General features: G+C 37.1%; 6 protein-coding genes and 1 pseudogene across 26 annotated transcripts in view; 2 read left to right on the top strand and 5 right to left on the bottom strand.

The window, feature by feature from the left end:
- The window catches only part of LOC110942446 (putative pentatricopeptide repeat-containing protein At5g52630), a 5,120-nt gene extending 1,078 nt beyond the window's left edge, over nt 1-4,042 (bottom strand). Inside the window, exons 1-3 of one of the 5 annotated variants that reach the window (XR_004893729.1) lie at nt 1,741-4,042; nt 1,472-1,527; nt 1,128-1,369 (exon numbers count right to left, since the gene is read on the bottom strand). Coding sequence is in view for 1 of the 5 variants with exons in the window: in XM_022184226.2 (XP_022039918.1) it covers nt 1,761-3,932 (2,172 nt within the window). In the remaining 4 variants the exon portion in view is untranslated. Of the gene's footprint in view, nt 1-1,098; nt 1,531-1,740 lie in introns of those variants that run through there. The other 4 variants (XR_004893730.1, XR_004893728.1, XR_004893727.1 and 1 more) reach the window with 4 other exon arrangements.
- A 2,544-nt stretch (nt 4,043-6,586) lies between these two features.
- Nucleotides 6,587-10,870, bottom strand: LOC110942447 (serine hydroxymethyltransferase 2, mitochondrial). The gene is made up of 15 exons (XM_022184227.2): nt 10,646-10,870; nt 10,493-10,534; nt 10,323-10,409; nt 9,916-10,037; nt 9,760-9,836; nt 9,149-9,273; nt 8,975-9,067; nt 8,791-8,883; nt 8,397-8,594; nt 8,207-8,311; nt 8,071-8,136; nt 7,621-7,698; nt 7,393-7,504; nt 7,173-7,283; nt 6,587-6,878 (listed from the first exon to the last, which is right to left on the bottom strand). Exons 1-15 carry the CDS (start codon nt 10,703-10,705, stop codon nt 6,739-6,741), a joined length of 1,509 nt encoding a protein of 502 aa, XP_022039919.1. The 5' UTR covers nt 10,706-10,870; the 3' UTR covers nt 6,587-6,738.
- A 46,336-nt stretch (nt 10,871-57,206) lies between these two features.
- LOC110926736 (oligopeptide transporter 4) lies at nt 57,207-61,371 on the top strand. Its single transcript, XM_022170440.2, has 5 exons — nt 57,207-57,813; nt 58,090-58,187; nt 59,434-60,024; nt 60,118-60,370; nt 60,439-61,371. The coding sequence occupies exons 1-5, from the start codon at nt 57,328-57,330 to the stop codon at nt 61,243-61,245; spliced, it is 2,235 nt and encodes a 744-aa protein (XP_022026132.1). The 5' UTR covers nt 57,207-57,327; the 3' UTR covers nt 61,246-61,371.
- Nucleotides 61,372-63,600: 2,229 nt separating this feature from the next.
- Nucleotides 63,601-67,462, bottom strand: LOC110926737 (agamous-like MADS-box protein AGL16). The gene is made up of 7 exons (XM_035990471.1): nt 67,382-67,462; nt 65,847-65,908; nt 64,506-64,605; nt 64,133-64,174; nt 63,961-64,044; nt 63,733-63,890; nt 63,601-63,641 (listed from the first exon to the last, which is right to left on the bottom strand). Exons 1-7 carry the CDS (start codon nt 67,460-67,462, stop codon nt 63,626-63,628), a joined length of 543 nt encoding a protein of 180 aa, XP_035846364.1. The 3' UTR covers nt 63,601-63,625.
- An 11,717-nt stretch (nt 67,463-79,179) lies between these two features.
- LOC110942430 lies at nt 79,180-82,464 on the top strand (annotated as a pseudogene).
- A 1,907-nt stretch (nt 82,465-84,371) lies between these two features.
- LOC110942431 (MADS-box transcription factor 23) lies at nt 84,372-99,433 on the bottom strand. Of its 3 annotated transcripts, none has more exons than XM_035990470.1 (9): nt 99,217-99,433; nt 98,845-99,056; nt 88,271-88,352; nt 86,631-86,692; nt 85,619-85,718; nt 85,241-85,282; nt 85,069-85,152; nt 84,837-84,994; nt 84,372-84,739 (listed from the first exon to the last, which is right to left on the bottom strand). In XM_035990470.1, the coding sequence occupies exons 2-9, from the start codon at nt 99,024-99,026 to the stop codon at nt 84,724-84,726; spliced, it is 726 nt and encodes a 241-aa protein (XP_035846363.1). In that variant the 5' UTR covers nt 99,027-99,056; nt 99,217-99,433; the 3' UTR covers nt 84,372-84,723. The 3 variants fall into 3 exon arrangements, with proteins under 3 accessions (XP_035846363.1, XP_022039893.1, XP_022039894.1); XM_022184201.2 differs by having other exon boundaries at nt 98,845-99,031; nt 99,221-99,431; XM_022184202.2 differs by having other exon boundaries at nt 98,845-99,031; nt 99,225-99,430.
- A 40,165-nt stretch (nt 99,434-139,598) lies between these two features.
- On the bottom strand, nt 139,599-143,266 carry LOC110942427. 15 transcript variants are annotated; one of them, XM_035990459.1, is made up of 8 exons: nt 142,859-143,251; nt 142,580-142,689; nt 142,385-142,427; nt 142,186-142,280; nt 141,891-142,100; nt 140,939-141,001; nt 140,452-140,502; nt 139,601-139,933 (listed from the first exon to the last, which is right to left on the bottom strand). In XM_035990459.1, the coding sequence occupies exons 5-8, from the start codon at nt 142,074-142,076 to the stop codon at nt 139,709-139,711; spliced, it is 525 nt and encodes a 174-aa protein (XP_035846352.1). In that variant the 5' UTR covers nt 142,077-142,100; nt 142,186-142,280; nt 142,385-142,427; nt 142,580-142,689; nt 142,859-143,251; the 3' UTR covers nt 139,601-139,708. The 15 variants fall into 15 exon arrangements, 14 of the variants coding, with proteins under 14 accessions (XP_035846361.1, XP_035846362.1, XP_035846358.1 ...); XM_035990457.1 differs by having other exon boundaries at nt 142,385-142,418; XM_035990463.1 differs by having other exon boundaries at nt 142,580-142,657.
- Nucleotides 143,267-144,179: the final 913 nt, after the last annotated feature.

Here is a 144,179-nt window from a genome sequence, read left to right as displayed (position 1 = left end):
AGCTCAATACCAACCGTACCGAAAATACCTTTACCGAAATCTCTAAACGTGGGTACCAGTACCGAATATACCTAGTATGGTACGGTGCGGTACCGACCGGTACTGGTACGGCACCGGTATTTGAAGGTAAACCAACCGTACTGAAAATACCTTTACCGAAATCTCTAAACGTGGGTACCGGTACCGAATATACCTAGTATGGTACGGTGCGGTACCGACCGGTACTGGTACGGCACCGGTATTTGAAGGTAAAAACCGGTGAATACCTGTGCAGAACCGGTACCGAAAATACACCGGTTTAGTAGATTTGAGACCGATACCTATACCCGATACCATTTGCTCATCTCTTAATGATGTTACCATTCTAATCTATTCTAATTCTAATTTTAATTTAAAATTTATATATAATAAAATCTAAACTACTGTTCATTCAGTTTAGATTTTATTATATATAAATTCGTCTCCCTGATTTAAGAGCATTCACATCCTATCCGTCATTTTCTACCCTATAATTACACTAAAAACAATTATATTTTATCTCTCCTTTCAATTAAATAATATTTTTTATACATTTAATATTATCTTTTCTCTCACAACCACTTTCAAAATATATTAGAAAATGATCCTCAAATGATAAAAGCATTTCTCAGAGAGAATTTGGTAGATAGGATGCGAATGCTCTAATTCCAAAATATTTTTCTACATCAACAATTTTCAATTCAAAATCTAAAAAGTATTAACTAGAACCTAGAATTTTCAAAGTCTTGTAGAGCGCTCACTCTACTCAACGATGTGGGATCACAGAACTTGCAGCGGATTAAAAACGATGTGGGATCATAGAACTTGCAGCGGATTAAAGATGAACAAGAACGATTTGAAGAGCATAAATTGAGAATATGAAATGGATCAAGAGAGATAATAAACACGACACGATTTTTATTATTATTATTATAACGCACACTCAACACAATTATTTAACTACATTGAATCCTATATATATATGATGAAAAGGCATTTCCAACCATTGCACCTTTTCAAAGTGATGGTTGGAATAACTAATAATTAACTTAATAATACTACATAGGATAGTAACTACAATAATAATAGCTTAGGATAAAAGAACTTACAAAGTATTAAAGATAAGCAACGCGAAGGACAATTCCAAGCAAGTAAAAGGAGTAGCATAAAAGAATGCTCCTGTACCGACAGGGTTGTCATGCCACGGACAAATGTTTCAGAATGTGCTCGTCAGGGATCAGAGTGTGGTTCAGATGGTATTAGCAATCATCATGTGTCTCTGATCCAGTTGGGTCACCGATAGTGGAAATCCAGAAACAGATGCATGAATCTCAGAGGATGCAGACTGCAGCTAGTCATGAGCACGCAATTAATATTGTTAGTATGGAGACCGCTACATCACAACAGGAGGTTATCTAATTACATCCTCGAATGCAAAGGATGGTTAATCCACCTGAATTGTACAGCATACCAAGAAGCAATTGGGTACGATTACAAGCTCACAGACCCCTGCTAGACAACCACAAGGCACTCATTTGGTGGAGGATAAGATGGTTGGGAATCATTCATTATAAGGAACTAAATAACCAGATGCCATTTGCATCTTTAATGTTTCTGATTGGAAGATGACAAATAATTACTAATTACAAGAAAGAGAAAATTCAGATTGTAAGGAAACAAAGAAATATAAATCATTTTTTTTTTAATTAATGGAATTCTAACCATTGTATATTTGAACAGGATCACAAAAGACTACCAAAATCCCCACATGAACACTTGCCATCACTAAATTTATGTAGTCGTTTACTGTCTCTAACCATGATTTCCCTCTTCGTTAACGCCGAAACAATTTTAATAAAATCATGACACTCTCTGCACATGCTCATACTCTTTACAACACGAATCACTGCCGGTTTTTCTGTGTTTAACAAACCAAACACCACAGCAAACTTTTCACTGTGATGAACCCTTCCCTCAATTTCTTCGTTTTCGGGTATCTCTTTCCACTCATATCCAAGATCTCTTGATTTTTCAAGCAAATCCCCTAATAAAACATCGACTTCTTCAAACTGAGGGCAGTCGGGTTTGAAAGAATAAACCTTAGATTTAATGCTAATCCAGCTCCAATCTTTCAACTTCATAACCTTTTCATCTTTCATAGCTTTCCTCACCCTTGAAGCATCCTTCCATCTTCCCGCTGAAACGTACATGTTCAACAGCATAGTGTACGTCTCAGGATCTTTAGGGTTTAGACACAGTAACTGTTCAGCAGCGTAAAAACCCAACTCTAGATTCCCGTGACTTCTGCAGCCTGCAACCAGTAAAGACCAAATAAACTCATTTGGTTCAACTTCCATCTTCTTCACAAAATCAAACGCTTCTTCTAACCTGCCTAATCTCACATACATATCAATCATGCAACCGTAATGATCCATAACAGGAATGATTTTGTACTCATTTTTCATCATTTCAAAGTAACTTAAACCCTCATCCACCATTCCAGCATGGCTACAGGCTGAAAGAACACCAACAAACGTTACCTTGTTTGGCCTATCTCCTGCTAATCGCATGTCATTAAAAAGATCCAAAGCATGTTGAGAAAGACCATGCTGAGCAAAAGCCGTAATCATTGAAGTCCAAGAAATCAAAGTTCTTGAAGGCATTTCAACAAATGCTTTGCTTGCCTTCTTGATACTACCGCATTTATTATACATATTTACTAAAGCTGTCCCAACAACAACATCTGATAAAAAGCCAGTTTTGATGGCCTGAGCATGAACTTGTTCGCCTTGTTCTAGAGCCACAAGATTGCTACAAACTGTTAAGATGCTAGACAATGTGAAAAGATCAGGTTTCAAACCCGACCTTTGTAATCTCAAGAGCATGCCAAGTGCTTCAACTCCATTTCGGAATGCCACTAGGTTATTTTCTGCAACATCCATCATCTGGGCATGGCCTGCAATCATTGCATTCCATGTTACTAAGCTTACTTTCTCCAAACCATCAAACAACTTCCTTGCTTCACTAAACAATCCGATTTTTAAGTACAAATACATGATGGAATTCGTAACAGGCAGATTAGACGCATACCCAATTTTTATACTTAGCGAATGGACCTGCAAACCAAAGTCTATAGCCTGCAACGTGCAACATAAACTCAGGACACTGGTCAAAATGAACTCATTTGGCTCAATCCCCTCCTCAAGCATGGCACTAAACAACCCCAATCCAGCTGCAGAATCCCCATTGTCGCCACAGGCAGAGACAATAGTAGTCCATGAGATGACATTCCTTTCCCCTATCCTCCAAAATGCTTTCATAGCAGATTCCAAGTAGCCACCAGATTTGGAGTACAAGTTACAAAGTGAATTCCCAATGCTTGTGTCATCCTCGAGTCCGTATTTCAAGACATACCCATGAACCTGCTTGCCCATGTTAACATGGCAGAGAGCAGAACAAGCGGTTAAAACAACTCCAATGGTGTAATTGGTGGGATAGGAGCCATGTTCCAACATTTGTATAAACACTTGAATGGCTTCTTCAGGCTGTGAGTTATGAACATAGCCTGACATTAAAGATGTCCAAGTGACAACATTTCTTTTAGACAAATGATCGAACACCTTGCGTGCAGCTTCCATGGCACCGCATTTGCCATAAACGTTCACCAGAGACGTCATGACAAACAAATCTTGTTGCGTCCCAGATTTGAGAATATGAGCATGAATAAGTGGGGCTTGTTGAAAGGAATTGGTTTGGACGCATTTTTGTAGAAGTGAGAGGTGAGTTGAAGAAGGGTCGAAGTCGGAAGTGTTATGAATAGGGTTTACCTTTTCAAGGGAAGGGAAATTAGCGGTGCGTCTCTTGAAGTCTGATTCGAGTTTGGTGAGTACGGCTGAAGGTAGAGGAGATGCCATCGCGAGTTTCACGTTATCGTCATCTGTGTGTGTGTCTGGATGGATGGATAAAAATGGATTTCAGAAAACAGGGAGGGGAGGGGAGCTCTTCTTATATTTTTATCTTTTCTTTTCTTTGGGGTCCATCTTCAACAATGTAAGGCCCGAAGTTTTCCTTTTAAATATCTTTGCTTGGAGCCATAGTTGTAAAAGTTGTTAACCACTCTCTAGTCGGATTTAAGAGTATTCAGGAAGTACCGGCCTAGTCGGAGATTACTCGAGGGTGTAATCAGCCTAGGCGAATAGTACTCACGCCTCGGCAGCTTACTTTGTAACGAGTACTTGGGGAGTACTTGAAGCCTACTCGGGGAGTACTCGAGCCTCGGCAGCTAATATGAATCGGGTGGCAAATTGGAAGATGGGGTACGGTATTTTCGATGCTAAGTGGAAAGCATCTTTGCTCTCATTAAATCGGTTCTCGAAAGCTTGCCAAATAATTACTTTTCTCTATACAAAGCACCGGTACATGTGATCAAAGACCTTGAATCTAAGATTAGAATTTTTTGTGGGGTGTGAACGAGTTGGTCAAAAAACTATATTGGGTGGCGTGGGACAGTGTATCGCTTACTAGGATTTGAGTGGTCTCGGGCTTAGTAAATTAAAAAACATTAAATGGGGTTGGAGGTTTTTAACGGACAAGGATAAGTTATGGGTTAGAGTTATAGAGGTGATTACATCAGGATGGGACTTTATTCCGGTCAAGAAGTCAGTCGGAGGTGTGTTGGTGTGTGTAGCTAACTAGTAGATGCTCCGCCCGCGTTGCGGGGCAATGGCCGAATAATTCCCAATCAATTAAAAAAAAGACTACTATAATTTTGCTATGGAAAAAAACAATGATAAAACCGTAGTTTTTTGCTCAGGGCAAAACTGTAATTTTTCAGGACTAATGAGGCAGTGTTAGGCAGCTAGAGTTATGCGCCGCCCGCGTTGCGGGGCGCTAAACCAAGTATTTCTTAGGTTAATAACATGTACGCCTTTATGTCGGTTAGTTATACATGCTACCTATAACACGATATCAAAAAAGACACATCAAGGTAACCAATTAAAGAAAAACAGTACCATAGTTATGATAAAAAAATTTAACTAAAACGATGAGAAGTGTGTAACTTAGAGTTGGGGGCAAAACAATAATTTGTCAGGACCAATTAGCGAGTGCTAGGTAGCTGTTTGGCATTAATAAAAACAAAATTAAGTCAACAAAGAAAAATAAAACACTACCATGGTTTTGCCAAAGGAAAAAAAAACATGGCAAAATTGCAATTTTTAGCGGAGGTAAAATCGTAATTTTAAAATAGAGGTAAAATAATATTTTGAACTGAGGGCAAAACCATTTTTTTTTATTTTGAAATGGGGGCAAAATCGTAATATGCTGCTGGCAAAATCGTAATTTTTAGCTGTGGTGAAAATCGTAATTTTAAACTGGGAACCAAATCATAATTTGGCAGGACTCTAGCTAAGGGCAAAACCATATTTTTATTTTGAACTGGGGGCAAAATTGTATTTTTTAACTGAGGGTAAAATCGTAAATTTAAGCAAGAGGCAAAAGCAAAATTTTATTTTGAATTGAGGGCGAAATCATAATTTTACACCTGGGATAAAATTGTAATTTGGCATCACCTATAAATAACTATTATATGAAAAAAGAAAAAAAAAACAAAAAACAAAAGTCAAAATGGCCGCCAAAAGTGGCCAACCACTTAACAATACTGTTCCCAGATGACGACGTAAGCAACTTCTAAATGTATAGTATATGTTGAAAATATGGTTAACAACATTGACGTAGGGACGTTATCCTCTTAGAAACTTCTTTAAACAAACGGGTACCCAGTCTTGTTAATGAGCCAGGTACCCAGTCTTGTTCTCTTTGGAAAGTTAGTGAAAGGTTAACAATGCTGACGACCGGGCGTTTTCTTAATTGGGATTGGAAGCGGCCACTGTATTCTGGTCGACGATTTGATTCAGCTGAGCAATATGAAATTGAAGACTTCAAATGATAAATGGGAGTGGATAGGGGCAACAGACAAGTCCTTCAGTGTTGGAGCGCTTAAGAAGCTTGTTCACAAAAACAGATCATTACATTCCGGAATGGTGTAAGTGGATTCCTAATAAATGTAATATTTTCATTTGGCGGCCAAGATCAACAAGATCACTACTACGGAAGCTTTAAAGGCATTACGGTAAATGATCCGAGGTGTATTCTTTGTTCCGATGAGGATGAGACAGTTGAGCACTTATTTTGTACCTGCATGATTGCTTCCAGGATTTGGGCAAAACATAAGCTCTTGGTGTAAAGTGCCTAACATTTTCGCGTTTTCATTTAACAGTGTTAGTTTGTATGGCTGGATAAAAAAAAATAGAGCTAAGGGTGTAGGCTGTTGTTGGGAGGATTGGTCTGCAGATCCCCTTAACAGTGTAGTTAGTTTTGTTGGCTTCTTGTAGGGCTGTATGTATGGCCTTTGTTTCTGTCTATGTTTTCCTTTGTAACCAGCCTTTCGCTGGCCTTTTTATTTTTATATAATTCTGCTGCCGTTCAAAAAAAAAAAAGTTAAAACATAAATAGACATTGTAGTTTAAACTAAACATAACAATATAATAATAGTAATAGCAATCAAAACTAACAAAATTCTGGCAACATTTAATTTTATTTATTTATTTATTACTGTACCTTTGATCATCAAAAACAGACTACAACAGCAATAGCACAAATCATATTGCTTATCAAAACAAACAAACATCTTCAACAAACCCATGAGGGAGGGAGGTATCATTAATTTTTGTACTTCATTGTTTCCTTCTCAAACCCAATTGTTGGGAATTGTTTAGCATACTCCTCTACTTCCCCCCGAATCTTTACAATCTCGGATTCAAATTTCTCTATGGTTGCAACAAAGTCCTTTAGCTTCGTTCCTGGTATCACACACACCTTCATCAGCATAACATGTCAAATCTACAACTATCATTGATGCTACAAACCTAACTTTTTTGTCTCTAGCATTTAAAAAGAATTTTCCAAAAGGTTTAACATGTTTGACCTCTAAAGTCAAAGTGTCAAAGTCCTACTCTTTTCATAGTTTATTTTTGAGGTCAAACCTTGTTTCCAAGCTAACACTCTTCATTTCTAATTTAAAGAGCTCTTCAAATTTTTAAGCTCCAAAACTAGTCCACTGACCTAAAAACGCAAGAATAGTAGTAACCTCTAACCTGTAGAAGCAGCCTTAATTTTCAAGGCCAACTTGACTGTAGCATCAAACAACTCTGCAACTTTCACAAAATCATCCTCAAGAAATCCCCTAGATGTTAGTGCCGGAGTTCCTGAACCACAAGAACAGAGACATTCCGTTCAAAATAATAATCTTTAGAGATTTAAAAACATCATATGAAACTCTTAATGAGTGCAAGGTTTATAAAATATGAAATTTACCCATGCGAATGCCGCCAGGTACCATGGCAGACATGTCACCAGGAACAGTATTTTTGTTTGCAGCAATATGCACCGATTCCAATACCTTCTCAACTCTCGACCCATCGATACCCTGTATTCAATAGGAAACGTCTAAACTGCCCTCCAAGGATGAAAAATTATGGGCAATGAAGTCTTAGAAAGATCCCAGATAGGGATATGTTCTGCAAATTTTACTAAGCAGGGTACCTTGTTTCTTAAATTTACCAAGACCAAATGGTTATCAGTTCCACCGGATACAAGATCATACCCCCTCTCTATCAAACTCTGCAGAAATACGTAAGAATTAGTATATGTTTATATTTTATACATTTTTTTTTCTATATTAAACATTTTCTTGAAAACTGTTTTGGGTCCTATCCTATCTAGATTATTCTTTAACATGGAGTAAAACGGACTGATGGACTCACAATCACACCTACATTTCTTATTCATATGTGATTAGGCTTCATTTACTTTCATATACACCATTCTCCATTTCACAGGCCCCATATTTTTCCTACCTTAAGGGGACACAATAACATATGTGTTCTACTCGTATCATATACCTAGTTTAATATTTTCGTTTCGAGCTGGTCTGTATGGGGTGACATAAAAAAATGCACAAATGAGAAACAAGTATTAGCGTATTCAGTTAACCTGGGAAAATTTCTTGCAATTGGTAAGAACTTGTTCTTGATATGCTTTGTACTCTGGAGTCGTAGCCTACAAATCAAAGAAAACTAAAATCAGTTTACACAGAGAGCCAAATATGGTACTACTAAAAGTGATAAACCTGTTTTAATGCAACAGCTAAACCAGTAATGGTATGATTATGTGGACCCCCTTGAAGTCCTGGGAACACAGCTTGATTGATTTTATCTTCAAAATCATACATTACCTACACCACACATATGTAAATGCTAAGCAATATGATATAGAAATTTACATATATATATTTCTGTCAATTAACTATAAGGATTCACTTCTTGGCCTTTCTTGTTGATCTCTTTTAGCCCCTTCCTGAAAAAGATCATTGCTCCACGTGGCCCACGTAGTGATTTATGTGTTGTGGTTGTCACGACATCTGCATATTCAAATGGTGACGGTACAACACCAGCAGCAACCAACCCACTGATGTGTGCCATGTCAGCTAATAGAATAGCTTTTTGTTTGTCACAAACCTGTGAAAAAGGAGGAAAAAAGAAAAAGGAAACTGAGATACTATGGTTAATAAACACAAACACATATGAGACACCATTGCAATATAACATAACATATTATAGATGAGAAGAACTATGTTGGCCATGATTAACTTCCTAACGGAATGTGCTATCTTGAGGCTAGAATAGATATTTTACATTAAAACAAAAGATTCACCTTGCGCATGCGGGCATAATCATATACTCGAGCATAGGCACTTGCACCGGCCACAATTAACTTTGGCCTAAAAAGCACGGCACTCTTCTCCATCTGTAACATACATTCAACTTTGCTCATAAGAAAAGAGAAAAAATAAACCTTCATGAGAATATGAAATATCATGCTAAAACTTATAACTTACTTGGTCATAGTCAATATAGCCCGTGCTTTCGTCCAATCTGTATGGCATTGTCTCAAAAAATATCGAGACAGCCGAAATCTTCTTTGTGTCGGTCTAAATGAAGAAAAACATATCACAATGGAGTACTTTTTGGTAATTTCTTACATAATATAAACAAAAAAATTGCGACGATACCTGATAACCATGTGAAAGATGTCCACCGTGAGGAAGATCGAGTGACATGATTCTCTCATGAGGTTTCAAAAGTGCAGTATAAACTTGGAAGTTAGCAGGGGACCCAGATAATGACTGCACATTGACTGCAAGAAAGACGGAAAAGTTCCAGTTTGAAGAAAATCAAAGGAAATAGATGATTTAGAAATGAGGGAGTGTTTGGTGTGCTGCAAAGGTGATTATGCAATCCCAATAGACAGCAAAAATGATTCGGGCCTGAATAAGAGTTGCTGCATAAAACTGAGTTTTGAGGGTAAAACTAAATTTACTTAGTGACCCATAACTTGAATCAAATGATTATTCCTTTTTGATTATTCTTGAATTATGCAGTAATCACTTTGAAAAGCACATAAAAGACCCCCTGTATTATCTTGAAAGAGATTATTGGCATAAGAAATGCCAGTTAGGCAATTCGAGTTGATTCAAGATGATTAGAAATTCAATCTCTAAACGATTAATGGCAATGTTAGAGGATCACAAAAAACATATAGTTTGCAAAGGTTTGAAGAAAATGGAAAAGGAACATCTTGCATTGGAAAGAAAAGGGAAAAGGTTGGTTGGGATTTGAAGACCTCCCCATTTTGAAGGATCCAAATTAAAAGCTTCCAAGGCACGCTTTTGACACAATCTCTCAGCCATGTCAATGTACCTTTGAAAAATAAGACATACATACATAAATAAAAATGGGAAAAAGTAATGAGTGAGTGGAGTTGGTTTTTCATACTTACTCATTCCCTCCATAGTATCTAGCACCAGGATAACCTTCACTGTATTTATTGGTCATCACTGATCCAACCGCTTGCATGACGGACAAGGAGGTGAAATTTTCTGAAGGGATGAGCTCGAATCCCTACAGAAAGAAAGAAGATAGATACACTATTGAGGTACCTCAATGGTTGTTGTTGTTACAAACGAATATTATTATTATTACTCTAAACTTGGGTTTGGTTATAAAGCAATGGCAGGTGAAGAAGTAATAGTGAGTGAATCTTTGAACAGAAGAAATGAGTTTGCAATAAGTTTGTAAATATTAAACAACCCCACCCAGAAGAAGATTGTTGAATGCGAATATTGAATAATCTGATATTATAGATAGACGTATTGAAGAGAGAGAGAGAGAGAGAGAGAGAGATACCTTCCATTGCCTGGCTTTTTCGAGTTCAATGATGTCAGCAATTTCAGGATCAATTTCTTCAAGGGGAGCATTCAATTGCTTCGTCCACTGTATGTATATATATATAAATGAAAAACGTTAAAGCCTAGCAGCAGAATTATGAAGAAGAGAAGAAATGGAAAGTAACTAACATCGGCACGTGAAACTTGATCTGCTGGACTGGGCAAGGAAGACTGGAATCCATGGGTTGGGTTGGTTAGATTCATAGGTAAATAAGACTGACTAGACAAGGAATGAATGAATGAAGAAAACAAACAAACAAACAAACAAACAAACAAACAAACCATGTAACGGAGGAGAGATCCATGACAAGAGAGCCTTCGAAGTGCAATCGCCATGGCCATCTTCTTCCTTCCTTCCTTCAGCTGCTGATATTGGATTGGATCGGATCGGATCGGATCTGTAGCAAGTAATTAAGTAAAGTGAATTGGTTGCTTTTAGTTTTCCGTGAGTGTGAGTGTCAGTGTCTGTCACTGAGTGGGTTGGTGGCCGACGAGGTGTCCACTTCTCACCTATTATTAAACCCAACCATTTATTTTATCTAGGTTTAGAACCCCGTGACACCACCCCCACCCACTATCACCGTGTCCATTAGTAATTAGTAAAAAAAACAAATAGCCTTCTCTTTCCAGACTAAAAAGGTTTGGTCCATCTCTTCTTTTACAAATATTTGTAGATGTGATCTGTAGACTGCAGACATTTTATATCTTAAAAAACAAACAGCACCTAAATTTCTTAATTCTTACTAAACTCAACGTTTTTTTTAACAAATGTCGTTTAATGTAGATAGAAATAAACATTCACACAAGACTCTTCCTAACCTAGCAATCCCTTCATCTTCTTGTTGTTAAGTGGTCATGCACACTAGCTGTAACATTTGGCCTTTCATACCACTAATATTATCTGTTTTAGTCACAAGAAGCTTACAAACTTGTTTTTGTTTCCCTAGTGGAAACTTCTTGGGAGGTCACTCATCCTTATACTACTTTTGCCCGAACACGCTTGACTATGAAGTTTTCATCCTCCACTTCTATATGCCCAAAACGCGTTGATGATATTTGAGGCGAGATTTAACTTATACTACTCACATCACAAAGAAACTCAACCTAACCTAACCTTTTACACCCATTAACAATCCAAACTAAACAATTTTTATACTAAGTTTCTTATAAAACAAATAACAAATCAGTGACATGATGACACATGTCAAAAACCATTAAAGTATTAAAAAATGGTACCTAGGTTGCTAAAGTAAGCTACCTTGTCCCAATTTAGGTTGGCTTAAGTTTTACAAGTGGAATTTTCCTTGCACTTCGCAGCGGGTGTTTGATCGTTATTGCTTTGGTTTCTTATAACATCAGTTTGGTTTTTTTGTCGTATCAAGTATGATACCGACACTCAGCAACCGAAAAATATGCTCAAAAGGATTCGACACATGTTTTACTTCGACCGAAAACCATAAAAACATATATCGGTATTAGTACCAATGTTGTTTGATCTTTATCGATCGATTCATTACGCTAAAGTTACGATACTGACACAAACTATAGCTTATAACCCATTTTAAAAAATCTTTTATCGATGCGTGGGTAAAAAATCTTTTAAATTCATACAACTCTATATATGAGGATAAACGAATAACGTTATCAGTATCGTGATACTCTGAACCGATCGGTGTCATATGAACAACATTAGTGCCGGTACCAGTGTTTCTTTTTATCATTTTCGGTCATGTAAACCATATGTTGAGTTCTATACCATATGCATGTATCATACTGGTACTGTAACGAATCGAATCGATCTAATGCACGCGGTAACGTACTATCACAACGAACGGACAAATAACTTGAAATGTTAAAAAAAAACACAGATACGGATTTACAATTTTTATTTAAATTTAACACTAAAAATCAAATTAAATAATCAATAAAATATTACTGATAAAAAAATAAATATACTTAAAACTTATCGGTTGCTAATTAATACTAAAAGTAACAAATAATTAATGTACAACTAATAAATAAAAAATAAAAAACCTAAAAAGCATCTACTGTTCATCCCCTCTTTATATTCATATAGATAATTCTTAGTTTCTATTTTTTTTTAATTTTTTTATTTTTGTGTTATTAGGTAACAACCAAATCTTGGGTCACAAGTGTAGGTAGTCTTATGCCCCAGTATCTCTCATGTACACAAAATAGAATAACACGATATAAGATTTATATAAGATGTCACATTAGCCTCTTCAATATGTTAGTGTTCTTGCAAAAAGCATTGATGTTCTACCTCAATGGAACTCTACACACCTAAGGCCATGTGTAGTCATAAGGCTCTATAAGACCCTTTGGTGGGGATTATACGATAAGTGGTGGAAAAGTGCAAAAGGGGGTTTTATGAGGTTATATCAAAAGAGGGTGTAGTCATAAGCCCCATACCCTATCATTACTCAATTATTAATTTTCTATTTTTATAATTAATCTCTAAATTTATAAAATTAAAAACCATTATAAAAACTAAAAAAAAAACCATTTCATTAACTTAAAAATCATTACAAAAAGTTAAAAAAAAACATTACAATAAAATTTAAAAACACTCTAAAACTCAAATATTATATTTTTTTTCGATTCGCTCCTTTTGTTTTAGCGCCATTTACAATGCTTTTTCGGTTAGATGGTTGTGCAGTTCCGAGAAGAATTCAATGTCTTTTTTCCCATTGTCTATCCCGCATAATCTCGACCACTTTCCGGTTCTCTTGCATACGTTGAGCCCCTAGGTCGCGTATGTCTTGAAGGCGTTGGTTCATCTCCGAAAACGCATTAGTCAAGTCGGATCCCACCGACGATGACTTCGACCTCCTCGATCTACCGGGTGGTTGTGGTAGCTCCTCCGCCCCTTCTTCCCCGGTGAATAACAAATTAATATCGTTTATGTCACACCCCGACCACGTGGAACAACCAAACGTGGCGGAAACGTCGGGGAGTGTTGTAACAGAATTAATTGTTTCACAACCATGGCATACAAAGTTACGTTTTATTTATCAACAATAGAGTAACATTGTCTTAAACATGAAAACCAAGAGTACATAACATAATTAAACTAAGTCTATCTTCATTTTATGTCTCTAAGGCACAGGTCCGCCCTAGTGTCATGATCATCGTCCTACGCAAAAGCTCCTGAAAACACATGTGAAAATAGGTACGTCAGCATAAAAAAATGCCTGTGAGATACATAGGTTTGTGAAAATAGGATTCATGACTTAAGATTAAGAAATGTTTAATAAAATTCAGTCATGAACCTTGTAAATTGTTTGGTTTTGTAAATCATTTAAAAGAGATAAGATCAAATGATATGTATAGATAAAAGAATAATGTATGGTTAAATGAATAACCAAGTAAATGAGTCGTATAAAATAAACTGTATTGCAAACCAAAGCCTTGTGAAAAACGTGCTACTTGTGTAAAATGTATAAGTCAAAAATGAATAATTTAAGTAATGCTATGATATGTAATATAATACAAACACTTATATATAAAAAGTACCAGCGGCGTATTTACCATGTTTGTATTATACTACTCACATCTCGTTACTTAAGTCACTCGAACCAACCAACAATGTATAATGTCTATGTTTAAACCAATTGTCAAAAGTCCTTGTATAAACCTTGGCAAATGTTAAAAAGTCCAAATGTAGTCAAGTAATGTGTAACAAATGTTATGTATTGTAAATAAAGTATTGTCACATAACCAAATGTAGAAGATGTACAAAACAAAGTATTTTGAATATATCAAAAAGTTATGTTTTGCAAAGTAAAAACATGTTACGTTGATACATACATTTATGTGGTAAGTTAACGCATACATTCAAGCCTTGAGACAGTCGGATAACCCTAAGTCAAGGTTATCAAAAGAAATGTTTTCGGATACAGTCATTCCTTACATCCAAACAAACCCGGGATGTCAGGAATGGGATTTGTCAAGTCCTATGGTACCACTACTTACTACCGAGCGGCGTAGCTAATGTTAATGAACGTATATAAGTCCCGTTTGTGCAAACCAAATGTTATAGCAATTGTAAACATGTTATATGAAAACAATGTACTAAGTATGCTAAGTTAACATACAAAGCAGAAAGGTCATGTAAATCAATGTGCTAGCATGCTATCAGTCAACATACATAGCAGAAATGTAAAGTAAAACAATGTACTAAGTATGCTAAGTAAACATACATAGCGAAACAATGTAATGTAAATCATGTACTAATAGTGTACTAATGAGCATAGCAAGTATATGATGTGAAAAACAGGAAAGCACGAAAGTAACAAGTAGGCACATGTGTTTCACCCCAAAACAGTTTGGAAGACAGTAAAAGAGGGGACTATGTACTCACTTGAGATTGCTTAGAAGTCCTTGCGTAACAACCAAACAATGCTAGAGATCACGGATATCAAACGACACCTAATATAGGTAACTATGTTAATATACCGGACCTAAATCGGAGGATTGGATAGTGTAACGCCCTGCGTTTTCATAATTTCCCTATTTAGAAACCATTGCTTGGATTTCTATTTTTGGAAACTTTGTATTCTTGTAATCGTTCCTTTCATTGTAATCATTATCAAACCGAGACTTGGGTCATTAATGAAGCTTGTATTTTGTTACATTTATGTTATACACACTCTATGTATGCTCGTATGTTCGATTTGGTGAATCAATCGATGTTTAATCGTTATTCTTGGAAACTATGTGCGAAACTTGTAATTAATTTAAACTTATGCATTGAACGTATTTTGAACGAGAACGATACCTGGTTATGACATTTATACGCTTAAACATACTTTGGTTTTGATTATCATGCTTAACTACACCTTATACTATGTTTTTGTATCAAAACAAGTCCCTAAACTCTCAAGATTGCACCTAAGAGAATCAAATACAAACTTCAGGGACTAAAGTGTAACAAAACGAAAGTTGAGAGACCCCTACCCGCCGCGTGACGCGAGGGTCCTAGACGTCACGCGACGCCCTTGTTTCGGCAGAAGGTGTGTTTCTTGAGCTGTTGTGCACGAAATCCAACTCTCCAACCTCACCCAATCACCTTTAATCCACCTCTAATCACCTCCAATCATCTTCTAACTCCTCCATTATAAATACCCACCTTCTCCAACCCATTTGACACTTTCACAACTCTCTAATCTTCACAAATTCACTCTCAATCTGCAGTAAATCTGAGTTTTGGACAGATTCTTGTAACTTCACTAAAGTGAGTGTAACTTGCTCATTTCTTAACCAAATCACTTGGTTCTTCTTCCTATTGCTTTGTTATGTCCTTGGGTTTGAATCCTTGGTTTTTCCTTGGAAGAATCATGCTTGGATTTGCCCTAAAATGGACTAAAACTTTCTGTTTTGTTTACTATTAATCAACAACATGTTATTTCTCATCCAACTTGTGTCTAACACATCTCACACCAATGTCCTTGTCACACCCCGATCTCCACGTGTCACCGGTGGGCCCGGTGTGGGGTATCGTGACGTAGTTGATAACATCATAGTCAAACAACACAATTTATAAATGCACAGCGGAAGCAAAAGATAATATATTACAATCCGAATATAAAGTAATATCAAGTATTACAACGGAAAGTAGAGGATCCACAAGCGGATCTTAAAACTTAAATGTTGTTCAACAGACTTTAGGCGCCTAGAACTTGCAAGATTCCTTATTAACGCCCTGAGCAGCTTCCAGCCTAATACGTACTTGTACCTGTCACTTAGACTTTGGAAAATACGTCAGTTTTCACTGGTAAATACACTCAACTGACTCATTTGAAAAGAGTTTATGAAAATTGGTTTAGGCGCACAAGGCACAAAACTATTTTTGACACTTGATTAAGATGCACAAGGCAAGATTAATCTTTTATACTTGGGACAAACTATATCTCATGTTATCAGTTTTACATAACTTGCTCTACATGCGGGGCCCGGTCCTATGCCGGTTCAAGATTAACCGACACACCACTATTCCCTTATTGGGAATCCCTTATTGGGTATAATCAATTTATAAGCATAAAGCATCTGTCAGGTGTATGCCTACACCCCGTGCTTAGGTCGTGGCCATTGCATTTAATGAGTCAAGGATATCCAGGACACGGTCGCATTAACCCCCAATGTTTCAGTCAAGCAATACGAATTAAAAACAGGTTATTTGGATTTCCCGACACATTGGTCTTCGAATCCCATACCTGACCATGCGGTATTTATATTACCGTATCCCAAGCCCGTAATAGGGAAAATAAGTTAAGAGTATTTACCTGAGCTAGCTCCTGTCTTAAATAGCAAGAGTTATAACTCAGCCGTATTCCTAAGTAAGCGTAGGTACAATTTACCGGAAAGCTCTAGTCTGGAACGATGGTATAAATAACCAATTAGACTGCTAACGGGTCTTTAATTAAGCCTAAGCTTAGACCGGTTAGTCTTAAAGAAATATACGGTTAAGACGCATGATTAAGCGAAAGGCCGGATAGAATGTGATTTAGACCCGACAAGTTTGAATACTTGTATAATGTGGGTATACTAAATACATTCTGGATTTTGAGATAAAAATGATAACGTTTGACCCGTTTCGGTTAATTTACGCAAACTAGTTACGTAAACCGAACCGAACGCAAAAAGGGCGTTACGGGTAACCAAAAGAGTCATATGCAAGTTCCCTGAGATAATATGCTTTAAATATGATATAATATCAGCAAGTTATGTCCTATTATGCCCCGAATGTATTTAAACTCAATTTACGCCTCATAAGGGCATTTTGGTCATTTAAAAGATTATGAAAGAGTCAATTTGGTAATCTGAGTTACAGGTCTGATTTATACAGTAAATATACTTAATTTGCCATATTATAACAGTAGGGTATGACCCGTAGACAAAACTTATCATTTAAAATCAAACTATGCACCGTAGGGGTATTTTAGTAATTTCACAAGGGCTAAAAAACGACAAAACTGGAAATCTGAGTTCAAAATCTTATACTTACTGTTATTATATGAAAATATGCTAAATACATCAGTAGGTATGAGTCTTATATGTTTAATATGAGTATAACGCTTACAATGCGCTAAAAACGCTAAAAATGCGATTTAGAGCCGTTTCCGGGTTTTTAAAAGAAAGCTGAGATTTTTATATTTCCAGAATGCCCAAAATAATTTATTTAACAAATAAAATCAGTAGAAAAAGGTTTGGGGTCAAAAGAATGTATAAAACTCATTTTATGGCTTAAACGGTCAAAACCGGCATTAACCGAATCGACTTAGCGACGTATGATCCGATCAGCCAAAAATTAAATAAAAATCTTCAAAAATCCCAGAATATTATATAACATCAGTGGGTAAAAAGTTTTATATCGAAAAGTGGCCTGAAATAGGTTATACGCTAAATGCGCCGTTTATTTAACATAAAGATATAGTTTTACGCTATCGGCCATAACTCAAAATCTGGACCACCAACTGATCTCAAATTTTCGGTGCAAGTTTATAAATTAATAATAAAGGTTTCTACTCTTTTACTTTTCCAAAAATCACGTTTTATATCAAAAAGGGCAAAATAGTCAACTTTTAAGCATAATCGGAAACACGCATATGAATCGGTTAAGCATAGACTCAAGATGTAAAAGTTCCAGAAAGTTATACATAAATAAAAATGGTCAAAAATACACTCTAATACAGATCTCAAACATGCATGCACGGATCCGAATCGATAGTCTACGAAAAAGTCGTTTTATAAGACTTTCGGTTCCGATCCGAGTTTATACTAAAGATTGTCGAGTTGATTATGATAAAACACATTCTTATATTCATTATAAGTTATTTTTGATGATCAAACTGATTGCATGTCATCTACATTACCATTTATGCTATATTTCGCAAAAACGATTTCTGTTGACTTTTTAAGAACATCTTTGACTCGACAAATAGCATGCTTAGAGTGGGAATCAGAGAATACCCTTTTGAGGGTTTGTTCCCCACATAAATACCAACTTATAAGTGGTTTCAATTTGAGAAATGACAGAGCCAATTTCGTTTAATCGAAAAGTCAAACTTTATGAACAACGGTTTGACTCTTAACTAATAATCTATGCTAGAACGGATTTGAGGATGATATGAATGCTTACAAAGGTCCTAATGAAGCCTAGAAAACACTTGGAGGCTGCCTTGACGATCAGATTGCTCCTGGAAATGCTTTGAGAGTTCTTGCAAGTTGTGGGTGTTCATGTTACTATCACAAGTGCCTCAAAAAGTGATGAATTGATCAGATTTATAAGGGAAATCAGATGTTGTGAGAGGTCTCTAGGTGTCTATACTTGCATGTCCATCCATTGGTGCACTTAGGAGGTGATATTAGCTGTTATGCACTCAAATTTCGGACCAAAACAGCAGCTGATCGCAAAAAGCTGCACCTGGGTTTATTGGCAGCTCCAAACTTTGTTAATTATTGGCAGTTTTGGTCCCTGTCCTTGCACGCGAGGTTTTGGCTATGAATCTTGACTCGTAAACCCTCAAATCTGGTTTTTAAGAACCTTGGGACATTTACCAACATGGTAATGTCCTCGGATAACTTTGCGCTCACCCGAAAAGTCATGAAATTCGACGTTGACGCTTTTAACCCCTCAAGTACGGTTTTGGCCATAACTTTCTCATACGATAACGAAACTTCACGAAATTTTTACCACATATTCTAGTGAGTATATTTTAGCATTAAAAAGCTTCGGGTCTGCCAAAAGTTCACTCAGAGGTATAAATTCAACATGTTGACACTTTTAGCCCCTCAAGTACGGTTTTGGCCATAACTTTCTCATACGGTAACGAAACTACGTGAAATTTTTACCACATATTCTAGTGAGTATATTTTAGCATTACAAAGCTTCGGGTCTGCCAAAAGTTCACTCAGAGGTATAAATTCAACATGTTGACACTTTTAGCCCCTATAGTTTGTAATTCCTCACTTTTGTGCAATTTCCGCTTCGTATGATCCATGATCCATCCGTTTAAGGTTATAAACATTATGTAGGGTTATTATGGAGTCTATTTAGCCATTGTTGACACTTTGGACCCTTATGTTCCATAGTTTCCACCGTTTGTCAACTTTAGTCCCTCTAAAGTTTGTTTTTTTGCATATGCAAAGTCTATGACACGTGTCAATACATCATTGGACGTAAATTTTCGAGGTGTTACAGTCCTAATGCTTACAACCTCTCTTATGGTTGGTTAAGCTTAAAAACATGGTTGAGACACTTAAATCAGAGGTTAAAACCTCACAAACTTTCTGTTTTAATTAGGGTTTTACCCACAAGTAGTGTTCAAGTGTGAAACTTGATGTATGTGTGATGGTTGGTTTAGCCTAGGCTATCCTTCATGAGAATCCACTCATTACTCGATGTTTTTCTATAGATTAGTTGTTGTTATTACCTTAATACTTGTATGTTCATGACCCTCCTTGTTGTTTATAACAACAAGTGTAGTGGTGAACAATAGAGGTGCCTAAATGGAAGCTTGTTCTTCCTACCTCATGTATGAACTCTATGTCACAAAGAGGTACCTAAATGGAGACATTAATCTCCTACCTCATGCTTGAATCTTAAGACTTGTAATCTATACTATCTAAGTTACCCTATGTGTATATACCTAAGTAACTAAACTTGATGATAACTTAATAGTTACTTGTTAAGAATATGTTACATCATCTATGACCATGCCCTTGTTACGACTTTAATGGATCCTTGAATCCATGAAATCATACCAACTCTTTTGAGTTTAATAGTGTCAAGAACAAGAGTTATCTGTACAAGATGATTATTTTCACTTATGTTATTTTTATACATATTAAACTCCGAATCTATAATCTTCCGATTTCCCCCAAACTCACACACCTTTGCTTTCACGTGTAGAAGGACAAGGTGCTCCAAACTAATCCATCCACCAACTTGCTCTCGGAACTTCAAGTCACGACTTGTAAACCGTGAGTATACTCGCATTTTTTCCCCTTTTTACTTTTACCACTTTTGGGGTGTAACATGTTTACCTATTGAAACTTACACATGAACTTTTGTCTAAACACATGAACATTCCTATAACATGCTTGTATATGTGATGGCTTGATACTTTAAATTTGGGTGATTCTTATGTGTTGAACTTATCATTAACTTCGTACGAGCCAAACCTTGACATATGTAGCGCTATAGGATTAACGACCCGCCTCTACTGAAACTTTGGTTATGTCATGAGCAAGTTGCGTTTTCTTGGTTTGATATGTTAGACACATGCCATATTTAATGTTTATCTTGAATCGCATGCTTGCTATGAGGGATTGTTCACACTTTTATCTTATGCTATGTATGTACCAAACTTGTATACTCGCCTTTGCTTTTGCATTGAATTGTATTTTAAACATGTTACAGGTTGATGATGATGAAATGAAAGAGGTAGCACGATGCCTAGATACACACTTTAGACGTTAGGTTTAATATGTTGTATCGAATTTTGGTTATGTTAGTTTGTTATTTTGATTAAACTTGTTGTTATTTGGGATCTTGTATTGATGACTACTTGAAGTTTGGGAAATGAAATTTGGATTATTAAATTATTGTCACAAATAGTGTTATGATGTCTCGAGCAATCTTCACACTTCGTCTCATCCCGATGTTTCCGCCATTGGTTGGGGTGTGACAGATAGGATGAGGGTTCGTAAACCATACGTGTATGGAGACTCATGTAATATGGTTTCACAAAGCCTACATACTAAAATGAAACCTAACCTAAGTGCTTACGACCCATTACGACCCGTTTAGGTAGCTTATGCTACTTTAACGCGTCGTTCGCGTAAAACGCGTTCGGAACGCCTAACTAGCCCTATGATAAGTAAAATATGCCTTAACATGTCTAATATTGTTGCCAAATCAGTTTTGATATCAAAAAGTTATGTTACATATGCTTAATATGAATTTTGGCGTAAAAAGGGCATTTTGGTAATTTTACCTAAGGCATATATACTACCTATCATACAACTACTCAAATGATGTGACCATAAGGTATAACCTCGGAAGGTTATTCCCTATACAACTATGGTCACCTAATGCGTTTAGTAGGATCCTAAAGATCGACCAAATGGGTCGGGTTCGAAAGTATAAGCGATTGTTTAGATCGCTTACCTTACGACCCTATACAAGCACTAAACTAAAAGTGATGAGCTAAGCTTGTTAAAACATGCTTAACTAAGTTTAGAAAACAGGTTTGGTATCAAAACAAACGGTTTTGATACCTATGAGTAGTTTGGTTACAAAATACGCAAGGATGCGCATTTTGGCCGAAACTACGACTCGTCACTGAGTCTAGATAACGTGGTAATCAGTAGGTATAGTCACTAGGGACTATAACCATCGTGATCACGCTCACGTTATGAAGTTCAAACGAACTTCGCATTGACCATAAACTGGTCAATGCAGAAAGTCAAACAAAGTTTGACCTTCGGACTCGAAAAGCGATAAAAGAACGAAAGAACACTTACGAAGGGTCCCCGAAAGCTAATCTTGATCCAGGAGCTCAGGTATGAAGCAATGGCCTCAACTTAGAGCTTTTAGATCAGATTTGTGGGTTTTAAACAAGAATGGGGGGGGGTATTTATAGGATATGCAAGACCCTTAGGATCGTTTATCGATTTAGTTGCTCGAATCTCATCCGTACAAGTGTCGCAATGTTGTGGTATCATAATGCGACCCCAACCCCAGAGATTTGCAAGAGGCATTGCCCTTTGGAGGGTGGAAAGGCTGTTTATAGCAGTAAAAACGACCTTTGCTGATCTGAAGGGCTGTCGCGGGCCGCGTAAAGGATCACCCTGGGCTTACGCGGGCCGCCTGGGTGTCCTGATCAGAAAACAACTTTCAAAAATGACAGTTTAGGTCCCTGTTGTGGTTTAAGGCCATTTCCGACATGTTTAAGGCCCGTTAAGCCATATTTCAGGCCCTAAAATGATGCTCAAACATTGTGGACATGAAACATGCTCAAAAATATGCCGGATGTCGGTTCGTTTGGTCGTACGATCGCGATGTTCGGTTAATTACGACGGAATGCGCATAAGCGCGAAAAACGATCCAAAATGCGTGACGAATGGATTTTTCTCATGCCAAACACTAAGGCATAATATTATGATGCTTACATAAATTTTGGATGTCCGGATGTATTCAGAATGTAAGTTATGCGCGAAAGTGCAAACTTATGCACTTTTTGACACTTTTAGTCCCTGAATGAGCCAAAAGTTTATTTTAGCACACCGAAACCCTCAAAGCCTATTTCTAAGCTATGTAAAGGATATTTATGGTATGTTTAACTTATGGTCATGTTCCGGAATGTCTGTTACAGTTTAATTGGCATACTTTCGCAGTTTGTCAAATTTAGTCCCTGTAAGCGAATTAACTTGTTTTTGCCATACCAAAGCCTTCAAAACTTATTTCTAAGTTATGTAAAGGTTATTTAAGGTATATTAAGTGTATGTTGATGTTCCATAGTATTTGTGGCATTAAACTGAGTACGTTTACGCACCAGTTTGCGTATAATTTTCCAGAAAGCGATGTAGAGTTTAAAATTGAACAAAAGTCAAAACATGAAAAATGTAAAACATAACCAAACAAACATTGGGATCAAATAACATTTTTTTATTGATAACTGAACTGTTCACAATGATTTCAAGCAGAAACGTTACAGTCTCCCCTGCTTGTGGAAATTTCGTCCCGAAATTTATTTAGAGGAAACTCGCGGAAAAAGATGCGGATACTTGCCTTCATTTGATCTTCGCATTCCCAAGTAAACTCGGGTCCACGTTTAGATTCCCAGCGAACCTTGACCAAAGGAATGCGCTTGCGTTTAAGCCACTTGACTTCACGTTCCATGATTTCCACCGGTTTCTCAACAAATTTCAGTGTTTTATCAACACGAATTTCGTCAAGCGGTATGTGGAGGTTCTCATCAGCTAAACACCTCTTGAGATTGGACACGTGAAAGGTTGGATGAACATTTCCAAGTTCAGGAGGTAACTCAAGTCTGTAGGCTACCTTACTGATTCTTTCGACGATCTTGAATGGTCCAACGTATCTAGGTGCAAGTTTTCCTTTCTTTCCAAATCTGATCACACCATTCCAAGGTGAGACCTTAAGCAATACACGATCACCGACTTGAAAATCCAAGGGCTTGCGTTTTAGGTCCGCGTAACTCTTTTGACGGCTTCTAGCTGTCTGAAGGTTATCACGAACTTTCTTGACCTTATCTGTTGTCTCTAAGATGAGGGCAGGTCCAGTAAGCTGAGCCTCGCCAATCTCATTCCAGCAGACTGGTGAACGACATTTTCGACCATAGAGAGCCTTGAAAGGAGCCATGTTGATGCTGGAGTGATAACTGTTGTTGTAGGAGAATTCAATCAACGGAAGATGTGAATCCCAACTACCACCAAAATCGATCACACAAGTTCTAAGCATATCCTCCAGAGTCTGGATTGTTCTTTCCGACTGACCATCCGTTTGCGGATGATAAGCTGTGCTTAGATTAAGTTGGGTCCCCATAGCAGATTGCATGGTTCTCCAAAAATGAGAAGTGAAACGAGCATCTCTGTCAGAAATGATGTTCAAAGGAACACCATGTCGAGCTACAATTTCATCCACATAGATTTTAGCAAGTTTGTCAGCCGAAAAATCCTCACGGATTGGCAAGAAATGCGCTGACTTGGTGAGACGATCAATAACTACCCAGATGGCATCATGACCTTTCTTTGTGCGCGGGAGTTTGGTAATGAGATCCATAGTAATGTTTTCCCATTTCCAAACTGGGATCTCTGGTTGCTCCAATAAACCAGAAGGACGCTGATGTTCAGCCTTAACCTTAAGACAAGTAAGGCATTTTGATACATATAAGGCAATGTCTTTCTTCATACCAGGCCACCAATACTGAATACGAAGATCCTTATACATCTTATCTGAGCTAGGATGAATAGAATAACGAGACTTATGGGCTTCATCCATAAGCAAGGTAAGAAGATTATCTTGGCTTGGGACCCACAACCGGTCCATGAAGTAATACGATCCATTGTCCTTCAGTTCAAGAGCAGGTGTTATGTGATAAGGGAATTCCTTATCCATTAAACCTTGTGAAACACAAGATTGTTGAGCCTGAGAAATACGTGCTTGGATATCGGATTGAGCTTGAATATCAGGTTGAACACGAACACAATGAAGCTTAGTACGTTCCTTGCGACTCAAAGCATCGGCTACGACATTCGCCTTACCAGGATGGTAGCGAATTTCGCAGTCATAGTCGTTTAGAAGCTCAACCCAACGTCGTTGCCTCATGTTGAGTTCTTTCTGATTGAAGATATGCTGAAGACTTTTGTGGTCAGTAAAAACCACACATTTTGTACCATACAAATAGTGTCTATAAATTTTAAGAGCGAAGACAACTGCACCCAACTCAAGATCATGAGTGGTGTAGTTCTTCTCATGTATCTTTAACTGCCTCGATGCGTATGCTATGACTTTTTTTCTTTGCATCAAGACGCAGCCAAGACCTAATTTCGATGCATCGCAATAAACGACGAAATCACCATTGCCCTCTGGCAAAGTTAGAACAGGCGCGTCGCAAAGTTTTTGTTTCAAAGTCAAAAATGCTTCCTCTTGCTTGAATCCCCAATCAAATGGCTTGTTCTTCTGAGTTAGAGCAGTTAGAGGAACTGCAATCTTTGAGAAATTTTCAATGAAGCGGCGATAATAACCCGCAAGACCAAGAAAAGAACGAACTTCAGTAGGAGTAGTAGGCGTATCCCAATCCTTAATCGCACTGATCTTGGAGGGATCTACATGAATACCTTGTTCGTTGGCAATATGTCCTAAAAATTGAACTTCTTTAAGCCAGAATTCACACTTGGAGAATCTGGCGAAAAGTTACGCTTTCTTTAGGAGTTCCAAAGTAAGACGAAGATGTTGCTCATGATCAGCTCGCGTCTTAGAATATATCAAAATGTCATCAATGAAAACGATGATGAACTTATCCAAATAAGGCTTGCAGACCCTATTCATCAAGTCCATGAAAACAGCAGGAGCATTAGTCAAACCGAATAGCATGACTGTGAACTCATAATGCCCATAACGAGTGCGGAACGCTGTCTTGGGAATATCTTCTTCATGCACACGAAGTTGATGATATCCAGATCGCAGATCAATCTTTGAAAAATAAGAAGTGCCCTACAATTGATCAAAGAGATCATCGATGCGAGGTAGGGGATATCGATTCTTGATGGTGAGCTTGTTAAGCTCACGATAATCGATACAATCCTAAAAGATCCATCCTTCTTCTTGACAAAAAGAACGGGAGCACCCCAAGGTGAAAAGCTAGGACAGATAAAACCTTTGTCAGAGAGCTCCTGAAGCTGCTTAGACAACTCTTGCATCTCAGACGGTGCAAGACGATATGGAGCTCTGGCAATGGGATGTGCACCAGGTACGAGATCAATACAGAACTCGACTTGGCGTGCTGGGGGTAGACCAGGTAACTCTTCAGGAAATACTTCAGAATAATCCCGTACAACAGGAATATCTTGAATAGACTTACCTTTGCCCTTATCTGCTACAACATGTGCCAAAAATGCCACATAGTTCTTTCGCAGATACTTCCGAGCTTTAAAACAAGACATGAGTTTGAGACCACCGGCAGGTTTCTCACCACGAACCTGTAGGATCTCACCTGTTGAAAGCGGCACACGAACGATCTTCTCAAAACAAACTACCTCTGCGCGATGCTTGGCTAACCAATCCATACCCACAATAACGTCGAAGCTTCCAAGTTGCATAGGCGTGAGGTCAATAGGAAAAAGATGGTTGTTAAGGTTCAACCGGCAGTTGCGGAGAACAGAATCAAGAACAATGGGTTCACCACTAGCCACTTCTACTGTCAATGGTTTACCTAGTTTCGTTCTAGACACGCGAAGAAATGGCTCAAAAAATTTAGACACAAAACTCTTATCGGCACCCGAATCGAAAAGAACAGATGCTGGCTGATTATTAATAAAGAACGTACCGTTCACCACATTATCATCTGCTTGTGCCTCTTGTGCGTTCATGTTGAAAACTCGACCTCGAGCCTGAGCCCGATTCTGATTCTGGTTGGCTAGTCTTGGGCACCGATTTCTGTAGTGGGTCAGATCCCCACAATTGTAGCACGAACCAGGAGGAAAATGAGGTCGTGCAGCTTGACCTTGTTGCTGAGCAAGAGGCTGAGCAATTTGTTGGGCTTGGTTCTGAACTGCCTGATTCTGGTTAGCAGGAATACGGCAGGTGGCAGCAAGATGACCATTTCTTCCACAGTTGGTGCATTGACGACACTGAAGATGTGGTGGGTGATGGCCGTTACACCTGTTGCACAAAGGTGCATTGCCAAGATAAGGCTTCTTGGCTAGTGGTTGCGCAGGCTGATTTGGTGCAGCTTGAGCCTGTGTAGTAACGGCATAGTTTTGGGAAGCCTTTCACTTCCTTGACCCCCTTGAGGAACCAGAATCCTTTCCCTTCTTGTTTTGACCTTTCCTGTTATCTTCTTTGTCAGACGCCTGCTTCTTACCCTCGTCACCCTTTTTGTGCAGCTTTCCCTTTCGAATCTGCGACTCAGTCAGTGTAGCTGCTAACTCGATCGCCTGACGGAGTGTGGTAGGGTTACTACCAGTAATGATGTCTTGTACCGAGTCAGGTAGGCCGTCGGTGTACCTTTCGATAGACTTGTCGAGTGGGGCAACCATTGTTGGGCAAAGCAGACTCAACTCCTCAAACCTATCAGTATATGCCCGGTGCTCGCCACTGTATTGTTTTAAGTCATCAAACTCTTTCTCCAAAGCTCTCTGTTCATGACGAGGACAGAACTCCCTCATCATAAGGGCCCTAAGTTCAGCCCATGTCTGTGCTAGAGCAACTTCTGCACCACGGTCTCTCATTACCCCGTTCCACCACGTAAGAGCCCTCTTCTGAAACACACTTGAAGAAAACTCGACCTTGCGATTGTCAGGACACTGCACGTGACGGAAAGTATTCTCAATGCTCTCGAACCATTGAAGAAGCCCAGTTGCTCCCTCAGAACCACTAAACTTGAGTGGTTTAGCCGAGTTAAAATTCTTGAAATTGCATGGAGCATTGTTGTTGTTGTATGAGTCAAACATGAGTTTTCTTCCAAAACATGAAGAATTGAAAAGATAAAAATGAGCAGAATTATAGGTGCACTTTGGACCTAAAAAATGGTGAGGTTTCACCTTAGTTTACCCAAGTAATTTTGTGAAAACCTTCCTAGAGGTTATCCAAGTGTTAAGAAGGAAGAAACAAAGAAGTCATAGAAGAAGAAGTGAGTTAAAACTCACTTTTAATTGCTGGAACTTTCAGATGTGTTGCTGAAAACTCAGCTGAGTGTGAAAGTGTTTTTGGTGAGGTTTGAGGGTTGTAAAAGTGAGAAAGCGGCTGGAAAATAAGTGGTATTTATAGGGAAGGGATTAGGGTTTCAATGGGTTGGGTGTAACACCTCGAATTTTTGTGTCCAATGATGTGTTAACACGTGTCATTTGTTTACACGTGGCATCTATAATAAATAAAGGACTAATTTTGACAAACCTTGAAAGTATATAAATTCGAGGGTTATAAATGTCAACAAGGGTAAATATACTGTATAGTATCCCTAAATAATGCTTAAACCTTCAAACGAATAAATTATAGATCGTACAAAAATAAAACGCGGAAGAAAGTGAGAGATTACAAACTACAGGGGTTAACTGTGTCAACATGTTTAATAATACCTCTGAGTGACCCTTTAACGTTCCCAAGACTTTGTAACAGTATTATACCCTCACTAAATTAATATATATGAATTTCACGAAGTTTCGATATGAAACGAGAAAGTTACGATCGAGTTCGTAGAAGAAGGGTTAAAAGCGTCAACAGTGAAAGTTAAGGCTTTCCAATATAATTAATAAATAAACCGGGGACTTAATAATGCGGGTAATTAACATGAGGCCCCTATCGGTAAATAACCGAGGGCCAAACCGCAAAGCTACCCCTTCAAATCCGAAAGGTCAGGCAAATCATTACGAAAGATTTCGTTATTAATGGCCCGATTCTGTAATCATTAAAAAAGATTTGAAAAATTCAGAAAATATAACCTCACGCGACCCGCGTAAGGTTTAAACATTAGTTGAGGCGGGCCGCGAGCCTCTTAAATAACGCGTCTGTTATATGAACTTTAGGCGACCCGCGTAAAAGAAGCATGGAATGTCCATGCGGGCCGCGTAAAGTGCCCAGATGCAGAATTGTAGTAACTACTTGGCTTTTGGACCATTTGAACGATCAAACCTTAATCAAAGAGGCATGGGCACCCTACAATTGACCCATATCACTCAGGGGACATCTACCCATCATCATGATCAGTAGTAGCATGTTGTGTAATGATTTTAGGCCTTGTTCTTGGCTATAAATAGCACCATTGTGCTCATAACATTCACAACACCAAAACTCACTTCTCTGATCATTCTAAGTGCTCCCAAGCATTCTCTTCTGCTCTATAATCAAGAACACACTTCTGTAAGTCGTTCACAATCAATTTGGTCTTGCATTTCCATAGTTATAGCTCATAGACGCAACCGTCGTAACTAACGGTTGTCATTGCAATATCTTGCAAATGGTTCAGTCTTATGACGAATCAAAAATGGTTATGAGTTGGTATTTATGTGGGTATTAAACCTCTAAAATGGTTCCCCCTGATCACCACTCTAACTATGTCAATTATCGAGTCAAACGTGCGGTTAAAAAGTCAACAGAAAGCTATTTTAGCGATTTATGCATAATCTGTAATGTATATGTTATGGAACCTGTTTTGACAATCATAAAACATGATAATAAGTATATAAACTTGTTTGCGCTCGTTTGAATCGATCATTTACTATATAGAACCGGTTCGGAGCCGAAAGTCGCATAAGTTTGACTTTTGCTTTGACTTCAGTTCTGACCCGTTTTAGTGAGGTATAAATATACCTTAGGACTCTCTTAGGACCAGGTCACATGTTGGTATAAGCCTCTGTGGTCGGTTCATGAGTTACCCGAGTCTTTTACGTATTTCCGTCATTCGCTTAAAAGTTGACCGTAACGGCCTTTTAAAATTAAAACGAGTATTTCGGACACGTGAACGGACCAAAACCTTGCTTGTTAAATTATAAGCATGTCCCTAAAGTTTCACGTCAATCCGAGGTCTAGAATGAGAGTTATGCTAAAAGGCGCACTTTTAAGAAAGTTTTGTATTTAACGGCGCAATTAGCATAACGCCCATCTAACCCAAGTTTTCGTCACCAAAACTTTTACCCACTGTGGTAAAATAATATTTTGGAAATTTTAAAGATTTTTAATAATTTTTACCTTGCTCATAACCTGCGGTTATGGCTACGGTTCGGTAAATACCGAATATGCCCTTTTTGGCCAAAACGGGAGTTCTACAAGGTCTTTTGACCCGATTCCAGTTGCTACTGGTTTTAAATAATAAATAAAGTATTTTAAGCTTTATAAGCTGTTCGGGAAACTCAGATTTCTTGTAGAACTCGAAAATCCCTTTTAAAGTCTTTAAAATGACCGAAAAGCCCATACGGGGCATAATATAAACTTAAACTCGTTACGGGCATTACGGAAGGTATCCTACTGATGCCAAAATACTTTTAAGGCATATTGACTTAGGAAATAAGCGTACGACTCTTATGGTTAACCGTTTCGCCTATTTGCGCACACGGTACGGCTCATGGAACTAGTTTTCGTGCAATAGCCGATACGGGTCAAATTATACTATTTGAACCCCAAAATCCAGAGTATGACCCAATGACCCATATAAAAACAAGTCTCTGAACTTGTTGGGTCCAAATCATACTCCATTCTCGGTTTTCGCCTTTTCGTGCGAATTAACCATATCTATATATCGGAATCAACCGGTTTAAGCTACGGCTAATACAAGGACCGTTAGGATTCTAAGAGGTTAATTAAAACCTTCGTTCCAGATTAGGAGCCCCAGTAAAAGCTATCGGTGACTTGATCTAAATTAAGGATTAATACTTGCAAAGGTAAATACTTTTGACTTATTTCCCCTATATGGGCTTGGGTTACGGTATATTAATACCGCTTGATTGAGCATTATATAATTCCATCGCTTAGGTGGTTAATTGATTAAATATGATTGGCTCATTTAAACAGTTTTGTTGCTTATAAGCCTTTGGGGGGTTTAATGACCGTTGTCCCGGATATCCTTGGCATCATTTTACGAAATGGCCACGACCATCGACATCCCGGTGTAGGCGTACACCCGGTATAAAGTGTCGACATTAAAACTAAAAGACGTAGCCGTTGGTTTCTGTACTACGGTTTTACGCAAACGTGGTGTGTCTATAAATCTTTAACCCGGCACGACCCGGGCTACTGAACGCATAAAAGAACATGTAAAACGTTCACAAGATCATTATGAATTTTTCCCAAGTTATAAAAGAGTTTGTGCCTTGTGCATTCAAATCAATTTTAATAAACATTTTCAAAAGTGTCAGTTGAATGTATTTACCAGTGTAAACTGACGTATTTTCCCCAAAAAGATTAAGTGCAGGTACCTAAACGTAATTGGCTGGTATTAGCTCCCTAGCGTCGGGATAAGCCTCGCAAGCTTGATTGCAGTATCTAATGGAACAATACCTTACTTTTATTTTCGATCCACTGTGGATATTCAACTCTGTAATACATTGATATTATGATCAGAGGTTGAAATTTATATATTTATCTTATGCTTCCGCTGTGCATTATATAATTGTGTGGTTTGACTATATTGTTGCCAACATCGTCACGGTAATCCCCCACCGGGCCCACCGGTGAGACACGTGGAAAACGGGGTGTGACAGGTTGGTATCAGAGCCAACATTGAGTGAATTAAACACAATAGGCATTGTGTTTAATCTCAATGACACAATTGCACATACTTGAGTCTAGACAAGAACTTAGGACAAATTCGGATTGATACTCCTTTTTGTCTTTATTTTCGATTTGATTTTTAATAAGTTTTGGAGCAGGAAAATGCCACCTGTTATATTCCGAGGAAGAGGAAGGGGACGTAGAGGCCGAGGAGAAATCGTGACACATCACGATCAAGAAGCTGGACCATCTGGTACAAGACATCCTTCGATGACAAGGAGCGAAGAGCCACAACGACGAAGAAATCTTTACGAACCAGCGAGGCATTCCACTTCGCACAGCTCGACGCCATCCTACCGGCACTCCTTTGGGCCAGACTCAGAAAATAATCCCAACAACCCACAACCTTCCTTCATACCTCTACAACGTTCGGTATCGCACCGAAACTACGACGACCCTAGTCCGTACTACATAGGTCAGTTTAATCCGGCTGACTACATACAGGAACCTTCAGGTTTTGTTCCACTAGGACCACAAGACCACTTTTCTGAAGATCCCATGGAGGAAGATGAGGATCCAACTGAACCAGCTCGTGGTACGCCCACGCATCCGATAGAAGTATCTGATGGATCTTCATATCATGGTCCGCAGTATCAAGGCCCAGACAGCTTTATGGCCTTGTTTGACCGACATGAGTGGTACTACACACCATCTCATCAGACATCGCAACCGAGACATCCACAGGATCCCTCTGAGGATTCACGCTTTGAGGCAGTTACGCCACCACCTCCGCCACCGGCACAACCAGTAATACCTGATCCGCCGAGGCGTAGGAGGACCAATGCTCGTATGTCTACACGAGGAGGAGGGGGTAACCACTTCAGCACTCCTCGACATTCTAGTAGTAGCCACTATCCGCCACTACATGAGGAAGGACCTTCAAGTCCTATACAGGAGGCGAACTCCGCACCTACTGCACGAAATTCGCCACCATTTGGGTATGACCAACCCATACCAGCTTACACAGGTCCAACGGCTTACAACCCGTTTGAACCGTCACAAGCACAATACAACTACGGCTATGAGCGCGACCCATATGTGGTGTCGGCTAGATATAATGCGCGCTACCCTGACGGAGCACATGGAAACATGGGACCACCGGACTACTCAGCTCATGGGTATCCAATACCTCCCAGACCTCCAGTTCCGCATCAAGCGCCGCAACCACGTTTTTCTCCTCCTGAACAGGAAGAAATACTCCATCGACTAGATCGTGTGGAGAGAGAGTTCGAGGAAGAAAAGAAAAGCCACCGAGGATTTCTCAAGGGCTTGGCGAATCTACTAAAGGGCAAAAAGAAGAAACGTGACCACTAGCCCTTAATAGTAGTACGAATGAAATTTCTATTTTGAAACAAGTCCCTGTGTGGACAACTTATCGTATTTCAGTCCCTACGTGGACTTATATTTAGTCCTTGCATGGACACCTATCTTGTATTAGTCCCTGCGTGGACTTGTCACTTATTTTAAAACCTCTCTGGAGGTATGTATTATTTGAAAGACCCGTTTAGGGCAATATGTAATTGTATTTGAGATTTTGGAATGTATGTTATGAGCTTTGTTTTAATATATATAAAAATAAATCAAAACCATTCCTTTTATATTGATCTGCCTAATAAAGAATCTTAAGGGGGTGAAACCTAGCTTGGGGTCTTTTAAGATCAGTCAAGATGGTACGACCTAGCTGAAAAGATTCTGATTCCCTGTTAACCTCTGTACGCATGTTAACATTCATGGCAGATGTGATTCGTTATAATCACACACGTCATTCTTATACAATAATCCTTTGAGGATTTCAAAACCCAACTAAATGATATATAGATCGTGGGTTAAATCACCAATGAAGGTGATCAATATTATAAAGACATCCATTTAGTGATGCAATGCCTACGGGCCAGTACTATAAAGACATCTATTTAGTGATGCAATGCCTACGGGCCAGTATTATAAAGACATCCATTTAGTGATACAATGCCTACGGGCCAGTATTATAAAGACATCCATTAGTGATGCAGTGCCTACGGGCCAATATTATAAAAACATCCATTAGTGATGCAGTGCCTACGGGCCAGTATTATTAAAACATCCATTAGTGATGCAGTGCCTACGGGCCAGAATTATTAAAACATCCATTAGTGATGTAGTGCCTACGGGCCAATATTATCAAAACATCCATTAGTGATGTAGTGCCTACGGGCCAACCATATTTAGACATCCATTAGAGGTGTAGTGCCTATGGGCCATAATAATTGTCTTATAAGACAAAAGGCAGTAGTAGTCTATGACTCTCTGTCAGAAAGAGATAAAAGAACTACGGTTCAACTCTCTATGCCTTTGATTCTCTGGAATCTCGGCTAATATTATAAAACATCATCGTGATTAGGCTTTATGCCGCCAATACTATTTATATAGTTAAAATAGGATATATTCAAATCCTAATATTTAATGTAATGAGTTAATAAGTTAACCGAATATGGTCTCTGTACCATGGTTAACAAATTGTCATAAAAGACAATCACATAATAATCTCTTAAATTAAAATTTTGTTATCTTCTGTAACAGATTCAAGTTACAATGGCGGATCCCAATGGAGAGAACAGCCACACGAATGAAGATGACTATGACAATGCGTCAGTACATTTGACAGGCGCACAGCTAAAGGCTCTAATCAACAATGCTGTCCAGGCAGCTATTGATCGTCAAAATACTGAGTCTCAAGGCAGATCTGTGTCAAAACCACCCTCTAAACCAAAGACACACTCCAAACCACCCTCTGAACCCAAGAAAGATGACGACAAGCATTCGTCTACTGAGCACAGCGTTCACCGCGATAGAGAATATACTGATGCGTCCAGTGCTAAGGGTTGCACCTACAAATACTTTGTATCATGTAAGCCCCGTGAATTTACAGGGGAGAAAGGTGCAGTTGATTGTATCACCTGGCTGGACGAGATGGACACGATTGTGGACATCAGCGGGTGCGCTGAGAGGGACGTGGTTAAGTTTGTGTCCCAGTCTTTCAAGGGCGAGGCCCTGGCGTGGTGGAGAGCTCTGGTGCAGGCTTCAGGTAAGTCTGCCTTGTACAAAATGTCATGGGGGGGGGGGTTTATTACCCTCATAAAAGAAAACTACTGCCCTCAGCACGAGGTTGAGAAGATTGAGGCTGATTTTGTCTCACTAGTGATGACAAACCTGGATTGTCAGGCATATCTGACAAGTTTTAACACTATGTCACGCCTGGTGCCATATCTTGTGACACCAGAACCTCGAAGGATTGCCCGATTCATTGGGGGCTTAGAGCCGGCGATCAAGGCCAGCGTAAAGGCCTCTAGGCCGACGACCTTCAGGTCAGTTACTGACCTCTCCTTGTCTCTTACACTTGATGCTGTCCATCTGAGGGCACAAAGGAGCAAGGAGGCTGAAAAGCGAAAACGTGAGGATGATACCTCACGAAAGTCTGGGAAAAAGCACCGTGGAAACGGTGAGAGCAAAAGAGGGTCGGAGGCAAAGAAGGAGGGGCAAGCTGATGGAAGACCCCACTGCAAGGTCTGCAAGAAACCTCACTCCGGGAAGTGTAGGTTTGCGTCTGGTTCACAGTCGCAACAAAAGACTCCATCCTGTGGGCTGTGCAAGTCCAAGGATCATAAGACAGTGGAGTGCAAAAAGATAAAGGACGCAACCTGCTTTAATTGTAATGAAAAGGGGCACATAAAGAGTAATTGCCCGAAGTATGCCAAGAAGGCGGAAGAGACGAAGAAGTCGAATGCGAGAGTTTTTCGCTTGGATGCAAAGGAAGCGGTTAAGGACGACACTGTGCTTACAGGTACTTTTCTCGTAAATAATATATTTGCAAGAGTACTGTTCGATTCTGGCGCTGATAAGTCCTTTGTAGACCAGAAATTTTGCCAACTACTAAATATGCCAATCAAAACCCTTGACGTGAAATACGAGGTAGAGTTAGCAGACGGCACGATAGAAACCGTCTCTACTGTTCTAGAAGGATGTGAAATGTCCATTAGGAACCATTCTTTTCCTTTATCTCTACTTCCTTTCAAACTTGCGGGTTTTGACATCGTGCTAGGCATGGACTGGTTATCCCATAACCAGGCCCAAATCATTTGTGGCAAGAGGCAAATAGTTTTAAAGACTCCGAGTGGTGAATCTCTTACCATTCGAGGGGATACGCATTACGGATTGCCCGAAGACGTATCTATGCTGAAAGCTTCAAGGTGTTTGAACAGAGGCTGTGTAATTTACATGGCTCAGGTGATAATTGAAGAACCAAAGCCGAAGATCAAGGATCTTCCCGTCATTTCTGAATACCCCGAGGTTTTTCCTGAAGAACTACCTGGTTTGCCACCAGATAGACAAGTGGAGTTCAGAATTGACATCATACCTGGAGCAGCTCCGATAGCAAGAGCACCTTACAGACTAGCGCCAACGGAAATGAAAGAACTGAGGACCCAGTTGGATGAACTACTGGCGAAAGGTTTTATCAGACCTAGTTCATCTCCCTGGGGAGCTCCTGTCCTATTTGTAAAGAAGAAGGACGGATCGATGCGGTTGTGCATCGACTATAGAGAGCTGAATAAAGTTACCATAAAGAACAGATATCCTTTGCCAAGGATCGATGATCTGTTCGATCAGCTGCAAGGAGCGAGCTACTTCTCAAAGATCGACTTAAGGTCGGGTTATCATCAACTAAGGGTCAGAGATGAAGATGTACACAAGACTGCATTTAGGACTCGCTATGGTCATTACGAGTTCCTAGTGATGCCTTTTGGGCTCACAAATGCACCGGCTGCGTTCATGGATCTCATGCATCGCGTTTGCAAGCCGTACTTGGACAAATTCGTCATAGTCTTCATTGACGATATCCTTATCTATTCCAAGAACCAAGCTGACCACGAGAAGCACCTCCGTTGCATTCTCGAATTACTACAACGTGAGAAACTCTACGCCAAATTCTCGAAATGTGAATTCTGGCTACGAGAGGTCCAGTTTTTAGGACACGTTGTGAGTGAGCGTGGTATCCAAGTGGATCCCGCTAAGGTAGAGGCAGTCATGAACTGGCAAGAGCCAAAGACGCCTACCGAAATTCGTAGTTTCCTGGGGTTAGCAGGATACTACCGGAGGTTTATTGAAAATTTTTCAAGGATTGCTGCGCCCTTGACTTCCTTGACCAAGAAGAAAGAAAAGTACATCTGGGGCCCAAAGCAGCAAGAGTCCTTCGAAATACTGAAGCAAAAGCTAAGCAACGCACCTGTGTTGACATTACCGGAAGGTACAGATGAATTCGTAGTTTACTGCGATGCATCACATACAGGCATGGGGTGTGTGCTTATGCAGAAGGGCAAGGTGATTGCCTATGCTTCAAGGCAATTAAAGGTGCATGAAAAGAATTACACCACCCATGATTTGGAGTTGGGTGTCGTTGTGTTTGCACTGAAGTTGTGGAGGCATTACCTTTATGGTATTAAATTTGTGATTTATTCTGATCACAAAAGCCTCCAGCATCTGTTCAACCAGAAAGAGTTGAACATGAGACAACGCCGTTGGATGGAAACCCTGAATGATTATGACTGTGAAATCAGGTACCATCCCGGCAAGGCGAATGTAGTCGCCGATGCCTTGAGCAGGAAAGAAAGGGTAAAACCCATTCGAATCAATGCCAAGAGCATTGAAGTTAAAAATAATTTAATAGAAAGGATTTTGGCTGCACAGCGAGAGGCTGTGTTGGAAGCTAATTATCCTAATGAAAAGCTGGGAGTAACTGCGGAGCAGTTGACTCTTAGCAAGGATGGAATTCTTAGGCTGAATGGACGTATATGGGTTCCGATTTATGGGGGACTACGAGATGTTGTTCTCCAGGAAGCCCATAGTTCCAAATACTCAGTCCATCCTGGTGCTGATAAAATGTACCAAGACTTAAAGGCAAATTATTGGTGGATAGGCTTGAAAAAGTCTGTTGCCGCCCATGTAGCAAAGTGCTTGACTTGTGCTCAAGTCAAAGCCGAGCACCAAAAGCCGTCTGGTTTGCTACAACAGCCTGAACTTCCCGAGTGGAAGTGGGAATGCGTAACTATGGACTTCATAACCAAGTTACCCAAGACCAGGAAAGGAAACGATACAATATGGGTCATAGTTGATAGGCTGACTAAATCGGCTCATTTTCTACCCATCAAGGAGACGTATAGCTCCGATATGTTAGCCCAACTTTATGTTGATAAGATTGTAGCCTTACACGGCATACCTGTGTCTATTATCTCCGACAGGGATACTAGATACACATCTCACTTCTGGAAGAGTTTCCAGCAATCTTTGGGCACGCGTTTGAATTTTAGTACGGCTTACCATCCACAGACGGACGGTCAAAGTGAGCGTACTATCCAAACGCTAGAAGACATGCTTCGTGCATGTGCGATCGATCTAGGTGGTAACTGGGATAAAAACCTACCCCTGATCGAATTCTCCTACAATAATAGCTACCACACCAGCATAAAGGCTGCGCCTTTTGAGGCATTATATGGTAGGAAATGTAGATCGCCTGTTTGTTGGGCGGAAGTAGGAGAGGTCCAGTTATCGGGACCAGAGATTGTTTTCCAGACAACGGACAAGATTGTCCAGATCCGGGAACGTCTCAAGGCTGCCCGCGATAGGCAGAAGAGCTACGCTGATCCAAAGCGTAAGGATTTTCACTTTGAAGTGGGTGAAAAAGTATTACTTAAGGTGTCACCCTGGAAGGGGGTGATGCGCTTCGGCAAGAAGGGCAAGCTGAGTCCAAGATACATAGGGCCTTTTGAGGTCATCGAACGAGTCGGATCAGTTGCCTATAAACTAAACTTGCCTGAAGAGCTCAATGGAATTCACAATGTGTTCCACATCTGCAATCTCAAAAAATGCTTCGCCGACGAGTCGTTGGTGATTCCACACACAGATGTGCATATAGATGAGAGCTTAAAGTTCATAGAAAAACCTTTGTCGATTGAAGATCGACAGGTGAAGAAGCTTCGCAGAAAGCACGTACCGATTGTAAAAGTCAAATGGGATGCTCGTAGAGGTCCTGAATATACATGGGAAGTCGAAGCTACAATGAAAGAAAAATACCCCTATTTATTTGAGTAAATCTCGGGTCGAGATTTATTTTAAGGGGGTGAGGATGTAACACCTCGAATTTTTGTGTCCAATGATGTGTTAACACGTGTCATTTGTTTACACGTGGCATCTATAATAAATAAAGGACTAATTTTGACAAACCTTGAAAGTATATAAATTCGAGGGTTATAAATGTCAACAAGGGTAAATATACTGTATAGTATCCCTAAATAATGCTTAAACCTTCAAACGAATAAATTATAGATCGTACAAAAATAAAACGCGGAAGAAAGTGAGAGATTACAAACTACAGGGGTTAACTGTGTCAACATGTTTAATAATACCTCTGAGTGACCCTTTAACGTTCCCAAGACTTTGTAACAGTATTATACCCTCACTAAATTAATATATATGAATTTCGCGAAGTTTCGATATGAAACGAGAAAGTTACGATCGAGTTCGTAGAAGAAGGGTTAAAAGCGTCAACAGTGAAAGTTAAGGCTTTCCAATATAATTAATAAATAAACCGGGGACTTAATAATGCGGGTAATTAACATGAGGCCCCTATCGGTAAATAACCGAGGGCCAAACCGCAAAGCTACCCCTTCAAATCCGAAAGGTCAGGCAAATCATTACGAAAGATTTCGTTATTAATGGCCCGATTCTGTAATCATTAAAAAAGATTTGAAAAATTCAGAAAATATAACCTCACGCGACCCGCGTAAGGTTTAAACATTATGTAACACCCCGTGTTTTCCCTAAAGTCAAAGTCAAAGTCAAGAGTTGACTGTTATTGGAATTAAAGATTAATAAAGATTAATTTCATTTTAGTTTCATTTTGATTTTCATATTATTTGGAGTAAGTGTTGTATAATCAAACTAATCGACCAATAATCGAACTGTGAATCAACGACCGACTGTGAATGATAGGAAGTAACAATGCAATAAAGCTAGTCAATCAATAATCAAGCTAATCAAATCAATCATCGAACTCAAGTGTGGGGATTTTAGTACTTTTTATACGTGTGTGTGTGCCTTATGTGTTACTTGTGCATGTTTACTTTTATGTTAAAGTGTGTGGTGAATCAATCAAAATCAATCAAGACTCAACGGTGAATCAAACTCAATGGAAATCAAACCCGAAATGGTTGTAAGGATGCTCGTATGTTAGATATAGTAGTTGAGACTAAAAGTAATTTGATTAGGAATTCTATCATTCTCAAATCATCGTTCATCGAAGTCGAAATATCAAAAATCGTCGCGAAACACTCAAAAACAGGCTAGCCGATCGAACAGGGCAACCTGATCGAACAGGCTAGCCGATCGAACAGGCTGTTCGATCGGGCAGCTGCTCGATCAGGGATGCTGTTCGATCAGCTGACCCTTTCCTCTTTTGGAAGCCTATAAATAGGGCTGTCCTTGTCAAACTTTCCACTTTTGGAAAAGCTCTGACCGACCAGCCTCTTCTTCTCACTAAATCTCAGATTTCTCTCAAACCGGTAAGTATTACGCTCTAATCCTTGTACGTTTTTGTTCATTAATCGATTCTACATCTTTCTATCTTTCAAAACTTGGATTTCATCCATGAAATCACCAAGATCTAGGTGTTCTTGGGTGATGTCATCATGTGTTCTTCAAGAACACTAAGTTTTGGCATCATTCCACCATGAATAACTTAGATCTAACCGATTTCCACATAAATAACCTAAAATCTTCCAAAGATCTTAACATTTCACGGTGGAAAAGGATTGGAAGATGGGTTTTCATCTATCTTTCAACTCTTTTACACTCAAAAAGGTGAAAACGAGACTTGAACCGATTTACAAATCAACCTAAACAAACACATGGTTCAAGATTCGGGTTCTACCGAGAGATATACCGATTTCGGGTAGAACGTTAAACTTAAGTTCCAAACCGCCTCTGGCCGAGCTTGGGTGATTCCTGCTCGAGTCAGTAGACTAAGTAGGGACTTCAGCTTTGTGGTTCAACTCGTAGTCAAAATATCTCTAAAACATCAACAATTAACAGGGATAACCAAGTGTTAAGTGATAGGTTAACCGAATCGAGAAGCTGGCCGAACGGCTAGGCTGTTCGATCGAACAGCCCAACCGAGCGACTATGCCAGCCGATCGGCTAGGCTAACCGATCGAATAGCACTTAGACCCACCAACTCACAAAAGTGTAGTATTGACGAGGTACTGTTCGATCGACTACGCCACTCGATTGTAATCATTACTACTCGAATCATGAGATACTACACTTCAACACTTAACCTATTCGAAACATTGGAATGTCACCCGATCGAGCATGCCAACCGATCGAGTGACATATTTGAAAACAATGAAGTGCTAGCCGATCGGTTGGGCTAACCGATCGAACAGCTGTTCGATCGGCCAACTTGAAAGGTAGTACAAACCATCATACACAAACACATCCTTCACATCAAAGGAAGAAACAATCCACTTGAAGGAACCAACCGATCGAGCCAGCCGGCCGATCGAATGGATGTTCGAACGGACTTTCAAACCAATCGAACAGCCCACTCGATCGAACTGCTGTCCGATCGAATGGCCTACTCGATCCAAGTACATTGTTTACTTTTTCCGCGTTACTCATCGTTGTGTTATCGAACTATTCAGGCTAACCTATTCTCAGTGTTCCTCTCAATCCACAACCAACCACTGTGAGTATACTCGATCCCTTTTTGCTTTCAGCACTTTTGGGTGTTACATACGTAATCTATCAAATTCACAAACAACACAAACTATTTGAACGCTAACCTACTTGCATGTATTACTTGTCTAAATGATTGCTGTTTATTATGTTTACACGTGGAGTGCTATCTACCTGCTTTAGCAACATAGTACTATAGTTTGGACTCAGCACCCGTTCACACGGGGGTTGCTAAGGACAATTACTTGCATGGATTACGGTGGTAATCATGTATTGCGAACTGTCTCGGACAGTCAACTTGAAGTCATTGGTATCGATGGTCCCATGTTGATAATTTACATGCATCGTTTGCCCTTGTGTACGTGCTTGGTTATGCGTAAACTTTCGAACTTTATATGCTATATCAAACTTGTGTACTCACCTTTACATTATATGTATTGACTTTTATTTTAACGTATGTGACAGGTGTTTAAGCTACTAGCGTGCTAGGGAAGCGAGGCAATAATAAGCTTCTAGGAGCCAGTGACCTTAGGACAGTGTCCATATACCTGCTCCAGGGCCATAATTATCTGTAGATCTTGTACTGGCACCTGTAGTCAGTAAGATCTATAGTTAGCCGTCTAGAAGTCTTAAAACAATATTTTAATTCGGTCTGTAATAATTAAGAATTTGAGTTGTCGGAACAGTTCCCATATTGTTTAGTTGATTTCTATGATAACTTGTTATTATTTGGGACACGGTATGGGACGTGTTATATAACTGAATTGTATGATAGTTGTTGTGGAAACTTCTGAACAATCTGTTTCGCTCAGTGCCGCGCCCCGATGATTCCGCCATCGGTTGGGGTGTGACAGATTGGTATCAGAGCCATAACTATAGGGAATTAGGTTAGACACGATCTAGTCCGGATCGCTGTCTTAGAGACCTAGACTATAGTTAGGAACCAAGAGACCAAGTTTATGTGCTTATTTTATGTTGTTTCCTTCTATTCTATCATTACATCCGAACTCCGAGCCAAATTTTGTAATTTGGACGGGATTAGGAGTGAAACCCGCGAATTCCTGCCTAAATTACAAATTTCTGCCAATTATTTTGTGCAATTTTCTATCAACAAACGGGGGAGAATTATACCAAATCAGGGCTGAAACCCGTAATTTGATGAAAATTTTCCTCTAAATTTTCTTAAAACAAGGAAGAAATTGCTGAGCTAGGGGTGAAACCCTAACCTTGGCAGTTATTCCGACTTTATTTCATCTCGCCAAGGCAATTGACGGACTCCAACGACCTGAACTCACGAGTATGGCCTAGAATGCGCATGCATAATGCCCAAGAATCGAGGCAGAAACATGTCCCCTAGAGTCGAAAGTGACGACAAGTCAACTGTGAATAGTTAAATTGCCATGGTTAGTCAAAGTCTAGTAGCCGCAGACAATCCATTTTCCGATTTTGAGTGTTGCTTCGTTGATTTTATGTGATTTACCTGTTTACGTGTTTTTAAGATTCGTTGGTTACTCCATTTGTTATCAATCTGCGTGACCTTTGTTGCTATCCTATCTCGATTCAAATCCCTGTTGATGTGATCTAAACGAAACCAGTGTGCTATGCTACGCTATACGACTAAGTTAGGCGATACAGTGTGATGCTACCCGATATGCAAAACGAACGACACTCGACTTGTGGTTATAGGTTTCTGTTTTCTGACATCCTCTGTGATAAAAGTGCGTACGTGTTTAGGAAATTAAGTGCTCTATTTGCTTAATTGCTTATGTGCTCTAATTGCTTCTGTGCTTATGTGCCCCTATGATTATGTGTTTATATGTGTTACGTGACGTGAGATGCGACGTGATTCTAAGCTTTAGTAAACTAAGACGTGCGAGATTCGAATTCGTTGTGTTGAGCCCTATGGCGATGTCTATTGCAGACCATGTCGTCATCATCAAGAACTCGCCAAAACCTTTCCCGTCAGGAAAAGAGAGACCGACGTCTCGCCAAGCTCATCTCAAGGTCTGTAGCAAAAGCTGTCAGTGAGGTGTACGAAAACACCAGCAAGTCGTCGGAAGAATCCCGAACCCTCACTGAACCCAGCAAAGCTCCGTTCAGTTTCAAGCAATTTAAGGCATGTGGACCGAAGGAGTTCACCGGTGAAGAGGGCCCTACAGGCTTATTTCACTGGTTTGACTCTGTGGAAGTTACCCTTCGTCAAAGCGGATGCCCGGATCATCTTCGAACTCTCAATGCTACCGGTGTCTTCCAGTCGCGGGCATTGGACTGGTGGACAGCCGAAAGGAATAAGCGCGGGAACGACGCTGCCTACGAGCTGACGTGGGAGGAACTGAAGGCTATCATGCTGGACGAGTTCTGTCCTCCCCACGAACGCCAAAAGTTGGAGGATGAGTTCTGGACCATCAAGCAGAAGGAGGGCGACAACGCTGGTCTCACCGCCCGTTTCAAACAACTAAGCATTATCTGTCCAGACCAGGTCAAGACTCCCGAGATGACCATCAAGAAATACATCCGTGCTCTTCCGGATTGTGTTGCAGATTATGTGTTCGCCGCCAAACCCGCATCAATCGAGGAAACCTACCTACTCGCTGCCGAGATTAATGACAAGCGAGTTAAGGCTGGTGTCTGGGATAAGCCATCCAAGACGTTGCATCAAGTTACTACCGCATCAACCGACAACCCTACTACTCAAGCCTCCAAGTCCTCGAGAAGAAGAAAGAAGAACAAGAGTTGTGCCGCCGCAACCAATGCTGCTCCTCTTCAGTCAGTACCGCCACAACAGCAACAACCACAGCGCACTGCGCCAGTGATCAATGCGCCGCCGGCTAAGCGTGCGTACACCGGCCCCCACCCACTCTGTGCTACATGTTCTTATCATCACCCGGTGGGTGTGGCCTGCCGTTTCTGTGTCCACTGCAACGTTTACGGGCATTTCACTGCGAATTGCCGCTATGGTCCTCGTCAAACGCAAGCTCAAGCCGCTGTTAACCAAGCCCTGCTACCTGCTCCTCAAGCTCCTCAAGCTGCACAGGCCCCGGCAAACAATGTTCGGACCTGCTTTGCATGTGGTGACCCTAACCATTTCGCAAACCGGTGCCCGAACAGAGTGGTGAAACAAGAAGCTCAACAACCCCAGCAACAACAACAGCAGCCTCAACAACAAGCCGCTCACGCCAGAACTTTCAACATCAATGCACGCCAGGCTCAAGCTGATAACAACGTGGTCAATGGTACGTTCCTCGTGAATGGTATATATGCATCATGTTTGTTTGATACTGGAGCCGATAACTGCTTTGTGTCATTTGAGTTTGAGAAACTTCTTAGACGTAAGCGCTCTTATCTTTCGACACCCTTCGAAGTAGAAGTCGCTACCGGAAGAACCATTGCTGTCAATTCTGTGCTCCGTGATTGTACTCTCGAGCTCAACAATCATATATTCCCGATTAATCTCATTCCAATGCAGCTCGGAAGTTTCGATGTCATAGTAGGCATGGATTTTCTTCGTGAAAACCGTGCTGAAGTTGTGTGTTCCGATAAGATGATTCGTTTTGTGCTAGCTAGTGGTGATATTCTATGTGTTTATGGTGAAACTACTGCAAAAGATCTCAAGCTCATGTCATGTCTTCAAGCTCGCAAATATCTCCGCAAGGAATATCGAGCCTTCTTGGCCAACATTGTTGTAGCAGAGACGGACAAGAAAAGGAAAGTTGACGTCAAGGATGTTCCCGTTGTCCGAGAATTTCCTCAGGTGTTCCCTGATGATCTTCCTGGATTACCTCCAAACCGTGATATCGACTTTCGAATCGACCTTATTCCAGGAGCCAACCCAGTGGCCAAAGCTCCGTATCGACTCGCTCCATCTGAGATGCGAGAACTCTCAAACCAACTCCAAGAGTTACTTGAAAAAGGCTTCATTCGCCCGAGCACTTCTCCATGGGGCGCACCAGTCCTTTTCGTCAAAAAGAAGGACGGGTCGTTCCGAATGTGCATCGATTACCGGGAATTGAACAAGCTGACCATCAAGAACCGATACCCCTTACCAAGAATCGATGATCTGTTTGACCAACTACAAGGTGCTCAGTGTTTCTCCAAGATTGATCTACGTTCAGGCTACCATCAGTTGCGGATTCAAGAGGAAGATATACCCAAAACCGCTTTTCGAACCCGATACGGCCACTACGAATTTGTTGTCATGCCTTTTGGTTTGACCAACGCACCCGCGGTCTTCATGGATCTGATGAATCGTGTGTGTAAACCGTTCTTAGACCGTTTTGTCATTGTATTTATCGACGATGTCCTGATCTATTCTAGATCGAGGGCCGAACATGCGCAACATTTGCGATTGGTTCTCGAGTTGCTTCAGGGAAACCAACTCTACGCCAAATTCTCCAAGTGTGAGTTCTGGTTGGAGGAGGTTCAATTTCTGGGTCACATTGTGAATAGTCGGGGTATACACGTTGATCCTGCAAAGATTGAGGCAGTCAAGGGATGGGTTACGCCAAAGAATCCGTCAGAAGTTCGCTCTTTTCTCGGGTTAGCTGGTTACTACCGGCGATTCATCGAAGGATTCTCAAAGATTGCTGTACCACTTACCTCCCTTACTCATAAAGACAAGCCTTTTGTGTGGGGAACCGCGCAGGAGACTGCTTTCCAAACCCTCAAACACATGCTGTGCCATGCACCAGTTCTTACACTGCCGGACGGAAGCGATGACTTCGTTGTCTATTGTGATGCTTCAAACCTTGGACTTGGCTGTGTTCTCATGCAACGAGACAAGGTTATAGCTTACGCATCTCGACAGCTCAAAATCCACGAGAAGAACTATACAACCCATGACCTCGAGCTAGGCGCAGTTGTCTTTGCCTTAAAGATTTGGCGACACTACCTGTATGGTACAAAGTGTACGATCTTCACCGATCACAAGAGCTTACAACATATCTTTAACCAGAGAGAACTCAATATGCGTCAACGCCGATGGGTAGAACTTCTCAACGATTACGACTGTGAGATCCGTTATCACCCAGGCAAGGCGAATGTAGTTGCAGACGCCCTCAGCAGAAAGAATTACGTGATAGGTGTTCGAAACATCCAGGCTCAGTATAACCTCGAAGCTCTCATCCGCGAAGCACAACACGCTTGCTTTAACGAGCATACGTTGAAGAAAGAACGAATATATCACGATGGAACTCAGCTCGTGAGCAAAGTCAACGGGATATTCTATTATCTGGACCGAATCTGGGTTCCGAGGAGGACAGATTTGCGAAAGATCATCATGAACGAAGCCCACAAATCCCGATATTCCATTCATCCCGGTGCGGACAAAATGTACCAGGACCTTCGCTACAAGTACTGGTGGCCTGGGATGAAAAGGGATATTGCTCTATATGTTGGTAGTTGTTTAACTTGTGCAAGAGTCAAGGCTGAACACCAAAGACCGTCAGGCTTACTCGAACAACCGCCGATACCCGTATGGAAGTGGGAAAGCATAGCTATGGATTTCATAACTAAGCTTCCGACCACGCCATCAGGTCACGACAGTATTTGGGTTATAGTCGACCGTCTAACCAAATCAGCCCACTTTCTGCCAATACGAGAAGACTATAAGGTGGCCAAGCTAGCCCAAATCTACACCGACGAGATCATTAAGAATCATGGTACGCCTCGAGACATCATTTCTGATCGCGACGCTCGGTTTACATCGAGATTGTGGGAAACTTTTCAAGCAGCTCTGGGTACGACGCTGAATTTGAGTACCGCATTCCACCCGCAAACCGACGGGCAGACTGAAAGAACGATTCGTACTATTGAAGACATGCTCCGTGCGTGTGTTATCGATTTTGGTGGTAGTTGGAGCAAACACCTACCGTTGGTCGAATTTTCGTACAATAATAGCTATCACTCCAGCATCGAAATGGCACCTTTCGAAGCCTTGTATGGTAGGAGATGTCGCTCGCCTATTGTATGGCACGAGGTCGGTCATTCACAATTGACTGGGCCCGAGATTCTGCAAGAAACGACTGACAAGATCCACCAGATAAGGGAAAATTTGGCAAAGGCCCGGGACAGACAAAAGATGTACGCCGATAAACGACGCAGGCCCCGCGAATTTGCAGTTGGCGACTACGTGCTCCTAAAGGTATCCCCTTGGAAGGGAGTAGTCCGATTCGGCAAAAGAGGGAAACTTGCGCCTCGATTTGTTGGACCCTTTAAGATTCTGGAAAGGATCGGTAAAGTTGCCTACAAACTCGAATTACCGGAGGAACTCAGCAATGTCCACCCGACTTTCCATATTTCAAACCTTCGAAAATGCGTAGCCGACCACGACGCAATAATACCACTCGACGATCTTCAGGTCAATGAGACGCTACACTTCGTGGAAAGGCCTGTCGAAATCATGGACCGACAGACCAAGCAACTCAGACGCTCTCGCATTCCTATTGTAAAAGTACGATGGGAAGGCAAACGAGGCGCGGAGTTCACTTGGGAACTGGAAAGTGACATGAAGGCCAAGTACCCGCAGTTGTTCAGATAGATCTGAAGCATCAAATTGGTAAAATCACACGGCGATGTACGGTTCTCGGCCTAATTTCGGGACGAAATTCCCTAAAGGAGGGGAGACTGTAACACCCCGTGTTTTCCCTAAAGTCAAAGTCAAAGTCAAGAGTTGACTGTTATTGGAATTAAAGATTAATAAAGATTAATTTCATTTTAGTTTCATTTTGATTTTCATATTATTTGGAGTAAGTGTTGTATAATCAAACTAATCGACCAATAATCGAACTGTGAATCAACGACCGACTGTGAATGATAGGAAGTAACAATGCAATAAAGCTAGTCAATCAATAATCAAGCTAATCAAATCAATCATCGAACTCAAGTGTGGGGATTTTAGTACTTTTTATACGTGTGTGTGTGCCTTATGTGTTACTTGTGCATGTTTACTTTTATGTTAAAGTGTGTGGTGAATCAATCAAAATCAATCAAGACTCAACGGTGAATCAAACTCAATGGAAATCACACCCGAAATGGTTGTAAGGATGCTCGTATGTTAGATATAGTAGTTGAGACTAAAAGTAATTTGATTAGGAATTCTATCATTCTCAAATCATCGTTCATCGAAGTCGAAATATCAAAAATCGTCGCGAAACACTCAAAAACAGGCTAGCCGATCGAACAGGGCAACCTGATCGAACAGGCTAGCCGATCGAACAGGGCAACCTGATCGAACAGGCTAGCCGATCGAACAGGCTGTTCGATCGGGCAGCTGCTCGATCAGGGATGCTGTTCGATCAGCTGACCCTTTCCTCTTTTGGAAGCCTATAAATAGGGCTGTCCTTGTCAAACTTTCCACTTTTGGAAAAGCTCTGACCGACCAGCCTCTTCTTCTCACTAAATCTCAGATTTCTCTCAAACCGGTAAGTATTACGCTCTAATCCTTGTACGTTTTTGTTCATTAATCGATTCTACATCTTTCTATCTTTCAAAACTTGGATTTCATCCATGAAATCACCAAGATCTAGGTGTTCTTGGGTGATGTCATCATGTGTTCTTCAAGAACACTAAGTTTTGGCATCATTCCACCATGAATAACTTAGATCTAACCGATTTCCACATAAATAACCTAAAATCTTCCAAAGATCTTAACATTTCACGGTGGAAAAGGATTGGAAGATGGGTTTTCATCTATCTTTCAACTCTTTTACACTCAAAAAGGTGAAAACGAGACTTGAACCGATTTACAAATCAACCTAAACAAACACATGGTTCAAGATTCGGGTTCTACCGAGAGATATACCGATTTCGGGTAGAACGTTAAACTTAAGTTCCAAACCGCCTCTGGCCGAGCTTGGGTGATTCCTGCTCGAGTCAGTAGACTAAGTAGGGACTTCAGCTTTGTGGTTCAACTCGTAGTCAAAATATCTCTAAAACATCAACAATTAACAGGGATAACCAAGTGTTAAGTGATAGGTTAACCGAATCGAGAAGCTGGCCGAACGGCTAGGCTGTTCGATCGAACAGCCCAACCGAGCGACTATGCCAGCCGATCGGCTAGGCTAACCGATCGAATAGCACTTAGACCCACCAACTCACAAAAGTGTAGTATTGACGAGGTACTGTTCGATCGACTACGCCACTCGATTGTAATCATTACTACTCGAATCATGAGATACTACACTTCAACACTTAACCTATTCGAAACATTGGAATGTCACCCGATCGAGCATGCCAACCGATCGAGTGACATATTTGAAAACAATGAAGTGCTAGCCGATCGGTTGGGCTAACCGATCGAACAGCTGTTCGATCGGCCAACTTGAAAGGTAGTACAAACCATCATACACAAACACATCCTTCACATCAAAGGAAGAAACAATCCACTTGAAGGAACCAACCGATCGAGCCAGCCGGCCGATCGAATGGATGTTCGAACGGACTTTCAAACCAATCGAACAGCCCACTCGATCGAACTGCTGTCCGATCGAATGGCCTACTCGATCCAAGTACATTGTTTACTTTTTCCGCGTTACTCATCGTTGTGTTATCGAACTATTCAGGCTAACCTATTCTCAGTGTTCCTCTCAATCCACAACCAACCACTGTGAGTATACTCGATCCCTTTTTGCTTTCAGCACTTTTGGGTGTTACATACGTAATCTATCAAATTCACAAACAACACAAACTATTTGAACGCTAACCTACTTGCATGTATTACTTGTCTAAATGATTGCTGTTTATTATGTTTACACGTGGAGTGCTATCTACCTGCTTTAGCAACATAGTACTATAGTTTGGACTCAGCACCCGTTCACACGGGGGTTGCTAAGGACAATTACTTGCATGGATTACGGTGGTAATCATGTATTGCGAACTGTCTCGGACAGTCAACTTGAAGTCATTGGTATCGATGGTCCCATGTTGATAATTTACATGCATCGTTTGCCCTTGTGTACGTGCTTGGTTATGCGTAAACTTTCGAACTTTATATGCTATATCAAACTTGTGTACTCACCTTTACATTATATGTATTGACTTTTATTTTAACGTATGTGACAGGTGTTTAAGCTACTAGCGTGCTAGGGAAGCGAGGCAATAATAAGCTTCTAGGAGCCAGTGACCTTAGGACAGTGTCCATATACCTGCTCCAGGGCCATAATTATCTGTAGATCTTGTACTGGCACCTGTAGTCAGTAAGATCTATAGTTAGCCGTCTAGAAGTCTTAAAACAATATTTTAATTCGGTCTGTAATAATTAAGAATTTGAGTTGTCGGAACAGTTCCCATATTGTTTAGTTGATTTCTATGATAACTTGTTATTATTTGGGACACGGTATGGGACGTGTTATATAACTGAATTGTATGATAGTTGTTGTGGAAACTTCTGAACAATCTGTTTCGCTCAGTGCCGCGCCCCGATGATTCCGCCATCGGTTGGGGTGTGACACATTAGTTGAGGCGGGCCGCGAGCCTCTTAAATAACGCGTCTGTTATATGAACTTTAGGCGACCCGCGTAAAAGAAGCATGGAATGTGCATGCGGGCCGCGTAAAGTGCCCAGATGCAGAATTGTAGTAACTACTTGGCTTTTGGACCATTTGAACGATCAAACCTTAATCAAAGAGGCATGGGCACCCTACAATTGACCCATATCACTCAGGGGACATCTACCCATCATCATGATCAGTAGTAGCATGTTGTGTAATGATTTTAGGCCTTGTTCTTGGCTATAAATAGCACCATTGTGCTCATAACATTCACAACACCAAAACTCACTTCTCTGATCATTCTAAGTGCTCCCAAGCATTCTCTTCTGCTCTATAATCAAGAACACACTTCTGTAAGTCGTTCACAATCAATTTGGTCTTGCATTTCCATAGTTATAGCTCATAGACGCAACCGTCGTAACTAACGGTTGTCATTGCAATATCTTGCAAATGGTTCAGTCTTATGACGAATCAAAAATGGTTATGAGTTGGTATTTATGTGGGTATTAAACCTCTAAAATGGTTCCCCCTGATCACCACTCTAACTATGTCAATTATCGAGTCAAACGTGCGGTTAAAAAGTCAACAGAAAGCTATTTTAGCGATTTATGCATAATCTGTAATGTATATGTTATGGAACCTGTTTTGACAATCATAAAACATGATAATAAGTATATAAACTTGTTTGCGCTCGTTTGAATCGATCATTTACTATATAGAACCGGTTCGGAGCCGAAAGTCGCATAAGTTTGACTTTTGCTTTGACTTTAGTTCTGACCCGTTTTAGTGAGGTATAAATATACCTTAGGACTCTCTTAGGACCAGGTCACATGTTGGTATAAGCCTCTGTGGTCGGTTCATGAGTTACCCGAGTCTTTTACGTATTTCCGTCATTCGCCTAAAAGTTGACCGTAACGGCCTTTTAAAATTAAAACGAGTATTTCGGACACGTGAACGGACCAAAACCTTGCTTGTTAAATTATAAGCATGTCCCTAAAGTTTCACGTCAATCCGAGGTCTAGAATGAGAGTTATGCTAAAAGGCGCACTTTTAAGAAAGTTTTGTATTTAACGGCGCAATTAGCATAACGCCCATCTAACCCAAGTTTTCGTCACCAAAACTTTTACCCACTGTGGTAAAATAATATTTTGGAAATTTTAAAGATTTTTAATAATTTTTACCTTGCTCATAACCTGCGGTTATGGCTACGGTTCGGTAAATACCGAATATGCCCTTTTTGGCCAAAACGGGAGTTCTACAAGGTCTTTTGACCCGATTCCAGTTGCTACTGGTTTTAAATAATAAATAAAGTATTTTAAGCTTTATAAGCTGTTCGGGAAACTCAGATTTCTTGTAGAACTCGAAAATCCCTTTTAAAGTCTTTAAAATGACCGAAAAGCCCCTACGGGGCATAATATAAACTTAAACTCGTTACGGGCATTACGGAAGGTATCCTACTGATGCCAAAATACTTTTAAGGCATATTGACTTAGGAAATAAGCGTACGACTCTTATGGTTAACCGTTTCGCCTATTTGCGCACACGGTACGGCTCATGGAACTAGTTTTCGTGCAATAGCCGATACGGGTCAAATTATACTATTTGAACCCCAAAATCCAGAGTATGACCCAATGACCCATATAAAAACAAGTCTCTGAACTTGTTGGGTCCAAATCATACTCCATTCTCGGTTTTCGCCTTTTCGTGCGAATTAACCATATCTATATATCGGAATCAACCGGTTTAAGCTACGGCTAATACAAGGACCGTTAGGATTCTAAGAGGTTAATTAAAACCTTCGTTCCAGATTAGGAGCCCCAGTAAAAGCTATCGGTGACTTGATCTAAATTAAGGATTAATACTTGCAAAGGTAAATACTTTTGACTTATTTCCCCTATATGGGCTTGGGTTACGGTATATTAATACCGCTTGATTGAGCATTATATAATTCCATCGCTTAGGTGGTTAATTGATTAAATATGATTGGCTCATTTAAACAGTTTTGTTGCTTATAAGCCTTTGGGGGGTTTAATGACCGTTGTCCCGGATATCCTTGGCATCATTTTACGAAATGGCCACGACCATCGACATCCCGGTGTAGGCGTACACCCGGTATAAAGTGTCGACATTAAAACTAAAAGACGTAGCCGTTGGTTTCTGTACTACGGTTTTACGCAAACGTGGTGTGTCTATAAATCTTTAACCCGGCACGACCCGGGCTACTGAACGCATAAAAGAACATGTAAAACGTTCACAAGATCATTATGAATTTTTCCCAAGTTATAAAAGAGTTTGTGCCTTGTGCATTCAAATCAATTTTAATAAACATTTTCAAAAGTGTCAGTTGAATGTATTTACCAGTGTAAACTGACGTATTTTCCCCAAAAAGATTAAGTGCAGGTACCTAAACGTAATTGGCTGGTATTAGCTCCCTAGCGTCGGGATAAGCCTCGCAAGCTTGATTGCAGTATCTAATGGAACAATACCTTACTTTTATTTTCGATCCACTGTGGATATTCAACTCTGTAATACATTGATATTATGATCAGAGGTTGAAATTTATATATTTATCTTATGCTTCCGCTGTGCATTATATAATTGTGTGGTTTGACTATATTGTTGCCAACATCGTCACGGTAATCCCCCACTGGGCCCACCGGTGAGACACGTGGAAAACGGGGTGTGACATTGGGCTTTGAATATAATTAGTGGGTAATTAACTTTGAAACAAGACAACTAAACCCAGCCCAAAGGCTGTAATCGAAATCTGCCCAGCCCATATTTATTATTTTTTTTTAACATTAAAAGATGTATATTTGTTGTATATTCAGGTGTTACATGTCATTTAATATATGACCAACATGTAACAAGGCCTAATATGCAAAGGGGGCTTGAAAACATGTGTTAAACAAGTATGTAAACATAGGTTTTGTGTTGTAATAATAAAAGAAATATTGTAAGGATTAAACAAGTCTCGTATTCGAATAATCAAGTGCTTGCATGTATGGAACGTTTAAGAATTACGAATGCACGATAATGGTTTACGAGTTACACTTATGTTTATGAGGATTACGAATCATGTATCAACGAATGCACGTATTAATATATAAGCAACGAATATTTTACGCAAAAGATCAAGTCCATTATAATCAAGTCTCGGATTTACAAGGTTTCAAAACGAAATATGATTATAAGGAATACAAGTTTCTGAAAATAGAATTAAAAGACAACTTTCTAATTAAGGAAAGTTACGAAAAAACGGAGCGTTACAGTGGGGGTGGGTGTTTAGGTTTTGGGTGGTGGTATAGTGGGTTTAGGTTTTAGGTTCTTGGACACTTGTCACTCTATAATGCCTTTTAACATCTTACTTCAGAGCCGACTCAACCATTTTAGAGGCCTAAAGCGAACTAAAAACCCCAGGCCTTTTTCCAAAAAAAAAAACCTTTTGGTATGGTTTTATATAAACAAGAAGTTACCAGTGCTAATTATTTGCAGATATTATCATTAACAGATGCTTTAGACATCTCTATGATTTTGTAAATGACCTCCTGATTTATTATAAATATCCAAGTAGAGATTAGCATAACAAGGCTCATGTTACCGATTGAAACAAAATTAACATTAACATCACACCATCACAGTTACCCTTTGCTTTTTCTTCACAGCTTCAGCAGAATTATCAACATCCCAGTTCTAGTTCATTTAAATTAACCACAAAATCTTGAAGTTCCTGAAATCAAAACCAATTACCATATTTCATTTTGAAAATAAACATAAGAAAATTCAAACCTAAAGATATCAGAATAAAATAATACATTAAATGTTGAAACTTTGCATGAAGAAGTTTGGGCACCAACAATTTTTCAAGGATTTGGATTTGTATTTCAGGCATGGTTGTAAAACAAGGTTTCCAAGGCCGAGTACTTCCTGAGTAGTCCCTACAATGTAGGCTACCGAGGCGACTTTCTTCGACTTCGCCTAATTACTTGGAGTCGGTCAAATGCGGTCAACCTCGACTAGAATTGGATCTAGTAGGTCAACTCAGGACTAGTTTGACTTAAATAATAATAAAACATAATTTGCCTATCATATTAAAGAATGAATATCATTTTCACGTATTTTGTTATAAATATTAGTAAATTTGTGTTATTTGACATATATTTAATCTCCAAAAAGTAATTTCTTTATAATTTAACATGTCTGAGTACTCTTCGCCTAGACCGAGTACTCTCAACTCCCCGGTCTACCGACGAGGGAGCGCCTAGCGACTTTTGCAACCATGATTTCAGGAGAAACCCTGGGCTTTGAATTTCATGAAGGGCAAGGTCTTTCATTAGGATTTAGGAGAAACGATCAAACGATGATTTCTGTTGTTTCCTTGTTCGACTTTAAACACACCATCCCTTTCCTTGTTGGATTTTCGACACAATTATGTCGTTTCATATTTAGATAGTTCGACGCTTCGATTTCAGCCAAAGAGGGTTCAGATTTTCTACGGTATTTGCTCTTCTTGGTTGACTGGTGGGCCGTCAGACATAAAGAACTAGAAACTGGGCCAAATTAATATATCACTAAAATGTAAAAATTGATGGCCCTTAGGGGATTGGGGCCAAAAGCAATTAAAGCAATTGCTTTAGTTGGCTTATGCTTTAGCGGAGTCTGCTTACTTTTAAGAGTGTTTGTAGAATAACTTAACCTCTTGTGCTCTTATTATATATGTTAAAAGACAACACCAAGTCGCTTATGAAAAATAGTTTTCTTCAAAACTATGATTTGACTAAGGGAGGCATGTTCTTGTGCTCGAGTAAGGTCGTCACTGCTTTTAGCTTTTGGTAATGTTTTTATAATAATATTTCAATGGAATATCTTGAATTCCAAGTTGAATTCTAACGAGTGATTGAATGAATTCAACTCCAATTGACAAACAGTTTTAAACCACAAACTTAATTCAGGGGCTGGGGGCTCTGATGATGTATTTAGTTAATAGTGGACTTTGAATTTAACAACTTACACATAAGCTTTATCGAATTCCTTGTCCTCCAAATATTAACTGTAATCGTTGAAAACGGTGTTTCACCCTATTTCCAAACCGGCCGTTTGATTCCCACTCTTGTATCTTCTACAAGGATAATAATAACTATTTTAATAATTAAATTAAATTTAAATAAAAACAGAGAATGAGGATCACAAATGACATCATATATATTATATTTAGCAAATGAATAAAGAAGATTTCAAAGTCGATAACAGAAGATCAGGCTATCGAATCCATCGTCTCCTTAACTCTGGAAATCCCATTTGATCCAAATTTGAGTTTAAAAAAGTCCCAACTTATCATGTCGAAGACCTTCACAAAGTCCACTTTGAAAAACAAACATTGACTTTTTCTTACAAATTTTCAGCCTCATGAGAGTCTTATTGGACCATCAAAAATGTTGCACCCGCCATAAATGCAGTTTGTATAATACTGGCCACAAAGTCAATTAAACCATTGATTCTAATTGCAAGGGCTTTTGAAATAACCTTGTAAATGCAACCAATAAGATTACCTGGCTGGCTTGCAATCGAATATACGATTTGATACAACCCCAGCCCAGGCAAAGAAACTTTCCAACAATATCTTCATTTTACCTAAACGTTAAATATCAAATAATCATACATATGTTAATAGCACAAACACATTAATATAGCTAAATGATTTGTCTAAAGTACAAATTTGTGTTTTATGAAGTGCTAAAAATATTTAGACAACAAATGTTACTCGTACTCTACTTTACACTAATATAATATAAACTATTTTATTTGTCTAAGTTTGAACCTCATACCTTCCATCTTAGAGACATGTGTCTCTACTAAGTAGATTAACCGACATGTGTCTCGAATCATTTTTTTTTGAAAGGTGAGAGTCTACTTTGGTTGTGAGAGCAACTCCCACACTCCCCAAACCGGGGGGCCCTAGCCAAGTCTGCCCAGACTATGTTGTCTTAACCGGGTCCGCACTGGTTATCAGATAGTATTACCTTTAACCAATTAAGACTGCGGGGTATGGTGGGGCGGGGGTTGGGCTTGGGTTGGGGCATTTGTTGACACGTGGCTTGGGGTGGCAGACATGGGGCGACCCACATTTAAACAGGGTATGGTGGGGCGGGGGTTGGGGGCGTGGGTTTGGTGGGCTTCGCTAGATCTGAGCCATTGATAGTTAAATCAACGGCTAGCCCAACGGCTTCTTTGGTTTGTCCAATTAGAGCCCGCCATGTCAGCTTGGCCAGACCGCCCCACGCCCGGCTTCAAACCCACGAAAAAGGGGCCACGCCCAAACCCATGCCCACCCGGGGTGGTGGCTTGGGCGTTTTCAACCCACCCACGCCCAAACCCTCGCCCCATACCCCGCAGTCTAAAATTAAAAGTTTGTGAATAATTTGGAAGTCAAACTTATCCTTGATGGTTGGGATACCAATGGCTGTATGAATGCGGCTATATGAATATTCTATTGTACGTAACAAATATATTGCAGCAAATATTAATATTATAATTATAATATAATGATGGAGAAAAATATTGACAGCCAGTTGACATTAAAAATCAAACATTTGACAGTTTGCCCTCCCTCCCTCCCTACCAGCACTGGACTGACTCTATCTATCTATATAAGTAAACGAATCCCCAAGGCAAGGAAACAAGATGGGAAGTGTTGAAGTGGAGAAGAAGAACGTGCCGGAGGAGGAAGACGAAGAGTCTCCAATCGAACAGGTCCGGTTAACTGTTCCGACGACGGATGATCCGAGCCAGTCTGTATGGACGTTTCGAATGTGGGTTTTGGGCCTGATCTCATGTGTGATGCTGTCGTTTCTGAACCAGTTCTTTTCGTACCGGTCGTCGCCGCTGGTGATCACTCAGATCACCGTTCAGGTGGCCACGCTTCCATTAGGACGGTTGATGGCAGCGGTCCTCCCCAGCAGCAAGTGGAGCCTCATGGGACGGGAGTTTTCGTTGAACCCGGGACCCTTTAACATGAAGGAGCACGTGCTGATTACCATATTCGCCAACGCCGGCGCCGCTTTTGGCAATGGATCGGCTTACGCCGTGGGTATTGTGAATATTATAAAGGTGTTTTATGGCCGCAAAATCTCTTTCTTTGCCTCTTGGATCCTCATCATCACTACCCAGGTAGCTTAATTACTTGTTCTTCTTACTCTCCTAATTTCAAACAGGACCACAAATTGTAATTATATGTGCCTCCCTCTTTTTACTAAACTATATGACTCAATGAATGAATTGATGATGAGTACCCTTTCAATTACGATTAACAGCTAAATCATCATCATCATCATCATCATCATCATCATCATCATATATTATATACTTAATTACTTTTGTAACATCAAATTCTATAGACCATTCTGTTGCTAACATGTGCCATTGGTACGGTATACATATATACAGGTTTTAGGTTACGGCTGGGCCGGGCTTTTGAGGAAATACGTAGTTGAACCGTCACACATGTGGTGGCCTAGCACCCTCGTTCAGATTTCACTATTTAGGTACCTACGTTTTTCTCTCATATTAATTTTTTTTTTCCCAGATTCTAGATTTTTTTTTTTTTTTTCAAAACAGTCATTATATATCGACTTGAATAAAGCATATCCTTTTTAACTTTAAATATTATATTAATTAGTTAGTTATGATATATGTGATAAGATTATATATTAAAACCGCACTTTTTATTCCTTTTTAAATCATTCATTAAATAAAACGCTAAAGGAATTTTTATCACCAAGGATTGGACTAACATCATGATGCTGCATAATAATTGTCTCACCTGCTTCAATCAAATAATAATGTTGCCACCATAATTGTTATATACCGTAATTTTGTATTTTACTAATTAATATACTCACTCACGTAGTCTAAAGGGGAAATTCTTGCTGTCTTTCAGTTGCATAAGGATTTTAAGTTGATAATCTCCAAAATTATTAATGTGAAAACATCTATAACTTTTAACCGTTTAGAACAAAGTAATTTAGAGATACCTTTCACATGGTCACGATGTGGACGGAATGTGGCACCCGTTAATTATTTGGCTTTATGCTATACTTATCTTGGTTTTTTATTTTTGTACGCGCTTAAAATATTGCCCCTACAGTGGAAGTATATTTATAAAAATATATTTGTAATTTAAAAATATCATAAATCTCAAACTCAATTAGCGGCCAATTATGTATGTTCTTTTAGAAAGGTTAAACTCAATTTTAGTAAAGTAATCTTTTGACGTATACATAAATTGATAACAATATTAAAAAATGGATATTATTTTTTTTTCAGCTGAAAGCTAAAAAAAAATAAAAAATTAAATCTACATTAAACAGGACTTATATTATTTTATTCATAAGCAGTTAGTGGTTTTGAGTGATTTATGATCAGAATATCAAATGGAATTTACCCAAACTAGGCTGTTGGACTTATCAAAACATTTATTTTAATTAAACATTGATAAAAAATATAAATATAAAATAAAAATAATACGCAGAGGGCCATCGTTATCATTTTGCCAACAAGAAAAAGCAAGGAAATGAATCTTTGGAATCTTGTCTAAATAATCAGGAAGTTTGATAATTAAGAGAAAGTAGGTGACTCTTCCTTGTCATGTACCCACCTATTTAATGGTTCTTTCAAATTATCAATTAATATCCATTTAAAAGGTTGTATATATATATATTTTTTAATTAAAGAGAAGTGTTGTTTTAGGTGTTGGATCACTGTGCTAAAACCAGTCTAATCGTTCTGTAGGGCACTTCATGGCAAAGAAGACGACGATGACGATGACAACGACAACAAGAAACGCATATCACGTACAAAATTCTTTGTGATTGTTCTTGCTTGTAGCTTCCTCTATTACTTGCTTCCCGGATTCTTCTTCAAAACCTTACAAAGCATTTCATGGGTATGTTGGGCCTTTCCTAATTCGGTTACGGCCCAACAATTAGGATCGGGCTTCCAAGGCTTAGGGTTTGGGGCCTTCTCACTGGACTGGGCCACGACGGCTTCTTTCTTATTCAGCCCTCTTATTTCCCCCTTCTTTGCCATAGTCAATGTTTTCTTGGGCTATTTTTTGATCGTTTACATAGTGATCCCAATCTCCTATTATGGACTCAACGTGTACCATGCCAGAAACTTCCCAATATACTCAGCTGATTTGTTTACAAACGACGGGCAGCTCTATGATATCCATAAAATTGTGAATAACAAGTTTGAGATAGACCACGGGGAGTATGCAAAGCAAGGACACGTTAATTTGAGCACTTTTTTCGCTTTGACTTATGGTTTTGGATTTGCTACAATCGCGTCTACTCTCACTCATGTTGCCCTTTTCTATGGGAAGTAAGTTACTTGTATATTTTGATTGATTTTTAGCTAGCTTGTATTGTATTGTATCTAACTAACCATGCATATGTTGTTGATTGATCGATGTAGAGAGATATATGGACGATATAAAGCATCGACCACGGCTAAGACTGATGTGCACACAAGACTAATGAAGAACTACAAAGACATACCAGCATGGTGGTTTTATGTGCTTCTTACAGTCACCTTTTTGGTTGCCCTTGCGCTCACTATCTTCATGAAAGATCAGGTACAAATGCCATTCTGGGGACTGATAGGTGCAGCTGTAATGGCTTTCGTTTTCACCCTCCCCATCAGCATCATCACTGCAACAACAAACCAGGTAACTCTTGAAATTAATGTAACAACGAAATAATTGACGTACTAACTTTTTTAATTTGCCCGGGCCAGACACCAGGTTTGAATATAATAACGGAATATGCTATGGGGTTAATCTACCCTGGAAGACCCATAGCCAATGTGTGCTTCAAGACCTATGGTTACATGAGCATGACTCAGGCCATCTCTTTTCTCAGTGATTTTAAGCTCGGTCATTACATGAAGATTCCACCAAGATCAATGTTTCTGGTCCAGTTTCTGGGAACAATCATAGCTGGAACCGTGAATCTATGTGTGGCTTGGTACATGATAAACCATGTGGACCAGATATGCTTCCCTGACCCTAAGTCCGGTAGCCCATGGACGTGCCCAAATGACCGTGTATTCTTTGATGCATCTGTTATTTGGGGCTTGGTTGGGCCTAGGCGGATCTTTGGTCCTCAAGGAAACTATGGGGCTCTAAACTGGTTCTTTCTAGGTGGGCTCATGGGGCCAGTTGTGGTTTGGATATTTCACTTGCTGTTTCCAAAAGCATCATGGATTCCTCTGATTAATCTCCCGGTGCTCCTTGGTGCCACGGCTGCTATGCCCCCGGCCATGGCTGTTAACTATAATTCATGGATATTGGTGGGGACCATTTTCAACTTTTTCGTGTTTAGATACCGCAAAATGTGGTGGAAGAGGTACAACTACATCCTGTCGGCTGCGCTTGATGCAGGAGTTGCGTTTATGGCGGTGCTGTTGTATTTTAGTACGGGGATAGAAAACATAAATGTGCATTGGTGGGGCACTGATAACCCGGAGCACTGCGACCTCGCTCGGTGTCCCACAGCTAAGGGTATAGTATCGCCCCTCAGTGATTCTTGTCCTACTTTTTGATTATTTATATATGTTTCCTTCAAGAAATGTCTTCTTTTATATATATGTCCTCAAGAACTCATGTCGATTTGTTTTTAATATGCATTCGTGTGAAGTAAAATTTAGTGGTGGTGTTATTGTCTTTTCTTTTCGAATACTTAGAAGATACAAATGCCATTAGTCTTGGATACTATTCATATGTGGTTTTTTTTGGAAAACAGACACATGAGCATGGGCTCAAATAATTTTCAAGTCGAGCCGAGCTTGCTAGGTTTGTAAACAAGTTGTTCTCCAATTTCTCTTTAACTAATATACAACATCCCTCTTGAGCAAGTCAAGCTCGAGCAGTACCTAGTTCAGCTCCTAAACAACCCCACCTAGCAGCAACAGCGGTTCCGGAACCCCACCTAACAGCGACAGTTTACATTAGCAGACCTAGACGTTAATCTGTATAATTTATCCAATACATCACTATTCGTTGCTTCCCATGTTTAACCAAATTCTGATAATGATCCTTAATGTTGTGGATGCTGTTGTGGGGGTGGGGGTGTTTTGATAGAAGCAAACTACTTGTGATTATCAGGCGATGAAATATGTAGTTTTGGAGTTGCTTCTTCAACTGATTCTCGTTATCTAATTCTTTTAACAATTGCTTATCTGACTATTCTGTTTTGTTAAACACTTTCTCTGCTTATTTCAGAAGCCATAATCATCCCCAAACCATAGTTGTCTATAGCGGCTATAGCGACCGTTATAGCGCGCTATGTAGCGAAGCGACCAGGTGTCGCTATTTGGGTCATAACGACCAATAGCGTGAATAGCGACAATTAACTTTTTTTTATGTAAGTAGCAATTAGATATAACTATAAAATAGCTGGATTTATAGGTTTTTGTTAAATATACATGTAAAATAGCATAATACCAAGGTATTTTGGTATAATATACATATAAAAATTTTCAAAATTCTTTTTCTAGTGTATCGCTATATATAAGATAGCGGTCGCTATTTGTCGCTATTCGCTATGTAGCATATAGGTCCCTTGTCGCTATTTGTCTCTATTCGCTTTTAACAACTATGCCCCAAACTCTTTAAATCATGACATAAACGTATGAGGCCACTAGAGAATCTTTTTATATTATTTATACTTTAAACCCACTTCACCTTTTTACCTTTCACTTGATTGTTCTTTGAAAATATTTGGTATCGATGCCTGTCGATAAATGGAATACATGGCCGAAAATGGATGGAGAACGTTTTTTTTTTTTAAATTACGTAGCCACCTCTCATGATATTGAAAAGGTTTAATAGGTTCTACTCTAGACTTGGCATTATTTATAATTGAAAATTTTAAGCTTCTTACTCTAGTTGCTAAAAACTTATGACCTGCCTGTGATTGTATGTATTATCATTTTCTTTTTTGTTCTAAAATCCTTTATTGACCAGTTTAATACTCTTCTAGTGGTTTGAGGGAAGTCAAACTTATCCTCTTGGAAGATCTAGAGAGACTTTCTGATCTCTTTAAGTAAATGAGTAACTGTGGATGAAATAAACTGGATTTTCTTTTGTTGTGTAATGATTTTATGGCACAATTAAGGTATGGCCGTATGTCACTTAATTATTTGAGGCTCCTGTTTATACTTAGTGTGAGATTTTTGTTGAAGCTGCATGCCTCTTTTTGTTTATGGCAGGTCCTGTGCTTATATTTCTCTCTGAACACACTACTGGCCAATGATCTCTAGATCAAGTGGTGGAAGGCTTGTATTTCTTTTGAGAGATGCAAGTTCAATTCCCACTTGGTGCACAGTGAGGCACTGGTGGGCAATGATAGGAGACCCAGTGAAACCTGGGTTGGATCCTTGAGCCAAACGGGTTTTACTGGTAATTTCACTGTCGTGCCTACGGGCGGGTGGGTTACTGGGTTTTCCCCGGAATTGGTGGTGGACTTGGGTTACTCTCGGAGTACTCCGTTTGTCCAGTGGGTGCCCCAAGAGTGCTCGGGATTAATTCTGTTGGCCATTCAAAAAAAAAAAAAAAAAAAAAACACACTACTGGTGTGGCATATGTTCAAACAGTTAAATATATACATTTCGTTCTATAGACTTTAACAAATCAAGTACACACATTACTTTCAATGTCAGTCTTTTTACCTCAATACTCAATCTTAAATGACAATATCCATGAAATAAAATGTAAATCCTGTCTCAAGCAGTTATATGACCTTCAATTTATTTGCTTCATTAACCTTTTAAGGTCACCTGTATTTTATATCACCCCATGTCCCAGTTTGATTTCATCAACAGATTTCATTCTAAATTATCATTGATCTGGAAATCGTTGACTAATAAGAGATACTTTTAAACTATATGTGCTTTTTGTTGATAAGGATTCCCCATCTTCTCTTTAATGCAGTTGTAATCTGGAAAAAAGATGTTTAAAAAAGTAATTGTTCATTCATGACCATATATATATATGACTAGAATGAGAAATGAACTAGAACGTAAAGTTACCCCAAACTTGTGGACTGTAGTGATGCTTCAGTTGCTTCGTGTTGGTCTGGCTGGGATAGCTGAAGATGGATGGTGGCATGTGGATCATCTCTTATACTTAGAGCATTTGTTAAGAAGACATTCCTGTTTGTCGAATCTGTTTCCCTTATTCCATAAACCTGGTATGTAAAAGTTCAAATATTTAAAATCTAAGAGGTACTTGCTTTTTTGCAGGTTGTTGACATATACCTGTTTATAAAGTTCTGTGTTTTCTTCGCGAATATGGTTTACCTTCTTACACAGTTCCACATTTTCATGGTGGATGATATTCCCCTGAACAAGAGCAAACAATATTTAGTTACTTGAAGATACTTCCTCAAAGGATTACATTTGACCAAGTGTGTTAGATTTTGGGATTCACCTTTCTCTTTAGTTCTTCGATTTCCTCAAAAAGAAGTTGGTCCTAGCGATTCAACAATTATCAAGAGGTAAGTTTTTTTTTTTTCCGTTAACAAAACATAATTCGTCCGCCCCACAAACGTTTCTATATGTCCCAAACTAGTTGTCCACTTCAAATGATGGATAGTATATTTTACTATCTTTTCCATTTTACCCTTAACTACTCATGTCATTTGACCTTGCCAGTTTTCTAAGTCTATTGGTAACTGAAATGCCCTATAGGGTAAATATGGCATCCTGCTGACAAAAAATTGCATCAAGTGTACACAACTAATTTTTTCTTTTTTGTGGACACTAATTTTGGGGCGAAGGAAGTAGGGGTAGCATTTTCAAACCTTTTTTGTGCGGATATTTCGCAGACTCATTTCAAGTTGGTTCTCCATGACCTGTAGATCTTGGACACTTAAACCAGAAAGCTCTTCACCCATCATTTGTCTGTAATTGTCAAAATGACATGATGATCTTGTTCAGACAATATTACCTGTATTTGTTAGCCTCCATAGAGGTGGAAAGAGATGCGTGCCAGGTGGGTTGGGTAACGAGTTAATACATGTCATTTTATAGTACATTTCAAATCATCTGGGTCAGTTGTGTTGGCTCGCTTACACATTATTGTTCATATTTTTATTTGACAAATAATATTTGTATAAATTATGATTATGAAAAAAAATTATAATCAAGATTAATAAAACGATTTAGATAGTTGTATGCATTAAACATAGACTATGGATGACTCTCAACCCATTTGACTTGTTCGCCCCCGTTGACACATTTTCCTTTGAGCTATAGTTTTTTTATTTGACCATTAGACTTGTTTGAGATGAAACCCAAATCAACGCATTCATAATGAATTATGAAGTGGGTTGAAGTTGCCACCTCTACTAATCTAATATCCATACACAATGAGTTTTATGGGGTTTTTTTAGTTGTAATCACTCTGTCTACACTTATATCGATAGTCAGTGAGCCTTCGCATAATCAATTTCCAAATATTTTATTAAAGACCCCGGTATTAGTTTGCATTACAAATTTAGGATTACTTTTTGTAGTTCATTTAGATTTTTTTTCTAGTATTGGTGCTGTTTTTTTTTATTTTTTATTTTTATTATAGTTCCTTCTTAGGCTAGAAGTAGCTCTAGCTAGTCATGTAACATCTTATAGAGATGACAGGTTTTCTATTTTTTAGGATTGTTTCCTTTTTTCATAATATAACCTCTTAAGGGTGTAGGGAGTGGTTAAACACTTTGGAGTGGCAAACCAAAAAACCGACCAATCAGAGCGCGCCATGTCAATTAGTCAAAAGTGTTTAAACTTTGGTGAAAAGTGTTGGCAATGGTTTAGACACTTAGTGAAGTGGTAAACTATTTTTTTTAAAAAAAGGAAAAATGTGTGATTGGTTGAGATAGGAATGGACCCCACCCCACCACACACACACACTCCCTTCACCGACGCGGTAACCGAACACCGATTTGGCAAACTTGGAAGCGGCAAAGTATGTTGGCGGTGGTGTTTACCGCACGGTAAACGTGTTTGCCGCTCCTTGCCGATCACCACTCCGTATACCCTAAATAAAACTACTTACAGTTAACTTATTTCAGGAAAAAGTAGATTCTTTGATTGAGTAAGTTTGGCAGTTGAATACAGAAAAGATGTATGATTGATTGTAGAAAGTTTACCTATGATTCTCTTGCAGACTCTGCAGTTGTTGCTTTAACATTGCAGCCTCCCTCTGCCAGAACTGTAGAAATTTTCAGGGACATGTGTGCATCATCATAAATAATTAATTAAAAATAGTGATCTCATATGCTAATAGAACTTCAGATCACATTGCTATTAGGAAACGTTTTAGACTACTGTGGTATATCGGGTTCGCGTTGGTTCGATCACTAGCCGTTAATAGTAACTATGGAGCACATCAGTTTAATCAGGCGGGTTAGGCTTAATTAATACTCACGAAGCAGATTGAAGATCCATGCTTACACCCACGTTCACATGCCTGCCTCTTATCATTTCTAATATTTCAATTGTTAAAAAAAATGTTGATAATGCAATATTAACAATTTTGGTTTATGGATTCAAATTAATGTTATTAGGATAAAATCCACATTGCATGATCTTTCAAGGAGGAAGTCATTATATATAGAACCTTGGTGTATATCATATTCCTAGCTCTCTCTCTCTCTCTTATAGACGATTAGGGAAATCCGAATTGATAACATCTTGTGATTGTTTTCCATTTAGAGGCCATGTAGTAGTTGATTTGTTTTGGTCAGAAAAACACCACAACAGAGAGGCAAATCTTCACTTATTTTTTTAATTAGCTGAAGCTAAGAGCTTTATTTTATAATCATATACCTATGTAACGTCGCATTTGTCTTGATGGCTGTGAAAGTTGATTTTGCAACATCAGCACTTGAACTAGAACTATCCACGTTTAGGGCCATGAATAGTCCTGTATAATTTTTTGGAACCCAAATGCTAACTTGTAAATTATTATTAGATTAATAAACTAACCTTATATTTATGTATGTAATTATTTACTTAATTAGGTGATATTATTGTAATCAATATTTCAAATTGGGAGTTGAATTTGCCGGTAGTTTAACTGCCAAAATTAACGGTTAATCTTATATATACATAGGTGCTTGTGAAATCTAAATCCGACACCAATATTGATCTTAAAGACTTTGATTAATCCACTAATTTCGTTCACTGCAATCAAGATCATTATTTGATATAAAGATTAAATTTTGTGTGATCTTTGTTCTTGTTTTATTCGATCCCTATTCAATTACGCTTCGGTTGCCAACATAAATATGGTTGAGCATATACATTTCATTCAGATGTAGGTATTTTGTGTTAGAAATAGTATGTGTTTATTGAATATAGAGGTAAGTACTTGTACTTGTTTTGGCTGGTATGGAAGGTTTCGTGATGAAAAATTAGAATCGCTTCGGGCTTGGTTTGAGTTTTCACAGGATATTTTCTCTTATCCAGGCCCACAAGCTTTGAGTATATAATTTTTTTTGACAGTATTTGGTTATGCATTTTGCCCTTGTACAAAGCTAAAACAACATGCAAAATTCACAAGGTTTGCTAGTCAATGAGAGTGACCAACGGACCATATAACTAACTATCTATTAAAATCCTTGTACTAGGTAGGAGGTATTAGTATTACTGTAGTTTAATAATCATAGTGAGCTAGGCTTACCTTGACCTCCGAAGTTGGGCTTGTTATCTGCTGCTGTTGTTCCTCTTTTGCTTTGTGGTATCGTCCAATCACGGACTTCATGCTGATAACAGTAGCACAGTTAGTTTCTAACCCTTACTGGATTCAGCCTCATAGCTTATGCTGTAAATGCAACAATAATAATAAACAAGAATACCATCCAGCTGGTTTACCAGGCCGGATGCGGGAAAAATAGATGATTATTATCATGAAAACATATAAAATAGTTATATCCAACTAATAACACCCTCTACAATTTAAGATACTTCCATAAGTGGGGGCCTTCCTGTAAGATGCTCTTCATAACTGAACTTGGTTGAAAGAGCTAGTCTTTTTATTACGCAAATGAGATGCCAAAAAAACTGAGTGAGAAGGAAAAGGGATAAATGTGTCACTGTTGGTATCACAGTCCCAGGACCAATCGGACCAAGAAGGAAGATGATCACACAAATACTTAAGTCGCAACAAACATCACACCACTTCATGATCAAACCGAAATACAAGAAACCGAAAATATAACTAACCGAAATATTGAAACTGAACTTGAAACTGTTTTATCGAACGGAAACTTGCATACATGAACAATGAAGATGGAACCTTATATACTTGTTGAATGGGTGCGAATGAGGAGTTACGTCGATTGCCAAAGGGATGTGTCGATTCCCAAATAACCGTTCGGTTATATCCTTCATTCACACCGTTTCAAATAAACAAGGCCCATTCCTCCTAACGACCAGGGGCGGACCTAGGTGAAGCCCAGAGTGGGCGGGCGCACCCTTTGAAATAAAAAAATAGTTTATTTTTTAGGCAAAAAACCCGACCGCACTTCCTGAAATATGATTGAACCACTCATCCGCACCCCCAACAAGTAATTCCTGGTTCCGCCATTGCTAACGACCCAACATAAAACCTAATGGACTCTAATGTCTTCGACCCAATAACCAAGTGTTGGCCTACGGCCCAATTCGAAACAAAACAAATAAATAAAACATAATTGTTCGACCCATTAAAACTAATAAATATTAACATACGAGCGGCCCAAACTCGGATCATCGGAAGTACGTGATTATCGTCTTCTGTCACAAAGGTATCTAACATTGTATTGATGGCAACATATTAAGACCCAACTTACATTATAAAAATATATCGTTAATCAAAGCACATCAAATCAGGGCTCATAGATCAATCTGAGATGTTAAAAAAATAAAATTGTAGTGGCATGGCTCATTAACTACAGCTATTACCAAAGAATATTTGAATAAATAATGTTATACTCATGAGATGATATCTATAGACTATTGATATTTAATTCCTTAATCCATGTGGGTCAAAAGTAGAGGTTTCGTTATGTAAATAGTTTAAAGTTAGAATTAAAGGAAGTTATAAAGTACCAGGGCCAAAGATGTCAAACTGAAAGATGATAACCTACAAATCAATGGAGTGACATCTCCCTTGGTAGCACCCCTTCATGATCGACGACAACAAGCACAGAAGGAAGGGACACAACTCTTCACAATCAATCTTAGCCACAAGTTCAAGAGACACAACCGTTCGTGAAGAGACACGTCTATTGGATCACACCTTTTAGATTAGTATAAATAGGATTAGTTATTTCAATTGTAAACATTCACTCATACATTCACAATCTGTATTCATTCACAAATCAAAGGTTAGTTTGTGTTTATTCATTCATTGTTATATTCATTGTGTTCATCAAGAAGATTCTGGGCAGCATTGGTATCAGAGCCTAGGGCTTAAATTCGTTTCGGGAAGACAATCATCAAGCGGGTGGTTGAATTCCACAACAATTCTAATCACGCAGGAGGCGTTGATTGGGTTGTTCTAGTTAAGTTTTAACACCAATCGCATCAAGCGGGTACGATTGTTGTTCGTTCGTTCGTTAATCGGTCATCAAGAAGACAAAGGCAAATATGAGAAATTTGTATTCCGGTTTGAAGAAGCAATCGCGAATCAGAGAAGTTTGAGATCGAGTGCAGAAGGCACGTCTTCAAGCACTCAAAACAGAGTTTAAGATGTTAAAAATGAAGGAAGATGATACTATCGATTCGTTCACCGCAAGGCTTAATGGTATTGTCACTAGGGCAAGGAGTCTTAGATCAACTTTTGATCAACCGACTTTAGTACGGAAACTTCTAAGTTCTGTACCGAGAAGGTTCGTTCAAATTGTTGCAACCATTGAACAATTCGCCGATCTAGAAACAACGACGTTAGACGAGACAATTGGAATATTGAAATCCTACGAAGAATGGACCAATTTGGTGGATGAAAACCCGGTATATAATCAAGAGAAACTTATGTATACACGACGCGACAAGAACTATGGTCGTGGAAGGAGTTTTGGGAACGGAGTTTTGGGAACAATGGACAAGGAAGGTTCAATTCATCACACGGCAAGTGCCATGATGGAAAGTTCAGACAAGAAGAAGATGATGAAGATCATCACATGATAATTATAAAGAACAAAGAAGGGAGGAGAGTGCCTCAGAGAATGCTTACAAGAACATAAGCAACCAAAGAAAGTTTGGGAAGATTTTAAGCAAGATAAAATGCTATAATTGCCAAAAGTTTGGTTATTATGCCTCAGATTGTCATGAATCAAACCAAAGAGGAGAGGAACTAAAGAAGACTGCAAGGATCTACTACAACAAGCTCGTGATAAAGATGGAGAAGCACATGATGGCAATCAAGTCACGGAGAAGGATCATAGTGCAAATAAAGAAGATCAAGTAGAGGATGAAGACTTCATTCTCTTGAAGAATGAATATGCTAAAGCATGAAGATGTTGAAGGCATGGATTAAAAAATTAGGGGGGAATATTGATATTTAATTCCTTAATCCATGTGAGTCAAAAGTAGAGGGTTCGTTATGTAAATAGTTTAAAGTTAGAATTAAAGGAAGTTATGAAGTACATGGGCCAAAGGTGTCAAACTGAAAGATGATAACCTACAAATCAATGGAACGACATCTCCCTTGGTTGCACCCCTTCATGATCGATGACAACAAGCGCAGAAGGAAGGGACGCAACTCTTCACAATCAATCTTAGCCACAAGTTCAAAATACACAACCGTTCGTGAAGAGACACGTCTATTGGATCACACCTTTTAGATTAGTATAAATAGGATTATTTATTTCAATTATAAACATTCACTCATACATTCACAATCTATATTCATTCACAAATCAAAGGTTAGTTTGTGTTTATTCATTCATTGTTATATTCATTGTGTTTATCAAGAAGATTCTAGACGACATAGACAATGTATGATCAATCATACTAGATTGTATTGGGTCAAACTTATTAAACCTTAATACAAGTAATACACCTTGATGCATCCCAACAAACCTATGACGTGCAAAAACATCCGATCGTAATGCCAAAAAAGGCTAGGTGTAGAAAGAGAAATGGACAGCAGGATGATTTTTTCTGGTTTAGGAAGGCTTGTTTTGGGGTCTGTAATGTTTCATGTGGTTAGGAGTCTGTTTGATGTTTGGTTTATTGTTGTACTCCGCTTTCTTAGTTTCTTGCTAAGATGGTTAGGTGTTTGTTGGTTTGAATAAAGATAGTTTCTCAAAAAGAAAAAAAATGTTTTGGTCATTCGTTACGATGAACTGAACTTGAAGCTCCACACACCACGTATTATCATGTAGTGCAAAGTAGAAGTTTATATTTACATATTTAGTGTGCCCTTTTAATAGGGCAAGGTTCCCGTACAAGAGTGGAGTTTTATGGAAGGATGGAAGCCACAAGAATATAACACATGTACTTCAAACCAGGGCTTGTCATTACACAATCACGTAAGGTGAGTACGTAATCACGTAGTGTATATAAAATCACTTAACATTACAATTGTTTAGAAAAATAAGGCATGCTACAAATTCACATCACGTTAGATAATTACACAGTAGGTATGCAAAAATCGCATAACGTTGTAATTGTACTGAATATAAAGCATACTACGTTATTACATAACATGTTAAAGTATTTTTTTTTAATAAAAAAAGCACTATAGCATTGGCGAATCCCGAAAATTTTTCTATCGGGTTCCTTTTGGTAGATTCTTACTAATTCTCACAATTTTTTTCCAAATCATAAACCGAGGGGGTTCCCAGGAACCCTCAAAAATGCCCTGGATCCGCCCCTGCACTATAGTAATTGTTAAAGTATTGTTTTAATTAAAAAAAACACTATAGTAATAGCATACTCAAATTAAAAAGTGGCGTAATTTTTTAAATAATACTAACGTATGAAAAAGTTATGTCCCTCTAAAAAAGTGGGGGGAGTTGGTTTAAAGTTAACAATTGTAGCAATTCCCTTTTTGTCATTTCCTTCCCTTGCAACACTTTATTTTCATTTCATAATCGTAAGATTATTGTAACATTTAATTTCAACCATTGGATTACATGATCAATGCTTCAAAAACCTTCTTATCATTCGCATAACATCTACCAAAAAAGTCCTTTTTTTCCAGGAACCTCACCATATATATATAGGGAGCCGCTAGAATGAGAACCACCTCGAGTTGTAAGAACCGCGAGAACTACACCCCACGGAGGGGCGTTCGCCGCGATTTTTTTTTTACAAGTAGATGTGTGCATTATAAACACGGCCGTAAAAAATCACGGCGAACGCCCCTCCGTGGGGTGTAGTTTTTTACACCTCAAGTTTGGTGAAAAAAAAAAGAAAAAAGAAAAAAAAATTAAAAAACACCAAACTTGAGGTGTAAAAAACTACACCCCACGGAGGGGCGTTCGCCGTGATTTTTTACGGCCGTGTTTATAATGCACACATCTACTTGTAAAAAAAAATCGCGCCGAACGCCCCTCCGTGGGGTGTAGTTCTCGCGGTTCTTACAACTCGAGGTGGTTCTCATTCTAGCGGTCCCCTATATATATATATATATATATATATATATATATATATATATATATATATAAGACGGGGATCATTGCAGAACATTAATTATTGCAAGAATTAAAAGAACAACTCTAAATTTGATGTTTCTTACATTCTTGTGAATATTATATATATATATATATATAAGTAAAAAAACATATATTTTTGCCTACACATAGCTTACATAACATAACCAATATATGGGTAGGTTATATAAGACCTGAAAAATTTTCATATTTTGTTTTGAATTATAGTGTGAGAAACAATAAATTTACATTTGTAACATTTTCATTTATTTTTTAGGTTTTTAGGATTGAAAAAATGGGCGACTCATTATGTTCCCGCAATATTTAGTGTTCTTCATAGAACCTTCCCACACACACACACACACACACACACATATATATATATATATGTTATTTGTGGGTTTTTAGTGTGTTTTTAGTGTGTTTTATTGTTGACATTATATTGTTTTATGATTTTTTACACTTAGTAGGAAAAATGGACTTTGTAGCCAACTCCCACCATATATATATATATATTTAACTTTTGTAGTTTTTTTAACAAAAAATTCATTTATGTTCATGAACTATCCGTTAAAAAGTTAATAGACGAACATAAACATACATGAAAAGGAAAATCCATTTATTTAACTGTTCGTGTTCAGTTAAAGTTAAATGAATAAACATGAACATGCATTGTTCGTATTCATTCAGTTTTTTTACATGCCTACCTACATCATAGTAGGTATCCATGAATACATATTAATGGAAAGGCATGAGACCTGCCTATTTAGATTTATGGTAGAGGACAAGGTTCTATGGAAACAATTATTTATTTCAGTGTACCTCTTTTTATTTTTTTTCAAAGAAAGGGATGACAATGTGGGGAGAAATGAGAAGAAGATATTACAACATTAATTTAGAAAAGATAATGGAATCGGAAGTTCATATTGCCTATGGTACAACATTAATTTACAGTAGTTGTAAGGGGCCAAAAACCCCACTTCGATTTTTTTTACGTCCGTCTTTATAACATTTTAATATAAGGGTGTGAAAAAAATGAGGGCAAAACTCTCAAAGGAAGGCCGAGTTCTCCAATTTCTCACAACTCGTAAGGGTTTTCCCTTGATCCGAATATATACACACACACATAAACTATATATGTGATGATATTTATGGTACATCAAAGGGCTTGTAGTCTAGTGCTATCAAGGTGTTAAAGGAAATGTGTAATTCTCGATAAGCTTGAGATTTCAAGTCTGAAGGTGGACAAATATGTAAATTTAAGAATAAGATTTAATGGGTGTGTGAGTTAGCAGGTTAAAAAAGTAGATCTGCTCATAACACATTGAAACTAGCTGAACCACTCACACGTAAGAAAATCGGTCATTTGACATTTATATTAACTGGCTCATGGTTTGCAAGTTGTAACCAACCAAACCAAATCATAAATAACCGTAGCGGTACTAGGTTGGATTCAGTGGCGGACCCAATATTTTTTTTTTCTGAAGGTATGGATGAGGGGTTCAACCATATTTTCAAATGGTACGATTGGATTTTTGCCTAAAAAATACACTAGTTTTTTTTTTCAAGTGGTGCGTCTACCCACCCACCCATCAACATAGATCCACCCCTGGTTGGATTAGAGAATAAACTATCAAATGAAGACTAGTAGAGTGTGACATCAGAGTTGGAGTTATAAGAGTTGGTTTAGGATTTGAGAGACTTGGCTGAAGTAGTAAAACAACACGATACATGATGGATGTTATTTCCTTCATTAATATTCAAATTGACGACATTATCAACCTCTATTCTACTATTATGGCTTCAAGTTTCAGGATCGCTTCCTCTGTCATCCACATGTATGTTGCTTTTACCAATTTTATTTGTATTCGTGAACCGTTCGTGAACACGTTCATTCCCCTAATGAACGGACACGAACATAAAATCTCGTTCGATAAGTATTCAAGAACGTTCGTAAACACATTTATTTCCTTAACGAACAAATACAAACAAAATCTTGTTCGTGTTCGTTTGATTGATTTACAGCCCTACTAAAAACAACTTTATATCTTTGCAAATTGTAAACCCTAACCCAAATTGAACCCCTACATGTCAAATAGTCAACCCAAACAACCTTTTTTATTAGTTTAAATAAGAACCTAGATTCAAATGTAACTAAGTTTTACAATTTATTCTAACTTGTGAGATTCCTCCCGCACTTCGTGGCGGGAATTCGGTTGATGTCTGTTCTTTTCGTTATGGTATCAGAATTCGCAATAGCCTATAGTAATCCAAAGAGAAAACCTTACATCAAAAACAATAAAAACGAATATCTGATACTGGTACCGATGTTGTTCAATTAGTATCGGTTTGGTTGGTTTGCGTTTTATGTTTATTTAGTTTTTTCAACATTGCGATATATATTTTATTGATAATGAATATTATGCCGCTATTATACCATACCAAACCGAACCGAAACCGACTAAACAACATCTGTATCGGTAGTGGTATTTATTTTTTATTGTTTTCCTTCTAATAAATTGACACCGTATCGCTACCATATCGTACCGAACCGAACAACATAGTTTTCGGTACATGAGTTTATTTATATTGTTTTTTTCTTTTGATAATCTAACATCGTATTGGTACCGTACCACCGGTACCAATACCTGTATTCATTTTTTTGGTTTTCGGTTTCAAAACATTTTCATTTATACAACTCTATCTATTAGGTTAAACGAATAACGTTACCGATACCATGCCACTTTGAACCGATCGGTTCCGTACGAACAACATCGGTGCCAGTACCGATGTTCGTCTTTAATGTTTTCGCTCTTGTAAAATTTTGTTGATTTCTATACAAAATGCATGTATCGTACCAATATTGTAACGAATCAAATCAATACCGATCTAATTATTAAAGCTAGTAATCAATCATCTTCTTCTTCTATAAAATACTTTAATAATTTTAAAACAAAAAAAATAACTAAAATTCATGCACTGTTCATCAAGAGTCTAAATTCATATATATAACTAGATGGATTGACTTGCGCTTCGCGGCAGGAAATTAGTTGTGGATTAGAGGTGCAACTTGCTTTTCATAGAACTGATTGTAAGGTTTGGTTACAAAATGTGATTGCTACATACAAAAGGCAGCCCATGGTTTTGTGGAACGTATCATAAGTTTATTTACAACAACTACTTAAGTTAATTGAGATGTACAAAACGTAGTGCATTCTGATGCAGTTGGTTGCATTCTGCTAGTTGGGCGGGTATTTGTTAGCGGCCTATTCCGGGAACTTGAGTTTCTTGGTGTCGCTTACGCCTTCTGTGCATTTTGATTACATTCATTAGTAATGTTGTTTTTGTTAAAAGTGGGCTTAAGTTAATACTTGGTATAGGATGGGATACCTGATTGAAGTTCTGGAGACCAGCCTGGTTCCGCATAAGGGAAAAGGAGCGGGTACTGAAGAGGCATATATGATGAATGCAACTTGCTTACACGCTTTGCTCTGCCATCTTTACCGTGTACCACAATATCATAGTCACTTACTAAAGGGTCATTGTCTCGTACAATAGCACCAAGAGTACCCGCAATAGGTAACCCGTATTTGTTTTGTTTAGACTTGTTATAAAGGGTAATCGCAAACTCAGGTACTTATTGTTGGGAGCAAAGATCAGCCGCACTCTTAAAAAGGCGTACAAATTCATTGGTTTCGGCTAATGTACGCGTAAGAAGTGAGACAACATCTGGGGACAATCGACGTTGATCATCACTATTAAAAAAACGAAGTCTATTTTCAACTTCGTGCAGTGTATCATAGACATACATTTGAAGGAACCTAGGTTTCTCACCCGCTGAAGGGCATAGTGAAATTTGGCCGGCCACCTTAAAAACATACGGACCAGCAGAATGGTTAATTGTATCATCAACGTCGGCACCAAATGATGATGGTGGCTCAACTGGAAAAGGAATGCGTACACTGCCTGCTTTGCAACACGTGTTATATCTAGGCCTTTGTTTAAGAGGAGACGATTTCAGCCGCTCTTCGAACCAAAACAATGCGCCACAGTGTTCGCATTAGTTTATACAATCTCCCAAATCAACGTATGAAGGGCCAGGCAACTGCAAATCAAATGATGATGCTGATGGACCCTCATACTGTTCCATATCAGGCTGGACAGAAGTTAGAGATTGTATAGAACGTTGATTAGCAGTAGCCCGCAACATGCTTGATCGCCTTACCAACTGACCAACTGTTTGCACACCAAAATCAGCAGGTTCTTTTGAAAAAGACTGCTCACCAGAATTTTCAAGTGCAAGAGCCTTTCGTTTTCTATCGAAAGAACGTGCAGCCATATGCAAACCTGATTTTGCAAACACTGGCTTAATATGGAAAAAAGCTTCGACTATAAAATGAACAAAAACACCAGATTGCGAACCAATTGGAGAGAACCAACTTACAAAAGAGCACTTGTATCTCACTACTCGGAATGATAATAAAAAACGAACACAGTAATATATAGACAATCTAATCTAATCAACACGCAAATGATAAAAAAGAACAACAAAAAAGTGTAAGGCCAATTCTAATTAACTGAAAATCTGATCAAATCATGCTAACGAAATTAGAATTTGCTCTATCATACATCCTAAACTAAAATAAACATAATGACAAACACTTTGACAGAAGAAAACAAAATCAATATTTAAGAGGTGGCAGTCATTTTTTTGTTAAAGCATAGCCATCAACTAAACTAATTACATCTTGAATTTCTATTCTTAACTTCTTTTGTTATTACTTTACATCCTAAACTATAATAAGCATAAAAATAAAGACTTTAATAGAACAGAAGTTGATTTGTTTTGCTTAGTTTCATAGCCTTTTGATACTAAAAAAACTGCACTTTACTCTTATGTAGGACAGGCAAAGGGGTCGGGTCGGGTCAGAACGGGTTAGGGTCGAAATGGGTCAAATTAAAAAAAGGGTTGTTTTGGGTCGGGTTGGAACGGATTGGCGTCCAAACGGGTTCGGGTCAGATTGGATCCCGTTCGGAATGGGTTTTGGGTCAAAATGGGTTGAGTTCATTCTTTTCCCATTTCTAAAAACATGATTCATAATAAATATACCTTTTGGTCAAGTCGATACAGAAGCCGAAACCGGCGAAAACGATAAAATAGTAATAATAAAAAAATTATACAGTGTTCATCAATCCCATGTTTTCGCCATTATTATGATTAACTGATGTAGTGGGTGAGTTTTAATTGTGGAATATTGATATTGTTGGGACAAAGTTTCGACTGACCATTCAAGACAATTTCGTTAATCAATCGAGTCGGTACTGAAAGATTTCCATAAAAGCGACCAAAGCAAAACAAAAAACCCGAAACTGAATCGAAACGAAAAAAAACTGAAAAAATCAAACAGAAAAAGTATCCAAAACGAAACAAAAAACCAAAAGCTGAACCGAAACGAAACAACCAAAACGAAAAAAAAAACGAATCGAAACCGGCCAAAACGAATCGAAACCGGCCAAAACGAAAAAAAACTGAAGAAATAGAAACCGAACCGAAAAAGCGACCCAAACAAAACAAAAAAAAAAAAAACGAACTGAAACCCGTCTCGTGCTAAAACCTGTCCCAACTCAAAACTCGTCCCGTGCGAAAACTCATGTCGGCCCGAAACCCATCCCGTGCGGAAACCCGTGCCGACCCGAACCAAGTACGTTCCAATTCGAAACTCGTCCCGGCCGCTTGAAACTCAACCCGAACCCACATTGATCCATTTCTTTGAAAATGCCGACCCGTTTTGACCCGAAAAAAATTGAGATGGAATTTTAATTGACCCATTTTGACCCATTGAGTGAAAATATCTTACCCAACCAACCCATATAACTTAAAAAGCAACCCAAAGTGACCTACTTGGAAGGCTTTGAGTCAAGATTGCCCCTCTACTCTTATGGTCACTGGATCAAGTTTGATTTTTTAATCAAACAGAAAATTTCATCCTATAATAACCAAGTAAGTGGAACATGAATACCAATTTCATAATAACCTTTGTTATGGCTGTTTAAGAAAGAAACAACTTAAACCCTAGTTTCATAAAATTTAAACAAACAACTTCTAAGTTTTAAAATTCCAACTCCTAAGCCTCACTGAATATGTAAATCATTTATTTCCAATTCCAACCAAACAATTCTTGATATAATCTCCAACACGCAGCTGCCTATCGATGAATAAAATTCAAAATTCAATATATACCAAAGAAAAAAAATAAAAGGGGAGACCAATCAAATATAAGCGAAAAGAAACAAACAACAATATAAAAGCAGCAATTGAACAGCAAGACCAGTAAACCTGTTACATGTGGAAGAACCCCACCAATCGAACAACAGCAAACCTATGGAAGAATCCTTGCATGCCAAACCAGTTTCAATTCAAACTTCCTTTTTCTTCAATGAAAACATAAATGAACATCATCATATTTGGTAGACATTGACAGCTTGATTACTTGGCACGCATCGCAGGTGTGGTGAAGATAAATGAAAAAAGAAAGAAACCTGGGAAACACGTACACGCGGCAACGATAGGGGCATAACAAAGGAATAAAACACATACGCGGCAGCGATAGGGAAAATAGGAAAAATTGAGCCTGTTATTAAAAAAAATGAAGCCCAAACAGAAACAATATAAAACCTCAAAAGCCCATTTGCAATTCTACTGTTCATCATAACTTTGTATTCATATAGATAATATTATACATAAACATTATTTGGTAAAAAGAAGGCAAAGGTGAAATCTAACTTCCTGAAAATCATATTGTTTAAAACCAATCTAACTTCCTGAAAATCATTTTAGGTTACGGCTGGGCCGGGCTTTTGAGGAAATACGTAGTTGAACCGTCACACATGTGGTGGCCTAGCACCCTCGTTCAGATTTCACTATTTAGGTACCTACGTTTTTCTCTCATATTAATTTTTTTTTTCCAGATTCTAGATTTTTTTTTTTTTTTTTCAAAACAGTCATTATATATCGACTTGAATAAAGCATATCCTTTTTAACTTTAAATATTATATTAATTAGTTAGTTATGATATATGTGATAAGATTATATATTAAAACCGCACTTTTTATTCCTTTTTAAATCATTCATTAAATAAAACGCTAAACGAGTCAACTTAAGGAATTTTTATCACCAAGGATTGGACTAACATCATGATGCTGCATAATAATTGTCTCACCTGCTTCAATCAAATAATAATGTTGCCACCATAATTGTTATATACCGTAATTTTGTATTTTACTAATTAATATACTCACTCACGTAGTCTAAAGGGGAAATTCTTGCTGTCTTTCAGTTGCATAAGGATTTTAAGTTGATAATCTCCAAAATTATTAATGTGAAAACATCTATAACTTTTAACCGTTTAGAACAAAGTAATTTAGAGATACCTTTCACATGGTCACGATGTGGACGGAATGTGGCACCCGTTAATTATTTGGCTTTATGCTATACTTATCTTGTTTTTTTATTTTTATACGCGCTTAAAATATTGCCCCTACAGTGGAAGTATATTTATAAAAATATATTTGTAATTTAAAAATATCATAAATCTCAAACTCAATTAGCGGCCAATTATGTATGTTCTTTTAGAAAGGTTAAACTCAATTTTAGTAAAGTAATCTTTTGACGTATACATAAATTGATAACAATATTAAAAAATGGATATTATTTTTTTTTTCAGCTGAAAGCTAAAAAAAAAAAATAAAAAAATTTAAATCTACATTAAACAGGACTTATATTATTTTATTCATAAGCAGTTAGTGGTTTTGAGTGATTTATGATCAGAATATCAAATGGAATTTACCCAAACTAGGCTGTTGGACTTATCAAAACATTTATTTTAATTAAACATTGATAAAAAAATATAAATATAAAATAAAAATAATACGCAGAGGGCCATCGTTATCATTTTGCCAACAAGAAAAAGCAAGGAAATGAATCTTTGGAATCTTGTCTAAATAATCAGGAAGTTTGATAATTAAGAGAAAGTAGGTGACTCTTCCTTGTCATGTACCCACCTATTTAATGGTTCTTTCAAATTATCAATTAATATCCATTTAAAAGGTTGTATATATATATATTTTTTAATTAAAGAGAAGTGTTGTTTTAGGTGTTGGATCACTGTGCTAAAACCAGTCTAATCGTTCTGTAGGGCACTTCATGGCAAAGAAGACGACGATGACGATGACAACGACAACAAGAAACGCATATCACGTACAAAATTCTTTGTGATTGTTCTTGCTTGTAGCTTCCTCTATTACTTGCTTCCCGGATTCTTCTTCAAAACCTTACAAAGCATTTCATGGGTATGTTGGGCCTTTCCTAATTCGGTTACGGCCCAACAATTAGGGTCAGGCTTCCAAGGCTTAGGGTTTGGGGCCTTCTCACTGGACTGGGCCACGACGGCTTCTTTCTTATTCAGCCCTCTTATTTCCCCCTTCTTTGCCATAGTCAATGTTTTCTTGGGCTATTTTTTGATCGTTTACATAGTGATCCCAATATCCTATTATGGACTCAACGTGTACCATGCCAGAAACTTCCCAATATACTCAGCTGATTTGTTTACAAACGACGGTCAGCTCTATGATATCCATAAAATTGTGAATAACAAGTTTGAGATAGACTACGGGGAGTATGCAAAGCAAGGACACGTTAATTTGAGTACATTTTTCGCTTTGACTTATGGTTTTGGATTTGCTACAATCGCGTCTACTCTCACTCATGTTGGCCTTTTCTATGGGAAGTAAGTTACTTGTATATTTTGATTGATTTCTAGCTGGCTTGTATCTAACTAACTATATGTTGTTGATGGATCGATGTAGAGAGATATATGGACGATATAAAGCATCGACCACGGCTAAGACTGATGTGCACACAAGACTAATGAAGAACTACAAAGACATACCAGCATGGTGGTTTTAATTATGTGCTTCTTACAGTCACCTTTTTGGTTGCCCTTGCGCTCACTATCTTCATGAAAGATCAGGTACAAATGCCATTCTGGGGACTGATAGGTGCAGCTGTAATGGCTTTCGTTTTCACCCTCCCCATCAGCATCATCACTGCAACAACAAACCAGGTAACTCTTGAAATTAATGTAACAACGAAATAATATATGTACTAACTTTTTTAATTTGCCCGGGCCAGACACCAGGTTTGAATATAATAACGGAATATGCTATGGGGTTAATCTACCCTGGAAGACCCATAGCCAATGTGTGCTTCAAGACCTATGGTTACATGAGCATGACTCAGGCCATCTCTTTTCTCAGTGATTTTAAGCTCGGTCATTACATGAAGATTCCACCAAGATCAATGTTTCTGGTCCAGTTTCTGGGAACAATCATAGCTGGAACCGTGAATCTATGTGTGGCTTGGTACATGATAAACCATGTGGACCAGATATGCTTCCCTGACCCTAAGTCCGGTAGCCCATGGACGTGCCCAAATGACCATGTATTCTTTGATGCATCTGTTATTTGGGGCTTGGTTGGGCCTAGGCGGATCTTTGGTCCTCTAGGAAACTATGGAGCTCTAAACTGGTTCTTTCTAGGTGGGCTCATGGGGCCAGTTGTGGTTTGGATATTTCACTTGCTGTTTCCAAAAGCATCATGGATTCCTCTGATTAATCTCCCGGTGCTCCTTGGTGCCACGGCTGCTATGCCCCCGGCCATGGCTGTTAACTATAATTCATGGATATTGGTGGGGACCATTTTCAACTTTTTCGTGTTTAGATACCGCAAAATGTGGTGGAAGAGGTACAACTACATCCTGTCGGCTGCGCTTGATGCAGGAGTTGCGTTTATGGCGGTGCTGTTGTATTTTAGTACGGGGATAGAAAACATAAATGTGCATTGGTGGGGCACTGATAACCCGGAGCACTGCGACCTCGCTCGGTGTCCCACAGCTAAGGGTATAGTATCGCCCCTCAGTGATTCTTGTCCTACTTTTTGATTATTTATATATGTTTCCTTCAAGAAATGTCTTCTTTTATATATATGTCCTCAAGAACTCATGTCGATTTGTTTTTAATATGCATTCGTGTGAAGTAAAATTTAGTGGTGGTGTTATTGTCTTTTCTTTTCGAATACTTAGAAGATACAAATGCCATTAGTCTTGGATACTATTCATATGTGGTTTTTTTTGGAAAACAGACACATGAGCATGGGCTCAAATAATTTTCAAGTCGAGCCGAGCTTGCTAGGTTTGTAAACAAGTTGTTCTCCAATTTCTCTTTAACTAATATACAACATCCCTCTTGAGCAAGTCAAGCTCGAGCAGTACCTAGTTCAGCTCCTAAACAACCCCACCTAGCAGCAACAGCGGTTCCGGAACCCCACCTAACAGCGACAGTTTACATTAGCAGACCTAGACGTTAATCTGTATAATTTATCCAATACATCACTATTCGTTGCTTCCCATGTTTAACCAAATTCTGATAATGATCCTTAATGTTGTGGATGCTGTTGTGGGGGTGGGGGTGTTTTGATAGAAGCAAACTACTTGTGATTATCAGGCGATGAAATATGTAGTTTTGGAGTTGCTTCTTCAACTGATTCTCGTTATCTAATTCTTTTAACAATTGCTTATCTGACTATTCTGTTTTGTTAAACACTTTCTCTGCTTATTTCAGAAGCCATAATCATCCCCAAACCATAGTTGTCTATAGCGGCTATAGCGACCGTTATAGCGCGCTATGTAGCGAAGCGACCAGGTGTCGCTATTTGGGTCATAACGACCAATAGCGTGAATAGCGACAATTAACTTTTTTTTATGTAAGTAGCAATTAGATATAACTATAAAATAGCTGGATTTATAGGTTTTTGTTAAATATACATGTAAAATAGCATAATACCAAGGTATTTTGGTATAATATACATATAAAAATTTTCAAAATTCTTTTTCTAGTGTATCGCTATATATAAGATAGCGGTCGCTATTTGTCGCTATTCGCTATGTAGCATATAGGTCCCTTGTCGCTATTTGTCTCTATTCGCTTTTAACAACTATGCCCCAAACTCTTTAAATCATGACATAAACGTATGAGGCCACTAGAGAATCTTTTTATATTATTTATACTTTAAACCCACTTCACCTTTTTACCTTTCACTTGATTGTTCTTTGAAAATATTTGGTATCGATGCCTGTCGATAAATGGAATACATGGCCGAAAATGGATGGAGAACGTTTTTTTTTTAAATTACGTAGCCACCTCTTATGATATTGAAAAGGTTTAATAGCTTCTACTCTAGACTTGGCATTATTTATAATTGAAAATTTTAAGCTTCTTACTCTAGTTGCTAAAAACTTATGACCTGCCTGTGATTGTATGTATTATCATTTTCTGTTTTGTTCTAAAATCCTTTATTGACCAGTTTAATACCCTTCAAGTTGGTTTGAGGAAATTCAAACTTATCCTCTTGGAAGATCTAGAGAGACTTTATGATCTCTTTAAGTAAATGAGTAACTGCGGATGAAATAAACTGGATTTTCTTTTGTTGTGTAATGATTTTTTGGCACAATTAAGGTATGGCCGTATGTCACTTAATTATTTGAGGCTCCTGTTTATACTTAGTGTGAGATTTTTGTTGAAGCTGCATGCCTCTTTTTGTTTATGGCAGGTCCTGTGCTTATATTTCTCTCTGAACACACTACTGGCCAATGATCTCTAGATCAAGTGGTGGAAGGCTTGTATTTCTTTTGAAAGATGCAAGTTCAACTCTCACTTGGTGTAGAGTGAGGCACTGGTGGGCAATGATAGGAGACCCAGTGAAACCTGGGTTGGATCCTTGAGCCAAACGGGTTTTACTAGTAATTTCACTGTCGTGCCTACGTGCGGGTGGATTACTGGGTTTTCCCCGGAATTGGTGGTGGACTTGGGTTACTCTCGGAGTACTCCGTTTGTCTAGTGGGTGCCCCAAGAGTGCTCGGGATTAATTCTGTTGGCCATTCAAAAAAAAAAAAAAAAAATAAAATAAACACACTACTGGTGTGGCATATGTTCAAACAGTTAAATATATACATTTCGTTCTATAGACTTTAACAAATCAAGTACACATATTACTTTCAATGTCAGTCTTTTTACCTCAATACTCAATCTTAAATGACAATATCCATGAAATAAAATGTAAATCCTGTCTCAAGCAGTTATATGACCTTCAATTTATTAGCTTCATTAACCTTTTAAGGTCACCTGTATTTTATATCACCCCCATGTCCCAGTTTGATTTCATCAACAGATTTCATTCTAAATTATCATTGATCTGGAAATCGTTGACTAATAAGAGATACTTTTAAACTATATGTGCTTTTTGTTGATAAGGATTCCCCATCTTCTCTTTAATGCAGTTGTAATCTGGAAAAAAGATGTTTAAAAAAGTAATTGTTCATTCATGGCATGCACCATATATATATATGACTAAAATGAGAAATGAACTAGAACTTAAAGTTACCCCAAACTTGTGGACTGTAGTGATGCTTCAGGTGCTTTGTGTTGGTCTGGCTGTGATAGCTGAAGATGGATGGTGGCATGTGGATCATCTCTTATACTTAGAGCATTTGTTAAGAAGACATTCCTGTTTGTTGAATCTGTTTCCCTTATTCCATAAACCTGGTATATATGTAAAAGTTCAAATATTTAAAATCTAAGAGGTACTTGCTTTTTTGCAGGTTGTTGACATATACCTGTTTATAAAGTTCTGTGTTTTCTTCGCGAATATGGTTTACCTTCTTACACAGTTCCACATTTTCATGGTGGATGATATTCCCCTGAACAAGAGCAAACAATATTTAGTTACTTGAAGATACTTCCTCAAAGGATTACATTTGACCAAGTGTGTTAGATTTTGGGATTAACCTTTCTCTTTAGTTCTTCGATTTCCTCAAAAAGAAGTTGGTCCTAGCGATTCAACAATTATCAAGAGGTAAGTTTTTTTTTTTTCGTTAACAAAACATAATTCGTCCGCCCCACAAGCATTTCTTATTTAATATGTCCCAAACCAGTTGTCCACTTCAAATGATGGATAGTATATTTTACTATCTTTTCCATTTTACCCTTAACTACTCATGTCATTTGACCTTGCCAGTTTTCTAAGTCTATTGGTATCTGAAATTCCCTATAGGGTAAATATGGCATCCTGCTGACAAAAAATTGCATTAAGTGTACACAACTAATTTTTTCTTTTTTGTGGACACTAATTTTGGGGCGAAGGAAGTAGGGGTAGCATTTTCAAACCTTTTTTGTGCGGATATTTCGCAGACTCATTTCAAGTTGGTTCTCCATGACCTGTAGATCTTGGACACTTAAACCAGAAAGCTCTTCACCCATCATTTGTCTGTAATTGTCAAAATGACATGATGATCTTGTTCAGACAATATTACCTGTATTTGTTAGCCTCCATAGAGGTGGAAAGAGATGCGTGCCAGGTGGGTTGGGTAACAAGTTAATACATGTCATTTTATAGTACATTTCAAATCATCTGGGTCAGTTGTGTTGGCTCGCGTACACATTATTGTTCATATTTTTATTTGACAAATAATATTTGTATAAATTATGATTACGAAAAAAAATTATAATCAAGATTAATAAAACGATTTAGTTAGTTGTATGCATTAAACATAGACTATGGATGACTCTCAACCCATTTGACTTGTTCGCCCCCTTTGACACATTTTCCTTTGAGCTATAGTTTTTTTATTTGACCATTAGACTTGTTTGAGATGAAACCCAAATCAACGCATTCATAATGAAGTGGGTTGAAGTTGCCACCTCTACTAATCTAATATCCATACACAATGAGTTTTATGGGTTTTTTTTAGTTGTAATCACTCTGTCTACAGTTATATCGTTAGTCACTGAGCCTTCGCATAATCAATTTCCAGATATTTTATTAAAGACCCCAGTATTAGTCGTGTGCATTACAAATTTAGGATTACTTTTTGTAGGTAATTTAGAAATTTTTTTCTAGTATTGGTGCTGTTTTTTTTTTTTTTTTTTATTTTTTATTTTTTATAATTCCTTCTTAGGCTAGTAGTAGCTCTAGCTAGTCATGTAACATCTTATAGAGATGGCAGGTTTTCTATTTTTAGGATTGTTTCCTTTTTTCATAATATAACCTCTTAAATAAAAGTTATGATGGTTATATGTTCTAGTTACTACTTATATCAGGAAAAAAGAAGATTCTTTGATTGAGTAAGTTTGCGAGTTGAATACAGAAAAGATGTATGATTGATGGTAGAAAGTTTACCTATGATTCTCTTGCAGACTCTGCAGTTGTTGCTTTAACATTGCAGCCTCCCTCTGCCAGAACTGTAGAAATTTTCAGGGCCATGTGTGCAATCATCATAAATAATTAATTGAAAATAGTGATCTCGTATGCTAATAGAAGAACTTCAGATCACATTGCTATTAGGAAACGTTTTAGACTTTATTTATAAGAAGAAGCAACACAACTACTGTGGTATATCGGGTTCGCGTTGGTTCGATCACTAGCCGTTAGTAGTAACTATGGAGCACATCAGTTTAATCAGGCTTAATACCCACGAAGCAGATTGAAGATCCATGCTTACACCCACGTTCACATGCCTGCCTCTCATCATTTTCTAATATTTATTTCTTTTCATGCTTATTTATTTCCCTTGTGGACGGTGGCTTGGGTTTTTCATGGACACTAGAATCTTCCTCATGGATATCATATCAGGTCAAATATTGTTGCCGACTCCATCTCCATTTTCTTTAACGGCTAGCAATTCTAAATCATCGGGGTCGCAATTGCTGTCAACTAGGATATATAGTTAGTTGGTTGTAAAAAATTTTTATGATTCCTAGGGCTGGCTCGGGGGCCCAAAAGGTTATTTATTTCTATTTTTGTATTTTGTATAATGTTATTTAAAAAAAATACAGAACCTACACAGTTTAAAACCCAATAACATCTTTAAACCCACTACCCTTTTTTATTATAAAAAACTAACTCAATCAAACAAACACAATTTTTTTTAGCCCATCTAAACTCATTTGCCATTTAACCCATCTGAACTAGAACTATCCACGTTTAGGGCCATGAATAGTTCTTTGGAACCCAAATGTTAACTTTAAATTATTATTAGATTAATAAACTAACCTTATATTTATGTATGTAATTATTTACTTAATTAGGTGATATTATTGTAATCAATATTTCAAACTTGTAGCCAGAAATTGTTTACAGTTGAACGACGACGGTTAACTCCGTTTGGGAGTTGAATTTGCCGGTAGTTTAACTGCCAAAATTAATGGTTAATTTATATATACATCTGTGCTCGTGGAATCTAAATCCGACACCAATATTGATCATACAGACTTTGATTAATCCACTAATTTCGTTCACTGCAATCAAGATCATTATTTGATATAAAGATATAAAAAAATATAAAGATGAAATTTTGTGTGATCTTTGTTCTTGTTTTATTCAATCCTATTCAGTTACGCTTCTGTTGCCAACATAAATATGGTTGAGCATATACATTTCATTCAGATGTATGTATGTATGTTGTGTTAGAAATAGTATGTGTTTATTGAATATAGAGGTAAGTACTTGTACTTGTTTTGGCTGGCATGGAAGGTTTCGTGATGAAAAGTTAGAATCGCTTCGGGCTTGGTTTGAGTTTTCACAGGATATTTTCTCTTATCCAGGCTCACAAGCTTTGAGTATATAATTTTTTTTTTTTTTTGACAGTATTTGGTTATGGTTTTTGCCCTTGTACAAAGCTAAAACAGCATGCAAATTCACAAGGTTTGCTAGTCAATGACAATGACCAACGGACCATATAACTATCTATTAAAATCCTGGTCCTAGGTAGGAGGTACTAGTATTACTGTAGTTTAATAATCATAGTGAGCTAGGCTTACCTTGACCTCTGAAGTTGGGCTTGTTATCTGCTGCTGTTGTTCCTCTTTTGCTTTGTGGTATCGTCCAATCACGGACTTCATGCTGATAACAGTAGCACAGTTAGTTTCTAACCCTTACTGGATTCAGCCTCATAGCTTATGCTATAAATGCAACAATAATAATAAACAAGAATACCATCCAGCTGGTTTACCAGGCCGGATGCGGGAAAAATAGATGGTTATTATCATGAAAACATATAAAATAGTTATATCCAACTAATTAACCCCCTCTAGAATTTAAGATACTTCCATAAGTGGGGGCCTTCCTGTAAGATGCACTTCATAATTGAACTTGGTTGAAAGAGCTAGTCTTTTTATTACGCAAATGAGATGCCAAAAAAACTGAGTGAGAAGGAAAAGGGATAAATGTGTCACTGTTGGTATCACAGTTAATGGGTTCCCAGGACCAATCGGACCAAGAAGGAAGATGATCACACAAATACTTAAGTCGCAACAAACATCACACCACTTCATGATCAAACCGAAATACAAGAAACCGAAAATATAACTAACCGAAATATTGAAACTGAACTTGAAATACTTGAACTTGAAACTGTTTTATCGAACGGAAACTTGCATACATGAACAATGAAGATGGAACCTTATATACTTGTTGAATGGGTGCGAATGAGGAGTTACGTCGATTGCCAAAGGGATGTGTCGATTCCCAAATAACCGACCATTCGGTTATATCCTTCATTCACACCGTTTCAAATAAACAAGGCCCATTCCTCCTAATGACCCAACATAAAACCTAATGGACTCTAATGTCTTCGACCCAATAACCAAGTGTTGGCCTACGGCCCAATTCGAAACAAAACAAATAAATAAAACATAATTGTTCGACCCATTAAAACTAATAAATATTAACATACGAGCGGCCCAACCTCGGATCATCGGAAGTACGTGATTATCGTCTTCAGTCACAAAGGTATCTAACACTGTATGGATGGCAACATATTAAGACCCAACTTACATTATAAAAATATATCGTTAATCAAAGCACATCAAATCAGGGCTCATAGATCAATCTAAGATGTTAAAAAAATAAAATTGTAGTGGCATGGCTCATTAACTACAGCTATTACCAAAGAATATTTGAATAAATAATGTTATACTCATGAGATGATATCTATAGACTATTGATATTTAATTCCTTAATCCATGTGGGTCAAAAGTAGAGGTTTCGTTATGTAAATAGTTTAAAGTTAGAATTAAAGGAAGTTATGAAGTACAAGGGCCAAAGATGTCAAATTGAAAGATGATAACCTACAAATCAATGGAGTGACATCTCCCTTGGTCGCACCCCTTCATGATCGACGACAACAAGCATAGAAGGAAGGGATGCAACTCTTCACAATCAATCTTAGCCACAAGTTCAAGAGACACAACCGTTCGTGAAGAGACACGTCTATTGGATCACACCTTTTAGATTAGTATAAATAGGATTAGTTATTTCAATTGTAAACATTCACTCATACATTCACAATCTGTATTCATTCACAAATCAAAGGTTAGTTTGTGTTTATTCATTCATTGTTATATTCATTGTGTTCATCAAGAAAATTCTGGGCAGCATTGGTATCAGAGCCTAGGGCTTAAATTCGTTTCGGGAAGACAATCATCAAGCGGGTGGTTGAATTCCACAACAATTCTAATCACGCAGGAGGCGTTGATTGGGTTGCTCTAGTTAAGTTTTAACACCAATCGCATCAAGCGGGTACGATTGTTGTTTGTTCGTTCGTTAATCGGTCATCAAGAAGACGAAGGCAAATATGAGAAATTTGTATTCCGGTTTGAAGAAGCAATCGCGAATCAGAGAAGTTTGAGATCGAGTGCAAAAGGCACGTCTTCAAGCACTCAAAACAGAGTTTGAGATGTTAAAAATGAAGGAAGATGATACTATCGATTCGTTCACCGCAAGGCTTAATGGTATTGTCACTAGGGCAAGGAGTCTTGGATCAACTTTTGATCAACCGACTTTAGTACGGAAACTTCTAAGTTCTGTACCGAGAAGGTTCGTTCAAATTGTTGCAACCATTGAACAATTCGCCGATCTAGAAACAACGACGCTAGACGAGACAATTGGAATATTGAAAGCCTACGAATAATGGACCAATTTAGTGGATGAAAACTCGGTATATAATCAAGAGAAACTTATGTATACACGAGGCGACAAGAACTATGGTCGTGGAAGGAGTTTTGGGAACAATGGACAAGGAAGGTTCAATTCATCACACGGCAAGTGCCATGATGGAAAGTTCATACAAGAAGAAGATGATGAAGATCATCACATGATAATTATAAAGAACAAAGAAGGGAGGAGAGTGCCTCAGAGAATGCTTACAAGAACAGAAGCAACCAAAGAAAGTTTGGGAAGATTTTAAGCAAGATAAAATGCTATAATTGCCAAAAGTTTGGTCATTATGCCTCATATTGTCATGAATCAAACCAAAGAGGAGAGGAACCAAAGAAGACTGCAAGGATCTACTACAACAAGCTCGTGATAAAGATGGAGAAGCACATGATGGCAATCAAGTCATGGAGAAGGATCATGGTGCAAATAAAGAAGATCAAGTAGAGGATGAAGACTTCATTCTCTTGAAGAATGAATATGCTAAAGCATGAAGATGTTGAAGGCATGGATTAAGAAATTAGGGGGGAATATTGATATTTAATTCCTTAATCCATGTGGGTCAAAAGTAGAGGGTTCGTTATGTAAATAGTTTAAAGTTAGAATTAAAGGAAGTTATGAAGTACATGGGCCAAAGGTGTCAAACTGAAAGATGATAACCTACAAATCAATGGAACGACATCTCCCTTGGTCGCACCCCTTCATGATCAATGACAACAAGCACAGAAGGAAGGGACGCAACTCTTCACAATCAATCTTAGCCACAAGTTCAAAAGACACAACCGTTCGTGAAGAGACACGTCTATTGGATCACACCTTTTAGATTAGTATAAATAGGATTATTTATTTCAATTATAAACATTCACTCATACATTCACAATCTATATTCATTCACAAATCAAAGGTTAGTTTGTGTTGTGTTTATCAAGAAGATTCTAGATGACATAGACAATGTATGATCAATCATACTAGATTGTATTGGGTCAAACTTATTAAACCTTAATACAAGTAATACACCTTGATGCATCCCAACAAACCTATGACGTGTAAAAACATCCGATCGCAATGCCAAAAAAGGCTAGGTGTAGAAAGAGAAATGGACAGCAGGATGATTTTTTCTGGTTTAGGAAGGCTTGTTTTGGGGTCTGTAATGTTTCATGTGGTTAGGAGTCTGTTTGATGTTTGGTTTATTGTTGCACTCCGCTTTCTTAGTTTCTTGCTAAGATGGTTTGTGTTTGTTGGTTTGAATAAAGATAGTTTCTCAAAAAGAAAAAAAATGTTTTGGTCATTCGTTACGATGAACTGAACTTGAAGCTCCACACACCACGTATTATCATGTAGTGCAAAGTAGAAGTTTATATTTACATATTTAGTGTGCCCTTTTAATAGGGCAAGGTTCCCGTACAAGAGTGGAGTTTTATGGAAGGATGGAAGCCACAAGAATATAACACATGTACTTCAAACCAGGGCTTGTCATTACACAATCACGTAAGGTGAGTACGTAATCATGTAGTGTATATAAAATCACTTAACATTATAATTGTTTAGAAAAATAAGGCATGCTACAAATTCACATCACGTTAGATAATTACGCAGTAGGTATGCAAAAATCGCATAACGTTGTAATTGTACTGAATATAAAGCATACTACGTTATTACATAACATGTTAAAGTATTTTTTAATTAAAAAGCACTATAGCAGTGGCGAATCCCGAAAATTTTTCTATCGGGTTCCTTTTGGTAGATTCTTACTAATTCTCACAATTTTTTTCCAAATCATAAACCGAGGGGGTTCCCAGGAACCCTCAAAAATGCCCTGGATCCGCCCCTGCACTATAGTAATTGTTAAAGTATTGTTTTAATTAAAAAAACACTATAGTAATAGCATACTCAAATTAAAAAGTGGCGTAATTTTTTAAATAATACTAACGTATGAAAAAGTTATGTCCCTCTAAAAAAGTAGGGGGAGTTGGTTTAAAGTTAACAATTGTAGCAATTCCCTTTTTGTCATTTCCTTCCCTTGCAACACTTTATTTTCATTTCATGATCGTAAGATTATTGTAACATTTAATTTCAACCATTGGATTACATGATCAATGCTTCAAAAACCTTCTTATCATTCGCATAACATTCTACCAAAAAGTCTTTTTTTCCAGGAACCTCACCATATATATATATATATATATATATATATATATATATATATATATATATATATATATATATATATATATATATATATATATATATATATATAAGACGGGGATCATTGCAGAACATTAATTATTGCAAGAATTAAAAGAACAACTCTAAATGACTAAATTTTGGGATTTAAGGTTCATATGTTCTAAATTTGATGTTTCTTACATTCTTGTGAATATTATATATATATATATATATATATATATATAAGTAAAAAAACATATATTTTTGCCTACACATAGCTTACATAAATATAAGGAATTTAACCTACACATAACCAATATATGGGTAGGTTATATAAGACCTGAAAAATTTTCATATTTTGTTTTGAATTATAGTGTGATAAACAATAAATTTACATTTGTAACATTTTCATTTATTTTTTAGGTTTTTAGGATTGAAAAAGTGGGCGACTCATTATGTTCCCGCAATATTTAGTGTTCTTCATAGAACCCCCCCCCCACACACACACACACATATATATATATATATATATATATATATATATATATATATATATATATATATATATATATATATATATATATATATATATATATATATATATATATATATAGTGGAGGGTTCAAATGAGAAGAAAATTTTTGTAAGAATAAAAAAGAACAAACTTCAACCAATAAGAATGTTTTATTTTACTTCATTTAATTTTTGTATTTAATGTGGGTGTAAGGGTATATTGGTAAAATTAGATAGATCATTAATTGTTAGTCTTCCTTTTTAATAGCTAATTAACTAAATTTGTAACTTATTTTCAAAAAAAAAAAATATTTTTAAAGAAGAAAAAAATTAATTTAAGGTGTAGGATAAGTTATGAGGTGTGTAGGATGAATTACGAGTTGTGTAGAATAAATTTCAATATGTGTAGGATAAATTTCAAAAATGTGTAGGATAAATTTTGATGTTTCTAGGCCAAAATTTTTGTGTGGAGGATGATAATCTTTATGACTAATTAATTAGTTAAAAAGAATAATAAATGAGATGAGAGAAAACTATTTAATGTTTTACAATTGTACCCTTTGTTCTTTTTCTTCTCAATTTATTTTTCTTCTCAAATGAACCTCCCCCTATATATATATATATATATATATATATATATATATATATATATATATATATATATATATATATATATATATATATATATATATTATTTGTGGGGTTTTAGTGTGTTTTATTGTTGACATTATAGTGTTTTATGACTTTTTACACTTTGTAGGAAAAATAGACTTTGTAGCCAACTCCCACCCTATATATATATATATATATATATATATATATATATATATATATATATATATATATATATATATATGTTTAACTTTTGTAGTTTTTTTAATAAAAATTCATTTATGTTCATGAACTATCCGTTAAAAAGTTAATAGACCAACATAAACATACATGAAAAGGAAAATCCATTTGTTTAACTATTCGTGTTCGGTTAAAGTTAAATGAATAAATGTATTGTTTGTATTCATTCAGTTTTTTTACATGCCTACCTACATCATAGTAGGTATCCATGAATACATATTAATGGAAAGGCATGAGACCTGCCTATTTAGATTTATGGTAGAGGACAAGGTTCTATCGAAACAATTATTTATTTCAGTGTACCTCTTTTTATTTTTTTTCAAAGAAAGGGATGACAATGTGGGGAGAAATGAGAAGAAGATATTACAACATTAATTTAGAAAAGATAATGGAATTGGAAGTTCATATTGCCTATGGTACAACATTAATTAATTTACAGTAGTTGTAAGGGGCCAAAAACCCCACTTCGATTTTTTTTTACGTCCGTCTTTGTAACATTTTAATATAAGGGTGTGAAAAAAATGAGGGCAAAACTCTCAAAGGAAGGCCGAGTTCTCCAATTTCTCACAACTCGTAAGGGTTTTCCCTTGATCCGAATATATATACACACACACATAAACTATATATGTGATGATATTTATGGTACATCAAAGGGCTTGTAGTCTAGTGCTATCAAGGTGTTAAAGGAAATGTGTAATTCTCGATAAGCTTGAGATTTCAGGTCTGAAGGTGGACAAATATGTAAATTTAAGAATAAGATTTAATGGGGGTCTGAGTTAGCAAGTTAAAAAAGTAGATATGCTCATAACACATTGAAACTAGCTGAACCACTCACGTAAGAAAATCGGTCATTTGACATTTATATTAACTGGCTCATGGTTGTTTGCAAGTTGTAACCAACCAAAGCAAATCATAAATAACCGTAGCGGTACTAGGTTGGATTCAGTGGCGGACCCAATATTTTTTTTTCTGAAGATATGGATGAGGGGTTCAACCATATTTTCAAATGGTACGATTGGGTTTTTTGCCTAAAAAAATACACTAATTTTTTTTTTCAAATGGTGCGACTGCCCACCCACCCATCAACATAGGTCCACCCCTGGTTGGATTAGAGAATAAACTATCAAATGAAGACTAGTAGAGTGTGACATCAGAGTTGGAGTTATAAGAGTTGGTTTAGGATTTGAGAGACTTGGCTGAAGTAGTAAAACAACACGATACATGATGGATGTTATTTCCTTCATTAATATTCAAATTGACGACATTATCAACCTCTGTTCTACTATTATGGCTTTAAGTTTCAGGGTCGCTTCCTCTGTCATCCACATGTATGTTGCTTTTACCAATTTTATTTGTATTCGTGAACTGTTCGTGAACACGTTCATTCCCCTAATGAACGGACACGAACATAAAATCTCGTTCGATAAGTATTCAAGAACGTTCGTAAACACATTTATTTCCTTAACGAACAAACACAAACAAAATCTTGTTCGTGTTCGTTTAATTCATTTACAGCCCTACTAAAAACAACTTTATATCTTTGCAAATTGTAAACCCTAACCCAAATTGAGCCCCTACATGTCAAATAGTCAACCCAAACAACCCTTTTTATTAGTTTAAAGAAGAACCTAGATTCAAATGTAACTAAGTTTTACAATTTATACTAACTTGTGAGATTCCTCCCGCACTTCGTGGCGGGAATTCGGTTGATGTCTGTTCTTTTCGTTATGGTATCAGAATTCGCAATAGCCTATAGTAATCCAAAGAGAAAACCTTACATCAAAAACAATAAAAACGAATATCTGATACTGGTACCGATGTTGTTCAATTAGTATCGGTTTGGTTGGTTTGCGTTTTATGTTTATTTAGTTTTTTCAACATTGCGATATATATTTTATTGATAACGAATATTGTGCCGCTATTATACCATACCAAACCGAACCGAAACCGACTAAACAACATCTGTATCGGTAGTGGTATTTATTTTTTATTGTTTTCCTTCCAATAAATTGACACCGTATCGCTACCATATCGTACCGAACCGAACAACATAGTTTTCGGTACATGAGTTTATTTATATTGTTTTTTTCTGTTGATAATCTAACATCGTATTGCTACCGTACCACCGGTACCAATACCTGTATTCATTTTTTTGGTTTTCGGTTTCAAAACATTTTCATTTATACAACTCTATCTATTAGGATAAACGAATAACGTTACCGATACCATGCCACTTTGAACCGATCGGTTCCGTACGAACAACATCGGTGCCAGTACCGATGTTCGTCTTTAACGTTTTCGCTCTTGTAAAATTTTGTTGATTTCTATACAAAATGCATGTATCGTACCAATATTGTAACAAATCAAATCAATACCGATCTAATTATTAAAGCTAGTAATCAATCATCTTCTTCTTCTATAAAATACTTTGATAATTTTAAAACAAAAAAAATAACTAAAATTCATGCACTGTTCATCAAGAGTCTAAATTCATATATATAATATAATATAATATAATATAATATAATATTATATTATACATAAACATTATTTGGTAAAAAGAAGGCAAAGGTTAAATCTAACTTCCTGAAAATCATATTGTTTAAAACCAATCTTAAAAACGTTGGATGGTGTCAGCAGGGCCATTAAATGAGACTTGTTCACGGGTTGAGAACAAACACAACACGATACCGAAAATTGTGTTACACATTAAGCTGAAAACAACTCATGTATATATATTCGTAGGTTGACACAAACACAACCTGTTTAAACCAAAAGTTATTGTAGTTGTTATGCTATGAAATTCTAAGTCAGCATAAGTTTTTATAGCAACTATGCTTAAACTACACAGTTTATTTTATAAAGTTTTTAATTTTGGTATAAAAATACACAAATATTTAAACAAATCAATCCGTGCACCTGTCGGGTTGACATGAACACAACGTGTTTCCCTAAATGTTTATGTGGTTTCTACATGAAGCATGAAACCATTTAGCTAAAACGAAACTCGTGAAGTTCTTGTAATGTTCGTATCCCGTGTTAGAAATTCACACCCCTAGGTGAGTGGATGACGAGGTTAGCAGAAGGGTGTCATTGGGAGTGGACAATGATGATGAAGAAAGAGATGTGATAGACAATGTGAGGGTGTAGGATTGGGGCATGCTGCAAAGGAATAAAACCGGTTTCTTAGTAAAGAATCACTGATCATTTCGTAAAAGTTAGTGCGTATAAACAAATGAACATTAAATATTATCCCTCAATGATATTTTGGAACTGCATGGTTTCAGCCCTGGTTCAAGGAAGAAGAAAAAGGCACTAAATGCCATTTGTCTTGTCACGGTTTGGTGTATCTGGAAAGCGCGTAATGAAGCTTTGTTTAGAAGCACTCAGCCATTGGTTATCAAAGTTCTGGAGGAAGTCAAAGCACTCGCTTTCTTGTGGGTCAAAGCTCGATCAAAAGAAACAACTATGACATGGGAGAATTGGAGTAGCTTTAACATATTTGGTTAACTGCTTGTTTTGGTGTAATAGTTAGAATGTAAATTTGGTTCTGGAACTTTGTAAGTTTGGGAGCTAGCGTCTTGCTAGTGTTTTTAATAAAATTTTATGTTGGTCGTTCAAAAAAAAAAAAAATATTATCCCTTTCGTACCCAAAGTAAAATGGAAAAAAACAAGCTCTAACATTTCCCTCCAGGCCTCCATAAAGTGACAAAGAACAGGTACTTCGGTTTCATATAAATTTTAATCCGTTGGAAAGTGAGTGTCATGTCTTGTAAAACTTATATATATCTCAAACATAATTAAGCTCCTTGCAACCCATGTTAACTTTATCAACTGCATTAAACTCTCAACCAGGCTCAATCTCTCAAGATTATATTGTAGTATAATTTCTCATCTTATCTAGATCATATAATACACACAAACATTAAATATATTTATTCTCAATAGATTTTGTTTGAGTTATAGTTGTCTACATAACTTGTAATTGCATACATAAACACACACACACACACATATGTGTGTGTATGTAAGTATTGTATTATATCCCAAAATATGAAAACAATATAGCTGATAAGATATCAGAATATATATCTTTGTTTATCATCATTAACCTTGAATTCATTGATATGATCATATACACATACATATAGATATACATACATGTCACAATTGTTTGCATCTGTTTCTAAATGACAAATACATAACATTCTTATCTTCATTGGATGCCTCAATCTTAACTATATATAGCTAGGCCAAAAATCAGGTCTCAGATCTTTGTATAAAGGTGAGTTTAAAAAAGAATAATAATGTTTTAGTTTTAAGAATGCCATATATATTGGGCTGGAAAAAGGATGTTGGTGTATAGCTAGAGGGATCATGCATATATACTAGCTAGCTATTCAAATCTACTACTAACAAATAAACCAGGTGGGGATATACGTCCATTACATATGCATGATCATTAACTACAAGGGAAAAGTAAATTAATGTACATGTATATATCATTTGGTTAATTTAACATGCATGCATCTTGCTAATTAGTATTTGTGAAGGGTCAAAGCTTGCCTAACATTTATTTCCTTATTATCTACACATATATAAACTATTTAATCTAATTATCTGTCCCACAAAATTAAAGCATAATATACAATTGTTCTATAGCTCTGGATATAGTTTATTTAAAACTGCATAATTAAGAATTACTTATAATGATTAATTCATATAGTTGACACAATTATGTATTAACATGTTGATATTTAGAGTTGATCTGTAGCATGACTTAATGCCTAAAACTCAGAAGCTAATTAAGGATCCATATGACTTGGGTTGTGATATTAACATATAGATCTGAAGGAAGGAAGTGACTGACCTGGTGTTTGAAAACTCATGAAGTTTGCCGGTGCTAGAAAAGATGATTACACCGACCTCGGCATCACACAAGATGGCAAGCTCCTTAGCCTTCTTCAGCAGTCCACTCCTCCTCTTTGAGAAGGTAACTTGTCTGCTTGTTGAGTTGTCAATCCTTCTAATCACAATCTTACCCCTCCCCATGATCCCTAATTAATTATTTCACAAACCAATCTATCACCACTTTAGCTAGCTAGCTATATTTAACCAATCTCATCTCTAAACTTATGAGAGATCGAGAATTAATGAACACTACGATTCGATTCTAAGCAGAATAGTGCGTCGTGCTCTCGAGTGTGAAATTAAATCGAATTAAGATGAAATCATTGCTTACTTACTTACTTTGAGAGCCGACAAATTTAAACCGAGACTTGACCAAAACAATCAATCAGTCGTCTCCTTTCTCTCTCTATATATATCTCCGTGTGTGTGTGTGGTTTCCCAATTGAGCTAAGAGTCAGTCGTCTTCTACATAAGGAAAGTTGTGTCTCCTCTCTCCATATATGGTAGGTACTATGAACACTTTCTCTTTCTACAAAACCGCCTTTCTCTCTCTCTAAAACCACTCGCTTGTTTTAGTAAAACCGCTGTTTCTTTTTTACTTCATTTAGAACATCAATCACATGATGACAAGTGGACCAATCCCCTTGCCACTTGACTTGATTATGATTTTTTTCAGGTTTTGACAATATATATCCTATAGATCACTGACACTTGTCGCCTTCTTTTTTCTTTTTAACACAAAAGCTCGACTTTTTATTTATTTAAATTTAAGCCTAGTGCTCTTTTCGTTTTGAGGGTTTCGAGATGTTGTGCTATGACTATTTTACCCTCAGCAATCTGGTGCTTCAACTTTTATTATATGACTTCATCTTTCTTCCTTTACCATAAAGGTCCCTCAACCCTTTTCATTGCCGATGGATTAACATATCTCACGTTTTCCAATATTTTTTTTAACATAAAAAGAGCTAAATCATAACGATTGGTATTGTTAAAATACACATACACGTTATTCTTTAACTCAGATATGTCAACTTAAAATTCGTGTTTTATTATACAGTATTAGTAAGGTGTAATGATTCAAACGGTTATTCTGGCTAGGAAAGGGATAGGAAAATTACCATTGGTCTTTTACAAAATTTCAAGCCTTTTGTCTTGGTCAAATAAGATCTGACGATTCATTTCAGAATATGTGTTTGGTCTATCTATCATCTTGACGACATAATATTATTACAAGCAGGTTAAAACTCGTATATTATAAGGGTGAGCGGGGCACTCCCCTCTTAGGGGAGTCCCCTCTCTTATTACACACACCCAATCAGGTTATGTCACGTCAACTCCTCTCTTAAACTCCCCTCACACCCTCAATTTGATGGCATCACTCCACTCACACAATTATTTTTTTATAAAAAATAAGAAAAAAATATGATTGGTGGAAAAAGAGTGGACCCACATTAACAACCAATCACCCCCTCTCTCTCTCCTCTCTCACACGGTGAACCCTCCCCGATCTTGGTCACCAAATTCACTCACCGTAAGGATGGCGGCGGTGTTCCCGCTCGGGGACTTGGGTCACCACCCCACTCCCCGCATGGTGCCCCGTTCACCCTAAGGGGTGGATAAAGAAATATTATCAAAGAAAATATTTAAATACTTATAATAATTGAAATTACGCATTACATATATTCTATATAGAAAAAAACTGTTTGAATCAATAGAAGTTAAATAAAAAATCTGAAAAAATAATAAATAGAATTAAAAGAAATTTGCCGTTAAAAAAAACTAATGATTGTAATCAGTTAGATTCTTACACATATAAAATATGATTTTTAAAATTTCAAAATTTTAGCTAATAAATCAACAAAATGGATTAATTCCACATATACCTTTATAAACTTGACAAACTTCATACATACCCAATCAAAAACTACAAATATCATACATGCCCAACTTTAATAAAATTTTTACCGATAATGTAATTGATATTTTAAAATTAAATTAAATAATTACTTTTATTAAATGTAATAGGTTTAGGCGGGAACATAATTCTAAGAATTCACCGTATAATGACATGTGGCCTTGATACCGTAGTGTTCACCGTAAGTCAGTGGCAGCCCACCCCTTACGGTGGAGCCAAACGCTGATTCTTACATTTCATTTAATACAAACTTTTGTGGAGACTTTTGGTTATTTTTTTCACAACAATCATTTCAGAACTTGTATTGGGCGAAAATTAGGTTCCATAACATTGGTATGAGTGTTTTAATAATTGCTACTTTATCTTTGATCTTGAGGAACAACAGATTGAAAGTTATGATGATTCGCAAAACGATGAGCGGCTAGTTTTCTTTGTGTTCTTCCCGGATGTAAGATTTTCTTGTGACAATTAATTTTTGTTCATGTATTTCTAAAATAATAATCTATGCATTATATGTGTAGGTCCGGGTTTCGGGATCGATTCCGTGATTTTCATGTTCATGTTCAAAGATGGAAGAGATAAGAGATGATAAACAAACAAACTTTGTATTAATCCGGTAGTAAACATTACAAGTCGGCCCGATTACATGGAATCCGAACTAATACCAAAGAAGTATACATCCGGGGAGAAACCAAGTGGTGATTTCTCCCGGTGAGGACTCAAACCTCCACTCACTCTCTTGCACACACTTGTGCTCTCACTCTTGTGTTGCAAATGACAAGGTGTTGGTATTTATACCAAACACAGGTTGCACGGTCGAAGGATCAGACTGACTGGTCGAAACATCATCTATCGATCAGACAGTCTTCGAAAGATACACACATACCCTTCGATGGATATCTTTCGAGCTCCTCGAATGATATCCTTCGAGGTCCATCCTTCGATGGGTATCTTTCGAGCTCATCGAAGGATATTCATAATCCTTCGATGCCTTATCCTTCGACACCAATAACAACACAGCAACTTTGTCTAGCAACACACACACACAGTCAAACCAACAACCCTCTCGTTTGACCACTTCAAACGAGCGGGTCTATACACGTTCGTTTGACCGTTTCACTAACTATTACAAATTCAGCATAAAATAAAACTAATCTATTCGACAAGCATCGGACACAAAATCTGCATCAACAAATTCCCCCTTGTCCGTTGCTGTCGAATGCTGAAAATGCAACTGCAATCGATCTTCAGCCAAGTATTCATCTTCTCTGTGTAGACAAATTCCCCCTTGACCGATGATCCAGGTAAGTAGTATCCTGATGCTCATTGTATAAGATTTCCCCCTCAAAGTACGCGTATCCGTGTTGAGTGTTGTGCAATTTCCTCAAAAGGATCAATTGACCGATCTTCCGCTGATCTTCCAATACTCCAACCGGCATATGATAAAGGTTCCATTCTTAAACAACTGCATCAAGTCTTGATCTTCAAACATGAAAATCACAAACTCTACCACCTATGATTGCGTTTAGAAATTTACCGAAGAAATACCGAAGAAATTCAACATATTTTTATCCCCCCCATTTCTTTGGCAAAATCTCTAAACCTTAACAGATTCTTTCCACTTCAAAGAAACTGTCGTCAAATATTCACCAATTCCCTCCACCAAGCGGAACTGTTGTGTTTGGCCCATAATAGTCACGTTACCATTTTTGCCATTGCATTGGTAACCGTGACTACCCCACAATTTTTCAACATTCAAGTCTTCATCATCTCTTGTTTTCATCATGCCGCATCATCCCGCGTGTTCCCAAAACCCATACGAATTTCGATGTTGACCTTTTGAAGCCCGGTTTGAATAATCCTTGCGAACACCCGACCCGACTCCAAGTGAATTAAATGATTAACCCCACAGTCTGAGCTCATAAAATTCCACAACATCTGGATCCTTCGAAACATCTGGATCCTTCGAAAGATAAACACCAAGACAGGCCTCGAAAGATGATCTTTCGAGCACATGTCACATATCTTTCGAGCATCCTTCGACCACATGTCACAGATCTTTCGAACATCTTTCGAAGTTGGACATGGCTGATCCTTCGAAGTCTGTATCCTTCGAAAACAAAGGATGATCCTTAGATACAAGAAGAATGATCCTTCGAAACAGAAAGATCCTTCAAGTAACTGTTTTGATCCTTCGAAGAACTGATGATCTTTCGAGCACTCCTGTTCATCTTTCGAAACATGAAAATTTGAAATTTGAAATCTGTTTGATCCTTCGAAACCTGTTCAATCTTTCGATGGACAAGCAGCATCTTTCGAAATTTGAAGCTGTCAAGAACATCAAGAACACGGATGACTGTTCATATGCAGATCTGACGAAAACACTTTGTAAAACGGTTTTTGATGATGATAACTTGAATATTTTAGAGAAAAACATAAAACCCAACACCCGGTTTAGCACAGATCTGGATATCCGGGTCCAGATCTGAGTTTTTCTCATTTTCACCTTTTTTTTACATCTTGAACAAAAACCCACAAAAATCACAGATCTAGAGCACATGTGACTTAGTAAACGGTTAGTTTTACTAAATCGGGCACCATGGCTCTGATACCAATTGTAGGTCCGGGTTTCGGGATCGATTCCGTGATTTTCATGTTCATGTTCAAAGATGGAAGAGATAAGAGATGATAAACAAACAAACTTTGTATTAATCCGGTAGTAAACATTACAAGTCGGCCCGATTACATGGAATCCGAACTAATACCAAAGAAGTATACATCCGGGGAGAAACCAAGTGGTGATTTCTCCCGGTGAGGACTCAAACCTCCACTCACTCTCTTGCACACACTTGTGCTCTCACTCTTGTGTTGCAAATGACAAGGTGTTGGTATTTATACCAAACACAGGTTGCACGGTCGAAGGATCAGACTGACTGGTCGAAACATCATCTATCGATCAGACAGTCTTCGAAAGATACACACATACCCTTCGATGGATATCTTTCGAGCTCCTCGAATGATATCCTTCGAGGTCCATCCTTCGATGGGTATCTTTCGAGCTCATCGAAGGATATTCATAATCCTTCGATGCCTTATCCTTCGACACCAATAACAACACAGCAACTTTGTCTAGCAACACACACACACAGTCAAACCAACAACCCTCTCGTTTGACCACTTCAAACGAGCGGGTCTATACACGTTCGTTTGACCGTTTCACTAACTATTACAAATTCAGCATAAAATAAAACTAATCTATTCGACAAGCATCGGACACAAAATCTGCATCAACAATATGTTTAGTATTATTATGGTGTTGGTGTGATTGTTTGTAGTTTGTTAACTTTGTTCAATCTTATTTCTAAACTATACGTTCTTGGTGCCGTTGGCAATCGAGATATAGTGGGAGGGATTAGGGTTGTATATGTTAATTGATCATCGGGTGACAACCTCGTGTTCTTTGAATCCGAGTACTTAGTCCCCTTTTATCACAAACAATTGCACACACACGAGCCATGTCCATGTGGTTCTTTCCAGTTGAACATAACACTAATTGTCGGATAAAACCTGAAAACCGGGAGGATCACTCTCTCTTTTACTTCTTTACAAACTTGCTAGTGATTTGCGATTTACTTTACTTTTATGAACCAAATTGTCGCAGCCCCCGACCCCTGCCCCGGGAAAAGGTGGCCGCGGGACACTCAGAGCTGGTGGTATCGGTGTTTATTATTTTGGCAGCGGAAATGAGATATCAGGACCATAGTTAGGAAATATTTTGTCAGAGTTAAAACACCAACTATTTATAATAAATAAATGGGATAAAACCCAATTTTCATTTGACAATACATTTGTAGGGATAAACCCTAGTTTATTAAAAATAAAACTCCTTGTTATTTAGGTAACTTTTATAGCCACAACTTTAAGCCTTCAGTGCTCTCCAGCTGGCTTCTATTGGCTTCACATTAAGTTACCTGAAGCGCGTTTTAAAAATATTTTATCAGCAAGAAATACTAACGAGTACATTCCAATTTGTAAAACATCAGTTGTTACACATTACAGTATTAAGGGTAATTACAATGTTTATATCTACACAATTACTCATTCAGTACACTCGACGGATCTGTGACTATGGTCATATCACACATTGGACACCCGTGCCCAATTGTGAAGGTTATCAAGTATTGTATACAAACCCCGTAATGCTGGCAGCAATTGTAGAATTACAAAGACTTAATCATTGTAATTATAATTGAAAACATTTGAAGTTTTGGTAAACCAATTTCGTAGAAAAAGAGAATGACTCACATTGTTGACTTAGGTGATACTACTATAGTTTCCTGGTGATTCTCCTGGTTATTATCTATGTCACACCTCAACCGATGGCAGAAACATCGGGATGAGACGAACAAATTGCTCAAAACAACATAACACTAAATGTGACAATATAAGTTAAATCATTTTATTAGATTCTAAAGGATAATACAAAGTTTCAAACATCCAAATATAAATTCAACAATAGTTTATTTCTAAAATGAGTTTCTAGGCCATCCTAGCTTGCTTTCTTGTATCTTGATAAATCAACCTGCAATATGTATTAAAATAAAGTCAACAAAAGCATGTTGGCGAGTATACAAGTTTTCATACATAGCATAATACGTGTTTAAAATGTTGCTCATATCCAAATGTGAAATACAATATCATATTGACAGTATATACTCGAAACGATGTTACTCTACGTGTCCAAACCAAAGTTTAACGCAATTAACGTGCCTACCCAAAAGAGTATGGGTGGTTTTAACATAGATTAACCTAACAATACCCGTTAATATAACGGGAGGGGCGTTTCTCAACCTATAGCGCTACCATTGTTAGGGGAGGCTTGCAAAGTTAATGAACACATAGTCATGAATGTTTACATTAGTATAACATGTCTAACATGATTAAAATGTATCACATAGAGTAAGGATAGAGTGTGCATAAAATTGTTTGAAGTGAATAACGTGTTTGATATAGAATACATATTGCACCCAAAAGTGTGAAAATGGAAAATGGATCGTGTATACTCACCTTAGTTTTGCGTTGCGTTTCTTGGTAAGGAATTACGAGAGTGAATTGGATCCAAGTTTTGCAAGAGATCACCCTATTGTGTTTGGGAATTCGTTAAGTAATATTGGTGAATAATTAACCATGATAATGGTAAAATTTGTGGAATTAACAGCAATAGTAATATTCTAAAATAATAATTCCGATAATTATTCTGAATAATTCTGATTATTAACAATCATAAAAATTTTAATAAAAATTTTGATTAACTAAATCTGATTATTGCAATAATTGATATATATACCTACATAATTCTGAAATAATAACAGAAGAATTTCTAATATTACTGTTTTTAAAATAATATCAGTAATTATGATTACCATATTAGTAATATATCATAATACTAATAATAATAACAGTAACAATCTCGAACAAGGACAAACTCAGAAAAAAGAAAAGTGACGTCGGGTGGGGGTTTACCGGAAGTTTGTTTTCTCCGGCGATTTCCGGCACAGACGGCAACGAGGATTTCCGGTGGATTTGGAGGTGGTTGTAAAACTCACTGTTACATTCGTAAGTTATTAATCTTTGGAACAGAAACGAAGAAGGAGAAAAAAATTAAAGAGGAAACGTATACCGAACCGTAAACAGTCAGCGTCTTCGTGTCTCTGACCAAATTCCGGTTTTCTTCTCCGATGACTCCGGCGAAGTAAGGTCGTTCTCTATCAGAGAGGGTGAGAGAGGTGAGTGTAAGAGATGTGGTTGAACCCGTGATGGGGTGTGGTTGGTTTATATAGGTGGTTACGAGGTCACGTAAAAACGGAAACGAGATCCCGATTGATCTCATGATTGTCAATCACGCAAGGTTGAAAAGGAAATGATGAATGGTTTGGAAAATTTCCGGAAATTTAACAATCACGAAAGGAAAGGAAGGTCAAGGTTGTTGCAGATCTCCTTTTGGCGGCAATTGGAATGAGTTCGATTTCGAAATAGTGGTTAAATATAATTAGTTTCCTATTATAACCGGATGTGGCATGCCCGGCCGAGTGGTTAAAGGTTCGTTTGTTAAGCTTGAGGTCACGCGTTCGATTCCGGTTTGGGGCCGGTTCTCACCCAGGAGAACCCCCCTTTTTTTTCCATTTTTGACTTAACCAAACTAACTGAGTTTTCTAACTCAGTTAGTGGTTTCCTTTGGTAATTACTAACCTGGTTAGACTTAACCGGGTTAAGTCTAATGTTACAAAGGATTTGTTAACCAAGTTAGTTTAAATTAATAAAAATCCTTTTTATTTATTTATAATACTAATTTATTTAATTAATTAGTTTATTTAATTATTATAAATACTATATTTATTTATTTTAACGGACAATAAATATTATAATTATTTGATTTAGCCCAACTTTCTGGAAACTTACCGAATTAACGCATGAATTCCCGATTTTTGTCTGGTTTAGGGTAATCTCTTGACAATACTTGTTTCGAGAGCCAAGATTATAATATCTTTCCACTGTTTTTACGTGTTTGACATAGTTTAACGTGTTTTCACGTGTAATAACATAACATAGAATCCAAACAAGAATATGATCAAAACAATGCATTTTTTTCATTATGATCCAAGTCTCGAAATACAAAATAGGGTAAAATGAGAGTACAACCGACTGAAATTGGAAAGTACAACTGATAAAGCTATAAATAGAAAATTCAAAAATACGGAACGTTACAATCTATTAAAGTTAAACAATGCACACGTGTTAGTAAGATAACCCAAATCACATTAACCATACAACTCGAGACAGAACTCCAATGACTGAGTCAGGTGGAGCCTTGACATGCATTACAGATCCTAGATCAATCGTGTGTAACACGAGACAGAACTCCAATGACTGAGTCAGGCAGAGCCTTGACATGCGTTACGGAGCTCTAGATCAATCGTGTAGGGTAACAAATAGGGGTTATAATACTTACAACGAGGCAAAGCTTCACTTTTTAGGGGTAATATTCCCAAGAGTTATGTCTACTATATGTTGGGAGAGAAAAGAAAGTTTTGAACGATGACTTCTGAGCTCTCGACCCCCTTTTATAGGCTGATCAGCCACTCCATCGTGCCCCGTGACGCCCCAGGCTAAGCCTATCGCAGGCCGCGAACCGCCATAGCTAGGGCTTAGGTCTGTCGAGTCAAGGGGGTAGACTTGCCACGAGTTAGGACACGTGGCTTACTTGTGTGCCGGGCAAGCAAGGGCCGTCGCGCCCCGCGAGACCTTTGGTCTCACCCGTCACGGGCCGCGAGACACCCTATTTATTTGTTTTATTTGATTTTTATAAATGCTAAGGTATTTTAGGCTCATTTCTCATATACGGGGTATATTAGGAACGTTTTCGGTAGTGTTAAGGGTCTTAGGAGGGTTGTTATATCCTCCCCACTTGTTTTAGATCTCGTCCTTGAGGTCTACTGGAACAGGTGTGGGTATTTCCTTTGCATTTCTGACTCGAGCTCCCAAGTGTATTCTGGTCCTCTCTTGGAATCCCATTTCACTTTGACCAGAACTAGTCTCTTGTGTTTGAGATTCTTGATCTTTCTGTCTTCAATCTGAATGAGTTTCTCTATAAACTTAAGTTTCTTATTTACCTCTATGTCCTTAAGAGGTATTACTAACGATTCATCTGCTAAGCACTTTTTGAGATTACAAACATGAAACACATCATGTATTCCTACCATTTCCTCTGGCAGTTGTAGCTGATAAGCTACAGGTCCTTTTCTTCTAATAATCTCAAAAGGTCCAACGTACCTGGGGCTTAGCTTTTCTCTTTTAACGAATCTAACTATTCCTTTCCATGGAGAAACTTTTAATAATACCTTATCTCCTACTTGAAATTACAAAGGTTTTCGTCTGTTATCTGCGTAACTCTTTTGACGATCTCGTGCTGCTTTTAGTCTTTCCTTGACTTGAATAATTTTGTCTGTTGTTTCTTGCACTTTCTCTGGTCCAGATAGTTGCTTTTCTCCAATTTCTGCCCAACAGACTGGAGTTCGTCACTTTCGTCCATAAAGTGCTTCAAAAGGTGCAACATTAATGCTAGTTGTTATTTTAGGAAAATTCTATTAATGGTAAATGATCGTCCCAATTTCCTCTGAAATCAATTACACAGGCTCTAAGCATATCTTCCATTGTTTGTATTGTCCTTTCGCTTTGTCCATCCGTTTGAGGGTGATAAGCTGTGCTTAGATGTAACTTGGTTCCCATTGCTTTTTGGAAACTTGTCCAAAAATGAGAAGTAAAACGGCTATCTCTATCAGATACAATAGATAGAGGAATTCCTTGTAATGAAACTATTTCATTTACATATAATTTGGCTAACTGTTCCATACTGAAAGTTTCCTTCATTGGTAAGAAATGAGCAGATTTTATCAATCTGTCTACAATCACACAGATTGTATCATTACCTTTTCGTGTTTTGGGTAATTTGGTAACAAAGTCTATTGTTATCAATTTCCATTTCCATATTGGCATTTCTAGTTGCTGTAATAATCCTGAAGGTTTCTGATGTTCAGCCTTAACCTGTGAGCAGGTTAGACATTTTGCAACATAGTTGGCTATATCCTTTCTCATTCCTATCCACCAGAAATTCTTTCTTAGATCTTGATACATCTTATCACTTCCGGGATGTATCATATACTTAGAGTTATGGGTTTCTTCTAGAATTTTGTGGCGTAGGTTTGCTTGCTTAGGTATCCACGTCCTTTTCTTATGGAACTTCCAAATTCCATCTGATCCTTTTTCTAATTCCTTAATCATTCCTTTTAAATTTTCAGCATCGTCCTTGATTGTTGTTTTCTACATCTATCTAATTTGTCCATTTAAATCTACTTGTAGATTTATCCTGAGAGAACGTACTCGTTTCGGCTTTTCATGATACTTTCGACTTAAAGCATCAGCTACTACATTAGCTTTTCCTGCATGGTACTGGATATCGCAATCATAATCACTAAGAATTTCTATCCATCGTCTCTGTCTCATATTTAATTCTTTTTGCCCAAAAATATATCTTAAATTCTTATGATCTGTGAAGACAACAAACTTATTACCATAAAGATAGCGTCTCCAAATCTTAAGGGAAAAAACTATTGCTCCTAACTCTAGATCATGGGTTGTGTAATTTTCTTCGTGTTTCTTGAGTTGTCTAGAGGCATAGGCTATAACCTTTTGATGTTGCATCAACACACATCCATATCCTAACTTAGACGCATCACAATAGACTATAAAGTCTTCAGTTCCCTCTGGTAATGCGAGTATGGGTGCGTTGGTTAACCTTTGCTTAAGAATCTTAAAGGCTTCTTCCTGTTTCGGTCCCCATTCAAACTTAACTGATTTGCAGGTTAGTTTGGTTAATGGAATGGTTATTCTAGAAAAAATCTTGGATAAACCGTCTATAATATCCTGCTAGTCCAAGAAAACTTCGTACTTCTGTGGGTGACTCAGGCACTTTCCAATTAGTAATCGCCTTGATCTTTGTGGGATCCACATGAATTCCTTCATGATTAACCAGATGTCCAAGGAATTGCACTTCTTGTTACCAGAATTCACATTTCGAGAATTTAGCATAAAGCTTCTCTTTTCTCAACAATGTCAGAAGTGTATATAGATGCTCTGCATGTTCTTCTTTACTCTGAGAGTAAATTAGAATTCGAATACCATCTATAAAGACAATTATGAATTTATCCAGGTATGGTTTACATATCATGTTCATCATGTCCATAAATGCGGCTGGGGTATTGGTTAGACCAAATGGCATGATGGTAAATTCATAATGACCGTACCTTGTTCTGAAAGCAGTTTTAGGAATGTCCTCTTCCTGTACTTTCAGTCGATGATATCCTGAACGTAAATCAATCTTAGAAAAGAATCGAGCTCCTTGAAGTTGATCGAACAGATCATCGATTCTCGGTAGTGGGTACCGATTTTTAATCGTAACCTTGTTCAATTCTCGGTAATCAATGCACATACGCATTGATCCGTCTTTCTTCTTAACAAATAAAACCGGCGTTCCCCATGGCGATGAACTAGGTTGTATAAAACCTTTGTCAAGAAGTTCATCCAATTGTTTCTTCAGTTCCTGCATCTCCGTTTGTGCTAGATGATATGGCGCTTTGGCAATCGGTGTCGTCCCTGGTATTAGGTGAATTCTAAATTCAACCTCTCTATCAGGTGGTAATCCAGGTAACTCTTCTAGAAAAACGTCTGAGAATTTAGATACCACAAGAATATCTTTTATTTCTTTTCCTTTAGTATTAATGATTAAAAAATCATATATACTATTCCTCTTTTCTTTGCATAACTTGCAGTTTTCATCACAGAGATGAATTTTGTTGACCTGGTTGGCTTGTCTCTTTTGATTGTGATCTTTTTGCCACTTGTTGTACTTACTTGTACTGACTTTTGATCACATAAAACACTGGCAGGATTGGCTACCAACCAATCCATTCCTAATACAATATCGAATCCGGCTAGATTCATTGGGTAAAGGTTAGCAGAGAAAAGATGGTTCAAATTTTCTATTCTTGCTCCCTGCAAGATTTCACTAATCTTAATGGATTCTCCGTTTGCCGTTTCTACCAGGTAGTCTTGTTGAAGTTTAGTTAATGGTTGATTGAGAAGTTTGTAGAAAGAAGTATTGATAAAACTTTGGTTTGCACCGGAGTCAAATAATACTTTGGCAAATATATTATTAACTAAGAACGTACCGGCTATCACATCCGGAATCATCTTAGCTTCTTCAGCTGTCAGAACAAATGCTCTGGCATTCTTCTTGGGTCCTTCAGTTGTCTTAGCTTTGCTGGTGGCTGCTAGAGCTAGTTTCGGATAGTTCGGTTTGATGTGACCAGTTTCTCCACAATTGTAGCATATTCTGGCACTAGCCTTTCTCCTACAGTCTTTTTCCTTATGTCCTGGGCACTTGCAAAAGTTGCAGGAGACAACACATTTTCCTGAGTGCTTCTTTCTACAAAACTTGCAGTAGGGTGCAGAAGAACCTGTTCCCTTTCCACGGTAGGAATTACCAGAACGAAATTCTTGGGTAATCCTTTGAGCTAAGTTCTTTCTCTGGTTTTCTTCTTGTGTACGTACCAATTCATCAGTCAGGGTGTTGGCTAGTTCTACTGCTTCTTCTATGGTTTGAGGTCTAGCTGCCTTAACTACTTGTCTGATCTCACCAATTAATCCCCAAAGGTAACGGGAGATTAATATTGGCTCAGGTGAGGCTAAGGTTGGCACTATTCTAGCATATTCAAAGAATATAGTAGTGTAACCTTTGCAGTCTATTCCAGTCATTTTAAGATTTAGGAATTTATTGGCGATTCGTTCCTTCTCATGAAGTGGACAAAATTTTCTTTTGGCTATCTCTTTAAAGTTAGTCCATTCTATATTATAAACTCTGTCACTCTCTCTAGACTGGAGAATAGTATTCCTCCATTCTAAGGCTGCATTTTTGAAAAGATTAGAAGCAAACATAATCTTATCTTCATCTGCACATTTACTTATTTTTATGACTGCTTATGTTTTTTTCTATCCAGCGCAAGGCTAAAATGGCTCCTTCATTGCCTGAGAATTCTATTGGTTTGCAGGCTAAGGATTCTTTATAAGAACAACCATAAGAAATGGTTCTTCTTCTTTTTGGAATTGGAGCTTGGATCAGGGGTTGGTGATTTTCGTTTACACTATGACTTGGTTCAGTGGGTTGACGTTTACTTCTAGTTACAGATTTATTATTTTCTGCTTCTTTTACTGTCTTAATAATATAAGGCATAGCATCTATAATTCCTTGTGTGACTATATGTTCGATAGCACTATTATTCACTTGATTCTCGTTATTATCATTATTCTGGTTTTCCTGATTTACTTCGTTCTACATCTGGATTATAAACATTTATCAGGTATTAATATTACAGAATAAAATTTTAATACAGACATTTATACTCAATCACACAAGCAGGTTGATCAAAAAAGTCGAACATTGCGACTTTACTCTTTTATATATATATGCATCGGTTACATACTACAACTTGGAAATAAAATATATTAGTAGTTATACATCTGTATCTATTTTATTTTAGTTGGTTATATATATATATATTATCAAAATACAAAATTACACATATATCTATAGGGAAAGGATCATGAGAAAACTACATCTAAATGATAAAACTAGAAAACTAACTAAAAAAAGCCTAAAAAAAAGCTAAAAACATACAAAAAAAATTTACAATTTTTATAAAAAATCGCTATTATATATATATATATATATATATATATATATATATATATATATATAATTTAAAAAAAAAACGAAATTTGTTGTACTGCACATGTGCATTATATGTGTACTACACATGTGTAATACAACAAATTTTTTTTTTTTTTGAAAATTTTTTTCCATGCATAAAATATAGCGATTTTTTATAAAAAATTGTAAAAAAAAAAATTTGGTATGTTTTTTAGGATTTTTTAATTAGTTTTTTGGTTTTCTCATTTAAACTAGTTTTCTCATGATCCATCCCCTATATCTATAAATTTTCTAGGTGTCGTGTATCCAATCATGTATCTCACGTTCGAAGTACTTCCATACTAGTTTCTCTCCTATCTGTCGGATTCTATCTCCTTCTTCCACTAACTCGTCACCATATGAGCGAAGTTCTTCCAAATTTTCTTGGCTCATAGGTGGCATGGGTGCTGGTGCTGGTACTGGATCAGTGTCACACCCCCAAATTCCACCTGCGGAGTGACATCCGCTTGAGGGCGTGACTGACCAGGATCCAGCCACCAATTATACTAAGCATTGGTTAATAGTAAAATAATTGCTATCCCAAGGTAGTTAGCAACATCGTAGTTTAAGTTCGATAATTAGTTTAAACAAAAACAGCGGAAGCATAAACCAAAAAGATAGTTCAAAGTTCAAGATAATTAAAACCCAACACGCGGGTTTTGACGAACACTACACATTCCCAAGCAGCAGCTCCTCAGTCACTGGTTACCTGCAAAGCATGCAGTAAGGTGTCAACAATAATGCTGAGTGAGTTCACTAGTTGTCTAGTTTTAATTACCAAAAACTTATTTCACCAGTTAATTTACTCGTTTATACATGCCATGGGGAGCTACCCCAAAAGTTAGCGACTAAACTGTTTTTCCAATACCGAACACTAGGTAACCGTTTGCGTTTCCGCAGGATGCCCCGATGTCAATGTTCTATCATCATTGACGGATGCCTGAGTACATTAGTTCATGACCGATCCCATACCATGGCACGGTGTGAGGTTGGTAAAACCTAAATAGCGCTATCAACTAATAACCCGTTCGCCCTGGCCCCGGCGACTAATCGGTATTATGTAGTAGGGACTTGAGTGATAGAGTTTCGTTTAGTGCCGTTTGTTGCAATCCGTATAAACAGTAATTAACTAAAGGTTCCCAATAACAAGGGAAGAAAGTAAGTTGTATCCCTCATAAGGGGACAGGGTTGTTTGTAGTTCCGTTTCCCAAACCACCGGGAACGCATGCTTTAGGTTGTGAACTCACCTTGGGTTGCTCGGTAGATATTTTACTTGGTCAAACACGTTGGTCACCACGTCCTAGCATGGTTACCAAATATAGGTCAAGTTGGGGTACAAGTAATCACGTATAGCAAACACGTATAGACACACTTAGCATGCATACATTCAACAGTTGGGTTATTGGACCTGCCCTAACATCTTCGCAAACACACAGTAACAGAAACACATGCAGTCCAGTCAACAGATAGTCCAACAAGTCTTGGCCCAATAACACTTAGGCGGCCCAGTCGAGACAAGGGTGGTCTCGACTCGAGAATACACGGTCTCGAGTCGCAACCAAGGATTCCGACTCGCAACCTCGGTCTCGGTTCATCATGCTTTGGTCTCGAGTCGCAACCAAGGGTTCCGACTCGCAACCTCGGTCTCGGTTCATCATGCTTTGGTCTCGAGTGTGCTGCTTGCGAGTCGCAACCGGGAGATCTCGAAGAATCACGTTTTGGTCTCGAGTCGCAACCAAGGGTTCCGACTCGCAACCACTGTTACGTGCACCTGAATCCTTCTAGAACCTGTCCTATGTACTAGCCAATAGAATTGTAATATCATGCAGCCGTGTACTATCCAATAAGAAATCACAAACATGTTTTCTTGTCTGTTTAATAACCAAAATGGATCAAAACAAGCATTTTTCAAATATTCATAACATTCATCACACCTTCAACATGTTCTTCACATATTCGAGTGTTCAAGTCACATTCAAATAGTTCATTATTTTTAGGGGTTTTTATCACATGATCATTTTTCCCATTCACTAAGATTCAAACAATCATGCATATCATTCGGCCAAACATCAATAATAGCAACCACACATGGTTCAACTTCTAACTAGCTAAAACACGTTCATCATCATTATTAGTAACATTTCTAGCTAAGAACATGGTAAGCACTTATCATCAACTCCTAGCCGTAACATATTATCAAACAAGCATCACTTAATGACAAATAATCATCTTTTATCAAACAAACACCTTCATTGTAGATACACAACAATTTCTCATGTATTTGGCAATAAACATCTAAATATGGCACTAACCGGTTAATGTGTGGCACAAAGGTGTTCGAGTAGGTGATAAAATGAAGCCTTCGAGTGATGATTCCAAACCAATCCGAGGGTGTTCTTGTTGCCGGTTGAGTCCGAGAAGGAGGGGAGGAGGTTGTGGTGATGTTCTAGGGTTTTAGAGGGAGTGTGTGTGAGCAAGAGAATGTTTGAGTGTCAAAATGAGGGAAGTGTGGCTTATGTGGGGATTTTATAACCCATTCAAGGGCCATGCACCCTTATGGGTTTCCGAGTGGGTTTCGTGTGAGGCTAAAGGGAGCGGCTCAACGGCCCATCAGTTCACTGTTCACTCGAGACCGGGAGTGGTCTCGAGTCGGGTCCTTGGGGTCTCGGTTCACTTGTAATCACACATATAATATACATACATACAACACGTAATAACAGATAATTCATAGCTTTTCATTTAATAATATACGTACACGAAGTGTTACATCAAGAAGGTTGTCCGGGAAAACCCGAAGTGTCACAATCAGGGTATCGAGGAATGGGATGTCCGTAAGGGTATGGGTTTCTTATTACACTCTGCTTATACGAGTCGCTGTTCCAGAATGGGTCTAAAGGGTTAAGGTTAGTGTACTGAGCTATGGGATTTGGTGGGGGAAATTTAGGGATTTCATAGGGGTCGACATCTGGGATTGGAAACTGGTCTTCCTGGTTTGGTTCTAACATTTGTTGGTCTGGAAATAAGGGTAACAGTGGTGGTTCAGCTTTTTGGTTTAGGTTAGAGTGTACTGCGGTAGTGGCTAGCATATGGAAATCTGCCAACTGCCTATCTAGTTCCTCTTCCCCCGATGGTCTATTAACTGTTTCCTGAGTTTGTGCATTCACTTTCCTATTAGCTCTGACTAATGCTCTCTGTTGTTGTAATTTCTTCATCCTCTTTCTTCTCTTATGCGCTCCTATATTAAACCATCCTCTCTTTTTAGAAAGGAATGGCTCCTCAAACTATGCCTTAAAAATAAATATTCCTTCCTCAGTATCAGCTGAGTATCCTGAGAGGTTTGGCTGAGATGAGGTTCCTTCATCTTTTGGGGAACTAGCTAATTGACGATAAGCGTCGGATGTACCTTGCACACTCATACTGTAAACTAACAGATTGTCAAATATCACAAAACAATAATATACATATTTACACATAATCACATAAATTATTTCCTAACATAGTTTATTTAGAATTTTAAGTGTCAGCAGAACACTTCATTGGCTTAAACCAGTGGCTGTAGCTCTGATACCACCTTCTGTCGCAGCCCCCGGCCCCTGCCCCATGAGCGGGTGACCGCGGGACACTCAGAGCTGGTGGTATCGGTGTTTATTAATTTGGCAGCGGAAATGAGACATCAGGACCGTAGTTAGGAAATATTTTATCTGAGTTAAAACACCAACTTTTTATAATAAATAAATGGGATAAAACCCAAGTCTCATTTGGCAATACATTTGTAGGGATAAACCCTAGTTTATTGAAAATAAAACTCCTTGTTATTTAGGTAACTTTTATAGCCACAACTTTAAGCCTTCAGTGCTCTCCAGCTGGCTTCTATTGGCTTCACATTAAGTTACCTGAAACGCGTTTTAAAAATATTTTATCAGCAAGAAATACTGACGAGTACATTCCAATTTGTAAAACATTAATTGTTACACATTACAGTATTAAGGGCGATTACAATGTTTATATCTACACAATTACTCGTTTAGTACGAGTCACTCGATGGATCTGTGACTATGGTCATATCACACATTGGATACCCGTGCCTAATTGTAATGGTTATCAAGTACTGTATACAAACCCCATAATAGTGGCAGCAATTGTAGAATTACAAAGACTTAATCACTGTAATTGTAATTGAAAACATTTGAGGTTTTGGTAAAACAATTTGGTAGAAAAGGAGAATGACTCACATTGTTGACTTAGGTGATACTACTATAGTTTCCTGGTGATTCTCCTGGTTATTATCTATTAAAGTTAAACAATGCACACATGTTAGTAAGATAACCTAAATCACATTAACCGTACAACTCGAGACAGAACTCCAATGACTGAGTCAGGTGGAGCCTTGATATGCATTACGGAGTCCTAGATCAATCGGGTGTAACACGAGACAGAACTCCAACGACTGAGTCATGTAGAGCCTTGACATGCGTTACAGAGCTCTAGATCAATCGTGTAGGGTAACAAATAGGGGTTATAATACTTACAATGAGGCAGAGATTCGCTTTTTAGGGGTATTATTCCGGAAAGTTATGTCTACTATATGTTGGGAGAGAAAATAAAGTTTTGAACGGTGACTTTTGAGCTCTCGACCCCCTTTTATAGGCTGATCAGCCACTTCCTCGCGCCCCGCGACGCCCTAGGCTAAGCCTATCGTTGGCCACGAGCTGCCATAGCTAGGGCTTAGGTCTGTCGAGTCAAGGGGGTAGACTTGCCACGAGTTAGGACACGTGGCTTACTTGTGTGCTGGGCAAGCAAGGGCCGTCGCGCCCGCGAAACCTTTGGTCTCACCCGTCGCAGGCCGCGAGACACCCTATTTATTTGTTTTATTTTATTTTTATAAATGTTAAGGTATTTTAGGCTCGTTTCTCATATACGGGGTATATTAGGAATGTTTTAGGGTTGTGTTAAGGGCCTTAGGAGGGTTGTTATACAAACCAATCAAACAACCAAATCTTGATATTACTTTTCTGCATATTAGTTTTAGTTTTAGTAATTCGTAAACTACTTAGACAGTACATTTTCCACAAACTCCCTGTGTTCGATACCCATTTACCACTATCTATTTAGTGTATTTGGATTATTTTTTAGTGAGACTTCGACCTCACGTCAGTGGGTCTCCCGCTGTCGAGACCCTATGTGCATATCGACCAACATCCATGGTTCCGGAATCTCGCCTCCCTGTTTGGTTCCTCCTACGTCTTCGACGTATACCATGTTCATGTCATGCTGCTTTTTCCCCACCTTGTCATCCTCATCTTTGATAAGTAAAGGGCCCTGCTTAATGTCTTTAACCAGATGAGCTTGCTTCCCTGACTTGACATAGTATTCGATTTGCTTCTTCAGCTGGAAGTAATCGTTGGTGTCGTGCCCGCGCCCTTTATGATATTCACAGTATTTAAAAGAATCTTTCCAGGAGAATCCTTCAGAGGCTTCGGGGGTTGATGTAACACCTCGTAAAAATCATGTCCAATGATGTGAAGACACGTGTCCTAAACCCTAAATGTGTAAAAAGTTGACTTTGAAGGACTAATGTTGACAAACAGTGAAAATATGTATGCGGAGGGACTAAAAGTGTCAACATGTCTAAACTATGCCTCTGAATGACCTTATACGATGTTCGTATTCCCAAACGAGTAAATTATTGGGCACAAGAAGCCGTTTGTGAAAACAAATAAAAGTTATGGTGACAAAAGGGTTAAAAGTATCAACATGTTAATTATTACCTCTGAGTGACCTTTTAATGTACCTGGGGCTTCGTAATGTTCAATCATACTATCGGGAATGCTTGATATTGGCTATGAAGGGTTTTGATACCGTTACATGATAATATGTGCAAGATTGCAAGAAGAAGGGTTAAAAGCGTCAACGATAAAAACTAGTACTTCCGGGTGATCTTTTAATGAAATCAAAGCCTAACTATGTTTATTATAACTTCCATGATCATCAAAAACTAACTTTAGGGGCCAAGGGTGTCTAAAATAAAACATATAATAAGTATGAAGGACCAGGGACTAAAACTGTCAAAATAAGAAAACTGGTTTACCAGGTCGAAGGAGAGTCGCGGGCCGCGACCCGGACTCCCTTACCTCTCGCGGGCCGCGAGTCAACGCCCAGATGCGAAAATAGTGGACAGCTGCATGTATTGCAGCCTTGTTCCCCAATCAAACCACCATGCAGCCTGATTTCGATACAAGGAGCTTGTTGATGGTTTTCAAAAACCTCTTGGACACTTGTGATGATCAAGGGAGGCCTCTAAACACCTGGCTTCATCTTGAGAATCCAAGAACTAGTATAAATAGGAGCCTTTTGTTGCCATTTGAACTTGCACCTCACAAAATCTCATCTTTCTCTCTTGCTTTGCATTCTTGGAGATTCCTGATCATAAAGGAGACTCCATTAGTTCAATATTCGAGCTAGGACCTGTTGTAAGTGTCCCTAGCCTCTGCTTTTCAGTATTTAAGCTTTTAAAAGCCGAAAGTCAAAGTTTCCGCTAAAAGGCTTTGACTTTCGGTTTAGACCTAAACGGTCCAGCCATTGTTCGAGATGAATATGGCTACATGATCGTAATTAGGTAGGTGTTAATCTCTCAAAAGGGCACCTCCTAATTACCACGTTTACTTAGTTAATTGTCGGGTCAAAGTTAATAAAATAAAGTCAAACGGGTCAGTTTTTAAATAAATTCAAATCTGATAATGTAGAAGTTATAAAACATGTTTTATTACTCTAATAAATTGGTAAACATTAGTAGAACATCTATAAATATATTCAACCCGACAATTCTGAGTTTAAACTCAGTTCGCAACTGAAAGTCGCAAAAGCTTGACTTTTGCTTTGACTTTCATTTCTGACCCGAATTAGCTTATTTTCTGTATGCATTAAGGTTCCTTTGTGACCATATTATGTTATAGTATAACCCTATGAGGTTATATTACATGGTCACATAGTAATCTGAGTTTATATGCTTGTTTCCGTTATTATGCTTTAAGTTGACTAATATGCCCTCCTGTCTAAAAATAAGGTTTTTAATATAAATGAACATGCAAATGAACTAAGTACTGATTATAAACTTATTTGGCATATTTTTCACTTACATTCTGGTCATAAACTGAAGTTATACAATTAATCGAAAAATATGCTTTTATAAGGACTAAAATGCCCTTTTGCATGCAAATCGAGTTTTAAACATAATTTTGATATCAAACTCTTTACCTACTATTGTGATATCATATTTAGGATTTATTGGGATCTTAAGTCAGATTATATACTGACCTTAACCTTAAGTTCTTGTACAAAGCTTATAAATGACGAAAATACCCTTTTTGCAAATAAAATGGGTTTTAAACACAATGAACATGAAAAAACTTTTTGCTACTGATATGTTATGAAAAATAAAATATTATGACTATTCAAAGCTGGTCAAAATCTCAGAATCACTTAAAATTCGAAATTATCGTCATTTACCGACTTTTACGCTATTTAGGTGCATAGTATGGTTTTAAACCATACTTACCACCCAAGACTTGTTACCTACTGATTTTATAAAACCATTTTAAATATTTTTACAGTAGGTATAAGTCATGAAATCAGAATCCCAAATAAGTCCCTAAAACTATGTGTGAAATGACCAAAATGCCCCTACGGTGCATAGTTTGGTCATAAAGCATAAATCACACATATGATTGATATCCTACTAATATAATATCATAAATAAAATATTTTTACAGAATGTTTATGACCAAAATTTCAGTTTAAATACAAACCCCTTTTATAAACCTTAAAATGACTAAAATACCCTTATAAGGCTTAATTCGGTTTAAAATCCTTATGGGCATATATGTTGATATCCTACTGATGTCACAACATATTTTAATCATAATAACATATGGAACTTGTATATAACTCATCCGGTTACCCGTTTATGCTTATACGTGTTCGGTTCAGTTTATGTAACTAGTTTGCATGAATTAACCGAAACGGATTTAACCTTATCAATTAAACTTCAAAATACAGAATGTATTTAGTTTACCCATATTATACAAGTCTTCATACTTGTTGGGTCTAAATTACATTCCATTCCGGTTAATGCTTAATCTAGCGTTTCGTACCGTAAAACGTTCTTTAAACTAACTGGTCTAAGTCCTCGACTTAAATAAGGCCCGTTAGTATTCTAATAGGTTAATATTACCTTCATTCCAGACTAGGAAGCCCCAGTAAAAGATACCTTGACAAAGTCTAAATAAATTATAGGGCTGAGTAGATAACTCTCGCATTATAAACTCAGGTAAATACTTTTAACTTATTTTCCCTTATACGGGCTTGGGATACGGTAAAATATTACCGCTTGGTCGGGTATGGGATCATTTGGACGGATTGTGATGAATAAATCCGCATAACCCATTTTAATCCATTTTGTTTGTTAACATAAACATTGGGGGTTAACGACCGTGTCCTGGATATCCTCGGCTCATTTAAGTTACTAATGGCCACGACCTAAGCACGGGGTGTAGGCATACACCCGACAGATGCAAATGCTAAAATATAAAAATTACCCACAAGTTGGGGATAACTCCTCTATGGGTTTCATAGGTGGTGTGTCGGTTAATCATGTCCCGGTTTCCAAACCGGGCCCCATATGTATGACAAACATGTAAATCTGTATACAAGATTACAAATATAATTGTCCCAAGTTATAAAAGAATTTTTCGTATTTTAAAAAGACTAAGTGACAGGTACTACGCGTAATAGGCTGGGAGCTACTTGGCGTTAAATAAAAGGATCCTGCAAGTCCTTAGATGCCTTAAAGTCTGTTGAACTCTGTTTTGTATTTTATTTAAGATCCGCCTGTGGATCCCTTTTTACAACCGTCTGTATATTATTTATTCGTAACTTTGAACTTTCGGTTTGTAATAGTAATTTCCTTTCAAGCCTTCCGTTGTGCTATAACTGTGTTTAATTGACTATGATGATATCAACTACGTCACGATACTCCCCACCGGGCCCACCGGATTATGTGGAAATATCAGGGTGTGATAGTTGAGCTTAAGGTTCTCTGAGGCAAGAATTTCCACGGGTGTTTTGCTCAGCATGGGGAAATCTGATTTGGCCCTACTTGGGGAGTATTCGGTCTTCCCTGATGTGTTTCTTGGCCTGTCATATCTTCCCTGTGATTCAGCATTACATCCCCCTGAAAATCTATCACTCTGGCTTTTAATCCCCCCCCCCCCGCGGCGATCTATTTCACCAGATTCTCTGTAGGACTCTTTCTTTTCTTTTTTTTGTCGCGTGGCTGGCTATGATGGACTTCTCCTGGCGCACATATACTTAGGGCTGTTCAAACTGCTCGACGATCGAAGATCGCTCGAAAAATGCTCGAAAAATGCTCGTTCGATTCCCGCTCAGTTTGTAAATGAGCCGATCGGATCGGTTCGATTCAAATTCAATCCGAGCATGAGCAAAGCTCCGCTCGCTCGTCGATCGCTCGGTTTCGCTCGAATTATTTTTATTAATAATTAATATATATATATATATATATATTTTATTGATTAAAAATCCAATAAAATATAATAGCCCAAAAAATTTTAAAAGCCCATCTTAATATTTAATATAAAAATCTAAACTAAATCTATATTTAATATCAAAATCTTATCTAACCCTAAAAAAATATTCGCCGCTCTCTCAGTTCTCACTCTCCGGTGACACTCCAGTCTTCAAAAAAGTGAGTCGCTACTCGCTGCAACAGATCGCCGGACAATCACACACATCGTCCGGTCCACTCTCACACTCACACACATCGTCGGAATCACACACATCGTCGGACAATCATCAAACAAGTGAGCCGCTATTTTTTTGGTTGAACGAAGCCTTATCATTCAATCGAGCGAAACCGAGCGAAAACGATCCGCTCGATTTTTTTTAGGATTTGATAAAAACCGAGCGAAACTGAGCGAAACCGAGCCGATCGATTCAAATTCAATCCGAGCATGAGCATCACTTTTGCGATCGGTTTTGCAAATTTGATCCGCTCGGATCGGATCGGTTGTGATTCAATCCGAGCATGAGCAGACCCTCGATCGGATCGGATCGGCTCATGAACACCCCTACATATACTTTGGCGATCATCATGATTTCTTCTATAATGTCAGGAACCCTGTTTCTTTCGTGCAACTTCCTGAGTAATTCATCATCGTTCACGCCTTGTAAAAAGGCCCCGCATGCCAAGTCGTGGGTCAACCCAGGTATTTCTATGCTTTCTTTATTGAACCTTGCCAGGAAGTTTTCTACTGTCTCATTGTCTCGTCGGCGTATATGTAATACTTTGTTCCGATCTTTGGTATGCCTCCGCTGCCGACTGAATTTGTTGCGAGAATTTTGACACCAGTTCATCAAAACTATCAATCCCCCCAGTCGGTAGGCTATCCCACCAAACACGAGTCGCCCCGACTAGGGTCTGGAGAAACATTTTGCACCATAGAGGCACTGGCCATAAAGCTACTTCACCTTCGCTTCGAAAAAGATTGATGTAATCGTCCGGGTTACTGGTCCCATCATATTTTCCTACCGTTGGTGGCATCTTTGGCTTATCTTTTATGGGGGCTTCGGCTATTCGCCTAGAAAATTTTAACCTGAACATGACCTCAGCTGGCTTGTATGGTCTAGTTAGCTCGTCTTCTTCCGGGTCCACTGGTACTACTATCGGTGGACCTTGAGTGGCGGGAGGGGTTGCAACCTGTGTAACTGGTAATGGTCCAGCTTGAGCATAGTTAAGTCGTTGTCTTGCATTAGAAAGATTACCACTAGGTGTTGCTGTTGTGGCGATATTGTCAGGCGCGGAGTATGGACCGGCGCCGCCATACCAAAACGGGGGTTGCGGGTACTAATAGCCCCATTGTGTTGATCGGCTTCCTTCGTATGGACTCCCAAAACCGTACATCTGAGGTGGCATGTACCCATAAGGCGGCATGTAATAATAAGGTGGAATATATGCTTAATTACCTGGCGTGATGGGAGCGTTTTGCACGACCCGCGACATTATTACCGGCTGGTGAGGCGGTGTTGACATCCCTGCAGTTAGGGTCGCTAAATATAACGACAGGAACTGGAAATTAACCACCGGCGGGTAATACTGGGCAGTCATCCCGATAGCAGACGTGTAGATGGGCGGATGTGACTGATAATAGTAATCCCTTGGGCCTGAGACCGGCGTAAACACCGGTGTACTGGTGTTTAGGGATGTATTGTATGGGGCATGCAAGGTGACCGTTGTTGTCATTGACATGCTGAAGGATTGGGTCAGCCCCGTGCTTAGAGACGAAGGCCTCGTGACTGCTGTACCGAAGAGTCCTCTCTCATACCCTGGTGGCAGCTCAGCATCGAACTAAATGTTTAGAGACCTAGTAATCGTCGGATATGAAACCGCCGCCGTAACATCCACTGATATTGTACCTTCTTGACCGTTGGAAGCCGAAACGGTGCTTACCACTGCAGTACTTACGTTCGAACCACTTATCATGGCAACAGATTCTCAGTATTTTTTGTCCCACGGATGGCACCAATGTAGAAACGTCACCTGAAATACGTCCGTAGACTGAAGGATCCGATTATGAATGGTCTGAACTTCGATCTGCAAAATAAAACACCGTTAGGACTCGTTACAGGATTGGGATTATTCCTGTAACCATCCTCCGGCATGAGAATAAGTATTCGTAAATGGTAGTAAAAGTATTTGAGAGAGAATTATGATGATCTTACCTTGCAATCGCATCCTCTATTTATATATTTTGGTGAATTAGGGTTTCCCCTTAAATCGAAGAGTCTGTTATACAACGTCTCCTATTTCCTCGAAGATCATGCAAATCTTCTATTTACATGGGAATATATCCATAATATCCTTCTTAACATCTTATATTTAATGACAGTTTACCCGACCCGAGATGGCCGAGCCAGATCATTCCTCCACAAGCAAGACTGATAAATAATAAGTCACTAAAGAACCCAACACCAAAAAAAAAAGAAGAACCGCTCTGCCCCCAATTGAAAGCATATTAGCTTTCCATTTTGATAGACGCTTCTTAAATTTTTCCAAGATAGGAATCAAGGCATTTTTTAGCTTTGCACCCCACTACATTAGCAAAAGTAACGGTCTTTGCGAAATCAACTCCCACCCCGCGATTTATGCAAATAAAAAAGAGCCATAACTATGTTTTGCACATTGTCCAAATTCCAATCGCTTGTAATAATAAAAATATCAAAATTATTAAAAAAGTCACTTGCACCAAGTAAAATCCCAGAAAAGAAATTAACCCAAACGAGATCCTGAATGGCCACACGAATACCTTCCATGACAATAATGAAGAGAAAAGGAGAGAGAGACATTCCCCTTGGCGCAACCCTCTCGCTAAAGTAAACTCTTCGAAAGGGCAACCATTAAATATCGCAATTATATGTTAATTGATTTATCTTTATTGTCAGGTTTATTTGCTCATCAAATATCGCAACTGAAATGAACAAGTTCATACTAAATTAATTTAGAGACATAATATAAGCCTATTGATTTGAGTATATAATGTCGACTATAGTTGATTAACAATCCATATTATATGTCGGTAGGGACATATATAAAAGATGTCAAGAATGGATGAAAAACTAAGTAATGTGTACAATATATAAAAAAGAGCATTAAATCCTAACAAATAGTATGCCTTAGTCGTTTTCGTCATAAGTTACACATTTAATGACGATACCTGAGTGTAAAATTGGTCACGTATCACATATTTTTGGAATAAAGTTATGACACGTGAATAAAAGTATATATTAAGAAAAATATATACGTAACTATGGAATAGTGTATCTTGTAGCTATTTTAATGATTTTCCTCACCTAGCCATATATCAAGAAAAATAAATATTCTCTTAGAAAAATAAATATTATCTTTTTTCAATTTTAACATTTTTTTAATGACAATTGTTGATATGTTATTCAAGAATTATTCTAGTCAACGTGAATAACACGCCTTAAGAAGTACAATACGGGATTGGATTGACGACCATATTGCTTTAAACAATGGTAAAATTATTACTTAAGAAGTACAATACGGGATTGGATTAACGATCATATTGCTTTAAACAATGGTAAAATTATTAAATATGCTAACCTTTAAAAATACGTCGAAGCTTTCAACTTAGATGCATTCTCGGAACTGTCGACTTTAATATTACGTTTATCATACTTTGAGACAATTAGTGGAAGAGAAAACAAAGTTGGAGGAGAAAATATTAAAGAAAAGGGTAATTTAGTCTTTTAAGTCAATAAAACATCCTATGAGAAATCTGAATCGCAAAATAATAAAAGTGGCAGACCAACCACTAGGTAGGTGAACGTGACAAGTACTTGCCCTAATAATTAAAAGATTTATAAATAAAATAAAAGGTGAGGCTTTTCTTGTTCAGAGAAATTAAGGTTTCCTAATTGGGAAATATTTGAGGTGTGACTGATATTGCTAAATTTGATGGCAAATTGTCTTTTGCTTGTCTTTTATCTTTCCTTAAATAACACTTGGTACTATAAATATCATCTATCCTTGGAGAGAAATATATTAGATTCACACATATATTATTAGTACATAACTAGGTGGTTCATTTTTAATAATATGAAACACACATCATCACATGGGCATGTTTTATGCTTTATGATTTCAGTTAACACGATCACATATATTTAACTTTTTCGTAATTCAAATTTCTTTGACAACCATCGTCATGAGCTAATTCATATCAATCAAAAAGTTGGTGTTACCTTAGTTTCTATTCGGACGGAAAAATATTGATATTTGCTATTATGAAAAAGTTATTGGAAATATACTTTCACGAAATTATAAACATAGATGTCTAATGAAAAATATATACATATATTTCTGATAAAAAGATGTTCAATACATAATCAATTTCAATTTCAAGTAAGATACTATGATAACCTAAAAACAGATTTATTTAATGCTTTAAATTGATATTTAGGCAAGTATGTACTAGAATAACCATCTCATAATCGATCCCTTTTCATATCTATCAAGCAAAATGAAAATCTACCAATATATGAGGTTTTTATTCTTTTATGACTTAAAATTGATCATCTATTGAACGTGTGTATGTGTTGTATATATGTATGTATTAAACCAACGACACATATGATGGCTTGTTAAAGCTATTAATACAAGCATGCATGTTTTTGCAGTTTTCATATGTATATGCTTTAGAATTTTGGCCAATGTTTCATTTTAACTTGATGATGGAGGAGTATTGAGTTTAGGGTGTTATCGAACTTTATATTCATACTTTCTTCTCAGTTATAATAAATGATTCTAAATAATATTCATGTGTTACTACCAAAATCACTTTTCTATATTTATCTTTAAGTGAATTGCAAGTTTTGTCCTTTATATTTATACCCAATTTCAGGCAGTGTTCGCTATCTTTAAAATTGATGAGTTTTATACTTAGTGTTTTAAAATCCTACACGTATGTCCTTTAGCCCAAACCCAATTAGATTTTTCTGTTAAATCTGGTCATGTGACTTGCATGTGAGGACATATTTGTCTTTTTACCAATACAGGGACTACTGTTTAAAAATTATATATAAAACTTGTACTGGTCATCTACATCCCAAACCCTAACCCCCGGCTATCTGCACCATCTCCGACCATCTACCCAACCTCCGGTTATCTAAATGACTCTAACGAAAAGGATGCAACAAAACAAATGTTCACAACTAAAGGTGGAACAAACAAAGACTTACTCAACCTGGTACGAAATTTAATCAAATCGTGGGCCACATGCCCATTATTCAAAATGACAAAGTCCAACATCCAAATCTCCAAAATTAGACTTCAAAAATCTTAACAATCATATTCCATTCAAGATCAACAACTTCTATGTTCTACAACCCCAAATTACACTTCCAATTTCACCCTCTAAATCATTAAACCAAAGAGATAAAAACATCATGAAGCTTTGAAATTATATATGACAGTTTACCCATTAAGCTTTGAAGTTGCATACAACTGAAATTGATCAAATTTATTACAAGTAAAAGATCCAAGATTACATCCACCGGTTATGTTAAGACCCACGATTCGGTGACCCGATCCGTAAGAGACTCCGACCAACGAGTAAAGATCCGAATTGGATTTGTTTCAGCTTGTTAACATTCCAGACGGGTCGGATACATATCTAGAGAGAGTTGGGGGTGGAGAGACCAAGAGAGTGGTGGTTGTGGTGGAGGGTGGTGGCTGGAGGTGGTTCATGGTGGCGGTAGAGAGGGTATAGAGACAGGTAAGTGGTGGCTGTGGTGTGGGGTGGGGTGGTGGAGGGTTGGTGTCTTGGTAACAATCGTGGGTGGTGGCTAAAGGTGGTTGTTGATGGAAGAAGGTTGTGGTGGTGGTGGAAGGGTCTAGAGGGAGATGGAGTAGAGGGAGAGAGACGGGGTTTTTTAGAGAGAGAAAGTCATGAGTAATTTATGTATATAATTTTTATTTTATTTTTTAAAGTATTCTATTTTTTAAAATGGTTAGGTATTTAAATTATGTACACAATTAGTCCCTACAAAAGTGAAATGACCAACACACCCTCATGTGTAATGCATATGATCTGATTTAACAGAAAAATTAACTTAGTTAGGGCTAAATGACATACTGTGCAACATTTTGAAACAATAAGTACAAAACTCGTCAATTTTAAAGACAAATGACACGGCCTGAAATTAGGTATATAAATAAAGGACAAAATTTGCAATTCACTCTTTATCTTTTACATTAATTTTAATTTACTACCATATAGGAATACATTAAATCTTTATATAATCTATATCTCTATCTTCATCTCTTCTATATCTATATCTATATCTATGTCAACCGAATAAATAAAAATCTTATGAGACAAATGACACAATTCAAGGCAATATTAAATTTAGTTTTCCCCCTAAACCGTATACTCATTTAACTTATACGTAGATCCTTACCCCTTTCAAATGTACCTGGTTTCCTTTTCAATATTACATTTAAGACATTCTTTATTTCGTTTTTATCAACCTCCTACGTTTTCATTATTTAAACTTTATTATTTTTATAATAAAATTTTAATTGGGCGCTATTTTTTCCTGTGTTACTAAATTTAAGAGTTGTGATTCTCATTTTCATCTTTTGCCTTTTATGATCACATATTTAAAATAAAAAAAGTACAATTTAGTTTTACTAATTCACGTTGTGTAATACACATGATTCTGAACTGGTAATAGGAAGTATAGTTTGGCTAGGAAGGATAGAAAGCAATTGATTTATGACATGTGGCAAAATTTAAAATAAAGCGGAAGGATATTTTAGTCAATTTTATCCAATCTTCTCCCTTCTCTTTCCCTATAACTTCAAAACTCATCATTTTCAAACTTTTCTTCACTTACTATCTCAATAACCACTACAGTATAGTGCGATTTTCGTCATCAATCAATGATTCAAACACCCAATCAACGTGTTCTTCAATTTTTTTTAAGAAACCCTATTTAATTTCATACAATATCTCATTTTTTCCCATGATTTTGAAACGAATCACTCGATTCGTTCAATTCGATCGCTGAGAAGTGTTTCTAACATTCAAATTTTGTCAATCGTCGAAGAAATCGGCTTCAATCTATGTAAGAAAATTTCGAGTTTCATTTTTACGATCTTGGTTTTTGAATTGAGTCATTTTGTTTTACAAAGGAATGGAAAAACACTTTTTTTGTATTTTCAGTCCATTGTGTTTTAAAAACAACACAATTTATTGTGTTTTTACTCTATTGCGTTTTAGGTAAAACACATTTTTATGTGTTTTTAGTCAATTGTGTTTTATAATAAACACATTCTTTTGTGTTTTTAGTACGTTGTGTTTTAGAAAAAACACATTTGTTTGTGTTTCTAGTCAATTGCGGTTTAGAATAAACACTTCTTTTGTGTTTTTATTACATTACGTATTAGAAAAAAAACACATTTCTTTGTATTTTTAATCCCTTACTTTTAAAAAGAATTTTTTTTTGTTTTTAGTCCATTCGGTTAAAAAAAACATTTCTTTATGCTTTTAGTCAATTGTGTTTTTGAAAAAAGACATTTTTTGTGTTTTTAGGTCATTGTGTTTTAGAAAAAAATACACTTTTCTGGTCATTGCGTTTTAGAAATAAGACATTTCTTTTTGTTTTTAGGCCATTGTGTTTTAAAAAAACAGACATTTCTTTGTGTTTGTGTTTTTCAACAATTGCATTTTAGAAATAACACATTATTTTGTGTTTTTTGTCAATTGCATTTTGGAAAAAAAAATCATTTTTATGCTTTTTGTTCATTGCGTTTTACGTATCTGGGTTTTCAAAAAAAAATCAAAAATATAGCAATAGTATACTCATTTTAAAGATAAAAAACGCTCGTTTTTTGGTGCAACTTTTATAAAAAAAATAATGTCGTATGAAAGAGTTAGTAACGTTTAAAAAACGGGGCGGGGGGGGGATTGGTGGAGAGAGAAACTATTGCTTTGGATTGACTAGAATACCCCTACACAAACTCACGCGCCTACTTCTTTTTTTATCAATTATACCTATTAAATCCAAGCCCTTATTTAATCAATTGATGGTTAAGATTACTTACTAGCATTCTTAGCCAAAATAAACTTTCTAGTATATTCTGACCTTTGATTAAAATAATAAAAATAAATGATAAATAATATATATATTCTGACCCTTGATTAAAATAATAAAATAAATGATAAATAATATATACTAGTTTAAAACCTCGTGTATTACAATGTTGAATAAATGTAATTTCATATACTAAATTAAAACAATTATTCTTTAAAAATCTCGTTTATTAAACGTGTTGAACAAATTTAATTTTATATATTAAATAATAATTAATTTTATATATTAAATAATAATAAAAATTATATCTCTAAGAACCCCATCTATTGTACTGAATAAATGTAATTTTATATACCAAATAATAAAAAAATATCTCTAAAAACCCTGTGTATTACACGGGTTGAATAAATGTAATTGTATAAACTAAATAATAAAAAATTATATCTTTATAAGACTCGTGTATTGTACAGGTTGAATAAATCTAATTATATATACTAAATAATAAAAAAAGTTATATCTTTAAAAACACTGTGTATTACATGGGTTAAATAAATGTAATTTGGTAACCCTATGTATTACACCGGTTGGATAAATATAATTTTATAAACTAAATAATAAAAAAGTTATATCTTTATAAACCCCGTGTGTTATACGAGTTGAATAAATATAATAAGATATACTAAATAATTAAAAAAGGTTATATATTTAAAAACACCGTGTATTACACGGGTTAATAAATGTAATTTTGTATAATAAATAATATGCTATTGGATTCGGTTAAAAAATCATAAGTTTGGTTCAGTTTAATTCAAATCGAATCATAAACTTGGTTAAGTTTAATTCGAATTGATTGGAACCCCAATTGAAAAATCAAAAAAAGAATTATATTATTCGCTTCTCTTCCTTTTTAGTGTTTTTTTAAAGTTTGGTCTAATGTCTAATAAGTTATTTTGTATATTTTATTTGTCCTTTAAATTTTTATATGAACGTATTGTTGTTTTTTTAAGTTTAAGATTATTGTTTTGTGCTATTATTTAAAAACTATCTTAAATTTATAATTTAAATTTGAAGATAATATTTATTAGAAAACATAGAATGATTCTATCCGACATTCAAAGTAAGATAAATATAAGATAATTACGAAAAGGCAGGAAATTAAAACGTAGACGTCTTCAATGAATTGACACGTGTCAGTTATTGGTTTCTTTTATTATATAGTATAGATTCTATACAAACAAGCTAGCTTTTAAACTCGTGACATATCCGGAAAGCAACATTCCACAATTTTGTCAAATATATATAGAAATATGAACAACGCTTTTTATTACATAACTTTATTTTATCAATGTATGATAAAATGGATTTTTAATAATGTAACGTGAACAACATCCAAACTAGTAAAATATCTCGTGCGTTATGGTTAGAATTTAGTCAGTATCAGTTCGTTTCATTACGATATGGATATGGTATTTGCATTCAGTATAGCAACCAGAAGAGAAATATAAACACACCGCAACAGTATATTCGGAATTTTATTCAACTTTATATTATATTATTAAGAAACAAAAGGGTAAACCTTGTCACTCTATATGAAAATCAAAATACTAAACTGTGATGTAGCTTTGATATGTATATTTGTTCTTCGATCACTTGTACATTATTACTCTTAACAACTCAGTTTTGTATAAAACATATATTTGTACATAAAATAAAAATAAGTATATTGGAACTGCATACTCAGAATTTTACAAGACATAATATCTTCAAAGTTGTATATCCAAAACAAAATATGTTAAGCATAATTATATTAATAAAAAAATAGTATATTAAACAAAAAACAATATCAGTTGTGATTAGGTTACCTGAAGCTTGTTAATAAGTAGTTTCTAAATAAGAGAAACTGAAATCAACAGCAAATAATGTATCATATGCCAGAATTCAAGATCAAAAGTGGATGTCACAACCTAGAAAACACCCAAAGATGAACTCACTTAAACAATTAGTGTATCATATACCAGAATACAAGATCAAAATCGCGATTCAAACCTCAACGAAACCTTATATCTGATCGTCTGCAATGATTTAGAAATTGAAAAGCAAACAATTTAGATTTTAGGGTTCGGATTCTCTCTCTATCCTCTTTCCAAGAAGCAGAAACGTGGAAGGAAAGGTTGGTCTTCCCTGTACACGTGACAAAAGATAAAAAATAAATAAAACAAAAAAAACCTAATACATGGATGGTTGACTATGTGTCTGGCAGGTGTAACGAAAAAAACCAGGGGAGAAAAAAACACCTTTAACGGGAATCGAACCCCGACATATACATATGGAGGAAATCCCCCAAACCACAACACCAAAATACCTCATGTGAAATGTTTCGGAAAATACATTTAAACACAAGCTAAAGACGGAGAAGGCAAAAAAAGTAGCCAATCCAGCCCTGAAACGCAGAGCTGGTTACTATTCTCAACCTTCTATATTTAATAGATTTATTATTATATTATTATTATAATTACAATGGCTAAAAAACTATTACTTATTGATAATAACTATTATATAATCCATAATAGTATATTTAGTAAAACTTTAATTATCTATTCGCTCTTTATGCTGGTTTAACATCTTTGCCACGTTGATAAAACTAAGCACATGGAAGAGAAAACCTAAAGGGTTGTGTATATGAGAGAAGTATATTGAGCATGCAAAGTTGTAAACAGTTGACTAGTAAATCTATGTGTGACGAGAAGTTTTCAAATTAATATAAACTAGTATGAAAGACCCGCACGTTGCGGTAGAGGTTTAAGTATACCACAGGGACTCCCGTGTCCCAAGTTGTGGCGGGTGTGAAAAACTATAAAAAAATATTGTGAAGAGGCATTGATAGAAGCTAACGTGAAGGTGCGACATTATTTCTTCGACACATGGCTAGTTGATGCACAATTACACACTATTTCATAAAATAAAAAAAAACTAAGTATTATCATATTAGTATCACGTATGATTCTCCTAGACCCAAGGAAGGATCTGGGAGGTTGTGAGGGTGAATCGGTATCAGCTGGTTTCTTACCATTAGAGTTTTGAGGACTAAACATGACTGAAATGCAATGCATGAATGAGTGCTAAGTAAGTATGCGTGTGTAGTGTATGCAATAAGAATGGTGAACCTTGCGCCTTGGGGTGTAGTGTCATTGTCGTTTTCGAAAGAGAACGGTTATAGTCTAGTTTTTCAAAAATTTAAACCGAGTTCACTATAACTTGGCTCTGATACCAAATTGTCACACCCTCAAATTCCACATGCAGGGTTTTACCGCGAGACGCGTGACATACCAAGATCAAGCCACTAATCATGTTGAACTATTTAACTAATTTGGAAAATGCTTAACTATCACATTCAACATGAATAGTGATAACAGTCTCAATGTTCGAAAACATTAGTTTAAGTTAACAGCGGAAACAAAAGTATAAAAATCCAGACATAATGGAAAACCACAAATGTTTAGCATAAAAAAAAATGAAAATACTTCATTAACACCATGACACTCTCCAAGTTGCTCGTTCCCATGCGCGTTATACCTAACGACCTGCAAAGCATGCTAAAGTGTATCAACATAAGTTTGGCGAGTTCACAGTTTTAGTTCAACGAAAAGTAAGTTCCAAATACAATGTTTTAAAGGCATATCATGGGTAGTTAACCCACTGTTAAGCAATTAAACATGTGATACCAAAAACTGACGTAGTAAGTTTTTGTGCCCTCCACATCAATGTCTATTTGCATTGATGCAATAGTTAAGGTCAAAAGTTCTCGTCCGGCTCCCAACACGGTGTGAGGTTTTGTCAAACCTAATAGCGCTATCAACTAATACCCGTTTGCCAACCCGATAACTAATCGGTATAAAGAGTAGGGACTTTCCAAATAGATGTTCCGTTTAGTCCACTATAGACATGAAATTAAACTAGAGTATTTAAATTGCCATATTCGAGTCCAGGAATATAAGTGTGGTCCCAAACCAGGGATATGTAATTCCAGATCCAGGAATTGCATGCTTTTAATAAAGTTGTGAACTCACCTTAGATTTGCCCAACTAGAATTTAGTGACTAGAGTTAAGTGTGGTCAACCACGTCCAAAAGCGATAAAGATCAAAAAAGCTTGAAAAACTAAAGAGTTGAGATCTTTGAAGAACAAAGTCGTCGTTCAGAGCGAAGAATGAGATCGCAGGTTTCTGAACGACGACTAGGGTTTGCATGTTATATATATATATATATATATATATATATATATATATATATATATATATATATATATATATATATATATATATATACGGAAATTTGAATCGGTTTAGGTTATAACAACTATTCCGAATGTGTGATGTAAGGGTATAGAGGTTCTGAATTTAGTTTAAAGATAAAGGAAGTCCGAGTTTAAGTAGGTTTAGTGGTATTCCGGGTTTAGGGGTTGGGTTTAGGGATTGTTCCGAGTTTATGAGGGTGTCCGAGTTTGTGAGTGTTCCGGATTTGCGGGTTTCGAGTTTAGCTTCCGGATTTAGAGACCCTTCCGAGTTTGAGTTTCGAGTTTAGAGACCCTTCCGAGTTTAGGTTTCTTTCCGAGTTTCCGAGTTTAGGAGCCTTGTTTTGTTATATTCACATTAAGCCCATTCAAGTTTCAACACCTTAAAACTTGAGTAGAAAGTTAGCAATTTAACTTTAAGTTTATATACGAAACTAGTCCCACTAGTTTATGTTGTTCCGTGTGTTATAACCTACACGTGTAATGTGAATGCAAGTACGAAAGTGGTACAAAATCATAAAGATTTAACTGAGAAAGTTAACGGTAATAACCTGAAAATGCGAGTTGTCGTATTATATAACACAAGAGAGAACTCGCGCGATGCGATGGAACGGTCAATTTCACTACAATAATAAATTTAAATAAGGTTCAAAAAAATGAAAAAAAATAAGACGATGGTGTCGGTTATTAGGAGGATAAAAAGACGTTGCATTGAAGGGAATAAGGTGATTGGTCTTTAGGTTATAATGATGGAGAATTAAGTTTTCAAACTTTCACTTTACAACCAATATATCGTATTGTCTAATATATCACGTCTTGGTATCTCACGTATTAAATTTCAAACTTTCATTTTAGAACCCCATATATCATATCGTCTTAATATCGTTTACATATCACGTGGAAAATTACCTTTTTATCCTGAAAAGTTGTATTTTAATATAGTATATAGATAGTAATAGAATAGATATAGATAATTAATTAATAACCTAATTTAATTAGATTTCAATCCATTAAATTGGTAGTTGAATTAATACATTGTGTTAAATTTGTCTTAACATATACTATGAATCTATAATTTTTCCACTAAAAAGCATTATATAGTATATAAATATAGAAATAGACATAGATAATTAATTAATAGTCCGGCTTTATTAAATTTTAATTCATTAAATTGGTAATTGAATTAATATATTGTATTAAATTTGTTTTAACATATACTCTATACTCTGAATTTACAATTTTACCCATCTAAAATATATTATATAGTAGTTAGTATAGATATAGATATAAATATAATATATGTTATTATAGTTACTTCAAAAATAAAATTAAAAAATGGTACACATCTTGTAAACATGTGTAACAAATTTCGTTATTTAGATGTTACACATTGTTACAAAAAATAAAAACACATGTTTAACAAGTGCCTACAAATTTTATTTTATTTTTATATATATTTTTTGTAATAACTATTATAACATATATTACATATGTTAAAAAACCAACAAAAAAAATTGATTGTTACATTGAGTTTTCATGAGTTTCTCAATTCAAGTGGGTTAAATATAATTCTCATGTATGTGTGTATAGGTTGGTTAGTGTAGCAAGGGGAATTAACGTGCAAAGCGTACAAAGTTAACTACGGCATGAAGTAAACATAATTACGCATGAAGCATATTAATTACGCATCATTGCGCATGAAGTAAAATAATTAAGCGTAAAGTAGACATAATTACACACGAAGTAAATATAATTACGGAACCTATATTAATCAATCGTACGTTTCGCACATGAAGAGTTTTTATATCTATCTATCTATCTATCTACCTATCTATGTGTGTGTAATTAACTATCCAACTTGAGGTTACCTCACTTAATAAAGACACATGTCTCTTAAAAGGGGAGTTCTGGTTTAAACATAAACAAAAAAAAAGTATTTTTTAATATTTGGTGTAAAGTATAAATGAACCTATGGGGTTATATATAAACAAGGATCATATGATGGTTGTACGGATCTTTTAATATACATTATCTTTTCACATTTAGAACTAATAAAAAGGATCTCAGGTATTTTTTAGAGCGCATTGGTAGCAAAACAATGAAGAAACCCATGAGGGGTTGTAAACCTCAATGGAGAAGAATCACCCTGAAAGCAGTGAGAATAATCCAACTACATAAGTGTCTCCTTAGACATTACTTTTCTTTATTTAATCTATACTTACATAAGAAAAGATACTTAAAAGCTAATAACTTATAATATAGAACTCTAAAATAAGGATAAACTAATCTTTCATATAATAATTACACTTTAATCCTTTCATCCTAGTTACACTTTATTCCCTCATCTTTAACCAAATTATAGATAAGTAGTTTATAAAAAACTAACTACCCTCGCGATTTTTAAATGACTATAAGATAGACTAACTGATGACTTCGGTTTCTGCTTCGGTTGAGGATAATAGCCAAACCGACCGAACCACGCACACCATATTGAAATAGACTTATCGATGATTTTGCTTATGATGTATATCCACCACAGTGATACTACAATAAACATTATACGAATAAAAAAACTATCGGAAACGAGTACCGCAATGCATATTATTACCCGTGTCGCATCGCACAGACACCCTCCAAGTGTGTGTATATATGGTGCAGGAGAGAACCAAGTTACATGAAAATAGACTAGCAATAAAAAAAGTTATTATTATTTTTTTTCTTTATGCAACTTTCATGTTTTAGTGACCGGTGCCGCTTTATTGTTTTCTTTTCATGTATTTTATTTATTTTTTAATCATAAACTTGTGGTTATACATAAGCAATCATAGTTTTATTTGTTTTAGTTTTCACAAAGTATGTTTGTACATATATACTTTTATCATGGCAAGCTAAAGCCTTTTAAAACACTAAGTCTGAGATTTTGAATTCAAGTCTCACTTAAAAAAACATATAAGTAAAATAAACAGTCTATAATTTCTTTAATTAAAAAGAATTTTCTTAAAATGATCATCAAAATGTTTATCAGATTACTTTAATTATTATTTAGAATAAAAGTGCATCGTTCAAAGGATCAATTCACCTGGCACGGGGATGGCTCCAGTAATGCAGGGAGATTCGAAGAATAATGGGCCAAATTAAGATAATGAAAAGAAAAGATAATGGACATTATTTTAAATAATAAAAAAGTGAAAGGAAATTTTTAGTTTACTTAAAACTTTTAATTTGGTTGTTAAGAAAGGAACAGAAGTTTTTCTTTTCTAATCTTTTAAAGGAGTTAATTGCTCGGATGGTTTCTGTGGTTTTACGTTTTTTCACGTTTAGTCCTCACCTTTTGAAAATAGCAGGTATGCTCTCTATGGTTTGTTATTTTGTTACTCGGATAGTCCCCGTAGTAGATGCCAGTTAGTTTGGAAATAGCAGGTATGCTCCCTATGGGTTGTCATTTTGTTACTCGGACAGTCCCCTGAGTAAATGGTAGGGAACTGTCTGGGTAACAAAATGATAAACCATAGGGAACATACCTGCTATTTCTGAAAGATAGGGACTAAACGTGAAAAAATATGAAACCATGGGGACCATCCGGGCAATTAACTCCTTTTAAAGAGTTAGGGGCTGTTTGGTAGCCTCTGAATGGTCATTAAGAGGCAACCTCTTAATGGAACCATTAACAATTTTACCAATGAGAAGGTAGAAGAATGTGACATGTGATGATTTACCATTTAGAGGTTATCTCTTAACCATTCAGACTTGAGGTTACCTCTTATTCATTCAGAGGTTTTAGACCATTAAGAGGTAGCATCTGAATGGTCATTAAGAGGCTACCAAACAGCCCCTTAAAGCTTGCTGCCACCTTCGGAAAAACCTAGAGAAACAAGAAAATAGAAGATCTCGCGGGACTTTATGGATTTCAAAACAACTCGTAATGATGTAATTTGAATTATTAACTATTTTTTGTAGTTGACTAATTTTTTTTCGTTTAGAATGTAAACTCGTTCTTATTATGTGTTTACCATAAAAACTAGTTTAATGCCCGTCCGTTGGACGGGTATTTTAATGTACTAACGATAGAAGCATGCATTATGACTCTCAACCCATTCCCCTTTTAACTAATTTTTTTATAACACCCGTTTGAAATAAGACGCAACCCGAATTGACCCGTTTGAAGTAAAACGCAACCCGAATTGACCCGTTTGAAATAGAACACAACCCAAAGTGACTCGTTTAAAATAAAATATAACCAAAATTAATTTATTGTTGTCATTAATAGACGCCATTTAATATGTTTATGTTTATATGCAATTAGCAAGTACTTACAGTGCTTAGTTTCCTGTTATACAAATTATCGAGATTTTAATAATTAGCAAATACTCCACCTTTTCCACAAAAAAAAAAAAAAAAAAAAAAACACCAGCTACTAAAAATCAAAATATATGGTAACCCAAAAAAACTTATATAAAACAGAACCAACCTCGTATAAAAGCGAAAATGTATTCCATACTTACACAGCTACCTCTTGTTGCACAAAATATATGCACTGACTACTTTTACACTTCTCCTGAGTAAATATTTAAGTAAAAGTTGGAACTACCTTCACTAAAATCATGACATTGCCTAATGGTGGATCAACGATCATCCAACCAGACCTACCTACCATTCTCATTTTGAGTGAATCTCTTTCTCTGATGGTAACGGTTGAACTCCATACTCCAATCATGACATTGCCTAATAGTGGATCAACGATCATCCAATCAAACCTTATAACCGTGTTGACCCAAAACATCTCTGAGACCAACTGAAATGTTCATTTACAACATGCTTGAAGGTTACAACACTATCCAAGCCTCCAAATCTGATTACTTACTTGATTAGACAGGTACGACTACCCCAAGGGAAAAAAAACACTTCAGAATTGCAACGCAAAAAAATGCACTATACTGCAACCCACATCACCACAATTATGAATGTACACATCAGAAGCATCGTTGAGAAAGGTCAGCTGGGTCAATCACTAAGCAAACTGTAATTCTAATGTAAAATTATCCTATATAATTTATTCAAAAATTATATTAATGTTGAAATAATATAATCTTAGTGATCCAATCGGGACACTAATTACTTGTAGACAAACAAATAGTCAGCAACACGCTTTCTCAACAGTAAAATCTCTTGCTCCTGATCTCGAGTGTCAATTACAACCTTTGTAAATATATATTGCGGACATACTTTATAACTAAAAGAGTTTTTTTTTTAAACTTAAAAAAAAAAAACAGTACTAAATAGATGGTTTAAGGGGATGTCAGCATTTGGTACCTCAGAAGTTGACACAAGCCCATGTCCAGACACATTGAACTGCGGATACAACTAATAATGGTAATAATACCGGTAAGAAAAAATAAAGAAAGGTAACTGTAGGCTCATTTTCCTATTCAAATTATTAAAGCTCAAGCCTCAAGGTCACACCCATGACAATCATAAGTTCAATCTAATGACAAGGCATGACGTCAATACGCATAGCAACGGTAACAGGAAATTATGTCCTTAAAGGCTTAAAGTTCCTAGAAAATAGAATAATGGCATTTAATTACTAATAAGTCGCAATTACAAGTTCACAAATCTGGATTCTAATTCAAACATGACTTAATTACCAACTAATGTGTGATGAAAAATGTATATCATAAATTTGATAGCTTTGATAGTGTTGTGTTACAATATAAAGAAGTCGACCTTAATATTAAAAAAAATACAACTGGCAAAAGATAATGAGGCTGCATGCTAAAAGAAAAGAGAGAACACGTACATAGTCTTCGAGTTCCTGGTCCCTCTTTTGAAGCTCAGACCTCAGCCTTTGATTCTCTTCCATCTGATGAGAAATAAAACATGATGAAAATATGAGTCGGAGCCAGAAGGTAAGGGTGAGAACAATTAACAAATCAATAAGATAAATGATATTACCAAAGTGCATAGTGATAGTGTTACAAGGAATTTTGTTGACTAGCAAAATGACTAAGTTTTCCTCTCATATCATTTAAGTTACTTAACTGTTGGGAAATTTGTACTTTCTCACAAATACTTTTTAACTTCCATCCTATGTTGTCAAAAGCGCAAAAAGCACGCGTCTAGGCGCACCTATAGCGTCTGGTGGTAGCCTTGGCGCAAAAATGGGGTTTTTTTTTGAAAAAACGGTGCTGAGGCGCAAAAAAGCGCAAAAAACAGTGCTGAGGCGCAGCACACAAGCAGAAAACAAAAAAAAACGAGCGTTCGGTGCAAAAACTGCCTCACGCGAGCCCGGGTTTTCGGAGCTGCATTCGTGTCCGCATGACGTGCGGGCACGCACGAGTTCAACGCGGAGGATGGACTTAGGGCTCTAAGCCTTATGTAGTCTTCTTTTCCCATCAAAGGTTTATGAAAGACTAAGCGTCTAAGCCAATCAAGAAACAATTAGGCTTATAATTTAATCACTGATTCTTCGTTTTGTATAATATGATCCACACAAGAAAGACAATACCATGTTGGTTGGGCTTCTATACACAAGAAGAGTCATGTAACACCCCAATAATCATGTCTCACTTAAAACAACATTTTTCAAGTAAAGATCATCAAACAACAAAGCAATAATAAAACTACCATTTCATGGTTCTCGTTACATAATCATATATCATGAGGCGATAAATAATTATCATCATTATTATAATAAATATATAACTCAAACCAATGATCTACCACAACAAAGCAAATAAAAATAAAAACACCTGTTGTTTAATAGTCGCTTCAGCAGCTTCAACCGCTTTCATAACCTGAAACAATCCATCGCTCTTATTCACGCCATTAATATTATCCACGTCACTTCTACAGCCATTAACACCATCACCAACACTCAAATTCGCTAACCGTTCCGTCAAATTGCTTCCGTCATCAAACCTTACGCCATTTTCCATCTTAATTCGCTAATTTCAACTGATCTGCAGTGTAATAGCACTCGAATATCAACTAACAGTCGTATAAACAAAAGATTTTGTGAAAAAAATGAGAAATTGAACCGTTTACCATTGAATTTGCGGATATGTACAGAGAAATTTGGAAGAATTTGGGGGAAACTGAAGCAATGGACTCGTTTGACTTGTAACTTTGATTGTCAATCCCTAAAGAAAAAGAAAAGGCTAGTTAATGAAGAGGTAATATATATTTACATATACACACACTAACATAAAATTTGTGAACTTTAATGCAAAAACAACGTTAATACCTTTAATGAACCGCATGTTACCAGACTACGGGAACTTGATAACCTCAAAAAAGATTCATCATCAATCAATACAGAAAAAGTGGGTTGTAGTAATTAGAACTCAAGCAACAAAATCAATGTAAATAGGTTTCACCTAATTTTAACATTCATCATCAATTTTAGTAAAATCAATTCAGAATCAACCAACAAATTTACCAATATTATCTTCCTCAGCAACTAACGTGGCAATCTTCTCGTCCTTAGCAACTAACGTGACACCCTTCTTGTCTTCAGCTAGTAATAGTAATTGTAACATGAGGGTGAAACTGAGATCGAATTAACAATACAGACGAGAAATTAAGATCAACTTAGCAATACCAAAGTGAATTGAGATAAAATTTAACAATACCGAAGTGAAGTTGAGATCAAATCAGGAATAAAAATGTGAAATTGAAATCAAATTAGCAAGACATAGATGAAAATTGTGTGACTTACAGTTCAGAGGCTAGGGTTAGGTATGTGTAAGCGAGTGCAAAGAAAGAAAAAGAAGGGAATCATGTATGAAAGTGTACCCAAAATCCTCGATAATCTGGACTTCCATCTCGATTTCAAGGCATCCAAAATCTTGGAACAATTGCTTGCAACCAAATCAACGCCAGATCTCCGTGGCTAAATTTCTGTCTACTTTCGAACATTCCACACCTTATGGAAGGAAGAAGAAAACCTCTAAGCAGAGCAACAATGGGAACCACGTTGTGAAACTGTCTCAAAAAGGTGTGACCGCAGAATTATATATACTGGATGCAGCGGTTACCCTAGGCGACGTGGGAGGAAAACTGGGAGGTTGACAAACGTGGGGAGAAAAAGGGGGACGGTGGGAACTGCTGTTAATTGCTGGGAATCGTCGAGACATTGGTTAAAAAAGTGAGTTTAAGTGGCTGAGATTTAATCTCAGCATAATCGAACGGATGATATTGATTTCAAAACTAACTTCCACTTAATGGGTTCCATATATATATATAATGTCTTTAAGAATCAAGACACGTTTATTTTCCTTCAAATTTTAAAGTTAAAATCTATGTAGAATAAACTTAAAAAACTAGAAGTGCAGATAGATCTATCATTCAAGTTGTTGTTGATCAGCCTAGTTGTTATAGATTGCAGTACATTTGCGTCACGTTGTAACTGCGCATCAAGTTGTTACCATTGATCAATCAAGTTGTGTTGATGAATCGACTACTGATGATCATTTCTCATGCAACTTTCCATCAACCATGTAGATCCAAAACTAGTTCAAGAAGCTTTCGACTAGGTAAATCAAGTTTTCACTCACTATGGGTGTCACTCAGTATCAGACACCCATGTCAGGGGCGAGGTTTCTTCGTTTCAAAAATTATAATGGTTTTCAATGAGTTTGCACTCCACACATCGTAACTCATGTCAGCGTTTAGTCGGATTTTACTTTGTTCTTAAGAAAATCCTATTTAACTAGAACGACTTGATGACACTAAAATCAGCTATCAAGGAGACCCATAATATCTCCTCACAATAATGAGAATTCCATAATTCTCTCCTACCAAATCAACACTTTATTACCTTCAATATTGGTTAATAGTAATTATTGTATAGAGCATAATCCCCTCCTGTAAATGCTCATCTTCTTGTGTATATATAGTTTGTAGATTCACTTTGTAAAACATTCAAGTTAGTAATACAAACAATTCTTTTGTCCATTTCTTCATATGGTATCTAGAGCCAATTAGCTCCTTCGAGCCCTTCCTTTTTTTTCTTTCTTCGATCCTGCGTCCGTTTTTCC

This window comes from Helianthus annuus, chromosome 5 (assembly GCF_002127325.2).
Source record: "Helianthus annuus cultivar XRQ/B chromosome 5, HanXRQr2.0-SUNRISE, whole genome shotgun sequence".
NCBI classification, from domain to species: Eukaryota; Viridiplantae; Streptophyta; class Magnoliopsida; order Asterales; family Asteraceae; genus Helianthus; species Helianthus annuus.
This window is presented reverse-complemented; position numbering and strand designations above follow the sequence as displayed.

Bases quoted from the DNA above. Each gene is read 5' to 3' on its own strand.
- LOC110926737 (XM_035990471.1), bottom strand. From the start codon at position 67,462: ATGAAGTCCGTGATTGGACGATACCACAAAGCAAAAGAGGAACAACAG. The intron at 64,175-64,505 runs GTTTGAAAATGC...TTGAATCGCTAG, and splicing joins GAAATATCCGCACAAAAAAG to GACCAACTTCTTTTTGAGGA. The intron at 63,891-63,960 runs GTATATGTCAAC...TTTACATACCAG, and splicing joins ACACAGAACTTTATAAACAG to GTTTATGGAATAAGGGAAAC.
- LOC110942431 (XM_035990470.1), bottom strand. From the start codon at position 99,026: ATGGGGAGGGGTAAGATTGTGATTAGAAGGATTGACAACTCAACAAGC. The intron at 88,353-98,844 runs GTCAGTCACTTC...TACTGTTATCAG, and splicing joins CATGAGTTTTCAAACACCAG to CATGAAGTCCGTGATTGGAC. The intron at 85,153-85,240 runs GTTAATCCCAAA...GCTCTTGTTCAG, and splicing joins TCGAAGAACTAAAGAGAAAG to GGGAATATCATCCACCATGA.
- LOC110942447 (XM_022184227.2), bottom strand. From the start codon at position 10,705: ATGGCCATGGCGATTGCACTTCGAAGGCTCTCTTGTCATGGATCTCTC. The intron at 9,274-9,759 runs GTCTTCAAATCC...TCTTTCTTGCAG, and splicing joins GGATCCTTCAAAATGGGGAG to TCAATGTGCAGTCATTATCT. The intron at 8,595-8,790 runs GTGAATCTTTTG...CCTTTTTCACAG, and splicing joins ATTATGCCCGCATGCGCAAG to GTTTGTGACAAACAAAAAGC.
- LOC110926736 (XM_022170440.2), top strand. From the start codon at position 57,328: ATGGGAAGTGTTGAAGTGGAGAAGAAGAACGTGCCGGAGGAGGAAGAC. The intron at 60,025-60,117 runs GTAAGTTACTTG...TGATCGATGTAG, and splicing joins GTTGCCCTTTTCTATGGGAA to AGAGATATATGGACGATATA. The intron at 60,371-60,438 runs GTAACTCTTGAA...TGCCCGGGCCAG, and splicing joins TCACTGCAACAACAAACCAG to ACACCAGGTTTGAATATAAT.
- LOC110942427 (XM_035990458.1), bottom strand. From the start codon at position 142,076: ATGGAAAATGGCGTAAGGTTTGATGACGGAAGCAATTTGACGGAACGG. The intron at 140,503-140,938 runs GTACGTGTTCTC...TACCATTATTAG, and splicing joins ACCAGGAACTCGAAGACTAT to TTGTATCCGCAGTTCAATGT. The intron at 139,934-140,451 runs GTACCAAATGCT...TGAACATTTCAG, and splicing joins GGCTTGTGTCAACTTCTGAG to TTGGTCTCAGAGATGTTTTG.